The sequence below is a fragment of the Gopherus flavomarginatus genome, chromosome 5, assembly GCF_025201925.1.
Source record: "Gopherus flavomarginatus isolate rGopFla2 chromosome 5, rGopFla2.mat.asm, whole genome shotgun sequence".
NCBI lineage: Eukaryota > Metazoa > Chordata > Testudines > Testudinidae > Gopherus > Gopherus flavomarginatus.
In genome coordinates this window covers 147,509,060-147,653,238 of record NC_066621.1, presented here as the reverse complement: position 1 = coordinate 147,653,238, position 144,179 = coordinate 147,509,060, and the positions used below count along the sequence as shown (strand labels likewise).

General features: G+C 43.3%; 2 protein-coding genes across 2 annotated transcripts; one reads left to right on the top strand and one right to left on the bottom strand.

Annotated features, from left to right (window-relative positions):
* Positions 1-56,979: 56,979 nt before the first annotated feature.
* C5H14orf39 (chromosome 5 C14orf39 homolog) lies at positions 56,980-117,706 on the bottom strand. The gene is made up of 18 exons (XM_050952619.1): positions 117,499-117,706; positions 115,248-115,304; positions 114,844-114,900; positions 104,453-104,579; positions 97,495-97,584; positions 87,346-87,533; positions 86,822-86,864; positions 85,009-85,129; positions 82,782-82,876; positions 78,448-78,587; positions 77,854-77,933; positions 74,508-74,593; positions 74,342-74,406; positions 72,490-72,560; positions 64,195-64,358; positions 62,184-62,319; positions 60,232-60,289; positions 56,980-57,182 (listed from the first exon to the last, which is right to left on the bottom strand). The coding sequence occupies exons 1-18, from the start codon at positions 117,704-117,706 to the stop codon at positions 56,980-56,982; spliced, it is 1,989 nt and encodes a 662-aa protein (XP_050808576.1).
* A 14,874-nt stretch (positions 117,707-132,580) lies between these two features.
* On the top strand, positions 132,581-136,877 carry SIX6 (SIX homeobox 6). The gene is made up of 2 exons (XM_050952744.1): positions 132,581-133,152; positions 136,405-136,877. Exons 1-2 carry the CDS (start codon positions 132,581-132,583, stop codon positions 136,571-136,573), a joined length of 741 nt encoding a protein of 246 aa, XP_050808701.1. The 3' UTR covers positions 136,574-136,877.
* The last annotated feature ends 7,302 nt before the right edge of the window (positions 136,878-144,179 follow it).

Genomic DNA, 144,179 nt, shown 5'->3' with positions numbered 1-144,179 from the left:
TTGCAGTTCCATTGATTGTGTCCGGTCTGTTCCCTTCCTGGAGTGTGGTTTCAGTAACTACTGTAACTCATAAGGGCAATATCAACATCTCTATGTGTTTCCTTTAGAGGAGAGACCAGCCAGACCTCCTCCACTGACTGTAGATCACTAGATCAAGGCTAAGGTCTTTGAAAAACAGCTCCCAGTTTATTCCCCCCATTCACGTAGCCAATACTCAAAAGCTCCAAACTAACTCTAATATAGATGTACATGGGGGAGTCATGGGGTATCACCTGTAACTTGTAGCAGTGTGGCTGAGGATACACAAGAATAAAACAAGATGCTTTTTCAGCCACAAGTGCTCATTAATTATCCAAACCAATTACAAAATATGTTGCCTGCATTATGGTTGTGTCCTTAAGGAAGCCAACCAATTTGCTGCAGAAACTAGCATAATTTTCCTTTTTGCTGCTGCCTTCCCCCCGCCCCCACCTTGTTTAAGTTCTTAGGAAATGGATGTGCCCATTTAGTTACAAAGTGTGTGTATGTGTTTGTGTTTTCAGTGAAAAGAAAAAGCCCCACTGGTTTGAGTTTTTTTACAATGTTTGCCCCTTTTCCCAGCAGGGATGTGTTTTGAGTGCCAGGAGACAAACAGTGTGGCCTCAACAAGCCGAATTTAAAAAAGAACATCATTTCTATTATGTAGTCAATCTCAATTACAAGCAAATGTTTTCTCTGCTGAGACTTTCCTCTTTTCAGAGCATTATGCAAGCCTCTTTTGTGGGTTGAGAGAAAGGATCAGTGGTCAATAGGGAGCAGAGTGTTGTGTACAGTGGATTTTTGTATCCTTCAGTCTACTACATAATGCGTTTTGTCAGGAGAACAGCCCAACATCCTGAGCAGATTTGCTGAATTAAAGAGCACAGCAGGGATAGGAAACTTGTTGCTAGGTGACTGACAACTGCTGCATGTCAGTATCTCTGTGCCGGAGGTTACTCTTTCCTTTTCTTCCACTACTCAGTCTTGCCTTTTAATCTGTATCTATAATTAACTCTGTTAATACCATGTATCCATTTGTTTCCCTTTTACTGTGCTTCAGATGGCCAAATTACCATTATTTAATCTTAAACTGAGAGAGAACTATTTAATTTTTGTGCTTGGCTTGGTTTAGATGAGTTGAAATATTATGCAACGCAATGTCTCATGTCTGCTCTGCCATTATATGGCTCTTAAGGGATGTTTCAGAAGATATGTTCTTTGTTAATCGTAATGTTCAACGAAACTTTTGTCCATTTGCCATTATTTCCATGGCCTGTTTGTTCTGGTGCACCTTAATTAAAATGCAATTGCTTTTAACCATTTAGGGTTGGTGACTTTCCAAGTGCTTCCACTAATATACTTTGCAAAACAGATTTCTTTCGTAACAGTTTGTCTCTCTTAAATGACTGGAAGTCAAGGATTGAATCTGATCTAGATTCCCAGTGGTAGCTGTAAACTGAACAACGGTTCTTGCTGTGATTATTTCCAAGAAAATACTTTTTCATGATCAGATCAACCATATTAGATTTATGATTCTGTAACTCCATGATGTTTTGTGTATGGATTTGCATTTAAGAATTGCATTACTGGCTTATGTTCTTCAGTCGCCCAGAGAAAAATGTCTTTTGTCTTATTCCAGTTTGTGTTTAGCCATTGATGCAAAATATAATGTATTTAGCAGACATACCGATTACTATTGAAGCATGTTTCCTCTTTATTAAATGACATGAAAATACACTGTCTTTCTTTCAGCCTTGGTCGTTGAGGAAAGAGATGCAGTACCCTAAATTTTACTGAGACATTTGTATGTATGTTATTGGGAAATTGAGTTCACTGGTTTGGATGGGTTAAAACAACAATGATGCTCTTATTTATTGTTCATGCTTGTAGCAAGGCCTGAATCTCATGTGTATGAGTGTGTAAGTAATACTTTATCTGAAAAGTAGGGGGTAACTTAAAACAAACCCACAAAGGGCCAAATTCCCCGGCGTAAAGGGATGCCATTCCAATGACTGGAGCTGAATATTGCCCACTTTCACCACCAGGGAATTTGACCCAGTGCTTAATTTGTGCCAGGGCTGAGCCCCAGCACCTCTGGGCCTGGCAGTTCAGACCCCCAGCACCTCTGGGCTTGCTGCATCAGTTATGGATGTAAAAAAAATTACTGGAGCCCTAGCATCTAATTTCTTGAACCCCAGCACTTTTCGTGACAAATTAAGCACTGATTTGACCCAAAGAATTCAAAGAAAAGGACAACATGTAGCTGTTTCCAACAGAGAACTTACAATGCAAAACTCTCCATATTATCAAGTTTTTACAATTCTGGCTATTGGCCTGGATTCAGCCTGGGTAGATCAAAGTCCTGTGAGGCAGGGCTGGCAAGGTTGCCAGTGGAAATCATCTATGACCCACTCTGTGGTCAGCATGGCAGATAGAGGTCATGATCAGTATGGCATGGGGATTTGCTAATTCAGTTCTTCTCTCCAGTCTCAGTGGGGAATTCGTAGGGAGCTCCTGGCAAGAATGAACCTTTTGTCCTCCAGAGAACCCCAACAGAGAAAGTGGTGGGACCACTGCTTTCCCTTCCTGCTGGTGAATCTCCCCTCCAGTGCAAGGGCCTCTGTGGTTTAAGGAGCTGTAAATTATACCTCCATATACCAGCTTCCATAAGAACAGGTACAGCCTCTCGGAAAAGCGTGATGTAAAGAGTGATCTCTTATTGCATCTACGGTCCTCAACATCTCGAGCTCTTTGTCTGTACCAGTGTCCTCCAGGATGTGCAGCAGAGGGCCTAAAATTCATAGCAGCATTTTTGGCAGTAATGGGTGCAATCCTGAGTTTCCCAACACAGGTATGTAATGAAGAAAGCTCACCAAATCTGTCTGGAAGCGTTAAGGTATGGAACGTGGGCAATAATATAGAATGCCAGCAGAGGGCAGCAGTATGCTGAGATGGGCATGCCAAGCTAGTGTTAGGCAAGCTGTGTAATTTAAGGGGTAAGAACTAGGTTGGCCAAGATGTACAAAGCATCCATGGACCAAGAACAGGGAAATCAGTGGGGGAATCTCTGCTCATCATCTTAGATGTCTGTAAACAAGTGCAAGGAATATGGGGAATAAATGGAAATATTTGTACATATGCTAAATTATGACTTAATTAGCATCACAGAGACTTGGTGGGATAAGTCCCATGACTGGAATACAGGCTTGTTCAGGAAGAACAGGCATGGTAAAAAGGGAGAAGGTGTTGCATTATACGTCAACAATATATACAGCTGTTCCGACTGGTAGAAAGTCTCTGGGTAAAGATAGGGGTGAGGTGATGGTATGAGTCTACTATAGATCACCACATGAGGAAGAGGATGTGGATGAGGCATTTCTAGAACAAATAACAGAAATATCCAAAACACAAGACCTAGTAGTAATAGGGAACTTTCACTATCCAGAAACGAGTTGGAAAAGTGATACAGAAAAACACAAAATTTCTAATAAGTTCTTGGAATGTATTGGGGAAAACTTTTTGTTTCAGAGTGGAGGATGTAAGCAAGAGGACAGTCATTTTAGACTTGATTCTGACCAACAGGGAGGAATTGGTTGTGAATCTGAAGGTGGAAGGCAATTTGGGTGTAAGTGATCATCAAATGATAGATTTCATGATTCTAAGGAATGGAAGCAGTGAAAGCAGCAGAATAAGGACAATGGACTTAACAAAAACAGACTTTAACAAACTCAGAACTGGTAGGTAAGGTTCAATGGAGAAAAAAATCTAAGGGATAAAAGAGTTCGGAAAAACTCCGTTTTTCATGAAGACGAAGGCCTAACTGCAAAATATCCCAGTGTGAAGGAAAGATAGGAAGAATAGCAAGACGCCAAACTGGCTCAAACAGGAGCTCTTTAATGACCTGACAATCAAAAAGGAATTCTAAAAAAGTGGACACATGGACAAACTGCTAAGGAGGAGTACAAAAGAATTGCACACCTGTAGGAACAAAATCAGAAATGCTAAGCACAAAATGAGATACAGCTAGCATAGGACACAAAAAGCAATAAAAAGATGTTCTTTAAATACATTAGGAACAAGAGAAAGATGAAGGCAGTGTAGGCCCTCTACTTATCAGGGAGGGATTGCTAATAACTAATGACATCAAGAACGGTGAAATATTTAAAGCCTATTTTGCTTCAGTCTTCACTAAAGGGTTAATGGTGACCAGATACGCAACAAAATTAATATTAACAACAAGGGGGAAGGAATGCAAGTCAAAATAGAGAGATAACAGGTTAAAGAATATTTAAATAAGTTAGATGTAGTCATATCAGCAGAGTCTGATGAAATTCATCCTAGGATACTTAAGGAACTAGCTGAAGCAATCTTGGAACCATTAGCAGTTATATTTGAGAACTCCCGGAAGACAAGTGAGGCCCCAGAAAAGGGGAACAAAAAGGGCCCGTGGAATTACAGATCAGTCAGTGTAACTTTGATACTCGGAAAGATACTGGAACAAATTATTAAACAATCAGTTCATAAACACCTAGAGGATAATAGATTTATAAGGAAAATCCAGCATGGATTCGTCAATAACAAATCATGTTAAACCAGCCCAATTCCCTCCTTTGACAAGGTTACTGGACTAGTAGATGGGGGAGAAACTTTACAAGTGATATATCTTGATTTTTTTAGTAAGGCTTTTGACACAGTCCCACATGACATTCTCATAAGTAAATTAGGGACATATGGTCTAGATGAAATTATTATAAAGTGGGTGCACAGCTTGTTGAATGACCATACTCAAAGAGTTGTTATCAGTGGTTTGCTGTCCAGCTGAGAGGGCATATTTAGTGTGGTCCCGCACAGGTCAGGGCTGTCTGGTACTATTCAATATTTTCATTAATAACTTGGCATACTCTTCACACCATTATTAAATGACAGTGAGATGAGAGGAGTTGAAAACACTTTGGAGGACAGGATTAGAATTCAAAATGACTTTAACAAATTGTAGAATTGGTCTGAATTCAACAAGACCAAATTCAGTAAAGACAAATGCAAAGTACTACACTTAGGAAGGAAAAATCAAATGCACAGCTACTAAATGGAGAATAACTGGCTAGGTGGTAGTACTGCTGAAAAGGATCTGGGGGGTTATAGTGGATTACAAATTAATTATGAGTTAACAATGTGAGGCAGTTCCAAAAAAAAGAGCTAATACCATTCTGGGGTGTATTAACAGGAGTGTAATAGGTGAGAGACATGAGAAGCAATTGCCCCACTTTACATGGCACTGGAGAGACCTCAGCTGCAGTACTGTGTCCAATTCTGGACACTAAACTTTAAGAAAGATGTGGACAAATTAGAGTCCAGAGAGCTATAAAAATGATAAAAGCTTTGGAAAACCTGACCTATGAGGAAAGGTTTAAAACTGGACATCTTTAGTTTTGAGAAAAAAAGATGGAGGGAGAATGTGGTGATGATTCACCAGTACAGCGCCTCCTGCTGCTCATCCTGGGAACTAGCTGTTCCAGCCCAGAGCGCCCTCTGTGGGTCTCACCTGCTGCTCGCCCCCGTGTCCATCCTGGACCCTGGTGCCCCTCTGTCAAGGTTCTGCCCCCAGCAGTAACCCCCAATCTGGATCTCCCCACCCAGGGGAATCACCAACCCTCTATCCCTACCTTGCCTCAGTGGCTACTGCCAGTCACCAGCTAGCCCCTATTCCCTGGGGAGGACTGCAGTCTATAAACCACTCATCATCAGCAAGGTGGGGTTGGACCAGCTGCCTCTGCCTATCTCTGGGCTGTCTAACTGCAGCCCCAGTACCCCTTTGTACTGGGGCTGGATGGGGGAGGAGTTGAGGAGACAGAGTGAGAGTTACAGAGGGTGCAGCAGCAGCTTGGTAAAGAGGTTTCCACTTTAAAAATAAAGTCCTGTTGAAGTTTGTTAGTACCTTGCCTGGTTGATACAACATTTTGACACTGAAGATGGGATCGTCTGCCTCTGAACCCACCTGCACCCTTTCTGCAAAGCCCAGGTGAGGCTCCAATTGCTTTTACTGCCTGGATCCATATGTTTGAGACTTATCTGCTTGCAATCAGTGCTACAGAGATTTCTGAAGTAAGAAAGCATGTTCTGCTAATCCACTGCCTTGGAGCAGAGGGGCAGCATATATTTTACACTTTTCCCCTTGCAGATGATAAATATGAGACTGCCCTCACTGCATTAAAGAACTTTTTTGTGCCAAAAGTGAATGTAGTAGCTAATCACTACAGATTTCACCAGCGTGAGCAGAAACCAGGGTAGACTATAATGCAGTATATTGCTTCCCTGAGGAGTCTGATTGTAACTTGTGACTTTTGGGAATATGGCAGATGAGATGATTAGTGACCAGCTCATTGAGAAAACAACCATGCTTCATGTAAGAGAAGGCTCACTTCTAGAACCACAACTTACCCTAGAAAAAGCAATAACCATTTCTACTCAGATTGAGTCAGCTACAGCTGAAGCCAAAATAACGAGCAGGGATACAGGAGGCACAGTCCAGGCTGTGACTCCTTTGCAGAAAAGTTCACTATCACTGCAGACAAACAATTGCAGGAGGAAAACTAATGAAAAGCCACTGAATCAGCAAATTCAAAATACAGTAAAAGCATGCTTTCGCTGTGGATCCCCACAACACCTTGCAAGCTACACAGGATGTCCAGCAAAAGTAGCTCAGTGCCATCATTGCAAAAAGATTGGGCATTTTGCTAAAGTGTGTCACAGTAGCCAGTTCAATCAACAGGTGCATGCAGTTACAATACCAGATGTTACTGTGCTGAGCGTGGACAAAACCACTACTGTACATATTCCAGAAGAGATAAAGTACACTGTAAACGTTTCCACCATACCCTCAGGCAAATCACACTCTATTCAGCTAATGTTTGACACTGGCTCAGCAGTATCTATACAACCTGATTCCATCTATTTGCATTACTTTAAAGATGTGCCTCTTACTGAACCCAAACTTCCATTGGTGTGCTATTTGAAAAAACATATTCCAGTAGATGGCTGCCTACCAGGAATAGTTACTTTTGGTGATTGCTGTGTAACTGCAGAGTTCTACATTGTCCATGAAGGCACTTCTATCCTTGGCAGAGATTTATTGGCTGCTTTAAATCTCAGGGTAGTGTGGCAAATTGCCAGCACTATTATGATGAGTCTCACACTTTCTCTTCCATGGGGGGGGATTCAGGGCACCATTTCTTGCCCCTGAATTGAAATATTAACTGCCCAACTAGTGTACTTGAGGAGGGGAGTGGAGAGGGAGGGACCTGGGCCCACTCTCTACTCCAGGTCCCAGCCCAGGGGCCCTTAGGATAGTGGTGAACCACTTGAACTGGCGGTTCCTTCCCCTGGCTACTTCCCTCTCCTGCCTTTCAGCTTGTGGGGGGTTTCCTGCCCTCCCCCTGCACAAGCCAGGTGCCCCTTACCTAGGGTCTTGGACTTCTTAGCCCACCACAGCACTTCTGCAAACTTTCCTCTGCTTCCCTCCAAACTGCTCTCTGTTCCAACACCAATCTTCTCTACTCCAACTCCCACACTGTCTGATTGAGGCAGGAATTTTTATCATGTGACTGACTGCAGGTGCTCTAATTGGCTTCAGGTGCTCTAGTTAATCTATAGCAAACTTTCTTCCCCTTACAGGGAATAAGGCTCCCTTCTAACCCTCTCCTGCTGCCCTCTGGCCATGCTGTATCACAGTAGTTAATGGACAAATTGATCTTCCTCAGCAAAACACTCTTGCAGTACACACACCAGTTTCAGCTGGGACCCAACATCAGGTTGAGGAGAAACTCAGCTGTGCGTATGGGTTTCTGCATAAAGTTAAAATGTGGAATAATGTGATGCCTGTACGACAGAAATTACGGCGCTTACCATTTTCAGTTAGGGAATCTGTTTCAGAGGAACTTAGAAAACTTGGTCAAAAGGACATTAGTGAAGAGATTAACTCCTTGGAATAGGTTTCACCTATAGTGGTGATGCAGAAGAAGGGTGGAGGCATTTGCCTTTATGTGGACTTAAGGGAGCCACATAAAGCTATTGTGATTGACAGCCATCCTCTTCCTCTCATAGAAGAAGTGTTTGCAGAACTCTGTGAAGCAAAGATGTTTTCTACTCTTGATTTGCAGAGCACATATCACCAGGTTATGTTGCATGAAGACAGCAGAGACCTCACAGCATTTTTTACACATGAAGGATTATTTCGTTTTAAACATGTTCCATACGGTCTCGTATCAGCCCCAAGTGCCTTCCAAAAATGATGTCATTGATTCTGAAGAATCAGCATGGAGTTCGGTGCTCTTTGGATGCTATTATCGTGTTTGGAAATACTACTGAGGAGCATGACAATAACCTGCAGTCTGTATAAACTGCATCAGCAAAGCAGGCCTCAAGCTCAATACGTCCAAATGCAAATTTAGACAAACTGAAGTCTCCTTTCCTTGGGGCATGCACAGGAGCGGCGCCAGGGTTTTCGGCGCCCTAGGCGCAGGGCTGGCTTGCCAGTCCTGTGGCACCGGTGGACCTCCCGCAGGCGTGCCTGCGGATGCTCCACCGGAGCCGCGGGACCAGCAGACCGTCCGCAGGAACGCCTGCAGGAGGTCCACCGGAGCAGTCTGCTGCCCTCCCAAATCCTGGTGCCCTAGGCGACTGCCTAGGTCACCTAAATGGAAGCGCCGGCCCTGGGCATACAATTTCACAGTCTGGACTAAACTGATCCAGATCATATCCTGACAATGTCAAATGCTCCTCTTCCAACAGATTTGCAAACCTTATTTCTTCTTGGGTCTTACCTCCTGGTATGTAAAATTCATTCCTAATTATAATTCATTCTGTCATTGAACCGTTATGAGAATCACTAAGGAGAAGTTCAACCTTAGTGTGGACAATGGATGCACAAGCTAGTTTCAAAACAATGAAAGACTTGATTGTACATAGTCCAGTACTTGCACTATTCAGTCCTGCATTTCCCACAGTTGTAATTACTGATGCTTCTGATTATGAACTTGGGGCTGTCCTCACATAACTTCATGAGGACAACACAGAGAGAACTGTTGCATTTGCTTCAAGGACACTAAGTAATGCTGAGAGAAAATATTCTACAGTCTAAAATGAAGCACTTGCTTGTGTCTGGGCTACTGAAAAATGGAGAACTTGCCTGTGGGGCCGTAAGTTCAATTTACACACAGACCACAGCCCTTTGACAACGTTGCTCACCATGAAAGGACTGGGAAGAGCAGGATATTGTATTGCTAGATGGTCTGCAAGACTACTCTCTTTCAATTATGAAGAGGAATATAAGCCTGGAAACAAAAATGTGGCAGCTGATTGCCCTTCTCGCCTGCCTTCACTTTCACCAGATGGTCCACCGGAGGATGAAGATGTAGTGGTTGTGCTTATTAGAAGCACTCTTACTGCAGTTACAAGAGAACAATTTCAAGCTGCTTGTTCAGCCAAACTTGTCCAAATCAACAAAAACTTCTCTTCTGACAAAGAGATGGCCTAGTAACCCTAAAAATCTTGACCCAGTTTTGCTGCCTTATTTTAGAGTTTGGAATGAACTTCCTTTGCTCGATGGCTGTGTGCTACGAGGTACACACCGCCTACCTGTGCCAGAAGAATTACTGTCAAAACTCAGACACCTGGCACACAATACTCATTGAGGAATTGTCAGAACCAAACAACGACTATGGGATCTATATTGGTGGCCAGGGATGGACTCTCAAACTGAAGCACTCATAAAGTCCTGTGTCACTTGCCAAATGCATGATAAGACAACAGTGACATGTACCCCTCCATTACAGCCTGTTCCTCTTCCTGAATCTGCATGGGAAAAAGTGGCAATTGACATTGTAGAACCCTTTGATACTGTTTCAGTTTACTGTCATTATGCCATCACTTTACTAGACTATTTCAGTAAATGGCCTGAGGTAGCATTTACGTCGCAAATCTCTTCTGCTACAGTAATTAAGTTCCTCTCTTCAGTTTTTAGCAGGGAAGGAAACCCCAAAGAACTGGTTTCAGATACTGGCAGTCAATTTACTTCTCTGGAGTTTGAAACTTTTCTAGCAGAGAGGAACATTTTACACAGAAGGTCATCCCTGTATTACCCACAAGCCAATGGGGAAATAGAACAGTTTAACAGAAGTTTGAAAGAGAGTTTGCAAACGGCTAAACGGAAGGGCGATTGTGAATACCCTTCACTACTGATTTCTTGCAAGCATACCAGGCTACACGACATGCTACAATGCAAAGATCACCTGCAGAGTTACTGCATGGGAAACAGGGCCGGTGCAACCATTTAGGTGGACTAGGTGGTTGCCTAGGGTGCCAAGATTTGGGGGCGCCAAAAAGCACCCCCAACTTTTTTTTTAAATGGTTGAGCAGCCGCTGCTGCTGGGACAGAGAGGGAGTCTGAGCTGCCAGTGGCAGCCCGCAGCCCAGGGGGTCCCCCGGGTCAGGGCGCCACCGCGGCAACCGGCAGCCGACAGCCCAGGCCATCAGGGCCGCCCAGAGATGGGGGCAAGAGGGGCAATTTGCCCCAGGCCCCGCAGGGGCCCCCATGAGAGTTTTTCGAGGCCCCTGGAGCGGGGTCCTTCACTCACTCTGGGAGCGCTGGAAAACTCTTGAAGGGCCCGGGCCCCTGGAGCTTCTTCTGCTCCCGGTCCTCGCTGGCGGAAGGTCCTTCCGCTCCGGGGCGGAAGGACCCCCCACCGGTGAATTACCACCGAAGCGGGACCTGCTGCCGACATGCAGCCCGGTCTTCGGCGGTAATTCGGAGGCGGGGGGCCCTTCCACTCTGGGACCAGTCGCCGAAGTGCTCCAGAGACCCGCGACGGGGGCCCTCCGCCACAGAATTACCGCTGAAGACCCAGCTGCACTTCGGCAGCCGGTCCCGCTTCGGCGGCAATTCGGTGGTGGGGGGGCCCCATGGCGGGTGTCCAGGGCACTTCGGAGGCAGGTCCCGGAGCGGAAGGGCCTCCCGCCGCCGAATTACCGCCAAAGCGGGGGCCTCCCCGCAGCCAAAGACCCCAGGCACCCGGAATCCTCTGGGCTGCCCTGGCATGCAGCTGGCAACCCAGGGAGGTCCCCTGGGTCAGCACGCCGCTGCCAGCAACCGCCAGCCCAGGAGTTCCACTGCACAGTCCTGCTTGGAGAGGATGCGGAGCAGAGGCGTGCTGGAGTGGGAAGGTACCGCAGGGCTCCTCAGGCCAGAGGGTGGGGAGCTACCACGGGGGCTGGCGGCACACTTCAGGGTGGGGGGGGAAGCTGCTGCAGGGCTGGGAGGGGCGCAAGGTGGAAGTTTCGCCTAGGGCACAAAACTTCCTTGCACCGGCCCTGATGGGAAATAAATGAATACTAAACTGAACATTGCTAGATTGTTAAAGGCACGACCTGAGGCCCCAACCGAGGATGATGTGAGAAAAACAGTTGAACAGAACCAAGCAAAGTATAAGGCTTTCACAGACAAGCGGCAGGGTGCTAAGGAACCAAAGTTTGAATGTGGTTCCTTCATTAGAATACGAAAATGTGGAATTTTATGCAAAGGGAACCATAAATTCACAGCTCCTCTTAAAATCATAGAGAAGAAGGGACCTTACACCTATCAACTTTCTGATGGGTGGGTATGGAATGCTTCTTATCTTGCACCTGCCTATGCACCAAGAGAAGATTATGCCAACACCCAGTATGCATTAGATGACTTCACCATAATATCAACACAAGACATTGCATTAGAACTGGGGCTTGAGAGACGGCCTGTCAGACCCAGACGACCACCTGTCTGGACTAGAGACTATGTTATGTAGTATCTACAGTGTTTTCACTGCCAATAGTATAGTGTCTTGTTTCCTATTTGTTCCTGTGGTTAGAACAACAATCTTTATTTTAATTGGGAGTGTTTCTTAAGAGAGGAGGGAATGTGGTGTTTAGACGTTGCTTGTAATTATTAGAACTGGGAGCACTGGCTGTTGGGAGTCTAAAAGGACAGGAAACAGGAAGGAAGGGGAGGAGTTGAGGAGACAGAGTGAGAGTTACAGAGGGTGCAGCAGCAGCTTGGTAAAGAGATTTCCACTTTAAAAATAAAGTCCTGTTGAAGTTTGTTAGTACCTTGCCTGGTTGATACAACACCTTCTCAGCTTCCCAGGCAGCCAGGTCCTTCTCTCTCCAAAAGGCCAGAGAGAGAGTCCTCTTTGTCCTTCTGGCCCACAGCCCTCTTATAAGGGCCAGCTGGGCTCTGATTGCAATGGCTAGAGCTGTGGCTGCTTTCCCAATCAGCCCCACCTTTCCCCTGCCACAGCCCTCTCCCAGGGCTGTTTTAAGCCCTGCAGGGGAGGAACGGGGTAACCACCCTGCTACAGGGAACCTGCTAACAGTCTTCAAATATGTGAAAGGCTTTTATAAAGAGGACGGTGATCAATTGCTCTCTATAGCCACTAAAAGTAGGAAAAGAAGTAATTGGCTTAATCTGCAGCAAGGAAGATTTAGGTTAGATATTAGGAAAAACTTTCTAACTGCAAGGGTACTTAACTTCTGGAATAGGCTTCCAAGAGAGGTTGTGGAATCTCCATCCCTGGAGGGGTTTCAGAACAAGTTGGACAAACACCTGTCAGGGAGAGTCTAGGTTTACTGGGTCCTGCCATTCCCTGGAGGGGTGGAAGGTGGAGTGAGGAGGGGATGGACTTGATGACATCTGTAAATGTTTTGAACAAATCAAGACCTCTTTTGATACCGTCACATTCGTATGTGGTGTTAAATCCTACTCTCTTTAGTGGGGTGGCTAGTCCCTCTGGAGTCACCTGGGACAGTTGAGCTGGATTTATGCCACACACGTGTAGTATTGTCTGCATCTGAGTGGTTGCATTAGTCAAAGTGGCATTTTTCAGACACATTTTGTGGATTTCAAAAGGATGGAGAGAACTGTATGTTGCTTACTGCCTGATATCATTTGATGTTATAACATGGAAGACGGTTCTTTCATTTACAGCTACGGTGTATAGTACACGCTAGTTTAGAATGAGGGTGTAGATGGGAAATTTGAAACTCTTTTCTACGTGGTGCACATGCATATTTCCAGTAAATGTTCGATGTCTTGCTGTATTATACCAGCATAGTTTTCAAATATGCTTGGAAGTTTAATTAAGTGTGTGTGACCGAGAGCACTCAAACCATCTTCTTCCTTTAGCTACATCTGTGCAGCCTCATTGCCTTCAAAGGGGTTGCACAGGTATAGCTGAGAGCAGAATATCCTTTGCTGTGAAGCCTACAAAAAAGCTGACAAGAGGTAAGCTGCTGGTGTGCTGAGCCCACTACCAGTCATGCTGACCAAAACTGTTTTAATTGTCACTTCCCTGTCAGTCTGTCTGTATTCTTCCCTTTTCTCTTGTCTTGTACTGAGGTGGTAAGCTCCTTGGGGCAGGGACTGGCTTTGGTCTGTGTTTTGTACAGCACCCAGCACGATGGGGTTCTGATTCACGACTGAGGCTCTTCAGTGCTACAATAGTACAGTATAAAGAAGAAAAAGAATATCACTCTGAGTGCGGGACGTTAATCAGATTGCATGGTTTGTACATGCTTCCTTCCCTTGGAATTTCATCTAATGACAGCTGTGCTATTTACATGACTGATTTGCCATGAAAAGTCCTCAGGACCCTTAGGAAAGGTACTTCTATTCCTTCTGTGATATAGGAAGAGTTGGTATATTTTATGCCATGAGATGAAGCACTGTTCTTCAATTACTATGTGCAATGTATACTGACACTGAGTATGGGGAGAGAATTCATTCTGCTGGGAATGCCCTGCGTGAGGGAACCACTGAGCAGAGAAGCTGCACAGGGTAGTGTGCATACCCACTGTGCACCCCAGTGCCCACCCCAACAATCGGGTGTGGAGGAGGCTTCTGGAGGACCCACTGGACTGACATTCGTACTGATCTCATGCCCCCAGATCACTGTGCAGGGCACTCAAGGAGGTGGTGGCCACAATTTAGGGTGACCAGATGTCCCAATTTTATAGGACTGTCCCAATATTTGGGGCTTTTTCTTATAAGGCACCTAATACCCCCACCCTCTGTCCTGATTTTTCACACTTGCTATCTGGTCACCCTACCACAATTCGAGCCTGTAAGTTGGAGCAGCACCCATGAAGGGGCTGTTATACAGCCATTAACCTGCCTCTGGTTTACAGTGGGTGGATTTCCTGTCTAACTCCCACATAGTCCCCGCCTCCCAGAGCTAACTTGTGCTAGCTTTAGGTGGGAAAAGGGGACATTACATGCCAGGGAACGTAGCCTTAACACTGCAAAGAAGAGTCCCATTTCTCACGGTGAAATGAAATGACCTCCCGCCTCTTGTGTGCATGGGGCAGCCATGTACGGGTGAGACAGGCCATGTGGATACATTCCATATTCCCAGCACAGTTGTCTGTAGTGTCTTCAGACAACTCCCACCCCATCTCATAGAATCATAGACTCAGAGACTCTAGGACTGGAAGGGACCTCGAGAGGTCATCGAGTCCAGTCCCCTGCCCTCATGGCAGGACCAAATACTGTCTAGACCATCCCTAATAGACATTTATCTAACCTACTCTTAAATATCTCCAGAGATGGAGATTCCACGACTTCCCTAGGCAATCTATTCCAGTGTTTAACTACCCTGACAGTTAGGAACTTTTTCCTAATGTCCAACCTAAATCTCCCTTGCTGCAGTTTAAGCCCATTGCTTCTTGTTCTATCATTGGAGGCTAAGGTGAACAAGTTTTCTCCCTCCTCCTGATGACACCCTTTTAGATACCTGAAAACTGCTATCATGTCCCCTCTCAGTCTTCTCTTTTCCAAACTAAACAAACCCAATTCCTTCAGCCTTCCTTCATAGGTCATGTTCTCAAGACCTTTAATCATTCTTGTTGCTCTTCTCTGGACCCTCTCCAATTTCTCCACATCTTTCTTGAAATGCAGTGCCCAGAACTGGACACAATACTCCAGTTGAGGCCTAACCAGCGCAGAGTAAAGTGGAAGAATGACTTCTCGTGTCTTGTTTACACGAGAAGTTTATCTCTTGGAAAGCTTTCGCTTGAGTTTAAATCCGCTCACTGTTACAACTGCAGCTGTTGCTAGTTTCTATTGGTCCTTTTCTGAATCAGATGGTTCGCAAGTAGCCATTCTTGCCGGGGAATGGGAGAGGGAGATGGAGAATGAAACGAGACAGCAAAGAAGAGGAGGCAACATAGGATGAGAAAAGACAATTAAGGATGGGAAAAGAAGTGGCTCTAACCAAACTGCACTTTCACTTTCACAGACCAATCTGTGGAGACATCTTCAACAAGGTGTATCTGTTTCCACATAAAGGCCATTAATATAGACCAAGCCTATCTACTAAGCATACAAGTTGTCTTTGCTGGCAAAATATGTAGCACAGGCCTGGAAAAACATGAAATATTTGGAAGTAAAGGACCAAAGTTTGAGCCCTAACCAAGGAGCTCAGGATCAGATCCTGTGGTTACCGCAGTGGCTGACAGAAAGCCCAGTCCTGGTCCCACAGAAGTCAAAGGGGAGCAGTTCAGTCATTCGTCTCACTGAGAACAGGATCAGACTGAGCAGCTGGAATTCTCGCATGGTTTCCTGAGCAAGCTTATCCAGGCCAGGAAATGATCTGACACGAATTGGGCCACAAGACCCGCATTCAATTCCTGGCTCGGAGTCTGGCTGCCCCAAGTAGCTATATGGCCTCTCTCACTGTATTATCAGAGTACCTCACCTCGCCCTTGTGACATAGGGCAGCGCTATGATCCCCATTTTACAGATGGAGAACAGACACACAGACTAATTGACTTACTCAAAGTCCCACAAAGACAAAAACCGAAGCTCATGACCTAATCCCTGAAGCATCGTTCCTCACTTCCTTTTCCTGATCAATTTACTGTGCAATGTTGGGGGCAGGTCACTTGATCTTTCTCCTGCTCAGTTTCCCCATCTGTAAAATGGCTGCTAATACCCACCCAGTAAAGCACTTTGTGATCAATGGATGGAAAGTGCTGTGTACAGATAGTGTTACTAATGGCTTGTCCACATGACAAGTTACTATGGGGCAAGCCAGGGTCTGAATCTACAGTGCACCAGGTTGCCATGCAGTAACACCCTGTGTGGACACTGCCAGAGCACACTGAAGTCCCAGAGTTCAGGACTCGCACGGTGCTGTAGCAGCATCCACATGGGTTGTTACTGGAGGGCAAGCTGGTGCTCTGTAGATTCATACCCTGGCTTACCACACACTAATTTGTCACATAGAGAACAGTAGTTTCCCCTCCTTTGCAAACACTAAATACACATGAACAGTACAGAATCTGGAATGACTTCTCATGTAGATCTTTGTCAAATTTGTTCTATATAAGGTACTGCTTGTAAAGTAGTCTGGTACTCATGCCCTCCTGTATTTAATGTTCCTTTTATTTTCAGAACACCAATATATACACACAGATATGAATGCATTAAAGTTGGGACTCTAGTTCTTAAGGTGTGACATAAATTTAATGCACTTGGGGTAGAAATTGCAAATAAGAAAGATGTATTATTAATGAAGCAAGAATTGTCCAACTCCTCTCCCGCCACAGCCTCACATGCTTCTGACTGACCAATTCAGATTTACTTAGCCAGTCATTAGTGCTTAATGTAGTTTTTTCATAGTTAACTGAACAAATCAATTTGACTTAGAATTATAAATTGCAGAGAATGACATCTATTTAATCTCCTGAAGTACCCTAGAGCCACTTAAAGTAGAGGCTGTTCTGTACCTCAGGAATTCTTCCTTAAGTTATCTTTATATCACATACTAATAAATCATGGATTCAGGGATGATTTGGGCCCATCATTAACTAGTGGTGTTCAAGGTTGCATTTAGAAATCATTTTGGTTTATTGCATAACAACTGTAGGGGGAAAATTTTGCAACAGAAAAATTAGGAATGTTTTTCTTAATCTCTAGTGCATAGGAGGTAAAAAAACATATTCTGGTAAAAATGGCAGCATGAAAATAACAGGGATAAAGTATTTATTAAACCCAATGCGGGGGCGAGAACGTTTTAAAAAATCTCATTGTGTAACATCTTCCCCCTAGTCCCATGTCAACCTGTTGTAACCCCTGAGCTCACCTGCTACTATACCAGCACAGAGACGCCAGCGAGACAATGCTTTGTCCTGAAAACTGATAAAAGTGAAATAGGAGCTTTTGGGTGGTAGCAAATCCTGACACTGGGCTGGAACCTTAACCTGTAGGTTCTTTGAGGCAGGATGCTGACTTTTAAGAACCCTATAAAACACCCAGTACGTTTCAGCTACATAAATAGAAGACCTTGTTTTCTGTTGCTTATAACTCTGCCAAACTTTAACCATTAAGGCTGAAATTTTCCATTCTGGAGGTCAGCCTCAGGCTGATTTGTTTTGGAAAGCTTCAGCAAAAATGATTTGGCCATTTCTGAGCATGAGATTAGGGAAAAATACACTTTTTGCTGATTCCCAGGGAACTGATTTAAGGTTGCACAGGTGGCCTATGCTCTGGCATTTCCTAACAATTCAGTGTTTGATTTTGCAACCTGCATTTTCTTTTAACGAAGGTTTTTTTTTTCATGTAATATTTATTGCAGTAGCACTTAGATACTCCAGCTGAGATTAGGATCCCATTGTACTGACATGGAGTAAGAGACAGTCCTGCAAAGTGAATGATCAGAATAGTATCATTTTACACCCACTGTGCATGCGTGTAAGTGACTACTCAAGATATAAGCCAGTGAAGAATAAAATGTACACATTTCATCATCAAGGTTATGTGACTGATCTTCCAGGGTTCACATATCAAATGGCATGTCACTGGGTTCTTATGTACTGTTTACCAACAGCTTCTAGACTGTATTTCCTGAAGAAAAATGACAAAACTTACACAGTTCTTTTAGGTGCACTAAGAAATGGTCTCTAACTTTTGTTAGTGTAAACATTCAATTGCTCCCTAAATGATTTGAAATTCTTTATTTCAGAACAATAAAAAAGCCAGTAGAAAAATGGTAACAACAGACAATATAAAATGATGATGATCAAAAACTAAAAGTAGCAAAGGCACCTTTTCCTATTTGGTAATGAAATTCTTTAGAAATGTAACCAAACTTGTGGCTGTTTATGGAGCAGGGAGCTATTATGTCATTAAATTAGTTGTGACATCTTAATATAATTATACAATATTAGTGTCAGATTAAGTTCATTAATGGACCTTCATGTTTGGGAGTTGATTTTTTGCACTGGAAATCTGCACAGGCTTTTTTAAAAACGTATTTCTTAAATTCACCTTTCTGCTAATATGCTCAGCTAATTGACATAAGTAGGTATAATGAGTGCAATGCATTAATAGGATTATATCAATATTCCCTTTGCATCTGCTAAAGACCTAGCAGCACTGATCATTAATCATTGCCTTGCAAGAATCTTTTGAAGCTTTTGCAGAACTTGATGTAACCTTGCTTGAAAATATCTTTCTGACATGCGTCTGACAAAGTGGGTATTCACCCACGAAAGCTCATGCTCCAAAACGTCTGTTAGTCTATAAGGTGCCACGGGATTCTTTGCTGCTTTTACAGATCCAGACTAACACGGCTACCCCTCTGATACCTGATTTGTTATTTTTCCCATGGTTTGGGCATGAGTCTGATTTCACTTAACCCCCAGTGTGACCCTGGCCCCCCCTTGGCCAAAATGTTCAAACCTGGGTGCCTAAAATTAGGGTCCTAAATCCAGATTTAGCCCCTCCCTGCCTCAACACACATGCACAAAAGCCTGTTTTTTCAAAACTGCTGAGCACCCACAAATTGAAATCAATGAGAGCAGCAGGCCACTTTTAATTTAGGAAGGTAATTATGGTGGGGAGGATTTTTTCAAGAACCCGTAAAGGATTTAGGCACCCAATTCCTATTTAAAAGTCAGATGCTTTTGACAATCCCATGCTTAGGAGCCTAATTTTAGGTGCTCAGCTTTGAAAGTGTTGACTACAGAATTCAAATGGATTTACTCCTGACTTACACCGGTGTGAGAGCCCAGTAAGATGCTTCATCTGTATTCCAGGTACTAATTCCTTTCCTCTGACATTTGTCATGTTCCTTACAGTGTTTAACAACATCTTGTTAGGCAGGCACAGTCATTATACGGAAAGTCCTTCAGTGCCCTGTAGCTGTGGGTTGGAACATGCTCTGTAGGGGTGTCACATGCCCAGGACTGACACGAAGATGTGAGAGATTCAAGCATGCTCAGTGTGGACAAAATCTTTGGAGATTTTCGCTGCTAAAATTGAAGTCTCTACTGAGTGTGTGTGTGTGAACTGCAATATTTTCAAAGATGTGGCCGCATTTGGGCGGATACTCATGGGACCAGCAAGTGGCCCATCCCTGACTCAAAAGCCAGCAGCCTCTTGCCAAATTCAAGTTCCTACTCTAAAGCATGGAGGAGCTAGAGCTTTTAAATGCAAAGCTCTCGAGAATTTTTTAACATGAACAACACATTTTCCCTCAACCTCATGCTTGGAAATGACTGAACTGTTTTGGTTAAAATTTTCCCAGACAAAACCCCCAAACCTTCCGCCTGCTGCAGACATCCAGAATAGAGAATTTCAGCCCAATGAATTAAAGTTTGCCAAAATTATAAGCAGTTGAAGACAGGGTCTTATCATGAAGCATTGGGCAAGCTTAATGATATATGGTGGTAGCAGCTTTCCCTAAAATACGCCATCTTCAGACCAAGATTAATCTTCAACTACTCACTACTGCTACTACTACTATTTAAAATAAAGGCCCCCAAACTTGTGTGACGTGCCTCCCAAATAAAGATGAAAGACACACACAGCTAAAACATTAAAATCCCTGACCCAAAAGGTTTACAACCAATTTTAGAGACGACATGAAGACGGTTAAAAAAATGTAGGGAAGGAAAGACCAAGGACACATCACTGAGGTTATGCAAATACTCAATGATGTTAATGCAGAGCATGAAGGATCAACAATTCTTACTCTTGTGTGCTGAGAGGATAAAATTGCTAAGTGGATGGGTGTGTCAACTGGTTTCCTTGAGAGCCTGTGGATGAAGAGGAAATAAAATGAAATAAAAATACTTGAGGATGATAACTTTGCAGAACAGCTGGGGAAGGGCATGAGTAGTGACACAAGAAGGAGCACGGGGAAGTATTGAGAGAAGCAGATAAAGGAGACACTGAGACTTCCCCTAGTGGAGTGGGTGAGGGAGCAGCATGAGTAGAGACTACACCAGGTCAGTGGAGAGGTGTGGAATTAGGCAGGGCCATGATGACAAGGACAAGAAGCTTGAATGTAATGCTGCAGAGCTGGGGGAGTCAGTGTGGGATTCAAAGAGGAGGGTGAAGTGGCAAGCAAAGAACGTGATGTTAGCGGCTGTGTTTCGGATGATTTGGAAGGGGAAAGCAGCGTATCAGGGAAGCCAGAGAAGAGGGATAACTGCATCACAATACATAACTGCATCGAATTCGGTGGAATTACTCTGGATTTACAGCCGTGTACTAGACAGCAGAATCTGGCACTTAATTTGCATTGCCTGCAATTCCCTGTCCACTTCCCACAAGCGTTGCTTATAACTCTAGTTTTTATTCAGCTGAGCTTTCATTTTCATTTAATTTTTCCTTCATGGCCCCACTGGTTATAAAAGTTTGCATTCTGTACTGACCAATACATAAATGTGCCTCATGCTGATCTCATTTATATCAGCTTTACACCAGTGTAACCTCAGTGGCGCTACCTCTAATTTGCACCAGTATAAATGCACAGAGACGCCAGTCCTTTATTTGAATTGAGGATAATGGCCTCTTCTTAGTAGAAGCATAATGAAACCATCAAGAATTTTCATTCAATTAGACTTCTTTTCCTCCGGCCAATGATTGTCACACATTTATAGTGTAATGGGCAATTACTTTATACTCCTTGTCTGTTGACATCTTATTAACTCTACATTTTCTGTCCCTAAGAAAGGAATTAGATATAATAATTAGGAAATATAATGAATACATCCCTTACTACCAGAATACATGTGAGCAGAATGAACCCCCCCTTTCTCAGAGTGTAGCGCATGATATGTGAGTGAAGATTTCTCCTTTCTCGCCTGCACTAGGATATTTCAGTTCTGCTCTCGATACATACATCAACTTTTCCCCTTGTGTGGAGTGAGTGCAGAATATATAATAAAGTCTGTACGTGTAAATAAGGGATTGAGAGATGCAATGTAGGCTGCAGAGAAGTGTTTTGCCCTTACGGTCTGTGAAGATTTATATATTGTTTCTTTAGCCTTGTAGCAGGAAAGCCAGGCAAGGCAGGAGCTGCTAGAGGTTCTAAGTGAAGCAGAGAGAGTCCACCTTTAGGGATAATATTGTTTTCCTTATTCTAATCAGGTTCCATGTTCAGCAGCTGAAGAAAGTGAATCCTTATGTGATTCTTTACTGCTATCATATGACACAGCCTATTGTTTAAAGTACTGAGGGTTTGGCTACACTTGCAGCTGTACAGCACTGGGAGTTAAAGCTGTCTTCGTACAGCTGTGTGGGGAAAGCGCTGCAGTGTGGCCACACTGACAGCTACCAGCGCTGCAGTGCGGCCGCATTTGCAGTATTTGCAGTGGTGTTGGGAGTGGTGTTATGGGCAGCTATCCCAGCATTCAAGTGGCTGCAACATGCTTTCAAAAGAGGGGTGGAGTGGAGTGTGACAGGGAGCATGGGGGAGACAGAGAGAGTGCATTTTTGGAGCTGACACTGTGTCAGCTCCCTGCCTTGCAAATTCTAAGGACCTGAAGATACACAGCACCAACCTTCAATCATTTTAAAAGTTTCGACCCCTTCCGCCACCCCTCTCTCATTCACTAAATGCAAATAGCCTTCAGACCGGATAAGCAGCTGCTCCAAAATGGACCCTCCCCTCCCCCACTCCGGGCTGCTTCTCTCCTCAAGCAAACACTAGGGGATCCCCCCTCCCTGCTTCTGCTTGAGCAAACAGTAGCTGTGTTTGTTTTTTAGATAAGCAGCTCTGGGAGCCCCGAATTCACAACAAAACAAAAAGTGTTATCTTTACTTAAAAAGCATTATGGAAAGGTTCCGGAGGTCAGTTACAGCATAGTAAGATTAATCACTGTTTACACTGGCACCCCAGCGCTGCAAGAACAGCGCTATAGTCGTTATTCCCCAGGCCGAGGTGGAGTACAGCCAGCGCTGTAGCCAGGGAGACACAGCGCTGAATGTGCCTTGCCAGTGTGGACGGGGAGTAAGTTACAGCGCTGTAAAGCCACCACCAGCACTATAACTCTTAAGTGTATCCAAGCCCTGACACTGCAGACTGGATGGCAATTGGTCCATCTAATGACGTCTTCGTTTTCACACTTGTGTCCAAACTCACTCAGCTACATGCACGAACATCAACGGGAGTTGTGCCTGCATATCTCTAAAAATAGAATTTGGCTGTAAGACTCTACGATTTGTAAAATTTGTACACGTAGAGCTTTAACTGTGTAACCAGGCCCAGGAACCAATCCTTTTTGGCATGGTTCTGTAGAATGCCATTGAGTCACTCATTAGACTGAAGAGTCCTGCACTTAGGACGGAAGAATCCCATGCACGGCTACAGATTGGGTACTGACTGGCTAAGCGGCAGTTCTGCAGAAAAGGACCTGGGGATTACAGTGGACGAGAAGCTGGATATGAGTCAGCAGTGTGCCCTTGTTGCCAAGAAGGCTAACGGCATATTGGGCTGCATGAGTCGGAGCATTGCCAGCTGATCAAGGAAAGTGATCATTCCCCTCTATTCGGCACTGGTGAGGCCACATCCGGAGTATTGCGTCCAGTTTTGGGCCCCTCACTACAGAAGGGATGTGGACAAATTGGAGAGAGTCCAGTGGAGGGAAACAAATATAATAAGGGGGCTGAGGCACATGACTTATGAAGAGAGGCTGGGGGAACTGGGTTTATTTAGTCTGCAGAGAGAAGAATGAGTGGGGGATTTGATAGCACCTTCAGTTACCTGAAGGGGGTTCCAAAGAGGGTGGAGCTAGGCTGTTCTCAATGGTGGCAGAAGACAGAACAAGGAGCAATGATCTGAAGGTCTAGGTTGGATATTAGGAAACACTGTTTCACTAGGAGGGTGGTGAAGCACTGGAATGGGTTACCTAGGGAAGTGGTGGAATCTCCATCCTTAGAGGATTTAAGGCCCGGCTTGACAAAGCCCTGGCTGGGATGAATTATTTGGTGTTGGGCCTACTTTGAGCAGGGGGTTGGACTAGATGACCTCCTGAGGTCTCTTCCAACCCTGATATTCTATGATTCTATGAGACACCCCGGACCTGGGATGCTCAGCATTTCTAAACATGATGGTCCTAGGACTTAACATTTGGGGTCGGTAGAACTGGTGGAAATAATTACCTCTGAAGATATGAAATACACCCAGCATGCCCCTGCACCCTGCAGAACCCTTTCATTTGGAGCATAGCAAGTGATGGCTTGTGAAACATTTTTGAGTTTCATTTCTATCTGCTCACTGCCACACTCCCTGAATTACTCTGTCATCATATCTAATTGGCCACATAGAACTTCGTCTGCTAAGGCAAAAAAATAGTGAAACACGTGGTAAACAAGCACACCATATTTGTGCCTGGAGTGCTACTGATGTTGACTGACCTTCTGGCTGGCTTTGGCATATTCTTGATGGGGTAGTAGCAACTTCCTCCTCAGACATCTCGGTGGCTTCGCCTTATTCTCGAATTCTTTGCTCCACAGCAACTAATAAATGTAGGGTGATGCTATCTGATAAGGCTTGTCCATAGTTTCACATAGATCAGCTTGGCAGATTAAAGGGAACAAAATAAGAATATAGATGTGTGGTAGGCCTATCACAGCTGCTTGTTCTTAGCCAGGACCAGGTTTACAATGGGGCCAGTGATGCCGTGGTGCTGGGCCCACACTCAGAAGGGGCCTGGCACCTGGACAATGCCTCCACCCCTGCCCTCGCTCAGTCTCTTTCCCCTGAGGCCCTGGCCATTGCTCTCTTCTTTCCTTTTCCTCCCGCCACCCACTGCTCGCTCCTATCCACTCCCTCCCCCCGTGCGAGTGAAGAGTGGGACCTCGGGGAGAAGAGGCCAAGCAGGGGCAGGGCCTCGGGGTGGAGTCGGGGGCATGGCCTTGGGGCAGTGCTTGGGGGCAAGGCCTCAAGGTGCAGTGGGGGGCATGGCTATGGTCCGGTCACCAGGGCCCACAATAGGTTAAGCCAGCCCTGGTTAGTCTTCTCAATTTCATCGGTCTCTGGCTTGCTTGTATCTTTCTAGCCCTCAAAAGCATGGTTGCCCCTGCTACAACAACTGCCTTGAACCTGTGAGCATATGCCAAAACCTCTTACTTGGTAAGGATGAGGTCATATCAATTTACAACTCAGGAACTAGCTTACAAAGAAGATCCCCCAGAAGCACAGATGGAGGTGGGGCCTGAAGAGCTACTGAAGCTAGGGAACAGGTGAACTTTTAGGTAGAATAGCCTGAAAAATAATGTGCCAGGAAGAAACTGTAATTAGCTATTGCTGCTCTGATGACTTTCTCTAGACAAACATCAGCACCTTGGGCTAGGGCGGTGATACAATGTAATAAGCAGCCCAAAACTAGCAAGCAGGTAAAACCAGAAGGTCTATGTCCAGCAGCCTTAATAAAGAATCTCCCTTACTTCAGTAGCTGAGTCCTGGCTCTGCAATGAAGAGAGTTGCCCCTGGTATACAGGCTTCCTTAGGTTCCTAGGTATGCAAGGGACCATCTGCAAATGGTGGGTTGGTGGGCTTCTTTTCAAGCTGCAAGGGGCTCTGTTAAGTATTCATTATGTGGTTACAGATGTCTTGAGTCCCTTTTCCAGATCCTGTTGTGTGCACTCGTGTGTGTGTGTGTGTAATATATAGGAGTATAGTGCTCCACATCTATCTTGGCATGGTATGTCTATATTTTAAACTTGCTTTAGTGAGTGTTTGCAGCTCTGTCCCTGTTTCTCAGAACTGGATGCCATAGTATGTGTTAATTTGTGTAACCCATTTATATAGCTGATTGCTGCAAATCTTGGGGGAAACGGAAAGACTATCAGGTAGGCCATTCAACTTTTTCCCATTCCCTCTCAGCCTGGACTGCCTACTACGTGTACTCTTGCATCTCAGCTGTGGAAGGAAAATTAACTGTATGAATCTTAAAATGGATCTTTTGAACCTTTCTTTCTCATTGGCAAACCTTGTCACTACCAGAAGCAATAAGCTTCATGGCTCCAGTAGACGTATATTAGTTAAGAAAATAAGCTGACTAATGGCATATCCAAGAGTGGCCAAACTGTGGCTCGCGAGCCACATGTGGCTCTTTTACCATTAAAGTGCAGCTTGTGGAGACCCTCACCCCTGTTCTCCACCTACTAGACTAGGTGGGGGGAGCTTGGGACCTCTGCCTTGCAGCAGGGTGGTGTGGTGGGGCTTCTGCCCAGCGAGGAGTGGGGTCCTCAGGACTTCTGCCCAGTGGTAAGGGAGGTCTTGGGGCTTCAAGCTCTGTGGGGTGTACCTGCCAGGGCTCAGGGCTTCAGCAGGAGTGAGGCTAAAGCCTGGAGCCCTGGCAAATGCCTTCTGCAGGGCTGAAGCCCCGAGTCCCAGCAGATGAGTCCCAGCTCTTGAACATCTGAAGATTGTTGTATGTGGCTCGGAGTGTCAGTAAGTTTGGCCACCTATTCGGTGGATGGGAAAGTGGAGGGCTGTATTCTGCTGTAGAACTATTATACAGAGATCTATACTCTTGCCTCATGTATAGGTCCATTCTTACCTTTTCAGCTCATCAATTCCAGTTTACAGACAGCAAGTTTTTCTATACTCCATCTAAATTATCTGCCCACGAGCCCATTTTCCACATACCGATTATTTCTTTTATGTAGGTATAAGCAGTGATTGTTATGGAACTTATTGAATTAAATACCTGTACATGTTCTTATGCCTTCACACTGAATATGAATATTGCTATTCTTGGTGCGGTGTTTAATGACAGAGCGAGAATTTTGATTAGCAGTGTCAACTTTTCTGAATAGCTCCTTCAATAGAAGGACATTCTCTGTCAGCCTTTTCATAGGAAGAAAAAAGGACAATTGAGAAGCAAGTCAGCTAGGGAGAAAAAGAGACTTGTTCCCTTGACCTAGGGGAATGGAGGTGTCCTTCTCAGAACAGTTAATTAAGAAATGCTTTTCAATATTAAACATGTAACTAGTGACTGCCACTCACCGATCTGTTAAAGGAAATGGCTGTGGCAAAAGATGGAGTGTAAGTGAGGAAGGAAATATTGGGACTTCTTGTCTGTGCCATTATGTTGCAGAGGGTGCATGGAAGAGTAACTCTATTGTCATGTGGGGGCTCCACAGCTTTTAATACCTGCAGCATTTCTCTATGAATTACCTTCCTCTGTGCCATTTGTTAGCAAGAGATCACTTCATACTGCTGTCAAGACTGACCAGAAAGTGGGTTTAAGAAGAAAATAAAGTAGAACAATGCTAAGTTTAACTCACTGCAAACCAGCGAGGTAGGGCCTGCAGAAGAACATTTATTAGAACAGATCTCATCCAGTAGCTGAACATGCTGTGTTTCATGCATGCTACCACAGCTGAATCTTGTTTTGTAACCTGTAACCAGCTGGTGCTAAGATCCTATCAGATTTTGTCAACTAAGCAAGGGTAGGCATGGTCATTAGTTGGATGGGTGAGCTACCAGGAGCACCTAGATGCATCAGGGAGCAGAGTGGTTTGATCATGTGGGACTCTTCCCTTTTGAGTCATATTGAAACATTATCACAGCTTGTTGCAAACTATACACACTCACAAATCCTTTGCAGATGTGTCCAGAGATCTGTGTACCTCCAAAACTGAGAAGCTCTATTTGGAGACTTGCTTGGGGAAAGTACATGTAGATGCTGATGTGAGGTTACACATTCTGAATGTTCTTTTATTACTATATTGCAGTGCAGCCAGTGTGACCATTCTTGTGTGAATGAGACTTAGCAAACATGTTCAAGCTCTTTGGAGCAGGGGCAGTCTTTTTTGTTCTTTTACTTTGTACAGCCCCTAGCACAATAGGGTCCTGGTCCATGGTTGGAACTCCTAGGCATTACCACAATACACATAAATAATAATATGTGTATTATTTGTGTCAACTGTCCAAAATGGGCCATCTTGATTATCACTTCAAAAGTTTTTCTCCCCTGCTGATAATAGATTCCCCTAATTAATTAGCCTCTTACAGTTGGCATGGCTATTTCCACCTTTTCATGTTCTCTGTATGTATAAATATCTTTTTACTGTATGTTCCATTCTATGCACCTGATGAAGTGGGCTGTAGCCCACGAAAGCTTGTGCTCAAATAAATTTGTTAGTCTCTAAGGTGCCACAAGTACTCCTGTTCTTTTTGCTGATTCAGACTAACACAGCTGCTACTCTGAAACCAGTAATAAATATGTAGGGTAAGGGTCTCAAAGCAGTGCAGAGGTTTTAGCTACATATCTATCAGCATGTGGCAGGCTAAGACGTGCCTTTGATATGTGGCTAAATCACCTGTCCTGCTTTGAAAATCTAACATATTAATAAAATGCCTGCACAGAGACCACAGAACCTGGCAGCTCCAACTCTCAAATGCAGAAATAACACCAGTACTGTACCCTTGTGACTGGGAGTAGGGGGAATTGTGCTGCTTAAACCACATTCTAAAAGGAAAAGCGTATGGAAGTAATTGGAAGATCCTAAGCCTGTGACTGACACAGATTTATGAAAGAGGACAATCTGTCTAAACACACATGTGGACCTACAAGGAACAATGACATGAAAAGCTGAGCAAATAATTTGTAACAGGTAATGCATCCAATCAGTTAATTCAGCCTCTTTTTCTGCTGCCTGAATGTGGACAAGCAGATTGAGTTCCTTGAATTTATTAAGTATCTGAAATTATTTACCATGCTAATTTTATTTTTATTTTTGTTAATGTATGGCCTAATCTTGGACAGGTCTCTGTAGAAATTCAGTCTTTGCTCCTGGAGAGGTGCTGGTTAGCTGTGATTGGTGAGACAATCTCTGTTTCTGTTCCTTTTACTGGATGAGAACATAAACATTTCCAGCATGAATTCTCATGCAGGAGAATCTGAAATACATTTTCTGTGAATACAGGACTTGCATATGCAACTTTGAAGTTCACGTTCTGTGAACATTCAAGGCGGCAAAACTGAAATCACATGAACGCTCACAGAAAGCAAATGTAAGGGGACATTAGCATGTCTAGAGCAAATGTATTTTAAAATGTGAGTATTCCTGGACTCCCTTTGGTGTTTTGACCCAGCTCAAATGGTACATTTGGATGTCAGATCTGCAGGTGAAAAATCTGTGAGCTTTATGAATACTTTACTATGCGTTAACTCTTCATTGTTGCAGCATCCATCTTCCAGAGGTTAAAAAATAAATCTCAAACTTTCTGGGTTCAATGGCTTATGGTTATGTAGATTCCTAAGGGACACTTCCCTTTTTTAACATATAAATATTTAAGCAATTCTGATTATATGAAGTATTCAGTCCCTTTCTTTAAAAGCAAGATGCTAGACTCTGTGTGGCCCACGCTAATTCAGTTCTTGTATCTGTAAAATCTCCCGGGCAGTCAGAAATCTTTTCCCAAAAAATTGTATGAACAGTGTTCATGTGGACACAGCAGAAACTGAAAAATCCAACAAATAACATCTAGGTATTGCCCAGTATTTTGATTGTCACTGTCAGAGTCCTAGTGATCAGCCACTAACCTTCCATACACACACACACACAAAAATCTTATTTTTCTTCATCAAAGTGATTATTGATTGGCTTATGGCAAAGCTGGTGACTAACCATATGGGGATGTCTGTTATCCGATTGGATTAGCACTCGGATCTAACTACCCTCCATCTGAGAGTCTTTAGGATCAATAGAAGATGAGTGGCAGTGAAGAATGATTAGCCTTGTAGACTTGTATTTTGTTATTATACAAAAAGTAGCACAGGAAGAAAATAGAAACTAAAAAGGAGCTTTCGAAAAATGTTAAATATCTCTAGAAATTCCATTTCGTTATTTCCTAAGTAGGTAGAAAAAGTATCTAATAATAATTAGTAGTAAAGTAATATCAAATGTCAATTTCAATATAGTTCTTTCTTCTAACCCTTCTATTAAAAATATAAACAATTTAAAATTGTATGTCAGTAATTTTAATTTGATCTGCTATAGTTCCTGCTCCTGACTGTTGTAGGTAACTGTTTTAATTAATGACAGTTGAAAATTAAAGTATTTGCTTTGCTTCGTGAAAATACATATTTATAAATGGAGACGCATGTAAAGATTTCTAGGAAGTATTGTTTGAAAGATATAGTATTCTCTTTTTATTACATTTCTTAGACAAGACAGAACAAAGATTTGTTTCTTTTGTATGGAGATGAGCCTGAATAAAATAAATCTTTATTGTGGAAAAAACATACCTTCTGATGTAAGAAAAAGCTTACTAATCCCTATTAGTAGGAGCAGATGTTGATTGTCCTATTAATCAACGCAAATCATTAGGCAGTAATTACACTTAGTAACAGAATAATTGCTTGTTTTACCTAAACTGTAGTAGGAATGTTTTTCCCCTGAGTAAGATAAGCTTGTTTAAATTATGTTATGTGCATACCCAGTAAACATAATGAAAGTAGAGCAAAATCTGGATTATTGTGTACATTTAAGAGGTAAACAGTTAGCTAAGGAAAGGTCAACTGTTAGCTTTTCGCAGTCTAAGAAGAGATCATTATCAATCAAACATCTATTGCTTTATTAGTATGATACAGTACAGAAAAAGTAACCTCAACTCTGACACGCTAAACTTAATCGCTGCAGAAATCTGGGTCTGATTTTCAGATGTGCTTAGTATCTTCCAGTCTGAACTCTGAGTGTGCAGCATTTTTGAAAATCAGACTCAAATATAGTATGGAAATAGCAGAAAGATGTTCCAATGCTAGTAAGCTCCATTATCAGACCACTTCAAAAATCTAAATAACTAAAAATCTAAAGCTACAGCATAATGCCAGATGCTGATGTTTGAAATAAAATCTCTTTCAGAAAGGAATTGCTTAGCTTCCACAAGGTTGGGCAAATGGGATTTGGATGCCCATACTGGCCTGAATTCTCAGTTACAAAAGACCCACGTACACCACTCTGGCAGCGCAGAGGGGCCTTAGAATAAATGGGAATCAGGCCCATTGTGTTGGAGTCTGACTGCGGTCCTAAGTCATTTCACTCTGATAGGCCGTTTCAGCATGAATTCAGCTGTGCTGGTTGAGGACAGAGCGGGATTTTTTGTAACTGTAACTAAACATTCCATTGAGTGAGGTGAGCAAGACTGGGTGGGCCTCTTGCAGTGAAAATGTGCTCGTAATTAAAGCTCTAAAGTGAGTGAATGTTTAATCTCTATTGTTGTACTTTAGGAACTGGCTTCCATTTGAGCGTCTGAACAACGCTGTATTGTCTTCATTACTGTAGGGCTGGATAGACGTCTTGATGAGTGTTTGTAAGGTTTCAGATACTAATGATTGTATCCCCACAACACTTTGGCAAGGTAGAGGAAGTGTCCTCATCCCCATTTTAAAGGTGGGGAATTGGAGGCAGAGAAATGTATAAATGTCTTGTACAAAGCCCCACAGGTAGTCTGGGGTAGAGCTAAGTGCTGAACTCAGATCGTCTGCTTCTAATGCCAGGGTCTTAACCCCAAGACTATGTATTCTTCAATTGCTTTTCAAAGTATGTCTCAATTAACAAATACATAGTGAGAGTGGCATCCTTATAAATGCTTCTGTCCTCAGTCCAGTCCTCTGACAGGTAGAATAGGAAGCGTTAGTTTCTTAATGTTAAAGGCCTGGAAGATGTCCACGGTGCCCCAGCTGGAGACAGCTGCTCCTACACCACTCCTGGCACAGTAGGAAAGCTAGGAGTGAGTGTGGCCACAGCAGCCTGTGCGCCAGCTCTCTCCACTGAGAGGTCAGCACCTGGGAGTAGTTCCAGTTGGTATTGGGGGTTCTGGGGGGTTGTTCGTCTGGTTGTTTTTTTAAGAGCAGCCTTCATGTTGCTCCAAGTTTCCACACGTTTCTTACAAACCGTATCTCACGCTGCGTTACAGGGTTAGAGAAGACCATCACAAAGGCAAAATGAACAATAAGTGGAGAGGGAGCTCAGTTTGGCCGGCATAAGGACTGAGGAAAGGACATGCTTTCAGATGGCATTTGAAAAGCAGATGGAGGGTCTAAGGGGCAGAGATGTACACAAAGGCCATTCCTGAGGGCAGGAGGTCCTGTGGAGAGGGCTCTTGCACAGTCAATGTCCGCACTCTGCGAAGGGCCAGGGAGGAAGATGCTGCCAGACCAAGGGAGGGAGCAGGAAGAGAGGAAAACAGACAAGGTCAATGAGACAAGCTGGATCATGTCACTAGAGAGTTGTGGGGTTTTTTTGTTTTTAAAGGGACAGTTGTGACCTGTATCTCTGACGCGAGTGATGCTAATTACGTGACACCAATTCAGAAGAGGCTTGTTTATTATTTATTAACTTTACTGTGGTAGTATCTAGAGGCTCCAGCAAAGATTGGGGCCCTGTTCTTGTAGGCACTATACATGCTTATAGCAAGAGACTGTCCCTGCCCAGTAGCGCCTACAACCTAAACACACAAGACAAAAGGAGTGAGAAAATAAGTTGTTTGTTATTATTTATGTACCTTTATTTTTACCAGTGGGGAGCTGAGGTACAGAAATATTAAGGGTATGTCTACACTGCGAAGTTGTCGACAAAACTTTTGTCTTTCATGGGTACTTAAAAAAGACACATACACACACACCAGCGCTCTCCTGTCAACAAAGCTAATGCCGTTCGCAAGGCTGGAAGTATTTTGTCAGCAAAAGTACTGACAAAGAATTTACAAACACTGACCTTTAGGGTACGTCCAGACTACCCGCATAATCGGTGGGTAGCGATCGATTTATCGGGGATCGATATAGCGCATCTCATCTAGACGTGCTATATTGATCCCCAAATGTGTTCCCGTTGACTCCAGAACTCCACCGCAGTGAGCGGTGGTAGCGGAGTTGATGGGGGGAGCCACAGCTGTCGATCCTGCACCATGAGGACGGGAGATAAGTCGAAATAAGATATGTCGACTTCAGCTAAGCTATTCCCGTAGCTGAAGTTGTGTATCTTGGTTCGATTCCCGCCTCCCACCCACCAGTGTAGACCAGGCCTTTGAGACAAGGCTGTGTTGACGCAGCCTTATTGCTAAAAGCTGCGCAGTGTAGACAAGCCAATGGCTTGCCCATGGGCAGACAGAAAGTCTGGGACAGAGCTGGGAAATGACCTCAGATCTGTACAGGACAAACTTAATTAAGGGAATTATTCCTCAACCCAGAGAACTTGTTCAGAACTTTGCTGCTGATTTCAGTGGGATCGGATTCAGGCCCTATCTTCAAACCTAAACTATTCTGTACTTGTTAAACGCCAGCAGTGTGCTCAGCAATGTGCAATAAAATAAATACAAATAAAAAAAGAGGGCCCCACAGTGCTTCCATGTGTTCACCAGGATCTAAATTTATTTACTGGCACCAGAACACTGATGTGGAAAAAGTGAAGTGGCCCCTCTAGTCATAAAGAGGAAAGAAGGGGTTATTAATGGGTTAGAGATTGTTGTAATAAGCCATCAATCCAGGGTCTGTATTTACTCCATGATTTTTAGAGTCTATCAAAGTTATGAATTTATGCTTCCAGGTTCATCTTTTAAGGGTATTGGGCAGGTTTCCTTTAAGAATGACGACTGAGAGGTCAGATGCAGAGTGATTGTTTCAAGTACCTGTAACTATAAAAGTGTTTGCTATGAAAGTGGAACACTACACCACCACCACCACCCCACACACACAGTCAGGACAGAAGCACTACCAAGTGTGAAATAGCAGTTTATCACAAGAGATGCTATCTCCTGCCCAACAAAAGAAGGCCTATAGACACAAATCAAACCATTGTGGAATATTAGTGGACAAAGGACTTTGTTGATTGTTTTTCCTCACCACCCAGGAAGAAGGGGCTTGTTCTATCACAGCTTGAACTCTAGGAGAAGGGGATAAAAATCCCTGTCAAGAAGAAATTGTCATCACTGTGCTGCTTGGAATTTGGAGAGTGCAACATTTCTAAGCATAAGCAAGGGATCTCCAGGCCTGAACTTTGTTGTGATTTTTGGTGTAAGGGACCATCTATCACAAAGGTAGGCTTGCCTGGGTGGCGAGATAGACTGGAGTGCCCAAGAGGACTTTCTGTGACTCCATATTAAAACAGTTATAGTGCTTGAGGAGTTGTGTTTGTCACCAGAGGACAGACAAGGAGATAAACTTCAATGTGACTTCTGCATCCGTGCAGATTGGGACTGAGGAGACTACCAATGCAAAAAACAAAACAAAATTACACGCTTATCTCTGATACCTGATGCTCTGAATGTCCTTAAATTCTTAATAGTAGATATTGGGAGACATCAAAATACCAGTACTACTCTTTTAGTCTGCAAACCCCTGCGATGTGGAGATCAGCATTAATAGAGCAGTCACATTCCACATGGCTTGTCAAACTGGAGTGGCACCAAGCTTGAATGCAATTATTTCACAAGCAAAGAGAGACAGCCTTGGCAGGCTCAGGTCAAAAATGAAGAACTGACTAAAAGCCCTGGCATTCCCGAGCAATGCAGTGTAGTAATTCGTGTGCTCGAATCACATCGTAAGCAAAACAGATGCTAAATAAATACTGTACAACTAACACCTCTGCTATTTGAGGAGCTGGATTTTAGTCATTCCTTAGATTATTCCCCATCTAAGTTGCTTTAGTGGTGGTAACACTGCTCTACAACCAAAATGCTTCTGAAATAAATGTAATCCAACTTTACTAATTCTGGGTCACTGAGAATGAAAATGATGCTTAAAATTGTTGATTGGCTCTAGTTTTCAAGATATGCTATTGGGTCAGTATATACGACCCTTGACTTGGGAATGGCGGAGGATAAGTGAGTTATAAAGGGAAGGGATCTCAATTTAAACCAGAAATGACTAAAATACATCTTTGACTGGATCTATGAATAAATCTATGACTGGGTTTGGACAGTACTTGCTTTTTAGGCAAAACAATGAATGATGCAATCTGAAGCTGGTATTGCATCATACATGATATGAATTGCGTCATGTTATTCCTAGAAGTCATGGATGATGCAATCATAACGAAGCTTACATCACTCTGCTGAACAAATTGCCCTATATCAGCTCTAGAAATCGTACAGTGTCATGCTCTCTTATTTGTCAGTGTTTGATTTTGCAAAGGGACACATTTCTGTTTAGCCAAAGTGAGCAGAGATGCCTCGTACTTGTGTGAACAGTGCAGATAACTTCTGCTATGTTTGTGGTGAAGTGACTTTTGCATCACAAAAGCGCAGTATAACCACTATGGTTAAGAAAGCCTATCACCTTTATTTTGGCTGCAAAATTGGAGATCAGGACAAGAGGTGGGCCCCACACATATGCTGCAACACTTGTGCAACAAATCTTTGCCAGTGGTTGAACAGGAAAAGGAAATCTATGCCTTTTGCAGTGCCAATGATTTGGAGAGAGCCAACAGATCATACTAGCAATGGTTACTTCTGCATGGTGCCTCCAGTTGGGAAAGGTGTGTCAAAGAAGAAAAAGTGGACTGTGCATTATCCAAACTTTCCATCAGCTATACGGCTAGTACCCCACGGAGGAGGACTGCCGGTTCCTGATGCACCAGAATCATTCTCACTTGAGTCAGACGAGGAAGAGGAAGAGGATGAAACTTCTGGTCCTGAACCATCAATGTCACAGGACCCACATTTTCTCCCATCCTCCTCCTCTGAACCACACCTCATAACACTAGGTGAACTGAATGACCTTGTCAGGGATTTGGAACTACCCAAGAGTAAGGCAGAGCTGTTGGGCTCCAGACTACAGCAGTGGAATCTCCTGGCAGGCTATCAGGGCAAATGGAGCCCATCAATGCTTGCAGACTATTGCTGGACAGTGACAAGAGATGCTCCATTTAATGAATACAAGAGACAAGCCAAGAAGCGCCAAGTAGACACTAAATAGGACTAAACTATGTACATAATAGTTTTTTGCCTTTTGTTTCATAATAAATTTTATTTATATAACCCTTTTGCTGATTTTTAAAGTGTTACATAAACAGGACAGGTGAAATATTACCATGTAAAGCAACCATAAACACATGAAAAGACCTAGGTTTACAATTTATGATTAAAACTCTACTATTACACAATATACATAGACATAAAATGTAAAAACTTAAATATCTTAGAAACACTAGCCAATCAGTTGTTTTAATTGTCATATTTGAATTCAGCACATCAAAATACATAATAAATATCACATTTTATCTCTGAAGCAGACGACTTCTCAAAAATTATAGACCAGTGTAATCAGTTGTATCTAGCTATTGACAGTAAGCAGGAGAAGCAGTCAGAGAGCTGGACGCCTTGCCTAACTGCAATAGTTCCATTCATTGGCTAGCCTTCCACAGCAGGCAGTGTGCACCAGGGGAGGAACACTTAAGCAGGAAGGCCTGGGAGATAAAGGAAAACAACAGAGCTGAAATGAGCAGCCCTCCATTTTTAGGGTATGTACTCTAGCTCAGTCCTCACTTTTCTTTTGTTGCCTCCTTCCGCTCTGGATTCTGTTCCTTTTCTTAGCATGGTGCCTCTCTTCTCATGCATGCCAGGTGTCCTCATCCTCACACGTCAAATCTCCACGTAAAGCCCACACCCCTCTGCTCCATATCTCATTGCACATTATAGAACTGATGGCCTGAGCCTGGTCAGTTTATATTGGAAGCACCCCTAGAAAGGGGCTCCCAAACTGGGAGTCACAAGCAGGTGTCCTTGTTTTATGTCTAGATGGAAAGGGGTGGGCGCATTGCTCAAAACTATTTTCAGTTGTGTTATCGGGTCAAGGCATGGAAGAGGTTGAGAACTACAGGGCTAAACTGTAGGCCAAACACTACCTGTAGGTAGACCTCACTCAATCTCACTGATTTTGGTGGGATTGCATGGAGAGCGAGTGAGAGCAGAATCCAGCCCTGCGGGTTTTGTTTAGTTTGCAGGGTTGGGGGGAAGGAGAAGTGGGAGAGGATTGTCATGTGCTGTGCACACCTGTGCCACTATGTGCACAGTGATTGTTCTTATCAATTATTATATTGTTGCTAAGGATTAAAGGCTTGATCCTATGTCCACTGAAGTCCACTTTTGACTTCAATACTACAACACCAGGCCTTAAATGACCTGCCAGTAACAATCTGTAAGAACTCCTACCAAACACAAGATCTCTCAGATAAGATTAGTGGAGCCACATGGACAGCCTTCTTTTCACATCCCACAGCAGCTGCTAGAAGCAGTTTGTCTGACTCTACCAACAACAATAAAAGTAACCCTACTGCAGATGGTTTTTACACATAAAAATAGGACCAGGTCCTCTGTAAACAGGCATAGTTCCATTGACTTACATGGTGCCATGCTGATTTACACCAGCTGAGGATATGGCCTACTGTGTTGCACCATTGTGGTACATTTTTAATACAAGGTCATGTTTCACTATGCTGTGAATCTACCTAACTCTATCTGGAAAGCACTCATCACCAGCGTGTCTAGGCAAAGTTTGATCTTACTGGTAGCCAGCTCTGTACATGACAAGGAGCAGCGTGCCATATCGGTGTCATGATTTATCATTAGGTGATATTAAGCGTTATTTCAATCCCTCAAATCACATTTCCTTCTCACCACTGATCTCTTCTTCCCTCATCAAATTTGTTTTTTCACCATCTTCCAGGACTGACATACACTTGAAAGGACATTCAATACTTTGAAAGCTGCTGTTTTTCAAGTTTTATACATTTCTCTCAGCTTAGTTCTTGATGACAACTCTGCTCAAAGCATTATTTGTCATTGAGTAACATTGATTTAGTGGAAATAGGCCAATCTGAATTTGACACACAATGTGCTTCCCAGGTATCCTAAGGAAAGCAGGTATGGATCTTGGTTTTCTTAGTTTCTGGATTTTATTTTGCATGATTTGGGAATTGCAAATATTTAAGTCGTGGCATTTTTTACTGCAACTGTTGGGCAGCTAGCAGATAAATCACTTATTAACACCGTTTTTCAGTTAGCTCATTGGGTTTGATCCAGCAAGATGATGAATGTTTTTGAGATGTCTCCAGTGCCCTCAATGCTCATTGGAAGTTCAGGGTGCTTAGCATCAAGCCCATCCTTTTTCTGCCTTGTCTATATAGATTGTAAAGTCTTCGGGACAGGGACTAAATCTTACGGTGCCTAGTACAATGTGGGTCCAAAATCAGTTGGGGTCTCTAGTCATTAGTGTAACATAGATAATAATTCCTACAGTTCTGCTGGATAATCATTCAAAACACATGGCAGATTTCTTTTGCCACTTAAAAAGAAAAGAAAGGGCAAATTAACTCTCCAAGTCTGGTGTCATAAAAATAAGCTTCAGACCAACATTATGGTGTCCCAGAAACCTCAACCCAGTCTTCAAGATCATCCAGCAGTGTATAATGGTTTGATTTGTCAATAACCAATGATAAATCCATTACACTTTATGATACTGTGTGGTTACACTGTAATTACAATGTCACCATACCGTGGTTATGCTTTTTAATAGCTAATTTACCACTAATCCACATAAATGGAAAGTTAATCGTCTGATTTTAACACTTGACCTTTGGTTTCCTATTTAATGTTCTTTTTTTAAATCAAGATGTCAGGGGTTTTTTTTATAATTGGGCAAATAAATTTGCCCTGAGAGTCAAACTGTAAGAAGTGAGTGAAAGTTTATATCACAATAACCTATAGCAAGACATGTTAATGGGAAAAAGGTGCAAAACAGAGGCAGAGTGAATTAGTCCAAATGAAAAGGAGCACGGACATAATTCAAGGACTGCGTTGAGACCATGCCTGATAAACAAGAACAACGTGAGTCCAGAAATCAATGAACCAAAATTGGTGTGTTGGGTACTAGGCTTAACTGGTGGACAAAATAATGAGGAGATGGGTTATTCACCCCCATCACTCTCTTTAAGAGGTCTTTTTTGTAAGAGACATGGGGGGAAAATATGGATGAACAAATAGAGGCTACCACAACCCTGGCTGACTGAAAGAAGGAGAAGGAGTACGTTGTATCAGACTGCCACCCCACCATCTCCTAAGATGCTGGACTTTCTTTGTCCTGGTGAGTTGGGCATGAGACAGTTGCCTGCAGGAGTCTGGAAGCCAGGAGCAGGGTTGCTAAATGAGCCAACCAGAGACATCTGCCATGGGAAGGGAACTTCAAGCTGCTGGGTCCGTATAAGAGAGCTGAAACAGTTGTTTCTGGGCTGACTTTGGGAAGGCTAAAGCAGTGTCAGCTGGAAGCAGGAAAGCTGCAAACTCAGCCCTGAGAACTCATTTAAAAAAGGACTCTGAAGGAACCTTTTTGCTTACCCAGGCTGAGAGGTAAGACCCAGGCCTCAGGGACAGGTCTGTGAGATTTTGAGTTTTACTTTTGAGTTCATTGGCTGACTAAATCCAGAGCCCAATATGGGTGGTGATTGGCTGAGTTAGTGTGTGGGTTGCTGTAAAATGGCCTGGAAGAGGGAGAATAAAGGGCAGGCCAGTGCAGAAGCATCCCAACTATGAGAAGGAGCGTGGGAGCTGCCAACTCATTTACAGTCCTAATTCTGAGAGCAATCCTGACCAGGCCAGGCCAGAGAGCAGGACTCAGATGCTATCGCCACCTCCAGCTATATCCCAAACACCCCTTGGGATGTGAGACTTTGTCTCTCTCCCTCGTACACACTCTCTGTGTGTCCTTTTCCTTCTCTACCTTGTTTTGTCTCTTTCCTCTCCCTCTGCTTTATGCCTTCTGTCCAATAAGAGTCTGACTCAGCCAGGCAAGACTGTATATTTTGCAATGGTGCTGTAAGCCTGTGTCAAGAAAGGGGCAATGTCCTAAACAGCCCAATGCGGGAACAAGTTTGCAGGATCTTGGGGTGCCTGATCAGATTGTGTGCTGTGCCTATGTTTCTCCATCAGAAAGGCTACAAATCGGAATCCACATCAGAGACAGAAGCTGCAGTTTCTCTCTTTTGTGTGTGTTTGTTTTTTTGATCTTAAAGGGGGCAGGATCCAACTTTAAAAACAACTTCAGCCCATCTCAACTAACTTCTTCTCTCTTCCCCAAATGGACAGTTATTACCATCTTTAATACCATCTAAGACAGTGGGGGTTCTTCACAAGGGGTCTGGGGCCCCCTAGGGGGCTGGAGAAGGTTTTAGGGGTTCCGCCAAACAGGGCCAGCATTAGACTCACTGGGGCATAGGACAGAAAGCCGAAGCCCTAGGCTCTGAGCCCCACCATCTGGGGCTGAAGTTGAAGCCTGAGCAACTTAGCTTTGCGGGGCCCCCTCTGGCATGGGGCCCCAGGCAATTGCCATGCTTGCTACGCCCTAACACTGGCCCTGCCTTCCATATGCAGAAAAACAGTTGTTGTGGCACAGGTGGGTCGTAAAGTTTTTATAGCAGGTAGTGGGGCTCAGACAAAAAAAAGTTGAGAACCCCGGATCTAAGAGACTGCCAGCTAAGGAGGGTTCTTTCTAAAGACTTCCTCCAGCTAAAGGGAAAGGAAACATTCTTTCCAGAGCCCACAGCTATAGCCCTGGCACAGCAGGCAGATTCTCTACGGCTTGTCCAGCTTGAATAGAACCTAGAAGAACAGCCCTGCTAGCATCATCTGGTTGAAAGCCTTCATTAATACTTTACATTTCAAATACTTTAAACCCCCGCCCCTTCTTTTCTGTGTCTTTAATAAAAGGTTAAAATATTTGTAATGCTGTGTTGGCTATCATACTAAGAAGGTTGAAGTCTCTGTATACCAAACCCAGAACCTTGTTTAAAATGGACAGTTTCAGGCACATGTTCACACCTTCAACTCCTTGGGTCCCTTTTATTCCACCTAAATTAATACAATGGCACATTAATCAAATTGTATATACAGCGTAACTTTCAATCATGTAAGAACCTCCAGTTATAAGGATTAGTGGTAATTACTACTATAGTGTAATTAGAGTGTAATTGCCGGGAAACTACTACATAATTAGTCACTTTATAATAAAGTGGAACAAATAAATGAAATAAAAGATCAGATATTTGTTCCATATTTAGCAGTCATTCCTAGATCAGCTAAACATCTTAGCAGACCAGTCCGTATGCCATACACAAGGTCAAAACCCTGATATAAATAGATCCAAATGGTAATTACTCAAATAGTAATTTGGTTGGGATACTGGGTAAACATCACTGTTGGGGAAAATGCCACCAGACCTTTAATAATCAGAAGTGATCAACCTGGACCTCAGTTTTTCACGTCATCTGAAAGACTGCACCTGTAGCAACACAGTACTCATCCTGTACCATTCTGCCTTTAGTGCAGTGCTGACTCTGAAGGGGAAAGTGCCACCTACTAAATCACTGAAACAACCCCCCAAAGCTTTTTTTCATGGAAGTTTGTTTAGCTTGTGAGAGTTGGTAGGTCTGGAAACAAATGATACGACACCATCTACCACTTGTCAGGTGGAATAAGAGTACCATAGTTAAATACAGCACTGATGATCTGTTTGTAGACGTGGGCAAGTCATTGAAGCTACCACTTTCAAACTTGGGTGTCTAAAATTAGTCCCGTATCCAATCTAAATAAATTACCTTGTTTTTCAAAAATTCCTGGAAGTCGTGGATACTGCACACCAGTGAGAATCAGGTTTCTTCGTTAGGCACCTAAATATGGATTTAAATGCCTAACTTTAGGCACTCATTTTAAAAGTTTGGTCCTCATCTTTCTGCCTCAGTTTCCTCTTCTGTGAAAGGGAAATAATTCCCTACCTCACAAAGGTTTGAGGATTAATAGTTATTTGTAAAACACCTAGAGGATGAAGAGTATGTGCTAAGTACTATCATTTTCCCTACTCCACTAATGCAATAAAAATCTTGCTTTAAGATTGCTTTGCATGCACATGAGATACCAAGATAATTAGCAATACTTCATTATAAACAGATGACAATTGAGTCAATTAAATTAACCTTATAAGTAAAGAGAAATATATACACTGATCCTAACTTCACTTTATAATTTACAAAGACTATGTAAAAGCACTGCCCATCAACTGTCACTCCTGATATGATGATAACAAGAGATAACGTAACTATTTTTGAAGCCTTGGAAGAAATCACTAAGCCCGCAGCACTTCCTTGTCAAAACCATCCCTGTACCTGACAATGTAAGCAACAAAAGACAGAAAACAGAAATCCAAATCATTATTTTACTTTATGCCAATACTTGCAAATGATCCAAGCACTCTGCCCAGCCTTTGACAATCTACTTCATTCCAATAGTGTCATCTTAGGTAAGGTTCAACAAAAGGAATGGAAATACAAAACCCTTTAGAATTTCTCTCTGTCTTTTTGTAAGATGTGAAGTGTTCTATGCTGACATTATGATATGTGAGCTAGTTGTTAAAAACACACAATGTGAATCATAGAGCTTCCAGGCTTATGTTTTTTGGAAACTGTGAATTACACGCTGAGAAAGACTTGGTCCTTGGTCCCTCATTTGCATCATGCAGCAACATAAGGCTGTCCTAAATCCAGTTTGACCATAGAAGGATGTCCCTGGTATAGACCCTCTATGCCATCCTCTTTCTGCAACCAGCATCAGGGTGTGGCCAAGAGAAAGGGGGCATGGCCAGGGCTTCCCTCCACCCCAGCAATCCTTGGCTGGGGCCATGGGTATTCAGCATAATTTAGAGCAGCCCTGAGGCTGTTCTACATGGGGAACTGGTCTAGCACCCAGTCACCCTACCCACTGCTCATAGTGCTATATCTTCACTACTGGCCGGATCATCGGGCAGTGATCGATCCAGCGGGGATTGATTTATCATGTCTAGTCTAGATGCGATAAATCGATCCCTGAGCACCCTCCCGTCAACTCCTGTACTCCAGCTTGGCGAGAGGAGCAGGCAGAATCGACAGGGGAGCGGCAGCAGTTGACTCACTGCAGTGAAGACACCACGGTAAGTAGATCTAAGTACTTTGACTTTAGCTACATTAGTCACATAGCTGAAGTTGTGTAACTTAGATCGATTCCCCCCCCCCCAGTGTAGACCAGGCCTTAGCTGCAGGTAGGAGTTGCAGCTAACCTTTTAGTTTGACCTGCTGACAACCCCGCACCGTATTATGATGGTGTATGGTGAGAGTTAACAGCCCCACTTGTTCAACACCTGGAATAAAACATAAACCATTTTATTGAAAAACAGCCTGTACACATTGATATCTATTCTCACGACTTTGGAGAAATCCTATAGAATTTAGTAGGAATGGAGCCAAAAGCAATTCTGTGGAATTTGAGAGGAAATGAGATCTATTGTACAGTATTAGTAAACAAGCCATTATAATTTAACTGAGAATTGTATAGTTGCTACAGAATTCTTCAGCCTAGTTTAACCATTCTACAGAGTCTCTTAGTCCCCATTACACTCTACAGTACTGTTCTATAAGGAAAAACACAATTAACATTCAGCAAAAAGGCATGAAGATCAACAAAGCTCACTCAGGCCTTCTGCCGATTCACAACGTGTCACTCCTGAGCCACAAAGTCCCAGCTTTAAGGTATTTTTGAATGACTATAATGCAAATAAATGGCTGTGAAAGAGATTAAGTATAATATATTAAGATCGTGGGACCAATCTTGGATTCCAGGTGAGTATGTGTGACACAGCACCAGATGTGGGAGGAGAGACACTGAATGCTTACCTTTGCGCTCCCCCAATCCCTGGGATTGTTAAGGGACAGGTCAGCTCCCCGGCACAAGCTAGAGCCACTTCAGGGACCATTACACAAGCCGGAGATTGCCAGAATGCAGCAGTGCTGCACCCTGGAACAGCCCTAACCTGTCCCTTAAACCAGGCGCCTGAGAGAAGTGGTGCTCTACTCCAGTTGAGGACTCCCCCATGCTACCGTATTCATGGCTGCCCAGTTAAGAGCGCTTCAATGGCCCCTTTTTGCCAGGCCAATGGTTAATTTTTAAAGATTTTTTATCTGTATTTAGTGCTTGTGAAATTTACCAAAATTAGCAGCCAGGAAGAGTGATGTTCTCCACCTATCCATGGAGCTGAAGGAGGGTCAAGTGGTTCAGGTCCCTGCACTGCTGCAGACTTCCTGTCCTTGGGCAAGTCACTCAGGGTGGGATTCGCAAAAGTATGTAGGTGCCTAACTCCCACTGACATCAATGGGAGTTAGGAGCCTAGATATCTTTGCGAATTCTGCCCTTAGGCTATCTGTGCCTCAGTTCTAGGATACATTTAAGATACAAGATGCATAGATACTAAGGTAATAGGGCAATAAAAGTACCTTAGATAGATAGATAGATAGATAGATAGATAGATAGATAGATAGATAGATCCACAGATCAGATACAGGAGAAGAAGCAGTACCACACGTGCCCCATTGATGTCCCTGAACCTTGTCCCAGGAGGACCATTTCTAGGGAAACTGAGCAAGTAAGTCCATCATGGTCGTTAAATTGTTGGCCTTTATTCTCTAACTACCAATTTCAGTGGTGGCTTTTGAGATATGGACGCCCACTGGAAGTAAATGACCACTAAGCTCGTATCATATCAGTGACCAAACAACCATGGGTACATCTACACTACAGGATAAATTCGAATTAGCTTAAACCGATTTTATAAAACAGATATTATAAAGTCAATTGTGCGCGTCCACACTAGGCACATTAATTCGGTGGTGTGCATCCGTGGTCCGAGGCTAGCGTCGATTTCTGGAGTGGTGCACTGTGGGTAGCTACTGTAAAAGAATGAGGCCAATAACGTCGATTTGCGTCCACACTAACCATAAATAGATATAGTAATATCGATTTTAGCGTTACTCCTCTCGTTTTGTAGGAGTACAGAAATCGATTTAAAGAGCCCTTTAAATCAATATAAAGAGCAGTGTAGTGTGGACAGGTGCAGCGTTAAATCGATTTAATGCTGTTAAAATCGGTTTAACAGCTTAGTGTGGACCAGGCCCATGTTTCAGACACTACCGCCCAGTGCTAAATTTGAACTCGCAACCTAGAAGTCAAAGAGTTTGTAGCAAAAATACCAATTGCTGGAGCCAATTAACATTACCTGTTTAAATCATATAGAGTTGGCTAAAAATTCAATGTGTATCCAATATATCTTTAGGCATCAGACTGCATCACCTGTGCTAATACCAAGCCCGCTTATCTTGTGAGACCTCTTAAGGGCACAGTCCAAGGTGAAGTGGAGACTTACAGGAAACAACTACCCACTCTTCAGAATTAACTCCTCTTGAGCACTCTGAAACTGATGACAAGTTGAGTTTAAAGGACCCTTGCATTGAAGTTCACTGATGACGTTCTCCACGTGATCTGTGATTTAAAATCTAGTTTACCGGCTAAACTAGTGCTGCTTGGCCTCTCCTTATGTTTCATGAACATTAGTTCATGACTTGAGGGGATTTGAGCTTAGACAATGCACACAGAATAAAGACTATATTTAACTGCAAATAGAGGGAGAATGTAGATAGATGGAATGTAATTACTAGGGTTCAAAACTGGCTAGGAAGCCAGGGTTATTGTCTCTATTATTAACAGAAATAAAATTAAAATTGCCATGGGATCTTTAATTACCATAGCTGATCATAGACTCATAGACTCATAGACTCTAGGACTGGAAGGGACCTCGAGAGGTCATCGAGTCCAGTCCCCTGCCCTCATGGCAGGACCAAATACTGTCTAGACCATCCCTGACAGACATTTATCTAACCTACTCTTAAATATCTCCAGAGATGGAGATTCCACAACTTCCCTAGGCAATCTATTCCAGTGTTTAACTACCCTGACAGTTAGGAACTTTTTCCTAATGTCCAACCTAAATCTCCCTTGCTGCAGTTTAAGCCCATTGCTTCTTGTTCTATCATTGGAGGCTAAGGTGAACAAGTTTTCTCCCTCCTCCTGATGACACCCTTTTAGATACCTGAAAACTGCTATCATGTCCCCTCTCAGTCTTCTCTTTTCCAAACTAAACAAACCCAATTCCTTCAGCCTTCCTTCATAGGTCATGTTCTCAAGACCTTTAATCATTCTTGTTGCTCTTCTCTGGACCCTCTCCAATTTCTCCACATCTTTCTTGAAATGCGGTGCCCAGAACTGGACACAATACTCCAGTTGAGGCCTAACCAGCGCAGAGTAAAGCGGAAGAATGACTTCTCGTGTCTTGTTTACAACACACCTGTTAATGCATCCCAGAATCACGTTTGCTTTTTTTGCAACAGTATCACACTGTTGACTCATATTAAGCTTGTGGTCCACTATGACCCCTAGATCTCTTTCTGCCATACTCCTTCCTAGACAGTCTCTTCCCATTCTGTATGTGTGAAACTGATTGTTCCTTCCTAAGTGGAGCACTTTGCATTTATCTTTATTGAACTTCATCCTGTTTACCTCAGACCATTTCTCCAACTTGTCCAGATCATTTTGAATTTTGACCCTGTCCTCCAAAGCAGTTGCAATCCCTCCCAGTTTGGTATCGTCCGCAAACTTAATAAGCGTACTTTCTATGCCAACATCTAAATCGTTGATGAAGATATTGAACGGAACTGGTCCCAAAACAGAACCCTGCGGAACCCCACTTGTTATACCTTTCCAGCAGGATTGGGAGCCATTAACAACTACTCTCTGAGTACGGTTATCCAGCCAGTTATGCACCCACCTTATAGTAGCCGCATCTAAATTGTACTTTCCTAGCTTATCTATAAGAATATCATGCGAGACTGTATCAAATGCCTTACTGAAGTCTAGATATATCACATCCACCGCTTCTCCCTTATCCACAAGGCTCGTTATCCTATCAAAGAACGCTATCAGATTAGTTTGACACGATTTGTTCTTTACAAATCCATGCTGGCTATTCCCTATCACCTTACCACCTTCCAAGTGTTTGCAGATGATTTCTTTGATTACCTGCTCCATTATCTTCCCTGGCACAGAAGTTAAACTAACTGGTCTGTAGTTTCCTGGGTTGTTTTTATTTCCCTTTTTATAGATGGGCACTATATTTGCCCCCTTCCAGTCTTCTGGAATCTCCCCCGTCTCCCATGATTTCCCAAAGATAATAGCTAGAGGCTCAGATACCTCCTCTATTAACTCCTTGAGTATTCTAGGATGCATTTCATCAGGCCCTGGTGACTTGCAGGCATCTAACTTTTCTAAGTGATTTTTTACTTGCTCTTTCCTTATTTTCTCTTCTAAATCTACCCTCTTCCCGTAAGCATTCACTATACTAGACATTCCTTCAGACTTCTCAGTGAAGACCGAAACAAAGAAGTCATTAAGCATCTCTGCCATTTCCAAGTCTCCCGTTACTGTTACCCCCTCCTCCTTGAGCAGTGGGCCTACCCTGTCCTTAGTCTTCCTCTTGCTTCTAATGTATTGATAAAAAGTCTTCTTGTTTCCCTTTATTCCCATAGCTAGTTTGAGCTCATTTTGTGCCTTTGCTTTTCTAATCTTGCCTCTGCATTCCTGTGTTATTTGCCTATATTCATCCTTCGTGATCTGACCTAGTTTCCATTTTTTATATGACGCCTTTTTATTTTGTAGGTCACGCAAGATCTCAAGGGTAAGCCAAGGTGGTCTTTTGCCACATTTTCTATCTTTCCTAATCATCGGAATAACTTGCTTTTGGGCCCTTAATAGCGTCCCTTTGAAAAACTGCCAACTTTCCTCAGTTGTTTTTCCCCTCAGTCTTAAAGGGGCCTCATCAGGGCCTCAGGTTTACATCTCATCTGTAAAATGTCATCTCTGGGACATAACTTCAGTGGAGGCAGCTGAGATCCTATTTCTACCATGTAGGGGCAGGGATAGCTCAGTGGTTTGAGCATTGGCTTGCTAAACCCAGGGTTGGGAGTGCAAACCTTGAGGGGGCCACTGAGAGATCTGGGTCCCTTCCAGTTCTATGAGATAGATATAGCTCCCATATATTATTATTAAAACTGCATGTGGCAAGCCCCTTCTGGAAGAGGAATGAGTGGGCCAAATGTTTGGGGCAAGATTATCACATTTCAAGGCAAAAATGCCCTAAAATGCATCAGATAGAGTGGTATCTCTGAACCATGAGGCACAATTTGGAAGCAGGTCATACACCTGTCCTGATTAGGTCATGGCTAAAAAAGCGTTTGAAACGTCCGTGAAAACATTTTCATGGAAAATTTCACTTAAAAGTTTGTCAGAGAAAATTTTGAAGGAAAACATATTTTGACCAGCTTGAGCTGAGTCCATAACTTCTGGGGGAGCAGAGTTCCGTGGCCACGGTAGTAAGGCAGCAGCATTAATCACAGCATGCTGCATTTTGTGGGGAAAGCAAAATTTGCCATTCCCATGTCTCAAGAGGGAAAGAAAAGGAAACAGAGACAGTGCTTAGCTCCAGGCTGTTCTCCTATAGCACTAAGCAGACATGGGAGAAATGAGAAGTCTTCCAAGTCCCAAACTCAACCTGGACTGGCAATCCCCCAACCCTCTCCAGCCGGCACTCTCAGCAATCTCAAACCCAGGCTTCTTGCCCCTGATTATCCCTAGCCCCCAGCACACAAAGGCCGCCTGTTATTTCTTCCCATGACCCAAATCCAAAAGGATTGTGGGATATAGTGTGTCACATAATGGGTTGGTGGGGGTGGGGGGGTTGGACCATTTTGTGGGTTGTGTACATTCCTTTGGGGAAATGTTTATGGTTACCAAATTTATGCTACTAAAATATTGTATGTTGCTCTACTTCTATGAGACTTGTAGCTTAAATTAGTTGTATACTGTGTATTTTTAAACATCTTTAACTGAAAAATGTCCATCTTTTCATTTGATTGCACAATCCTTTCGCAGCATCTGTGGATTTGAAACGAACACAAGTACAGGGTAAAAATGTTTTTCTAAGGAATAATAACAGACTATTGAAAAGAAGGTAATGCCGACAAATAAGAAGTTACCTTTTCAAAGGTAAAGTGTTACAAGTGCTAAAAAGAGCATCAAATCAAGCAAGGTACAGGATTCAAGAAGCACTGTGCCAAGAGGCAATTTCTCAGCAAGATGTTAACATCAGAACAGAAAGTGATGTGTCTGGGAGCAGAACTGCTGAGCTGCAAACAACCTGGGTGTGAGTCAGAGAATATTAGGACAGACCCTGTCCACCAGGAATATAGACTTGATTGCATGTGACTTGTGTCAACTCTAGAGACATCAACAGAAAAACAGAAAACCAAGGCAACAGCGATATTTCTAAATGAGCCATTCAGCCTCTAAGACGAGTAATCTGGCAACAACTCCAATTCCAAGGGGAGAAGTCAATGTGCCAAGTTTGTGTTCTGCGGTTAAAGCCTTCATTCATTTTTTTCCCCCAGGGGGAAAAAAACCCACTAACACATCATGTTTTAAATTATGATTATGTCTTAGACTAGCCCATACTTTTGAAAGCAGAATCCAATCACCTGCTCAGGCTCATTAGTGTCTTTGGGATCCTAATGACCCACTCAGTTGCAGTAAATGAAAAACTAATCCTCATTTTATGCCATTGACAGAAAAGGATTAACCAACTCTTGCTACCCATGCAATCAGCCTTGTAGTAGGGAGATTACTGCCTTCTAATTCAGTAAATCTACACATTCCAAGCTGTTACAGTAAGTAGCATTTAAAGCTTAGTTCCTTGAAATGCTTAAGCGTATTAATGTTGTAGTATGTAAGACTGTTTTCTTACGATGCAATGATTCTTTTGTCACTGCGACCAAACTTTGTATTTACACTATTTCCCAGAAGATGTTTTTTAATGATGCCAAATTAGCAAGGGGGCAGCTAAATGTCATTTTCATCTTGACAAAGGGATGCAAAAGCAGGAAATCCGACAGAGTTACAACCAAACATCTAAGGGCTAGATTCACAAAGCGAACAGACATTGCAATGCTGAGCAGCGCGACGCCTGACTCCTAGGCACCCTGCCACCTCGTGGAACTCCCAGTGCTGCATGCCCAGCTTCCCTCTCCCATGTATGAGGAGAGCTAAGCACCTACAATGAGATTCACAAAAGCTAGCACACTGCATGGAAAGCAGCCTACACTGGCCAATGCTGAGGGGAGGGCTGGGGCCTTACAGGGAGTTAGGCAACCATGTCCAGGCTGGAGGGAGGTACCTATCACCACTTGGGTTCACAGCTGTGCGCCCTCTCCTGAAGTTAGGCACCTATAGCAGGTCAGCCCTTTAAAAGTGTGGTGATGGTGCCCCCTTTAGCCTACTGGCTAACACTAGCCCCAGGAACAGGGAGACCTGGGTTGAGGTCTCCCTTACCTGATGTAGGACAGGGATTTTAACTTGAGTGTTCAACTTCCCAAGTGAGTACTGTTCCCTAGGCATTCATACATGTGAGGCCCAAGGAATATTTCAGTATTTATACACAGGGGAACCACTGCCACAGGAGAGATTGAGAGGCTTGTGCCAGAATGCCCCATAGCCCAAGGGATAGGGTACCCACTGAAGACATGGGAGACCCACGTTCAAATCGGTGCTCTACATCGGGCAGCAAAAGTTATTGAAGCTAGACATATGCTCTAAAGCCAGAAGGGGGCACTGCATCCTCCTCTCGTGTACTTGGAATGGCTGTAAGTGTGCCCACAGCCCCAGATGGGGCCCCAAAAGCAGGATAGGTGGGACAATGCTTAGTTTGAGAATTGGGAAAGTGGTGGATTAGCCCCTGGGTCGATGGGGCCCATGCCCGGGGCACTGGTCAACTGGGGGGGGGAGTCTGAAAAAATCCACCACCACCAACGGAAGCCTGAAGTCTTGGCTACCAGGTGGGTGGGGAAGGGGAAGCCCCTGCACTCCAATCCCATATAGCAGCGCTGGGTGGAAAAAGCTCCCCTCCCCCATCCGTGGCCACAGACTCCATCCCCAGCAGAAGGCACGGGACAGCAGGACAAGCTGCCGGACCTGCTCTGTGGCAGACGCACCCAGTGGGTGAGGCAGAAAAAAATGTATGGAGATATACCTATCTCATAGAGCTGGAAGGGACCCTGAAAGGTCATTGAGTCCAGCCCCCTGCCTTCACTAAGCAGGACCAAGTACTGATTTTACCCCAGACCGCTAAGTGGCCCCCTCAAGGATTGAACTCACAACCCTGGGTTTAGCAGGCCAATGCTCAACCCACTGCCAGCACCCTGACTCTGGTTGGGTGGCAGGGGAGCCGCAACCCCCTGCTGCATCTTTGGGACTGGAGGAACTCTCCCTCCCCGCTGAGACCCCGGGTGGTGGCCTTGGGACAGAGCTTCTCCAGTCTTGGGGCTGCAGGGTGGGGGTGGCAGAATGGGGAGATGCTGGATGGAACAGGGGTGGCCCCAAGGAAGGGGCAGAAAGAGGTGGGGAGGGGCTCCCCATTTGCTCTGTCCCAGGGCCCCAGGAACCTTAATCAATCTCTGCCATGGCGGGGTTATGCACTGGATGGTGGCAGAACTGAGGCAACTGTGCACAAACCCAGCTGCCAAAATGTAGGGACTTCAGGCTGCAGCTTAGTGAGGTTTTGTGAATGCCAGTGCCACCTAAATGTTGGACTTAGGTGACTATAGTTGCAGTTATTCACAAGGCGGCTTAGGTGCCTCTAGCCCAAAATGCCTTTGAAAGTAAATTTCAGTGCTGATGTAGCTGTGTTGGTCCCAAGATACTAGCGACAAAGCAGTGAAGTAATATCTTTTATTGGACCAACATCTGTGGGGGAAAGTTCAAAAGCTTGTCTCTTTCACGCACAGAAGTTGGTCTAATAAAAGATAGTACCTCACCCGCCTTGTCTCTTTGAAAGTAAATGTCTCAGGAAAAGTATCAGGTATTTGTGATGCTCCCTGGAGCTACCCACAGCTGTAGGGTACCTCACCACTACCTGCCCTTAGTGTTAGGTAGTATTGTCTGTGCCTGAATTACCAGGCCCACTGGCCCCAAAGGAACAACACACACCAGCTTGTAAGATTCAGTGCAAAAGCACCATTTTGCTTAACACGACAGCACTTAGATTCATAATGAAAACAAGAATAAATTTATCATCAAAGAGCAGAGATTCCAGTAAGAGTGGATCAGAATATTGGAAACAAATGGTTACATGTAAAACAAAAGCATAAAACTTTCTAGAGACCAAACAACTAACAGCTAAACCTTCTGTCTACAGAAGCTTCATCTTTGCCAAAGTTCTTTTCAGTATTTCCAACCAAGCCTGGTTGACCCCTTTCTCATAAGCAAAACTCCATCCTTTTTACTTCCTCATTGAAGGGTGCCTGGGAGTCTTCCATGCCTTCTAAGCAAACCTCTGACGTGCACCTCCAGGTAAGGCTCTTGCACCTGCTGTTTTGCTCTTCCTGTTAGATTCTTTCCTAACTTCTGACAAGCCTTTAATTGCCTTCAGGGCAGAATGGTAAGTGCACTGTGCACTGTGAATGAGCCAATGTACATGTAAACAGATAGATGCACAAAATGCCTCATCTGATAGAAAACCTGTTCTTCACCTTTGCTTTTCACCAGTTCCTACAGACTTTAGGCCCATATTTTCAGTATATATTCATAACTTCTTATATAATATTTGTACATACATTGCACAAGAATATTGATTCCCATAAGAGACAGGCTTGTATTCAAGACCTCAAAAGACACACTTTGGTGAACTAGAATGTACACACCAGACCCATGAGATTCCTGTACTCACTCAGCACCTCCTCTTGCCAGCTGGAATTGAAAGGTTCTTGGGTCACAGTGTGAAATGGAATGAATTTATAGCACATGGCAAGATTTGTCAGAGGGTCAATAGTCCATTATCTCTAAAATTATCCAGAAAAGACAATGGAAGAATTTGGGATGTGTTAAGAATGAAGTCAGAGAAGCTGCCATGGCAGGCATACCATTGTGCTGCTGGAGGGACATGCAAAAGGTGCCAACCAAAAGAATTCCTCCACTGAACACTACTCAGCAAAAGAAAACATATGGGCCTTAACAACTGTAGGACATACAAACAGCAGCCCAAGACAGACAGGGATAGTGGAGCCTGGGTCAGGCCTGGGAAGGATTCCGATTCAGATGCTACTTTACATCTCACATGTAGCTAATTCTTACTTGTGTTCAAACTCCTGAGAGAAGTTCTGGAACAAAAGCTCTCCTTACTAGGGGACTGATTTTGCCAGCAATGCACATGCAGAATTTCCATTGATTGTAATGGATCAGGCCTTAAACAGCTAAACCTGAAAACAGCCTTTTAATTAGCTGATTAATATGGTAAAGTGTCAGGTCGTATTTTTGCATTTTACAATATTTTCAACAGATAATGGCGATGAAAACCACTACTAACAATTAACATTCTCTCCAATCACCATTTTGGATTAAAGCTCAGAGCTGTATCCCTTGTTCCAAATGCAGATCTCCTGTTAATGGGCATTTCACACATGAAATGAGTGAATAATTATGTGACAGAGAACCACAGCATGAATCCAGGGGGAGAATTTTTCTCAAAATATTGATGGGTCATTGTCATTAAAAAATAAATGTGGCAATGAACCAGTTGTGAATTCTAACACTATTATTTGAGAGTAAGCAAACTATGTTCTCATGTGTCAGTGCTAAAGTTTTCTCTGATGTAAAATCCAGGTGCTCCTGTATTTATTTTTAAGCATTTTTTTAATTATCACAAAAACTTTGTAGTGAAGAATATTAATGTAACGCATTTTGTATTGTTTGAACGTCAATCATGAAATGACTTTAGGCGAACTGCGGCTGCTATCTGGGAAACCTACATTTTGAGCGAAAACAATTTTGTGAGCATCCAATTTTGTATCCACTGTGCAGTGCACCATAATATAACAGCATTACAGCAAAGTACATGCTATATACAAGGAGGAGACTGCTTGACTGCAGCACAGAGACTTCCCAGTTCTCTTCACTTATCTTTGAAATTCATCCTTTATGATCCAACTTGTCCTCCTGGCATTTATTTGCTTTATGCACATGTTGTGCCTTGTTTATACAGTTTCTAAGATCCATGGGGCAGAGACTATCTTTACTGCCTGGGGCCCTTGCCCCTTATCAAACCCTCTTGCAGGGGCAGCTTCAGGCACCAGCACGCCAAGCGCATGCTTGGGGCGGCAAGCCAAGGGGGGGCGTTCTGCTAGTCACCGCGAGGGCGGCAGGTGGGTTGCCTTTGGTGGCATGCCTGTGGAGGGTCTGCTGGTCACATGGCTTCGGCAGACCTCCCGCAGGCTGACCCCAAATCCGCGGGACCGGGGACCTCCCGCAGGCAAGCCGCCAAAGGTAGCCTGCCTGCTGTGCTTGGGGTGGCAAAATACCTAGAGCTGCCCCTGCCCTCTTGACACTGCCACCATATAAATAAATAATGACAATGAATTCCCAACTTTAAGGTGATGTCTTTTGATAAACTTCAGACCTTTTAAGGCAGTGGTCCCCAAACTGTGGGGCACGCCTGGGGGGAAGGAAGCACCACCAGCTCCACTCTGCCTCCAGTTCTGTGCCAGCCCCACCCCTGGTCCCACTCTCCAGATGCAGATGCAGTCCCAGCTCTGCTCCTGACCCCCAGCACCCGCTCTTGGCCGCTGCGCAGCTGCCAGCCCCGCCTCTCGACCATCCCCTGGCTGTGGCTCCACTCCTGGCTCCCAGCCCACAGCCTGGCTGAGACTCCGCCCTCAGCTCGGGGAGGTGGGGACACATTCCATTACTGGTAATGGGGGGTGTGCAAGAGAAAAAGTTTGGGCTCCCCTATTTTAAGGGGCTTATTGTGGACAAATAACTCAACTTGCTCATTGCTGGAGGATGGGGAAAGTTATTTTTTGCATGGTTTTCCCATTAGCTCCTTTCTCATCTTAAATTTTTTTTAATGATGGATACAGACATCCTTGTACTAAGTGGAAGCCTCTTCTGGATAGTAAAAGCTCCTTTTGAAGTAAAGATCATGGAAAATTATTCTTGTGGTATTTCTGGTTGAAATACCAGAAGACTGACATATTTCTGTGGGTATTTTTCTGTGAGAAAGATGACTGAGAGGCACGCAGGGTTTTTCTCCTGGCAGCAGCGGGTGGGTAACAGGATAACGTTACTCTATAGTATATACATATTGTATTCAATAGATTCAAATACAAGAAATGTAGCTAAATACCTTGATATTTACTAACAAGTTGGACTTATGTGTGCTGCTTAGTTTTATTAAATGTTTCCTTTAGAACAGAGAAAGTATTTAACAGTTCGTAGATTCTATGCTGATGGGCACGAAGTAAAACCTCAGACAGCGGCTGACAGTTAAAAAATAACTGAAATATAGTTAGGTCCCCGGTGGGTGTAAATTGGCACAGCTTCATGGAAGTCAATGGAGTTATACCAATTTACACCTGCAGAGAATTTGGCCTATAGTATTCATTACAGGCATTTATATGGTGCTTTTCATCCTAGGGTATGTCACAGTTGGCTTGTGCCAGCTGGCTCGGACTGAGGGGATGTTCAATTGCAGTGTAGATGTCCAGGCTTGGGCTGGGGGCTGGGCTCTAAGATCCTGCGAGGTGGGAGGGTCCCAGATCTGTCTGCAGCATGAGCTGAAACATCTGCACCACAATTAAACAGCCCTGCAGCCTGAACCCTGGGAGCCCAATCAGCTGTCACAGGCCAGCCACGGATGTCTAATTGCACTGTACATTGCTTACATTGCTTTTCCATCCCCATATTCATGGGAAGACTCTGACGGAAAGGAAAATGTAAACGCATCTTCATTTTCCAATTTCCCAAATAAGCTTCCTACATTCCCATGTACGTAGCTAATACTCTATAACACCAACCCTGTCTCCTCCACTTCCAGGGTCGCAACTTTAAAAGGATAGAGACAAGGATGACATTGACAGACTAGATGACAGAGGAAACCAAAAGTCAATTAGACAAATAGATGCATTTTGCAAGGCTTTCTAAATGTGGCCAATATTGGACTTAGGAGACTTTCTGGCTGTAGCACATTCCAAAGCTTTCTACCGACAATGATCTGGTTCCAGCTCCCTCAAGCCTCACCCTTACCTTAAGTGTTCCCCATAAGTACAGGCTGGATGGCGAGTCAGAAAGAGTTCTGAGACAGATCAGGTCTCCACCATTTAGGCCCCAATCCATAAAGGTATTTAGGCACTAAGTTCCAGTTTTAGGCTCCACTGCAATCCACAAAACTCCCACCGAACTCTGCAGGCACCTAAACTCACTTGGTGCCTATATTTTCAGGGTAAAAATTCCCTCAGCACTTAACTGACTCTGGGCATGCACACAGCTACCTAACTCCAGGTGTTCAGATGTCTATCTCCCACCTAAGCTCCAGAGCGATCCACAAACTGGGGGAAGGCAGGCAGATGAATGCCTATCTTGTGTGCTGGGCCCACTCCCATAGCTGTGCTGAGAGGCTGCCTACCAGGTCTCATTCAAAATATGATCACTGGATGAGGTGGTGCTGCTACTCAACTTATAGCCCAATGGTTCGAGCACTCAACTGGGATGTAGGAAATACAGGTTCAGTTCCCCTCTCTCTGGAAGAGGGACAGCAAGGATTTGAACAGGGATCTATCCACTTCCTAGGAGAGTGCTCAAACAACTGAGCTATGGAATATTGTAATGTGGGACTGCATCAGTCTCTCCTGTTGAAACTGTTCCACTGTGGAAAAATAATGAAAGAGTGTTTGGAGCAGGATAACTGTACCCTGGGTGTCCACCTCACAGTTTGGTACCCTAACAACTGGGCTACACAGTCATTCTCTCTCTTTCTGGCCCAATGACTGTTCCATCATGGATAAATACTTAAATAATCATCAAGCTTCACACACAACTTAGGTGGCCAAATGCCTGTCTTCCCTGGGTTTGTGAATTGCTCTGGGGTTTAAGTGGGTGTTTAGTGCATCACAGTGGTCCCAAAACTGGGATTTAGGCACCTAACTCCTTTTGTGCATTCAGGCCAAAATACCAAATACTCTAATTACAGAATTACTTCAGTTTGCAAAGTTGGCTAAAACACTCACTCACAAAACCAGATATGATAATTGACAAACAAGTTTATTTTAAAAATGCGTACATTTTTACTTTAAATGAGACAATCAGCTGATTTCTGAATGCTGTATTTAGCTCAATAAACAAATTCAAACAGTGTTTAATGATGCAGTAAAATGGTTAATTTTTTTTTACAATAAATGAGTTAATTAAAAACATACAAAACAGTATTTATACTACTGACAGCAAGTGTTCTGTTGCTATAACTGAAACCAAAACCAGCCTCCATTTTTTGATATCATACATTTAATTTATTCAACATGGAAGTTTAACACTCAGTAAAAGGTACTGAATTAATTGAATATGCTATTGCCCATTGACATTTTTGCTGTTTATGTTAACATGTGCAAGTTAAAGGAGAGCTTATCAAAAGGTTTCATGAAAACACAACATTAAATCATTAAAAGTGATAAAAATAAAACATCTCAGAGCATGTATGATTAGTGGAGAATATTTAAATGCTCTTGATGCAAGTACAGTAATGTCAGCTTACATTAAATGACAGAGAAGTGAAATGTTACGGATTTTTCTTAAGTTGCTGAAAACAAGGGTCAAGTCCAAGCAGCAAAAATATACAAAAGGAAGTCAAGAAATATATTCAAAAGAGTGTAAATGGCTTTGTATTTTGTGATGAAGAGTGAAAACCTTTCAGAGAGGAAGAATGTGATGATTGCTGATCCTGTCCAAATGCAAATGGAAAACTGAAGTCATCTTTTCCATCCCCATATTCATGAGACGACGACTCTGACGGAAAGGAAAATGTAAACGCATCTTCATTTTCCGATTTCCCAAATAAGCTTCCTATAGGGAATACATATTTTAATTAATCTGTTAAATTAGATTAAATCTTATTGTAAGACAATTGCAACAATAGACCGTATTTCTGAAATAATGTACAGTACTTTAACATCCTGTTGAATATCAGCATACAATGGCATGTTTATTCATGCATTAGAAATGGAGCTCCCATTACCGAGACACTGTGTTCAATGAAGGCTAGCAAGACAGTTGCATCTAACGGATTAGAGCCTTTCATGGTGTTCTATAGAGCCCTTCCTGATGGTCCACAGAATGAAATATTTTGAGACAAGCTGTAGAAGGATTGGGTGTTGAGAAGGGAAGTGGTCCATTAAAAAGTTCTTTTCTTACAAAGTGGTCACAAAATGAAAAGTCCCACTGATGGAAGATTGAGTCCACTATGGCCAAGTGAAGGAACCATTCATGGCCATGGACCTGCTGAGATGGTCCACCAACTCATTCTGTACTCCAGGGAGGTACGATGCTTGCAGGTGTATCAAGTGCTCCACACAGAAGTCCAACAGAATGAAGGCTTCCTGGCACAGGGGAAAGGAGCGTGCATCCCACAGTTTGTTTATCTAAAACATTCCCGTGATGTTGTCTGTCATGACTGAGAGACATCTCCCTGCTAGGTGGGCTCTGAAAGTCTGGCATGCCAGGCGCACTGCTCTCAGCCACAGCGCTGGATAGGGCAGGCTGTCACGCTGGGACCTGGACCTTCTGTTCCTGGTCCTATCAAAGTGGTAGGATTCTGACTCCGAGGTCTCCAAAAAGGACGACCACGAAGAAGTGGTACTCCGTGGTGCCAGTGAGTGGTGCCGAGAACTGGGGGACCAGTGCAGCTCCCCCACATAGGCGGACTGTGCCGGGGAGAGATGCGTTGGAGATGAGGATCGGCGCACCATCATTGCTGGCTTGCCCCTTGATGGGATCGGGAGCTGGGTGGTCATTGGTGACCTGGATCTCCTCTGCAGGGAGGACAGCACTGTGAGGCGCATAAGGTCCTGAGCTGCCTCAAATGCCTCCGGCGTTGAGGGGAGCTGGAGCTGCCCACCATGTCAGTCTGGAGAGTGGTGAGGGTTTGAACTCAACGGGACCCCGGAGGGAGCAGGAGTTGACAAGACCCTAAGAGGCAGAGGAGTCGAGGTGACATGACCTGAGTCAGGTCTCCCTGACGAAGGCTCCCTGGGCTTGGAGAGGGGAGAGCAACCCCTCTCTGGACTTTTCTTTTTTTGAGGCACCAGGGACTGAGACCAGTGCCTGACAGAAGATTGTCTATGGGTAGAGCTGTGGCGGTGCTGTGACTCCTTGGGGTCCTTCCTTGGCACCAGCTCACACACCATCGGTGCTGGAGCACTGAGCACCGACAGGGAGGTGCTGGGCGTGGGTTCTGCCGATCCTGGATTGGATTGTGGCCAGAGTGCCACCTCCATTAGAAGGATCTTGAGCCTTTGCTCCTGGTCTTTTAAGGTCCTAGGGCAGAACCCTTTGCAAATTCTGCACCTCTCCTTCTGGTGGCTCTCCCCGCGACACTGCAGACTGGAAGGGTGCAGGTTGCTCTTAGGCATAAATTTTCCACAGTCCTCACAGAGCTTGAACCCTGGGGACTGGGACATACCCCTGTACTGAGGGAGCACTGGTGGGGGGAATCCCCGAAAGGAAACTTATGAACTACTACTAATACTAACTAACACTAGTAACTACTAAGAACTATAAACACGAAAAGTGGACACTGCCCAAATGTGCTAGCAAAGCAAGAGCAACAGTTTATTCCAGCTAGCCATCACCAGTTGTAAGAAGGAACTGGGGAGGACGGGGCGGCAGGGCCCTATATTGGGCGCCACAAAGGCATGACTCCAGGGGCACCCAGGCCGACCCTGTGGATGCTGCTAAGGAAAAAATCTTCCAGCTGTCGTGCACACGGCGTGCACACACCTGGTTGGAATTGACATGAACAAACGCTTGAAGAAGAACCACTGCTACAGATAAAAGAACTATTTAACTATCAGAGTTTTGAATTTCATAACATGGAATTACACACTTTCCCATACCAAAACAAAATCTTAAAAAAGGAGTTTAATCCCACAGACGTGATAAAGATGAGTTTTGTATCACACATATGTATACAATTATATATACATGCTTTGCTATAGTCTAACAGATAATGACTGGCCTGTGAAGTTCTATGCTCCAAATGAGATGAGATGATAATTCCCACTATGATGTTAGAGAGAGACAGAGGGTGAAATCCTGGCACAAAGCTCCCATTGACTTCAGTGAAGGCAGGCTGTCAACAAGAGGGTAGAAGCAGAATAGCTCCCTTGATTTCGCTGGAGCCATGTTGATATTTACCAGTTGAGGACCTGGCCCAGAGGGTCTGATTTTCCTCTCATTCACATCAATTTTACATTGATTTAGACAGAAGGAAGTAAGAGCAGAGTCAGGTCCAAGGATTTCACTAACAACATAGAAACATTACTTGCACTTTAGAAAGAGATGTCCAAAGATACACAACTTCTCCTTCTTACATTGATAGCCCAAAATGTTATTAACAGACCCACTGTGCAATTACAATGAACTGGAAGCCTTGGGGTAACTCATAGGCATTTAGCTGTGCTATGGCTGTTTTACATTTAATAGGACAGAAATTAGGTTTTTTAATGAGTGACAAAGCTCTCAGAATTGCTCCTTTCACCTTGGTGTTCTATCTCTTGATTTTTTCCAAGTACATCTAATGCCAGACTTCCCACTGCCCCTCCACCGCCTCTCTCCTCCCACATCTTCTTGCCTCCTCTTTCATGTAAATGTTGTCCAGTCTTTGTGGCTCTCTGATGTAATATTCAGGGACATATTTTGTGCTGTTTCAAATACACATATATACAATGCACCACAAATTACACGGTTACAGTTTTACCATTGCACCATCATTGAATAACATTTCTGTAAATCAGGGATCTCTTCTTGAACAGAGCTACAAGTTAAAATCATCAATTACACTAATATGAATAGAATAAATTGGTATATAAAAGTACTTTTCACTTTCAAAGCTTACCAATATCTTTGTGTGGGGAAACAGGGTTTATGTTTCCTGCAGAATAACTTTCATCGGTCTGAAACATAGTAGCCATTATATTTAACAGATAAGAAAACTATAATATAAACTATAATACTGATATAAGCATTGATTAATTTTAAAAAATTTAATCATTATGAAATTATGTAATTATCTAAATAGTTACATTTAAAGACATTAAAATAGTCTGTTTTACCTCTTCAGTCAATATTTAAAGATACAAATGATTCACTAGAGTGGTAACTAGTAAAACTATAGTACAAAAAAAATCAGCTTTTGACCAGCTTCTAATTCTGGCAGCATATTCCGGTAAAGGGCTAATGTTGTTGTTATCATTCCATCTTTAATTCCAAAAAGTAGTCAGCAACTCACAGAAAGATGGCATCCAAAGTCACCCTGTTGGACAGCCTTTATATGACAACTCTTTGGCGTATGAAGCTAATTCACACACTGCAAAGAGCTACTGCAGTCAGGAACGCTGCCAGCTTTTTTGCCGCCCTAGGCGGTGGAAGGTCCCGCCCCCGAAATGCCGCCCCTCACAGAGGCGGCAGAAGGTCCCGCCCCCGAAATACCGATGACGACCGGGACAGCCGAAGATCCAGCCGCCGCAGTCGCCATTCCCCAAATGTTAGTGCCCTAGGCGACTGCCTAGGTCGCCCAATGGATTGCGCCGGCCCTGACGGCAGTAAAATGTTGTTGTAATATGATCTTCGTGCCATGGGTACAGAGATGATCTCAAGGACCCTTCCAGTCCTACAATTCTATGATTCTTTTGTTGAATGAAGTTCGAGCACAAGCACTCACTACTCTAGTAAGCCATTTTATACAGATGTTCTGATTAACTACTAATCTTTCCATATGGCTTCTGAAAAGTTCTATAGAGCAGATAACATGAGGGGATCAATCCTCTGTGCAGCTGAGCTGTGAAGATGGGGAACAGAGAGGCAAAAATGGCTCCATGCTACATTTGTGAATCCCCATCCCTGGGAGCAGCAGGGGGCTGGTTCAGCTCCCAGTGCAATTTAAACAGCCCAAGCTCTCCGTGGAGTTCTAGCTATGTCCTTTTGCCCCAGCCAGATCTGCCAGGCTTACATGTGGCAGTGGGACTACACCACAGGGCCATCCCACAACAGAAACTCAACCAAAAGATAACTTGGGGAGACGTCAGATTCATATTCAGGGCTTGAAAAATCCATTTGCTCTGCATGAGTAGGAAACTTTCCCATGTAAATAATATCACCTTTTGCAGAAGCTAAGCTTTCTTTAAAAAAATTAAAAAAAAAAAAAAAAGAAAGAAAAGCCCTAATGTATGGTTGCAAAGTAAGCCTTCTAAACTGGAATTGAGTGTTACTAATGCATTGTTTGCTTGTATCTGCAAAGTCCTGTCAATTTTCACTGCTCTTTTTCAAGTTGATAAGAATCAAAGCAATTTCCTTCTGCTGCCTCTTTGGAAACCTAAGCAGAGGCTGGCACTTGAGCTATGCCCTGGGGAGGGGGACACAGCAGAGAAGTCTGAAGGAAGGGAAGAGTAGCAGAACCACCCCCTCTTTCCTCTGTTCAGGAGCCAGAAGTGGCAGAAGGGTCCTCAGCCCAGATCCTCAAAGGTATTTAAATGCCTCATTTCCATCAGAATTAGGTAACTAAATACCTTTGAGAATCTGAGCCCTGTTGCCTTCCATTATACCAAAAGCACAAGGGCCAGCCCAAAGAGAAAAAAAAATCATACCTGATCAGAAATTCTCTTACTGGGATTAGCAGTAGAAAAGCACTGCCAAAGGATTTATTTTATAAAAGTAAACAAGCTAGTAAACAAGTGACAATGTAAGTGAACACAAAGGATGCTGGAAACCTTCTACACAATCAATGAAGTTTTCTGAGAATATTTCACTTTGTGAAAATCAACTGATCATATCTTTAAGATTCAATATTACCTGGTCTGATGAATTTTCTGCTCCGAATACAGATGAGTCAAATAAATTAAAGCCAGGTGACTTCTGGGTACAGGGCATAAGAAAAGAAAAAGCAGGCGATTTTGGTGCTGGTCCTGCACAACCTAAATTATGACTCCTGTAATGAAAGAAAGGAAGAAACATATGAAAGCATTTTATATTGAGAGTTATAAAACAGACCCTATGATTTAATAAAATACCCTTAGGTATATTGGGTTTGAGTCTGTTCCCACAATGGTTTTACAATGGTGTAACTTCATTGACTTTAAAGAGTTACTCCTGATTTACACCTATGTGAAATCAGAACCAGGCTTCTTGTTCTACTTTCCTCTGTCATTAATTCCTGGCCCTTACACCAACACTTGCTTCCTGTAGTACAATGTAGGTAAGAATATTACTAATAAGAACATAAGAACAGCCATACTGGGTCAGACCAAAGGTCCACCTAGCTCAGTATCCTGTCTTCCGACAGTGGCCAATGCCAGGTGCCCCAGAGGGAATTAATAGAACAGGTAATCATCAAGTGATCCATTCCCTGTCACCCATTCCAAGCTTCTGAAAAACAGAGGCTAGGGACATCATTCCTGAACCTGGACCCACTGATGGACCTATCCTCCATGAATTTATCTAGTTCTTTTTTGAACCCTGTTATAGTCTTGGCATTCACAACATCCTCTGGCAAAGAGTTCCAAAGATTGACTGTGCATTGTGTGAAGAAATACTTCCTTTTGTTTGTTTTAAGCCTGCTACCTATTAATTTCATTTGGTGACCCCTAGTTCTTGTGTTATGAGAAGGAGTAAATAACACTTCCTTATTTACCTTCTCCACACCAGTGATAATTTTATAAACCTCTATCATATCCTCCCTTAGTCATCTCTTTTCCAAGCTGAAAAGTCCCAGTCTTATTAACCTCTCCTCATATGGAAGCCGTCCCATGCCCTTAATCATTTTTGTTGCCCTTTTCTGAACCTTTTCAAATCCCAATATATCTTTTTTGAGATGGAGCGACTTTAAGCATATCACATGTTTCTCCCCCGAACAGATGCCCGAAGCAAAGAGTTTAAGAAAGAAAAACTACACAGTCTAGCAACTTTTTCATTAGATTAAAAAAAAATGTTCATCCTTTCAATGTTTCCCACAGACATAAATAACCCTTGTCTATGGAGTTCTTTCCCACCAGGAGAAGCAGAGTGAGTTCATTGTAGCCAGTCAGAGCAAAAGATCAAACATCAAAAAATACCTTATTTACAGATAAATGCTGTAATACCAAAATCAATAATATACTGTAAAAATATCCCTTAACAGAAGGACTTTCATACCAGGGGAAACATCCAAACTTGTTACAAATGTGTGACAAGAAATTGGAAGTAAAAAATAAATAATCAAATACAATCTCACATACACAAATTCTCAATAAGAGAGTTATTTGGAAAGTAATAATGCTGAAAAAGATTTTGTGTGCTGGAGAGCTAGTTAAACATGAATTTCAAATCTAATATGGCAGCAAAAGAAGCCAGAGCAATTTTGGCCTACATAAACAGACAGATCTTTTTCTCCTGCAGATTCTGTGGTTAAGAAATAATATCAGATTTATGTCTTCTCAATCATTTCCATGGCAATAGAGTGTGAGATCATAAATGCAGGATTATGATTTCATTTCAGTATTACAGAGAATAAGCAGCTAGATTCTGAGGGAGAAGGCCCTTATTTAAGCATCAATGCCTCAAATAAAACAAAAGAAAAACAAAGAATAAGTGCCCAGTACACTATTGAACATATAAATGTTCTCTTTCAAGTCTGCTTCAGTATGAATGTCCCTCTGAAACAAAATTCTATTTGCTATCATAATAATTTTAATAAAACCTGAACATTGTTCAGCACTGTCTTGCAGGAAAAGAGTGTGTTTTTGCATAGCAAAATTAATCAAAATGTTTATAAAATGCACATCAACATGACATGGCTCTTAAAAGATCAATAAAATTAAAATCCTACAATTCAAATGGAGGAGTTTTAGGAAACTGGGCTTTCTTCCCATTAGATTCTGATAGTCTTATAAATAAAGGCATCTCAGGGGTTTTCGGTAAATGTTCAGTACTTCCTTCTGCTGCTTCAGGATTATCCTCACTTGACTTAATAAAACACTCTGTGTGTACATTCTGTTAAAAAACAAATGTCACATTAAAAAAAGCACACTTATGGTATTTACATCTTTTACAAAATGTCAATAGTCCTTTTATCAATAAATGTATTGACTGTATTTTTGTCTCCATTTTTTAGGTAAAACGTTTAATATTCATAAAAAATAAGCTATTTAATTAACTATTTAATAAGCTATTTAATAAACTGCTAAAGTTGTAATATCTTTTATTTTTTATTGGACTACCTTCTGTTGATGAAAGAGGCAAGCTTTCAAGTATACACAGGACTTGAAAGCTCATCACTGTCACCAACAGAAGTTGGTCAAATAAAAGATATTACCTCACCCACTTGGTATTTCTAATATCCTGAGACCAGCACCACTACATATGCACACTATAGTTACCTTTGCATATTAAACTATGTGGTTTACAAAAAAATCACATATGGATTGAGACCATATATTAAAAGTTGCAGCACAAAATGAAATTTGGGAAACTTACAAAAAGACTGAAAATAGGGATTTAGAGTGGAAGAGTTACCTCAACCTTACCCATCTGTAACAGCACTACATTTCTAATAGTGGAACTATTTTGATGTAATGCTTTTAATAGTAATGGAAAGGGATAACCTTTCAGTACTCTCCAGTGGAATTAGGGGACATCACCATGAGAACATACTTTATTTCACTGAGACTCTCTCTTTCCAAAGAAAAAGGTTAGATGAGAATGGACACTTGAACTCTGAGCAGGAAATCTCCACCAGGACACAGGTGATATTTTTGTAAAGAAGATCCTTCTCCACAAACAGCACTCAAAATGAGAGCTTTTAATAGAACTTAAAACATAGATCTGATGGTTGAAAGTTGATGCTAGACAAATTCAGATTGAAAATAAAGTGTCAACTTTTAATAGTGAGGGTAACTAAGCACTGGAGCAATTTACCAATGATCATGGTGGAGTCTACATCTCTGGCAAATTTTAAATCGAGACTGGATTTAAAAAAAAATGCTGTGTCTAGTCAAAAGGAATTATTTTGGGGAAGTTCTATGACCTGAATTATACTGGAGGTCAGACTTGGTCCCTTCTGTTCTTGGAATCTATGAACCTCAATAAATGGAATCCTATATTTGGAAGACAGCCAAGTAGAACAACTACAAAACTTCTACTGTGATAACTGTATAGGACATTGGCTATGAAATAAAAAGGTATAAACACACTCCAAGTTTCAGTAGCCTGATTAAGGATTCCAGGATTTCGCTTATTTAGTCAAAACTGACCTCTACCATGTAACTCTTTTCCCATGAATAAAGAGGTCTTTGCTGCCTGCTCTTAATGAACCAAATTCTACAGTCTTTACTCAGGCAAAAATTGCGTTGATCTGAAAACGCAATGAGTTTTACCATGACAACTTGCAAAGTGCAATCTTGGTAGTTTAACAGAGTTAAAGTTCAGTTGTCCCCACCTTTGTCTAGATTGTGCAATTTAAGGATTCAGAAACCTGTGGATGACCATTTCATAGGTTCTAATGCCAGAAGGGACCAAGTCTGACCTGCTCAAGCAAATCGGTGCTGGGGCTCGAGCAATTTTTTTTACTCTCATAATTGATGTGGCAAGCCCAGAGGTACCAGGCTATGATCTGCCACACTTAGAGGTGCCGCAGCTCAGCCCTGGCAAGCTCTGGCACAAATTAAGCATTGGCCTCTAGGTGCCACTGTGATATGTCTGTACATAATGAAGTAGAAATGACAAAAATGTTTAATATTTTATAGGATAGCTTCAGCCTGAGCTTCTGCCAGTGTAGATACAGGGGCCCCAAGACGGAAAATCTCTGGGAAGAGTTTGTGGTGGCTGAAAGCTGCTACAAGCACCACTCAGCTGGGGGATGATAGAAGTCAGTATAGCCCAAAACTTGGCCAGTGCAGGCTGAAGAAGGGGCATGTAGGCAGGATGATTGAGGTATGTGATGAATCAGCGCATCCTCTCAACATATACCCTCTGTAGAAATTAAATGGCCTTCATGCACCAAAAGGAACAAGGAAGCATAAGTGTAAGTATCACCATTTGTCCTTACACAAGGTAAATTCCCTGTATTGCGCAGAGAAATCAACTGTTGTATGGAAATGTAATTTGTACCTCATTCTACCACCTTATTTGAACCAGGCTCTGTATAAAATTAATTCCCAAACTATTAGTCCAATGGCAATCTGAATGTAGCACATCTGTACCATAATACAAATACTAATAATAAATCAAAATAAATTCACATTAGGTAACATTCCAATTATTTAGTGACTTTAATTAATACCAAAATCCATGAACATGTACCAGAAAAAGACGTTTACTGACCTTTGTAACTGTTGCTCTTCGAGATGTGTTGCTCATATCCATTCCAGTCAGGTGTGTGCGCGCCGCGTGCACGTTCGTCGGAGAAACTTTTACCCTAGCAACACTCGGCGGGTCGGCTGGGCGCCCCCTGGAGTGGCGCCACTATGGCGCCGGATATATATCCCAGCCGACCCGGCCACCCTTCAGTTCCTTCTTGCAGGCTACTCCGACAGTTGGGAAGGAGGGTGGTTTGGAATGGATATGAGCAACACATCTCGAAGAACAATAGTTACAAAGGTGAGTAACTGTCTTTTCTTCTTCGAGTGATTGCTCATATCCATTCCAATCAGGTGATTCCCAAGCCTTACCTAGGCGGAGGGGTCGGAGTGAGATGTGGCAGTATGCCACAGGGTGGTGTACCAGTGCTGTCTGGGCCACGCAGGCGCAATCAGGATCGGATGCACTTTGTCCCTGCGGAGCTTTAACAGGACCTTGTGCACCAAAGGAAACGGAGGGAAGGCATATAACAGGTGGTGCCTCCACGACAGGAGGAATGCGTCTGTGATCGACCCCGGAGAGAGACCCTGAAAGGAGCAAAACTCCTGGCACTTCCTGTTCGAGCGGGAGGCGAACAGATCTATGAGGGGAAATCCCCACCTCCGGAAGATCAAATGGATGACGTCCAGCCTTATTGACCACTCGTGACAGAGGAAGGACCGGCTGAGCCGACCCGCCAGAGCGTTCCGAACCCCTGGGAGAAAGGACGCCACCAGGTCTATCAAATGGGCTATACAGAAATCCCAGAGTCGAATGGCCTCTTGACACAGGGGAGACGAGCGGGTCCCCCCCTTTTGTTGATATAGTACATGGCCGTTGTGTTGTCCGTGAACACAGAAACACAACAGCCGTGAAGATCTTGCTGGAACGCCTGGCACGCGAGGCGGACTGCTCGCAACTCCCGGACATTTATGTGGAGCGTCAGCTCCTGGGAGGACCAAAGCCCTGGGTACGAAGGTGACCTAGATGGGCCCCCAACCGAGGGATGACGCATCCGTCGTTAAGGCCAGCGACGGCGGCCGTGGATGGAACGACATCCCTGCACATACCAGGGATGGAGTTAGCCACCAATCGAGGTAGCGGAGGGGGTTCGGGGGAACTGTCACGACGGGAGGACGTCTATAGGGTCCCCGCCCGGGCGGAAGACCGAATGGAGCCACGTTTGAAAGGGTCGCATGTGGAGTCTGGCATACTTGGTCACATAAGTACATGCGGCCATATGCCCCAGGAGGCCGAGGCAGGTGTGAGCTGAGGTGATTGGGGAGGCCTGCAAACCTCGGATGATCGATACGATCACCTGGAAGCAGGGCTGAGGCAAGTAGGCCCTGGCTTGAGTGGAATCCAGCGTTGCCCCGATGAAGTCCAGCCTTTGTGTGGGGACCAGGGTGGATTTCTCGGTGTTGAGGAGTAGGCCCAACCGGGAGAATAGGTCCGCGATTATGCCGACAGACCTGAGTCTGAGAGGTCCCCTTGATGAGCCAGTTGTCCAGATACGGGAACACATGTATCTGTTGCCGGCGGAGGTGGGCGGCGACGACAGCCATGCACTTCGTGAACACCCTCGGGGCCGTGGAGAGGCTGAAGGGGAGGACTGTGAATTGGAAGTGCTGGTGGTTGACCATAAAGCGACGGTACTTCCTGTGTGGTGGAAAGATGGCAATGTGGAAGTACACATCCTTCATGTCGAGGGCGGCATATCAGTCTCCAGGATCCAAGGACGGGATAATAGTTCCCAGGGAGACCGTGCGGAACTTCAACTTGAGCATCCATTTGTTGAGTCCTTGTAGGTCTAGATAGGTCTGAGGCCTCCCTTGGACTTGGGAATCAGAAAATAGCGGGAGTAAAACCCCTTCCCCCTCTCGTCTAATGGTACCTCCTCTATGGCTCCCGCGGCGAGGAAAGACTTTACCTCTTGTAAGAGGACTTGCTCATGAGAGGGGTCCCTGAAAAGGGACCAGGATGGGGGGCAGGAGGATGGGGATGAAGCAAATTGGAGGTGGCATCCTTGCTTCACCATGCGTAGAACCCAAAGATCCGAAGTCAGTTGGGATCACACCAGGAGGAAGTAGGAGAGATGGCTGGAGAAAGGAGGCGAAGGATCCTGTCTTGAGACTGGTACGCCGTCCCCGGGCACACCTTCAAAAGTTGGACTTAGGCTCCGGTGGTGCCTTAGAGGGCCCGTGGTTTTGGCCCCCTTGGGGACCGGATTGGCGTCTACGGCCACCCCACCCGTGCCTTCTACTGAGGTCCTGTCTGTGCCGAGGCGTAAAGTACGGGCGGTGTGTTTGGGGTCTGAAGGGTTTACGCTGGGTTACCAGGGTATGCATGCCCAATGAGCACATGATGACCCTATTATCCTTCAGGCTCTGCAACCTGGGATCAGTCTTTTCTGAGAACAAACCCTTGCCATCAAAGGGTAAGTCCTGGATGGTGTACTGAAGCTCAGGAGGCAGGTTAGAGACCTGGAGCCAGGAGATATGCCTCATGGTGATGCCCGAGGCCAAAGTTCTGGCCGCCGAGTCGGCCGAGTCTAGGGAGGCCTGGAGAGAGGTCCTGGCCACTTTCTTCCCTTCCTCCAGGAACGAGCTAAATTCCTGGCGTGAGTCCGGGGTAGCAGTTCGGTGAACCTACCCACCTCTGCCCAGATGTTATAGTTATATCGACTCAGTAGAGCCTGCTGGTTGGCCACTCGGAGATGTAGGGCCCCAGCTGAGTACACCTTATGACCCAGGAGATCCATCCACCTGGCCTCCTTGGACTTTGGGGCAGGCGCCTGCTGACCATGGTGTTCCCTTTCATTGACCGACTGGACAACTAAGGAGGAGGGAGGAGGATGAACGTACAAGTACTCATACCCCCGAGAAGGTACCATGTACTTTCTCTCAACTCCCTTTGCCATCGGTGGAATGGAGGCTGGAGACTGCCAGAGGGTGTCGGCAGTGGCCTGGATAGTCTTAATAAACAGCAGTGCCACTCGGGTAGGGGCATTGGCGGTGAGGATGCTCACTACGGGGTCTTCGACTTCCGGGACTTCCTCCACTAGGAGGTTGATATTGAGAGCCACCCTGCGAAGGAGGTCCTGATGGGCCCTGAGGTCTATCAGTGGGGGCCCTGATGATGAGGTCCCTGCCACCACCTCATCCGGGGAGGAGGAGGATGATACCCCGGGAATGAGAGCATCCTGGATGGCCTCTTGCTCCTGGAACAGTTCCTGCTCCAGCTGTACCGGGGAGTCCGGAGGATGTGTCACGTGATTCTCCGCCTCAGCAGCGGGGGGGCGGGAAATGGTGGCCTCTGGTGCCCGATGTTCTGAGGCAGCAGAGCGGGTCTGGACTAGGGGAGCACCCTGGGCTTGATGGTATGCCCAGGGTGTCCAAAAGGACCACTGTTGAAGTCCTACATCCTGAGGCCGTGAGTCCTGAAAAACCCCCGTAGGCACCTCCGTATCATGGTCCCAGTCATAATAGCTGTCCGCATGGGAGGATACGGACGTCTGTCTGCATGGCCATGGAGGAGCAGAGAAGCCTGGAGCCAAAGTCCCGACAGATCTCGCACCCCTCGACCGTGGGGACCGGTGCCGTTATGCAGAGTGGTACCAAGAATGAGACCGGGACCTGCGACCGGACCGGTGCCGGGAGGTCGACCAGGATCTCGAGTCTCTACGTCGTGATCTGCTCCGGGAGGTACGGTCCCTGGGTCGGTGCCGGGAACTGGAGCGGTACCGCGAGTAGCGGGTCGGGGAGCGAGAGACTGACCGGTGCCGTGAGTCCAACCGGTGCCGCGAGTCCGACCAGTGCCGTGGAGAGGAACGGTGCCGGGACTGGGAGCAGCGTCGAGAGTGGGAGCAACGTCTCGACCTAGAGCGGTGCCGGTCCGCTATGCTGACAGACGGCAGTCTGTCAGGGTCGGCTTGCCCATGGATTGTAGTACCCGCACCGGCGGTGCCAGGGGTAGGGGCGGTGCCGCATCGGTATTGGCGATCAAGTCTCTCGCCGCAGAAAACGTCTCCGGAGTAGACGGCAAAGTGAGCTCTACCATGGCAGGTGCCGGGGAGCTGTCAGGCGCCGGACTCAACGGCCCTCGTGGGGCTGGAGTCGACGGTGCCAGTTTAGGCGGTGCCGCGGCAGGTATTGGTGCCGGGTGGTCCGACCTAGGCGCAGTCTCTGGCTGAGACGCGGGTGTTGTCGGGGCCATCTGAGCCTTCGCCGTCTTCGACCTCGGGGAGAGGGAGTGGCGCGGAGTCGATTTCGGTGCCGGCAGTGGCCGGTGCCAGGAGTCCTTAGGTGTACCGGCGATGCCCGGTGCTGTAGGGGTGCCTCTGCTCACCGACTGGCTCGTGCTCGGTGTCGAAGGCGAAGGTGTCAGGGCCGCTTCCGTGAGGAGCTGCTTTAACCTGATGTCCCGCTCCTTCTTAGTTCTCAGCTTAAAAGCCTTGCAAATTGAGCACTTAGCAGATAAGTGCGATTCCTTGAGGCACTTCAAACAGGAGTCGTGGGGATCTCCTGTTGGCATCGGCCTGTGACAGGCCGAGCACTGCTTGAAACACGGTGAGCCAGGCATGAGCTCCGGCACCGGGTGCGGGGAAGGGGCTACCCCCCGAACCCTGCAAACAATTACTAACTAACAACTATAACTATGAACTATAACTAAATCTAACAAACTATATATAGAAGAACAATTAACTACAACTATGGATATAACAACGAGAAGAAAAACTACGAGTAGCTAGGGAAGGTGGAGGTCAGCTAAGCCGCACTCCACTGTTCCAACGACCGACACGGGCGGTAAGAAGGAACTGAAGGGTGGCCGGGTCGGCTGGGGTATATATCCAGCGCCATAGCGGCACCACTCCAGGGGGCGCCCAGCCAACCCGCCGAGTGTTGCTAGGGTAAAAGTTTCTCCGACGAACGTGCATGCGCCGCACACACACCTGACTGGAATGGATATGAGCAATCACTCGAAGAAGAAATGTCATAAGTTAACGTTGGTCCAAACATACTTTTCTTAAAAAAAAAAGACATCCCTGGTTTCCTAATAAAAGTTCTTTATTCAACCACCTGGAATTCATTGTGCAACGAAAAGCCCATAGAGATCACACGCTTCCTGAAGAAAGATTTGATAACAGAAAGGTTCAGAGCTCTTATAGATCTAAAATGCGCAATTCTCACTACTAGCTGATATGGCTTTCAGTAAAAATTGCTTCTAGGAGGACTAATCTTTAATAATCCAAAACAAAAGAAGACATTAAAGCTTGCTTGCTACAGCAACAACTCCTCTGTCCAATCAGCCACAGAACAAAATCTCAGGGATAGTCATATATTATAGTAACCACATTTTCTCCTCCCTGATAAAACTATAGAAGTAAGTCATTCTATTGAGGTCCTAGATTCACGAATAAGCTAATTGTGCCAAAAGAATGCACAGTATTTCATAGCAATCTAATTACTATCCAAAAATTTTCTTGCCCTGACAGAAAGCTCTACTTTTTACAAGTATCATTAATATATTAACTAAAAAAATTTCATATCTTGGAAGATGTGTAGTGAACTTAAGCTATCTTTAAGGATGACTTGGATATTGGAGGAAAATATCATTTAAATATTGAAAAAAAGTCTTTAATATGCAGATAAAGGATTGTATTGAAGGCTGTAAAAGCCTAGGACCAAATCCTGCTCTCCTTGTTCTTGCCAGTAGTCTCATTTCAGGCAGAGTGATCTCATTATTCTAAATAAAATAACTAGTTAAACATGAAAAATGTTTAACTTACTTGAGATATATATGCAGAATCCTTTGACTTACTTGCTGCTCCCTGATCTGCACATTCAGCATCTTTGTTTCCTATACAAAGAAGTTGGCATTGTTTTTATCACAAATAACAAATAGCATTTATTTTAAAAAGACAATTCTTGTAGCTAAATGAGAAACATGATACGGGAAAAGGGTACTTGAAAATGTTTACTAACTTTACATTGCTATTCATAGACTCGCAGACTTTAAGGCCAGAAGGGACCACCATCATCTACATATTGCAGGTCACAGAACCTCACTCACACACTTCTAGAATAGACCCCTAACCTCTGGTTGAGTTACTAAAGTCCTCAAATCATGATTTAAAGGTTATGTCTACTCTAGCACTTTTGTCAGGTGAGGTGTGTGGAAAAAAAACACAACCCTGACCGACATAAGTTTCACCAACAAAAGCACCAGTAAGGACAGCGCTATGTTGGCGGGAGATGCTCTTCCATTGACATGGCTACTGCCACTCATTGGCAGTGGTTTAATCATACCAACAGAAGAGCTCTCTCCCATCGGCATAGAGCAGCCACACAGGAGATCTTACAGCAGCGCAGCTGCAGCAGTACACCTGTGCTGCTGTAAGGTCTGTAGTGTAGATATAGCCAAAGACTTCAAGTTAGAGATTCCACCATTTACACTAGTTTACACTAGTTTGTATTGAACTGCTGACTTTGTATATTCATCCTACTGATTCTGCAAAGCTTTTGAAAAGGACGATCAAACCAATTCAAATTCTATGACAATGCTTTTCAAGTGTCCTGTAATCTTAGTGGAATCCCTCTCTGTGGCCATTTTCCAAGTAGTTTCCCATCATTCTACCACTTATTCCAATATTATGGAAGCACTGCTTAGGCTGCTATCATAATGCCTGGCTTGCTCTGTTCCTCCTGACTGATGCTACTGCTCTCTGAGAATGTTGGTAGCAGACACAAGAACAGAAGTAGACCTGCTGATGTGGAAGCAGTATGAACAGCACACTTATACAAGGAGTGATGGAGGAATCTCTAGGGAGAGGGAAAAAACAAAATGGGAAAGATAAAAGCAAGAGAGAAATGAGAAATGTTATCAGATTTTTTTGTCCTAAATTTCAGAATCTACAACGTGAGACTTGCAATGTCCCACATATTGTGGACCCTGATCCCACACTGCAGTATTGGGAGGTCTAGATAGAATCTTCACATGCACAAACTGCACTACAACTTCTGACAACGGTTTAACCTGACAATACCATGGAAATCCACTTGAAACCAAAACTCAAAGATTTGTGAGTTTAAAATTATTGGTCCTCTTCTCGTATTTCTGTTCTAATTTTATACCTGTTCTGCATGTATCCCATAAATAAATTCTTATTCCCTTACAATTTACCAAGAAAACTACAGTTACTGTGCCTATTCTCCCAATTCTTCTTTGCCCTTCTATGTCTTTTATTCTCTTATTTTGTGTTTGTTTCCCTTCTTTTTATAATTTATTTATCAGATCTTACTTAGACAATTCTTGACTCCTAAATCACTTAATTTCTTACAGCTCTTTACGTTCCATTTTCTTACACCATTCTGGCCACTGTTTCAGACACTGGCTTCCATTTTTATACATCCAATTTGTGTCTACAATTTCTAGGTCACTTGGATGTCTCAGTACCTCACTGCATCTACAAACTTAAATTGCCTAAGTAACCAAAATTGCAGATGCAAAAATGGAAGCCCAGTTTATTATAGGATGAAAATTTGACCTCTCTTTTTTTTTTGTCATATGTTTTATCTGGGTATAGAGGAGCTTGCATTTTGATAGCACTTTCCATCCAAAAACCTCAAATAGCCCATTACCTATTACTGTAGCTTCATTTTCAAACCATTGCTTGCAAGTTGTTTGGTCCCGAGGAACTAGCAATCTAAGAAAACAGAAATAATGCTGCTGTTTGTCTGACTCTGGATTATTTCCATCTTCATCTATAATTTCAGCAATGAAAACTGGTTTACTAAAAAAAGTTACCTGAATTGCATTTGGTTTTGCAAGCTTGCTATGGATGGAACTTTGGCAATTTTGGGATTGTTAGTCCCTGCAGTCTCATTAAATTTCTAAAATACAGGAGATATTTCAAACAAAGATATTTACAAAACTGGTACTTGAGCAATGATATTTTGACTTTTCCTTAGGCTGTATAAATTCTGTCCTCTTAACCTCTATTTATAGGTCATAACATCCAAACCTTGTTGCTTTTGCTGCTTTCCTTTGGATTACCTCCAGATGAGCATTTTTCTATAGGATGGACTCCCAAATGATGTCTTTTGCCAATATGACCTCATCAGTGTTGTACAGAGGGGAATATTTCATGGTCCCTAAAGTAATACTATAATTTCCCTCTTAAAACCCCATTGGCATCTTTGTGGCAGCATCATGTTCCATGCCCACATTTGATTTGTCTGTTAGCAAACCCAGATCATTCTTGGTAGTTATTCCTTCACAACCATGGAGAGAGTGGGGCCATAACATGCCTCCATCTCTGAAGGCCGATATAGGCACACCCCTAAAGTGAGGTACAGAGAGCCTGCAGTTCCTGTGTGTTGGGGAGTTCCAGAAAGCAGAATACTAATACCTCCCACCAGAGTTCCCTCTGGGGTGGTCCTACATGCTGTGTGAAGCACATGTCTGTGCCTTAATGGCACAGGGTAGCACTAAGAGCCTAATGAAATGCCTACGTAGCAGAAACACTGTACTTGATAAGGCATTTACAGGATTTTTTTTATTTGCAAAGCACATAACAAAATGAACTGAGCACCAAATAGAGGACACTCATTAACTTATCTCACCTGTTTGGGATTTTAGAGAATACAGTTAATGGGCCAAATTCTAAGATCAGGTTCTCTTGGGCAACACTTTTTAAACCAGTGAGGATGTACAGGTGTAACAGATGACAGAATATGGCTAAGTTTGTGCGTTTCCTGTTTCTCTACATCTTTTGCCCTGTGAAGCATTATCCTGCAACTGATGTATGACTTTTACATATTCTGATCATTAAAATGTTTCAGAAGTATTTCATAATTCTGGAACCAGGTGCTTTAGTGGATGCTAAGTGGTGTGGGCCCAAAATACATCTAATTTACTCATGGGTTAGATAGTCTTGTGGTGCAGCACATCTCTAGATTTACTATTGGAAATATTTTAGTTATGAGACATTTTCAAAACTGATGTACTAGATTCAAAGTGAACAGTGAATCCAAAGTACACCCTGTATTAAGTACTAGTATACTGTGTTTCTACTAAATAACTGGACTTCTTCTCTGTTTAGCCCATTTTGTTCTATTATGGTGTGTTAAATTAAGCCAAGACCTCTTAGACTTCAATCATGCAACACTTACATTTGCTCAACTTTGTCAAGAGGCCTATTCACATGCTTAATGTTAAGCCTCTGCATAAACAGGGCCTTAATTAGTATTGTATGTATTTGGAACTGATCTGTACCCTGGAAAGAACTAGTATAACTATATAGTTCCAGTTATTCTGTCAATTATCTTAATGTTTGGAGAAATAGGAATGGAACTTAACTCAATAAATACAAAAAATTGATGAAGAGAAAACTTATAGAACATAAAAAAAATCTGTACTAATTTTGTAATGCTACAATAGTGTATATAGTCTGATTTCAGTGTAAACCTTTGCTGCCAGTGACAGAAAACAAAAACAATCATTATTCAGCATTTGCTGTTTTCACTCTTCTGTAAAGGCATATATGACATCCAGAAATCAACATTATTATTGGAATACTTGGCATGGTCCTTGAAGGGATGACACAATGGGAAGTAGGTGGATCTGAGGGCTGAATTATAGACTGGCTTGAAAAAAACCTCAAAACACTAGGATCATTGTGTATGTATGCATGCATACATGAATGTCTTTCTTAAATTGGGTTAGCTATCTGGAGTTTAGCTAATTCAGGTTAAAATAGCAGTGAAAACACAGCAACTTGGCTATTAACTCATGTTAACAGTTTAATACCAGGCTCCTCTACAGGCTTTGACTCAAGTTGCTAACCCAAGTTAAAAGCCGAGTTTCCATGTCTTCATTGCTGCTTTAACCCAAATTAAGAACAAACCCTGTTTTTGCAGTGCAAACATACCATGAGACAGTGCATTCCAGTGGTATGAGAACTTTCTGGGACTGTATTGGAAGAAGAAGCCAATAGAAAATCCCACTGCCCTATAGGGACAGAGAATGCTGGGGTTGATAAGAGGAAGAGGGAAAGGAGCCATGTATACCCCTCTCTCTATAGAGAGACAGGGAAAACTCCTTTCTCCTAGAAGGAAGAATTACAGGTAAGAAAACTGCCAAAAGCAGGAAGGAAAAGAAAGCTCCCATCACCTTTCTAGTGCTGAAAGCTACTCCTCTTTCACCCTTCTCAAAATGCAAAAATCCAGCCTCACCACACACCTAACTGCCATAAGTCTACCTTTTCCTTTGACAATTGCTTCAATGTATTATCTGTTGCAGTTATGTATTATTAATATTAAATTCTGCAGCAGCACTTTGACATTCGAGGGCAGCATAAAATAAGCAGCTTTCCAAATGGAAAGCCTGTATTCACAATTAAATATAAATATGAATGCTAGGTACATTTTATTGATTGCTATTTATTTTAATATTTAGTTCCATAAAAATCAGTTACTGGATGTGCTTTAAGCTGTAATACATTTCAATATACCACAAAAGCTGCTTTTCTGGGCATGGGAGGGAGAGACAAAATGTAAGTACAGGTTGTTCCAGTGTATGGAGAGGCTCTGTCTGTGCCTTTAAGATATAGGGCCTTGGTTTATTTTCCCTGTCTGATCTTCAAAACTAAGCTGTCAGCCACAGAAAGTCTAATGCCTCTAGGAATCAGTTCTTTATTAAATTCTTTATTGAGGGAGCCAGCTCATGATTGTTCAGTGATTCAAGAACATGCCCCTGTTTTAGGATGCAAGAACTTGCTAAACATGCACAAGTGACTCTCCTGATGTCATTTAAAAGACTTGAATACCATGTACGAGTGGGTAAGGCATAGTTATAGACCTGGATTTTGAAAAGAAGGCAATGGTAGAATGCCTAGTATGATCACCAATCTCATTTCATAATGGCCATCACAGAGTAAAAGCATTCAGTCGCTAGTGACTGGAGTTTGATTTGAAACAGCAACCTAAGGGGGAAAGATTCCCTACCCTATTACCAAATCCTGAGCCATCTACCTCCCTATGTTATCTAGTTTTAAGATACAGTAGCACTGGAAATATTTTAAGTGCTTTTAATTTAAATAAATAACCACATTCTGTGGCATCATGGCCTTCTCAAGTGGAGAACTGCATACCTGTGTTTCACTGTCCACTTGGCTCAAGGAAATACTAGCAATACCTGAATGGTCCATGGAATTGTCTCTTTCTTCTTTACCTGCATTATTCAATAAACATTACTTAACATTGTTAGCAGTATTATATTTAAACAGTATGCCATAATTAAATTGAACTTGTGAATAAAACTAATCAAATTGGTATTTAATATGGATCTGACAGAAATATATCACACAGTATGAAAGTACCAGGCCATTTACTGTAAACTAATGTATCCAGTTATTGTATTTTATTTGTATTTGAAAAATTTCACCAATGCAAAATTTCAAATATTTCAATACCGTGTACTGGATTTACCTAAAATGAGTAAAATGTCCTTTGTGGCAGAGAAGAGACAGGAATCAGAGGTAGGGGGAGATTTTCAAAGCACAAAGGACAGTATGGCATCCAACTCCCATTGAAAGTCCGAATTAAGTGCCATAGTAAAGACTGTTGATTAGATAAGTTACTATGGTTTCTATATTTTCATTACTTTTTGAACAAATTCCACACACTCTTGCCCTCCCACCAAAAAAAAATAAAAGAAAGAATACCATTAGAAACACACACTATACCTGTTTCTGTTCTTTGCGAAGACAGGCTAAAAGTCTGTACAGATTGGATTAATTTCTGAGGAATGCAAGGCAGATGTAATGGTTTATACTGTTGATGTTTCCCATTTAATAAATGTAGATTTCCAATCTCTTCAAACATCCTAAATTAAAAATGGAGTTAACAATAAAAAATGAAATTTAGTAAAACATGACTATTCTAAGTGAAGTTTTCAAAGGTGTTTTCTTCCCAAGAGCCACACTTCAAGAAAGATCAAAACCCTTTTAGCCCAGAAATCCATCAAATTTTAAACTTTCCTTAAAGCTTGCAAACCAAGCATAAAGAGGTCTTGAAGATAGCAGAAGGTGAAAGTGGCAATGGGTTGATCATAACTAAAGGGACACAGTCAATTTGAAAGTCTGTCATTATAAAAGAAAAAAAATAAAAATAGTTGCAGGTATCTGCTCTCAAGTCCACTTTGCATTATTTTGTCATTTTGAAATCAAAATTTCCTAATTTAAATAAAAAGTTTCTCTTTTCCTGTTGCTGTCTGAAAGATCCACATAACACAGCAACACACATACAGAAGAGGAAAGTGCCTTGATCTATCAGTGCATTTAAGCACATGAAAGCAAGTGTTTACTGTAAGCAAGTGAATAATTCCAGTGAAGTCAACGGGATTACTCACAGGTTTAAAATTACGCATATGCTTATTGCTTTGCTGGATTGAGGCATAATGAACTAAACAGGTGACCATACATCAAGTGCTGTCTAATGCACAAAATAAACAAACTGGGGAAAAAGAGAATCTTTCGGTTATAGTAATCACAGGTATTACTTCTAGCAAGATACTAAATCTTCCAAAAGAAGTGTGATATTAAAGCTGATGGTGTCATTTTAAGATGTCATGGAAATCAATGCATGGCAAGTGCTGAAAAGCAACCAGGGATAAAGTTGGAGATAAACTGAGAGCTTTTGCTAGAACTACTTAGTTGCATTTTGTTCAGGACTAGGCTGTTTAGTGACACCTTGCTGAGGCCTTCATTCTGCACTGAATTGGACAAGGCTTTTGATATAATGGCGGTTCTGAGCAAAAACCACCTGATACTACAGGCCAGATTTTTAAAGGTATTTATATACCTAAAGATGCAATTGGGTGCCTAGTGGGATGTTCAAAAGCCAGTGGGAGGTAGGCATCCAGGTGCTTTTGAAATCTTTAGGTGCCTAAATACCTTTAACAATCCGGCCCTATGGTAATAAAGTATTACTACATTATTTATTATTCCAGGAAAATACTTCTTTCCATCAGAGCTACTGAAACAAGACTTCAGTCACATGTCATAATTTCTTAAGATGCCAAAGATAAATATTTACATGAAGTCTTAGGAATAAAGACCCTCAAATAAGCTTGGAGTTAAACTTAACACAAATACAAGGTGGTTATATATTTCTCCCCTAAAAATGCTATTGAAAAAATCCATATGACTCATATGGTCTTTCCTTCTCTCTGACTTAATTGATAATCATTAAAAGAAAAATCAAACTACAGACTGAAGCTCAAAATGTTCAAAAGTGCAGCATGAACAAAAAAGATTATTTGTCTTCAGTATCTACTTCAGCTATATTGTTATTAGTCATCTGAGTAGATAAAAAATCTTTATCTTGATCATAATTGCAAAACGGATAATTCTTTTGGTTTTTTGCCAAGGTGAACTTCAAATGGCAAAAGTAGACGCTCTAAAGCCAAAATAAAATCTCCTGTCCACAGCAGTAATTTCTTTATCCGAGCTCGATAAAGCTGTGAGACATCAGTGAACATAGCCTTGTCTTCACTACAATATTTATTGTGTAAGAACACAACCTTGAAGAGCCTCATTAACACAATTCTCACGATGATTTTGCAGTCAGCATAGACAAAGACAAGTAGTGCTGAGTATTTTTAACCATGACTAACTGACATGATGCTGAACAGGACTTGTCCTTACCTACACCGCCTGTGCTTTCATGGCTGGCACTGACTCTTCAAGGTCATGTTCTAAATTTCATAGTACAGACAAGCCCCTTATGAATATTTTTATTCTCAAACATATTATGAACTTTTTCTGTTAGTAAATAAAATCTAATCAGTCATGATCTAGAGAGGATGAAAGAATTACAATCACAGTCCATGGAACATGCTTTCCGAACAGTTTTGGCAAAAATCTCTTATTTGGAAAAAAAAATATTTTAGATACTCAAAGGGAGAGTTAAAATCTCTAGTCAAACTGAGAAACAATTGTGCACTTTATCTCTCGAACACTTTTGGAAAACCAAGAGTATAACACTACATATGTCAGTGTCATTTTTTAAAAAGAACAGGAGTACTTGTGGCACCTTAGAGACTAACAAATTTATTTAAGCATAAGCTTTCATGGGCTACAGCCCACTTCTTCGGATGCATAGAATGGAACATATATTGAGGAGATATATATACACATACAGAGAGCATGAAAAGGTGGGAATTGTCTTACCAACTCTGAGAGGCCAATTAAGAGAAAAAACTTTTGAAGTGATAATCAAAATAGCCCAGTACAGACAGTTTGATAAGAAGTGTGAGAATACATACATGTCTCCCCAAGACAACTCCCACCTTTTCATGCTCTCTGTATGTGTATATATATCTCCTCAATATATGTTCCATTCTATGCATCCAAAGAAATGGGCTGTAGCCCATGAAAGCTTATGCTCAAATAAATTTGTTAGTCTCTAAGGTGCCACAAGTACTCCTGTTCTTTTTGCGGATACAGACTAACACAGCTGCTACTCTGAAACTTGTTATTTTTTAAGACTTCAACCTTCCTGAGCAATAGCACAGTATCTATAACTGATAAATGGAGGGTGGGATTTTTCAAAAGAGACTGAGTCACTTGGGAGCAACAGGTCCCTTTGAAAAATCAAAGGAATCTGTGCTCCGAACTTACTTAGGCCCAAGTCCTCAAAGGTATTTAGGTACCTAATTCACACTTAAATGAATGAGAGAAATACTCTGGAGGATCTGGATCTTAAGTTTTTTTGGAAACCCACCTGAAGAGTTTCAGTTTGTTCTTATTTAGTTTTGACTACTGCTAGCCTTTTTTGCTTCTCTTTATTTCTGAAGTCTTACCAACAAAAGGGGGGAAAAAGGAGACAGGGATGCATGCTAACATATTCATGCAGATGTAACTGATATACATGTCCAAATCATCAGAAATCAAACATTTGAACACATCCTAAGTCTGTGAGAGGACACAAACAGAGACTTCAATGAGTGGGGATTTCTGGAAGAGATTTCAAGGATAGTAAAATGATAAATGCTTCCATTTTTAGCCTAATAAACAGTAATTTAAAAGCGTTAAAAATATATCATGTTCATTTTACAAGGAGATCATAATGCAAGACAATTTAGTGCACAATAATCAGGCCAAGTCCTTAAGACATATTTGGAGCTTAAAATAGAGTTTTGCAATTTTGTATAGGGCGTTAAGTCCCTGTTTTAGTACTTACCAAAGGTCCAATATAACCTAAGGCTGGCCCTGACAATGATTTTCAGTCAGTTGTAAATCAGCTGAAATTAAACTAAGGCTCAGTTGTAAATGACCACTGACTAATTTACTAAGCCATTAATCCTGTCTATACAGCTTTCAATCATGCATGTTTTTAAGAATTAAATTAGGATTTATATTTCTTAAGTGGCTCAAAAAATGAACTGATCACAGATGACACTTGGAAGCCTATAAAACCCAGATTATTAGTTATGCACCAAATATTTACAATTCTTTTTGTGTAGTAAAGATGATGTGGCTGTAATTTCTGATTTCACAATAACTGAAACAATATTCAACAGCTGCAAGATGTATACATAAATCTAAGCAGTGGTGGTGTGAATCAAAGACCAACACTTAACAGATTTGAATAAGATGTCTTCAGATAGATTCAGCTTTTTAAAATCAAGTTTTCTCCAGCTTTTACTAAAATAATTAAATCCATTTGTGTTGAGATGAGAAGTGCAGCAGTCATAGCCACAACTATGAGTGTAGTTTGGGGGGCAGGAGGCGTGTTGTCTCCCCAAACTGCAAGCCTCAGGCAGGCGCAAAATTTGTCCCTCTGCCCCACGCATGGCTCTGTTTGCCTGAGAGGAGCTGCCCTCTCCCCCCCAAAAGTATAGAAGTCAAACTACACCAATGGGCTGGTGAAGTCACTGTGGAGAAGTTGAGCTGGTTCTCTGTACCAGACTGAGGGAAAATTCTAGTGCCATAGAGATGCCAGACTTTATGCATGGTTCCAGGCTTTGCCCCATCACACTTATCTGCAGACTGTAGAACTGAGTTTAAAAGTTTACCTTTCTTTAAACGCCTTCTTTTTCTCTAATTTTTTTTTACTTTTTCCTTCAATAATTTTAGAATGATTTTGATCTTCTGTACTCCTTTCAAACTGCTTAAAAAGTAATGAATAAAATAAATGTCAAAAGTTGAAAAATATTAACAGCCTGCCACAGATGTCTGCTGATGTTGCTAAATCCATTCATAGATAGGAGCTCTTTAGATGGTCTCCTTAATTATTATAACATTACTGTCCCTAAGCCATTGTATTAAGTGTTTATCCAAAGCCTTGCACAGTGGGACCTTCTCTGATTGGGATCCTTAGGTACTATAATAATAAAAATAAATAAATAATACTCAGGTAGGGACTGACTCTGTTCCCCCTGCAGTTTTGACTTAACTTTTGCCATTGACATTAATGGAATCAGGACTGTCCCTTAGTTTATAGAACTGCAATGCAGCTTCTTGATCATTTTTATGCCTCTGATACAATTAAGTATGTTTCAATGATGGATCAATTTGGGCTATTGTTCCCCTTCTAAATCTTTTATCTATCTGCAGCAAGCCAGCAAGTAGCAAATTAATAGTAATATATCAAAAGAAGAGCAAATAATAAAGAATTGGACTAATATATACAGGAAGCATGAAACCAATACCAGATGAAATAAAAATATCTGTCCTAATGCTAAATCTTCGCATGAGAGAATAATCTTTCTTCCCATATCTTCCACATTTACAAAGTGATGTGTATGTTTTAGATAATCCGATCCTTTTATGTGATTTCCAATTCTCACACCTTCTCTCTCTCTCTAGGTCTTCTCTAAGGCAAAATGTAAGTTCACTGTAGCTCAGCAATATTTCAAGACTTCCAGATCTCCACTTCTTCTAAAAGCTCACCAAGCTAGAAGCCCAACCTAGAGTGGATGTAGTCAATGTGCAAATACCTCTCTCCAACAATTTTTTGTAGACATCTGCCAGTTTACATTCTAGAATGTGACCTAAAGTATCACAGAAATTCAGCCTGCGGATTTTATGTAAGTCCTTAAAAATCATTTTAACAATGTCCTAGAGCAAACTCTTTCATAGTGGGACTATAAGAGTATGAATTAAAAATTCATTAACATTTAATTCTTATTTGGTTAACATGCATGAATGTATTACAATAATTCCAACACGGTATCAACTACATAATGCTATACTCAGGTTGGAGACTAATTCCCCAGCTTCTAAAGTTTTGGGAGTCTTCAGGAAGAACTCAGGATAAATTGTTCAGGAAGACATCACCAAGAGGTCCTAGACTGGAGAAAATTTCCCAGGCATTTAAGGAATTCCAAATTCCCATACAGTATATCTTATTATGCTAAAAGTATTCTGGATGAAACGCTACTGACAGTGAGCTAACCTGGATATTATGGGCCATACTGTGCCTTACTGCCACTGACCACACTCTTGAGGTACAGAGGGGCCACAGGGCAACGGAAGGAATTTTGGTTAAGTGAGCCAAAATGCCTCCTGGGGACTGCATGCTGGAGTAACAGTTTCAGCGTCTACTGACAGGTATACAGTGTACCTTCCTCCATACCAAGCCAGCTCAGTTTGGCAGTGTGTTAGGAGTGTGGTGCCATGGCTCTGTCCTTACACACACATTGTTAGGAAGGTGGTCCTAGTTGGGAGCAGTGCTTCTGCTACCCAACAGGACTATGTTTAGCTCTGGTGCACAGACACAAGCTGTAGAGATGAGGATCATCGGAGACAGAGAATTATCTAGCATTACATCTATTCAAAAACAGGAATGTATGCCATTCTGACAATGAAGTCCATATTTAGGTACAATACATTAATATTTACAAGGTTAACTTGCAACATCTTAAATGCCAACAGGAATTGGGAGCACTGTGGCTCATTTAGGAATGACATTGATAGGTTTAGCCTTCTTGAGCTGGAAGGGAGGTCATCATGACACTGTGCCTTGAGGGAAATGATGGTGTAAGCTGAGATCAGTATAAGGTAATCCTCAAGAGTCCATAAATTCATGGAGTCACATTTCCCCCTTTCCTAAATAGAATACTTACAATGCAACAGAAACAATACAGTAATTACTAATTCTGGGGTCATCCTGTATGCCAGGAAACATAATGTACTGTTATCACTACAGAAAGACACAGTGACATATTAGTGTATATCCATGCATATACAAATGTAAAATACAATTGTATATAATTAGATTGTATATTAACACACTGTTACCTGTTTGAAATAATTAATTTTCATTTCTACTTCATCTGCTTCTTTCTCTAGTTTAGAAGATTTCTGGGTAAAAACTGCAGCATGCTTGAGGACGTCTTGTGTTTTTTGCCTCAGATAAGCACTTTTACGTTAAAGAATCAGTGAGTATAGTATGTATAACATACAGTCATGTCAAAGAATACAGATATTAAACTATTAAATCTGTATGTATATTATACTGAAAAAGTTTATATCTACACAGTCTATGAATTACACCTATATGACCCTATAAGAGGCAAAACTCCCATTGGGTCATATGCTGAAGTCCTATACTCAGGGCCTGAATGTCCCCTGCACTGTTAAAACCTGCTGCAGGGAGATTTGGGGGAGGAAATCTTAGTGACGATTTGTTTTTGGAGATTTTCCTACATTGTCTGTCAGGGGAATGGAGTGTGCCCCCACACAATAAAGGGTGCAAGGGCCACGCACAAGCCTGCAGAATCAAGATCAGGGTCATCTATGTGCAGGCTATGTGCCTCCATATTAATGTTGAACCCAGTGGAGCTGCACTAACAGGACTCCCTGCTGGTCACAGTAAGGGATTGTGCACTAGAAGTACTCTAGGACTGTATTCCCTTTTCCAGGTAAGGTCCATGGACTCCAAGCCCACCCAATCACACCCTTATCCCCTCAGTGCAGATATTGGATATACAGAAAGAGTTCTGCCACGCCCAGGTGGTGGTGGGGGGTGCTGAAGAGTTGGCTGATCTCCCATAATGTGCAGAAAAGGGGAGATTCATGAAAGGGCAACCCCTCTGAGGTAAGGATCTAGCCCAGCATTTTTACTCAGCCCTTAAGCAAACTCTCTTTATGAGAGTTTTGTATGAGTAAGTTCTGAGGGCCAGATGTTACCTTAATTGCATACATGTAACTTCCATTGTAACTAAAAGGGGGTGCAAATGGGTAAGAAATGGCAGTATTTGACCAATAAGTTGGAAGAGGGGTCCAGCCAGCTACACAGCACTGTTTCCTACATGTGTGCGTGCACACACCTATGTCCCGAAGCCCTTTCGGGTTCCAGATCCACACTGGTGAGACAGTGAGGTTCAGCAGAACCCTTGTGGATTGGAGAAAAGCATTTCCTCCCCCAAGCTGCTCTGGAGGTTACCTTGTAGTGCAGCTACAATGTCGTTATGCAGCTGAGAGGTGGCGGAGTTGCTTCAGGAGGCCTTGGAGCCAGTGCAGAGGCACATGCTATATGTGCAGATAGCCTCAGCAGACTCTTGAGTCAAGGTTTGGAGACTAAATCTTTTTATTCTTCCAAGGTGTAGCAAAGCCCCACCCTTCTCTAATAGAACACTTTGACAGAGACTTCATGAAAGGATCCTCAGTTTTCTTCCTCCTGGGCCCCACTCATGAAGGGTATTATTTGGCCCTCAATTTTCCCTCGGGCAAAACTCCTGCAGAAATAATGTCTAAGCATAAAGTTGTAATTTAATGACAGTAATTTCTTGTGGCTATTATCACATTTGCTCGCCAACAATATGAAGAGGACAAGAGGCGCAGAAGGAAGGAGAGACTGGCTTCCAGTCATGGTCAACAGCCTCCTGCTGAGCCTGAAAACATCTCCCCTCATTGCAATAGAACTTGTGGTTCAAGGATTGGCTTTATTAGCCACCTGAGGACCAATAACTCCCATGAAAGATGATCAACTTCGATAACGAATGATCACACATCATCATCACCACATTCAAGGCTACAAAGATAGTGAAAAAGCCAAACATAAACTTCCCTACCCACCAGCCAGTAAATATAGAGAATGTGTCATGGATACATCTGTAACGCCCAATCAGAAAGTGACCTAAAAGGAGCAGGCTCTGAAAAAATAAAGTTGCATTTTAGGTTGTTCATTCACTAATGTCATATTTTTTGCAAAGATAATTAATATATGATATTAATTGGTTGCAGAAGCACTCTGTATTTGTGTTAAAGTGCTGTACAGAAAGAGCAATATAATACAGATACGTAGAATAACAACAATACTAGGAACAGCATAAAATAAATGTTTGAAAATTAACTTCAAAATAGTAAAAGAAGCCTCTGGTGCAATGGAATACTCTAATGACCTGTTACCACAAGCCAAAGGACACGTGACTCCTGAGTGACGAGCACTCAGAAAGTCCTGTGTTGAAATCCAGGTTTTGCCACTGACTCCATTTGTATAATGGAGAAAATAATTTTTACCTATGAAGGAGATTAATTAGTTAATGTTCGTACAATGCTTTGAATTTGCAATGGACTATAAATTATTATTATTTAAATTGGACCCTATTGGTATTAATATGGTAATACTGGTACCTAAAATATCCAAAAGGGTAGCTTCCTTCCATTTAAATTGTTCAGAATGTCTCAGAACTCTATTCCGGAGTTCTTCAATCTCTTTTTTTTTCATATAATACTCCTGAGCTAGAGAATTTTCTGAATATTTTGCTTTGTGTTGTTTCAAAATCTCTTTATATTGATTCTTGTGATCCTGATACATTTTCCTGTTAAAACAACAAGGTGGAATAATGTTTTGATTCAGAATATTTCTTGCATTAATGGATTATAAATCATTTAACTTGAGAAAGAAGTTAAATTATGTAAAAAAAAATCAATTCAATTAGATCTGTTACTCTGCTGAAAAAGATCAAGTTACGATTAATACGATCTTATTTGGCTGCAATTATTCTTTTTCACTGAATACTATGCAGTACAAAACAAAGTACACAGTTGTGAAATGAAAACAATTGGTTCTCATTGTTCTGAAAGTGATACAGAATATACATGTCCAAAGACAGCTTTGCAGCATTCAGATGGTTTCATTTGTATATGGCTTAACATAAAACATACAGCTGGCCAAATTCTCTGCTGGCATAAATTGGCACAGTTCTACTGATTTCAATGGAGCTGAACCAATTTATGGCCCAGCTTCCTTAAGCGCTTCTCAGCTTTCTATGCTAACAAACGGTTAACTGGTTTAAGGGCTCTCTCTTAGGAGGTACTGAGCACTCTGTAAACACACAAATTAGTCCCATTAAATGAAACTATTCACATTGCTTAAATATTTTGCTGGATAAGGCAAGAACACTCACCAGCTGGCAAGACTAACCCCAAAATCAATTTTATGCTGGTATAAATCCAATGAAATCATCTGAGGACACATCCCCAAAATTAAAAAAATAAGTAGCATCAGTAAAAAAAGGCCACATTAAAAAATATTTTATTCTCTAATTTAAACCAACAATGTTTGGGAATGCTTTTGTAGGCATTACTACAAACAGAAAATAAAGACAATGTGGAAGCAATTCAGCATAAAAAGTGCTGAAGTGATCAATATCATCTTTGGAAACCACAGGTAAGAAAAGGAGCATTACAGAGAAAGGTAATCATCCTGTGTTAAATCAATAAAGGTAAACCATGTTGCAAATACAATATGGAGTCCTTGTGGCACTTTAGAGAGTAACACATTTATTTGGGCGTAAGCCTGCATGAGCTAAAACCCACTTCATCAGATGCATGGAGTGGAAAATACAGAGGCAGGCATAAATACACAGCACATGAAAAGATGGGAGTTGCATTACCAAGTGAGGGGTCAATGCTAATGAGCTAATTCAATTAAGGTGGAAGTGAGCTATTCTCAACAGTTGACCGGAAGTGGTAAATACCAAGGGAGGAAAAATCACTTTTGTACTGTTAATGAAGCCAATGTAATCAAGGTGGCCCATTTCAAACAGCTGGCAAGAAGGTATGAGTATCAGCAGGGGAAAATTAGTTTTTGTAGTGACCCATCCACCCCCAGTCTTTATTTAGGCCTAATTTGATGGTGACCAGTTTGCTAATTAATTCCAGTTCTGCAGTTTCTCATTGGAATCTGTTTTTGAAGTTTTTTTGTTGAAGAACTGCCACTTTTAAGTCTGTTGTTGAGTGTTCTCCTACTGGTTTTTGAATGTTATAGTTCTTGATGTCACATTTGTGTCCATTTATTCTTTTGCGTAGAGACTGTCCAGTTTGGCCAATGTACATGGCAGAGGGGCATTGCTCGCACATGATGGCATATATCACATTGGTAGACGTGCAGGTGAATGAGACCCTGATGGTGTGGCTGATGTGGTCAGGTCCTATGATGGGTGTCCCTTGAATAGATATGCGGACAGAGTTGGCAATGGGGTCTGTTGCAGGGATTGGTTCCTGGGTTAGTGTTTTTATTGTGTGGTGTGTAGTAGGGTGACCAGACAGCAAATGTGAAAAATCAGGACAGGGGCTGGAGGGTTGTCATAAACAGATAGCTAAGGGTTAATGTCTCTTTCACCTGAAGCACCTGACCAGAGGACCAATCAGGAAACCGGATTTTTTCAACTTTGGGTGGAGGGAATTGAGTGTCTAAGTCTTTGTGTCTGCCTGCCTGCCTTCTCTGAGCTTTGGAGAAGTAGCTCTACTTTCTAGTCTTCTGTTTCTAAGTGTAAGGACAAAGAGATCAGATAGTAAGTTCTATGGTTTTCTTTTCTTTGGTATTTGCATGAATATAAGTGCTGGAGTGCTTTAATTTGTATTCTTTTGGAATAAGGCTGTTTATTCAATATTCTTTTAAGCCATTGACCCTGTGTTGTATCATCTAATACAGAGAGAACATGTGTACTTATTTTTCTTTCTTTTTATAAAGCTTTCTTTTAAGACCTGTTGGAGTTTTTCTTTACTTCAGGGAAATTGAGTCTGTACTCACCAGGGAATTGGTGGGAGGAAGAAATCAAGGGGAGATTTGTGTGTTGGATTGCTAGCCTGATGTTGCATTCCCTCTGGGGGAATAGGAAAGTACTTTTTGTTTCCAGGATTGGGAACAGAGAGGGAGATTCACTCTGTTTGGATTCACAGAGCTGGTGTCTGTGTATCTCTCCAGAAGCACCTGGAGGGGGAAGGGAAAAAGGATTATTTCCCTTTGTTGTGAGACTCAAGGGATTTGGGTCTTGGGGTCCCCAGGAAAGGTTTTTCAGGGGGACCAGAGTGCCCCAAAACACTCTAAATTTTTGGGTGGTGGCAGCAGGTACCAGGTCCAAGCTGGTAACTAAGCTTGGAGGTTTTCATGCTAACCCCATATTTTGGACGCTAAGGTCCAAATCTGGGACTAAGGTTATTACATGAGTAGCAGCGGTGGGAGATAGACAGAATCCAGAAGCCAGTAGAAATATTGTATTTTTCTTTTCTCTGCTAAGGGCTTTTTAGCAGAGAGAAGCAGTTGGTTTTAAAAGGGAACCAGAGAGAAATTTTTTTTTTCTGCTCTCTCTGGCAGTTTGTGGCTTGCATGTTAAGCAGAAGTCGTTAAGGACTATTAACAGTCTTTTGTCACACAATAGCACTCCCATTGAGAGTCATACCAGCACTATATGAATGCAAATAAAGTGGTTTTTCAGGTTTACTTGACATTGAAGATTAGCTAGAGAGAGAAAAGGAAAAAAGCACTGTTGCTAGGCAGACTTCAGGAGGCAACAGAGAACCTGCAGTTCAGAAGATAAACACCGGAGGGCACCCCAACACAAGAAAACAGGAACCATGACTTCTAAGGCAAAAATTGAGGCCGAAGAACAAATCAAAGAAGCTGAACACAGGCGAGAGATGGAAAAACACAAACAGCAACTGGAAATAAAACAAAAAGAGATGGAGATGAAAGAAAGAGAAGAACAGATCAAAGAGGCAGCCTACCAAAGAGAACAGGCAGCCTACCAAAGAGAACAAGCAGCCCAAGAGGCAGCACACAAAAGAAAACTAGAAGAAGAAGAGGTGGCCCACCGCCGAGAAATGGAAAAGCACCAAAAAGAAATGGAAAAACAACAAAAAGAAATGGAAAAACAACAAAAAGAGAATGAAGAGAAGGAAAAACAAAGAAAACATGAACTGGAATTGGCAAAAGCTGGGCTGCATGTGCCAGCCAACCCTAACAACCCGGCGCCAATTATTGCTCCACAGCACAGGAAATTTCCCACCTACAAGGCAGGTGATGACACCGAGGCCTTCTTGGAAAATTTTGAAAGAGCCTGTCTTGGGTACAGCATTCCCGAAGACCAGTACATGGTAGAATTGAGGTCACAGCTCAGTGGACCTTTAGCAGAGGTGGCAGCTGAAATGCCTAAGCACCAAATGAATGACTATAAACTTTTTCTAACCAAGGCCAGATACAGGATGGGGATAACCCCAGATCATGCCCGTCGGCGTTTCAGAAACCAAAAGTGGAAACCAGAGGAGTCATTTCCCAAACACGCCTACTACATTGCAAAAAACTATGAGGCCTGGCTAACAGGAAACAACATTCAAACCTTGGAAGAACTGAACCTCCTCATACAAATGGAGCAGTTCTTGGATGGTGTTCCTGAAGACATCACACGGTACATACAAGATGGAAACCCCAAGAATATCGCTGAGGCGGGGGAGATTGGAGCCAAATGGATGGAACTGGCAGAAAGCAAGAAAGCTACTGTCAGGGGGCACACAGACCATAAACCCTACAACCGAGGACAGCCAAAGACCCCACATACCACCCAAGTAAAGCCACAGATACCCTACCCTTCAACCTCACCAGTCTCCAGTAACTCACCTCGGCCCAGTGACCCATCAGATGGAAGATGCTTTAAGTGTAATGAACTGGGACATATCAAGGCCAAGTGTCCCAAGAACACCATGCGAGTGCAATTCATTACACCACCATCACACCAAAGATCCCCAGGCCCGGATGCCTCTCAAATACCCTTGGAGCGAAGGGAAAATTTGAGAGTGGGCGGAAAGAAGGTTACTGCGTGGAGAGACACGGGGGCACAAGTGTCAGCTATCCACCAATCCTTCGTTGACCCCAAATTCATCAACCCAAAGGCCAAAGTTACAATTTACCCCTTCATGTCACAAGCTGTAGACTTGCCTACAGCTCAACTGCCTGTCCAGTACAAAGGCTGGTCAGGAATGTGGACTTTTGCAGTCTATGACAATTATCCTATCCCCATGCTACTGGGGGAAGACTTGGCCAACCAGGTGAGGCGGGCCAAGAGAGTGGGAATGGTTACACGTAGCCAAACCAGGCAAGCTTCCAGACCCATTCCTGTTCCTGAGCCGTCCACAGAGGCCCCGTCTGTGTTACCAGAGACCCAGACAGAGGTAGTGGACCCGGATTCCATGCCAACCACTGAAACAGCCACAGCACCTCCAGTCCCAGGCCCGGAACTGGAACAGCAACCAGCACCAGCAAGTGCAACCCCATCTTCCAACTCAACGCCAGAGGGCGCCAGCGAGCCAAAACTGGCAGAAGCAACAGACAGCCATACCCAAAAGGCTCAGCCAGAGCCTGAAATACCCTCAGGTGCACCAGCGGAGAGCGGTTCACCAGCAACGGACACAACCCCATCACCTACATCGCTTCCAGAGGGACTAAGCCCAAGTCCACAGTCTGAGGAAGAACTGGTGACCCCAGCCTCAAGGGAACAGTTCCAGACTGAGCAGGAAGCGGATGACAGCCTTCAGAAAGCTTGGGCGGCGGCACGGAGCACCCCACCGCCTCTCAGCTCTTCTAATCGATCCCGGTTTGTTATAGACCAAGGACTTTTATACAAGGAAATTCTTTCTGGTGGACACCGGGAAGAATGGCAGCCGCAAAAACAGTTGGTGGTTCCAACTAAGTACCGGGAGAAGCTCTTAAGCTTAGCCCATGATCATCCCAGTGGCCATGCTGGGGTGAACAGAACCAAGGACCGGTTGGGGAAGTCCTTCCACTGGGAGGGGATGGGCAAGGACGTTGCCAAGTATGTCCGGTCTTGTGAGGTATGCCAAAGAGTGGGTAAGCCTCAAGACCAGGTCAAGGCCCCTCTCCAGCCACTCCCCATAATTGAGGTCCCATTTCAGCGAGTAGCTGTGGATATTCTGGGCCCTTTCCCAAAAAAGACGCCCAGAGGAAAGCAGTACCTACTGACTTTAGTGGACTTTGCTACCCGATGGCCAGAAGCAGTCGCTCTAGGCAACACCAGGGCTAACACTGTGTGCCTGGCCCTAACAGACATCTTTGCCAGGGTAGGTTGGCCCTGCGACATCCTTACAGATTCAGGGTCTAATTTCCTGGCAGGGACCATGGAAAAACTGTGGGAAACTCATGGGGTAAATCACTTGGTTGCCACCCCATACCACCATCAAACCAATGGCCTGGTGGAAAGGTTCAATGGAACTTTGGGGGCCATGATACGAAAATTCATCAACGAATTCTCCAATAATTGGGACCTAGTGTTGCAGCAGTTGCTGTTTGCCTACAGGGCTGTACCACATCCCAGTTTAGGGTTTTCACCATTTGAACTTGTGTATGGTCACGAGGTTAAGGGGCCATTACAGTTGGTGAAGCAGCAATGGGAGGGGTTTACGCCTTCTCCAGGAACTAACATTCTGGACTTTGTAAGCAACCTACAAAGCACCCTCCGACACTCTTTAGCCCTTGCTAGAGAGAACCTAAAGGATGCTCAAGAAGAGCAAAAGGCCTGGTATGACAGACATGCCAGAGAACGTTCCTTCAAGGTAGGAGACCAGGTTATGGTCTTGAAGGCGCAACAGGCCCATAAGATGGAAGCATCATGGGAAGGGCCCTTCACGGTCCAAGAGCGCCTGGGAGCTGTAAACTACCTCATAGCATTTCCCAATTCCTCACTAAAGCCTGAAGTGTACCATGTTAATTCTCTCAAGCCTTTCTATTCCAGAGACTTACAGGTTTGTCAGTTTACAGTCCAGGGAGATGATGCTGAGTGGCCTGACGGCGTCTACTACGACGGGAAAAAAGACGGTGGCGTGGAAGAGGTCAACCTCTCAACCACCCTGGAACGTCTGCAGCGGCAACAAATCAAGGAGCTGTGCACTAGCTTCGCCCCACTGTTCTCAGCCACCCCAGGACGGACTGAACGGGCATACCACTCCATTGATACAGGTAATGCTCACCCAATCAGAACCCCACCCTACCGAGTGTCTCCTCATGCCCAAGCTGCTATAGAACGGGAGATCCAGAACATGCTACAGATGGGTATAATCCGCTCATCTACCAGTGCATGGGCATCTCCAGTGGTTCTGGTACCCAAACCAGATGGGGAAATACGCTTTTGCGTGGACTACCGTAAGCTAAATGCTGTAACTCGTCCGGACAACTATCCAATGCCACGCACCGATGAGCTATTGGAAAAGTTGGGACGTGCCCAGTTCATCTCTACAATAGACTTAACCAAGGGGTACTGGCAAGTACCGCTAGATGAACCTGCCAAGGAGAGGTCAGCATTCGTCACCCATGCGGGGGTGTATGAATTCAATGTCCTTCCTTTCGGCCTTCGAAATGCACCCGCCACCTTCCAGAGGCTGGTAGATGGTCTACTAGCTGGACTGGGAGAATTTGCAGTTGCCTACCTCGATGATGTGGCCATTTTTTCAGACTCCTGGCCCGAACACCTACTACACCTGGAAAAGGTCTTTGAGCGCATCAGGCAGGCAGGACTAACTGTTAAGGCCAAAAAGTGTCAAATAGGCCAAAACAGAGTGACTTACCTGGGGCACCAGGTGGGTCGAGGAACCATAAACCCCCTACAGGCCAAGGTGGATGCTATCCAAAAGTGGCCTGTCCCAAAGTCAAAGAAGCAGGTCCAATCCTTTTTAGGCTTGGCCGGATACTACAGGCGATTTGTACCCCACTACAGCCAAATCGCTGCCCCACTGACCGACCTGACCAAAAAGACCCAGCCAAATGCAGTTAAGTGGACTGATGAGTGTCAAAAGGCCTTTACCCAACTTAAGGCAACGCTCATGTCTGACCCTGTGCTCAGGGCCCCGGATTTTGACAAGCCATTCCTAGTAACCACGGATGCATCTGAGCGTGGTATAGGAGCAGTGCTCATGCAGGAAGCAACAGATCACAACTTCCATCCTGTCGTGTTTCTCAGCAAGAAACTGTCTGAGAGGGAAAGTCACTGGTCAGTCAGTGAAAAGGAATGCTATGCCATTGTGTACGCCCTGGAAAAGCTACGCCCATATGTTTGGGGACGGCGGTTCCAACTACAAACTGACCATGCTGCACTAAAGTGGCTTCATACTGCCAAGGGGAACAACAAGAAACTTCTTCGTTGGAGTTTAGCTCTCCAAGATTTTGATTTTGAAATTCAACACATCACAGGAGCTTCTAACAAAGTTGCTGATGCACTCTCCCGTGAGAGTTTCCCAGAATTCAGTAGTTAAAAAGTGTTCTTAAAATGTAGAAGTCTGTTAGTTATATACTTAGGAGTATATGTAAAGGTGTATGTGTTGTATTAATCTGTTTATTTTCAAGTTCTAGAAGGAAATCGCCGCCAGTGAGCTTCCCCACTGTCTGCAATTTGGGGGGCGTGTCATAAACAGATAGCTAAGGGTTAATGTCTCTTTCACCTGAAGCACCTGACCAGAGGACCAATCAGGAAACCGGATTTTTTCAACTTTGGGTGGAGGGAATTGAGTGTCTAAGTCTTTGTGTCTGCCTGCCTGCCTTCTCTGAGCTTTGGAGAAGTAGCTCTACTTTCTAGTCTTCTGTTTCTAAGTGTAAGGACAAAGAGATCAGATAGTAAGTTCTATGGTTTTCTTTTCTTTGGTATTTGCATGAATATAAGTGCTGGAGTGCTTTAATTTGTATTCTTTTGGAATAAGGCTGTTTATTCAATATTCTTTTAAGCCATTGACCCTGTGTTGTATCATCTAATACAGAGAGAACATGTGTACTTATTTTTCTTTCTTTTTATAAAGCTTTCTTTTAAGACCTGTTGGAGTTTTTCTTTACTTCAGGGAAATTGAGTCTGTACTCACCAGGGAATTGGTGGGAGGAAGAAATCAAGGGGAGATTTGTGTGTTGGATTGCTAGCCTGATGTTGCATTCCCTCTGGGGGAATAGGAAAGTACTTTTTGTTTCCAGGATTGGGAACAGAGAGGGAGATTCACTCTGTTTGGGTTCACAGAGCTTGTGTCTGTGTATCTCTCCAGGAGCACCTGGAGGGGGGAAGGGAAAAAGAATTATTTCCCTTTGTTGTGAGACTCAAGGGATTTGGGTCTTGGGGTCCCCAGGGAAGGTTTTTCAGAGGGACCAGAGTGCCCCAAAACACTCTAATTTTTTGGGTGGTGGCAGCAGGTACCAGGTCCAAGCTAGTAACTAAGCTTGGAGGTTTTCATGCTAACCCCCATATTTTGGACGCTAAGGTCCAAATCTGGGACTAAGGTTATTACATGGTGGCAGCGGTGGGTAAAAGGAGTCTATATAAGAAAAAGACCCAAAAATCCGGACTGTCCCTATAAAATCGGGACATCACGTCACCTAGTGTGTAGTCACCAGCAACTTCCACCTTAATTGAATTGGCTTACCAAACCTCCATTTGGTAAGGCAACTCCCACCTTTTCATATGTGTGTATTTATACTTGCCTCTCTATTTTCTGAATGCTTTTTAAAACAACTACTTGAACTACTTCACTACAGTAGAACCTCAGGGTTATGAACAACAGGGTTATGAACTGACCACTCAACAACACACCTCATTTGGAACCAGAAGTACGCAATCAGGCAGAAGAGACCAAAAAAAAAAAAGATAGCAAATGCTGTCCATTACAGTACTGTTAAACGTAAACTATTAAAATAAAGGGAAATTAAAAAAAAATATTTGACAAGGTAAAAAACTGTTTCTGTGCTTGTTTCATTTAAATTAAGATGATTAAAAACAGCATTTTTCTTCTGCATAGTAAAGTTTCAAATCTGTATTAAGTCAATGTTCAGCTGCAAACTTTTGAAAGAACAGTCATAATGTTTTGTTCAAAGAATTACAAACATTTCAGTGTTATGAACAAGCTCCATTCCTGAGGTGTTTGTAACTCTGAGATTCTACTTTATTATCCTAAAACTACTGACATTGCAATGTATTTAGAAATATGTAGTGATGACAGATAAGTCATGGCAGGCATCAGGCTAACACTATTTAAATGGTTTCTCATTAGTACTCGCTGTTTTTTACATCATATGCCTGCCAAATCTGAAATGTTACTGGTCTGTTTCAGGGAGGAATTTTTTCCTTAAATTGCATACAGCAGAGAAAGGGTTTGAAAATTCCAATATGTACTTGGGAAGTAGTGAGGATTTGGAGTCATTTCTAATAAAGAGTCACATTTGACCCTTAATTTTTATGTATTTACATCAACTGGAGTGCTGTACAAGCGTAAGGATAACATGTGTCCCAAAATTAGTATAAGCCTGAACATTCTGAATATGCATGAATTCATATATCTCTAATGAATATTCTTTCAATTATGACATTTGTTATTGTCCTGAAAATTAAAAGTATCAATTAAAAAATGATAGCTCCCTCCCTCAATGTAGTTCGCAGATTTCTACACTTAACAGCTAGAGTGCTTATTATCATTGCTTGAAAGTATTCTTAACATACAATAACCTCAAATTCTGATACTTACTTGTCATTTTCTGTAGTTTCTTGGCAGTTTTTGAGTTGGTTATTCAAATATTCTTCATGCTTGCTAAGAACTACGTATGTTGGTTTCCAGCTATGGCACAAGTTAAAAAGTGTATTAATGATTTCTTTTATTAAATTAAAAGTCATTTCAGAATTAAACACATCAAGAAGATTAATAAAATCAATCCGTTTAACTGGGGCTAATTCATACAAATTATTCATCTTATTATTTGAATCAAGTGAGGATTTTTTCTGTAGAGAAAAGTTTTCATTGACAGAAATTTGTTTTCCCAAAGCTTTTACAGCTGTCAGTCCAAAAGCATATATGGCTTAGAAAACCTGCCAATGACTACTGATTGATGAGTCTCACTTCTTAAAGAAAACATAGGGGTACATTCACAAAGAGGATGTAGGCATTGCAATGCTAACTCCTAGAAGCCTGCTACCCAGTGGAATTCACAGCTCTGTTAGGCATCTAGGCTTCCCATCCAATGCATAGGGAAAGTTAGGCACCTAAGAAAGGGATTCACAGAAGCCACCAAGCTGAGTACGGAGTCACTCCTGCCTAGGAGTGAAATGTAGAGGAAAAAGCCAGGGCTTAGGGCCCAGATCTACAGAGTCCATTGATCTAGGCCTTACATGACTGACAGGCCAGAGGGAGGCACCTATCTCTGCCCAGGATTCTCAGCCATGAACCCTCTCCTGGAGTTAGGGCTGACCTGGCTTAGGTGGAGGGTAGGGGGAGGATGAAGATATAGACTACCCCTATTTTAACCAAGTAGCCCAGTGGTTAGTGCACTCCCCTGTGATGTGGATAAATCAGGTTCAAATTTCATACATAAAGTTGCACAGCTTCAACAGAAGAGATTTCCACACCAGAATAGCCAAGAGCATGTGGTTAGGGCAATCACCTAGGATGTAGATAACCTGGGCACAAGTCCCTAAACTAAATCAAGCAGAGTGGGGATTCAAATCTGTCTCTCCCACACATTCTAGGTAACAAGGACATTAGCTGCTGGGAATGCTGATGCATGCACTCACACACCACCTGCCCCCCAACTTCCCATCTGTCTTTTGTGCAGGTTGTACTGGATCAGGTGACATAGGCTATAATTTGTAAGGTAACTCCCTTTTCTTCATGTGTCAGTATATTTACGCCTGCGTCTGTAATTTTCACTCTATGCATCTGAAGAAGTGGGTTTTTTACCCACGAAAGCTTATGCCCAAATAAATTTAAGGAGATTTAAGTGGCAACTGAACAGTGATTTTGTGAATGCGAGTGGTGCCTAAATGTCGGACAAAGGTGCTTTTGTGAATCGCTCCTAGTTACTTTTTCCAAAGAAAAATCAAACCAGACTACTTGTCTGCACCATCCAAAATAGTTCACTGAGCATCATGTCTTAACAAAAGAAACCTGACTGACAGGACTAGACAATGAAGTTCTCAAGAGCATGGGCTAAATGCATCTTTGTAAACTAGCACAAATAAAGTCTATCCATAGAAGGTACAACATGGACGATGCCAGGGATAGGTAATGTCTCAAACCTTACTAAATCTCAAACATTACCTGAAAGAACAATCTTTATGAGTAAGTAGAGAACTTGATCCATATACTCACTGAACCTCTGGCTTCTCTTAAGGCTAGAAACAAGGGCATCAACTGTAATGCTGATTCTTGAGATGTGGGCCCTGTCATTTGTTAATGGGACTAAGACCACCAAATTAACATATGGGCACCTTTGGTTAGGACTATTTGCATACTTTATTATCCTATCACTAAATTATTTATTGTTATTTATTTCAATATTCTTTTTTTTTACACTGCCCCTAAATCTTCAGTTTTAAATGTGATGCAGAATATTGTATTGAAAATGTACAACTGCATTGTGAAAGTTCTCAGGGAGGAATCTAGATGTTTTAGAAATCTAGTAGGAAGTTTTTGTGGCTTTGGGCACTTAGAAAGACATAGGAGTTGGTTTGGAATTGTGAGATAAGCGTAACAGTTTGATGTTGCAACTAAAACACTGTGGGCAATTATGTCATCGTAATTAGAGTTCAGAGGTAACACCTCAGTGACATAAATAGGGCAGTTCACATCACAAATAGGTACTGATTCACAGTTTGTTTGCAGACAAAAGAAAACAGCATCGCATCAGTTTACATTCTCATGAAAATTTTCTTCACAACCAGAAAGTTAGAAACTTATTTTTTTAAATGAAAGTGGATATTCTGCTACACAATTCAGCAGCAGGAGTAGATTCTACAGCTCCAGAACAGCAAAGTGAACTGTTGTGTGTTGTAAAATCACAAATTAATTCTTTAAAATATTTTGGACGGCTTCATTTTTTCTTGTGTTAATCATTTACTAGTTGTAAAAATATTAGATTAAGGAATGTAATCAGTAATTTATAATATATATCAGTAAATTATAATGAGAGGAGGGATAGCTCAGTGGTTTGAGCATTGGCCTGCTAATCCCAGGGTTGTGAGCTCAGCCCTTGAGGGGGCCACTTAGGGATCTGGGGCAAAAACAGTACTTGGTCCTGCTAGTGAAGCCAGGGGGCTGGACTCAGCTCTGTGAGATAGGTATATCTCCATATATTATTATTAAATTAGATTATTTTATTCTGAATAATATACATATATCAAGATCCCTGCCTCTCTTTCAAAAAACAATAATATCCATCTTTTCAAAGAATCTTCCCAATTTGTATTGTACTGTATTGTTCCTGCTTCTGTTGTAAGGTCTTTGGGGCAAGATCCTGTTACCTGGCAGAAACTCACTTATTGTACATTGTCATATATACATATAGCACTATAGAAATAATGTTAAAAATGGAGGATATAACCAAAACCTGAAAAATAGTTGGTTTCATGACTGTTACCAAAACAGTGACTTCAACAATGGCTGATTTAGTGTAATTGCTAGCAAGAAGACAAAAATTTAAAGAACAAAGACCTGACATTTAATTTGCTGAACAGGACTGCAAAAATATTGAATAAGAAATAATATATTCCAGGTCCTGAGAAGACACAAGAAGATATAATCAACATTTACCACAGCATTAAAATTGCAAGTAAAAAGTGAATGAAAAATGTACTATCCATCCAGACAGCTTAATATTACTGTCATAAATGTTTGATACTATTTATGACTAAAAATGTAATTACAAATCACTACATGTAGTGACAACTGGGCAAAAAGCCACATTAAAAAAGGGCAAAGTTTTTAAACAGCAGAGACTGATAGCGCACACACACACACACACACACACACACACACCACTGACTGTGACTTTCCTCAATTCAAAAAACAAAAACCCTGCTTTTCTTCTGGAGAAAACAAACTAACATTGAAAAAAAAATAAGAAGCTTTTATTAAATGAAACACAACATTTATTATGAAATTCACTATGCAAGCATATTTATTCCTCAGATATAAAAGAAAAGACACACTGTTCAAAGTGTAGAGTTTGGAATTCTGAAGTAAAACACGGGCATGCAATATTCGAGACACTAGTCTAACAAGTTAGGCTTATCACTTTCCTATCTCCCCTTAAATACTACTATGCTGTTACTATCACTTAGCCTATTACAAAGTTTCAACCAAACCAGTCCAAATGTGCTAAAAATACATTTGATTGTTAGTTAGCCAGCAGGATGTCTTGTCTTCTATGATTTTACTTCCACGAGTTCCTACTATATTGATGCAACACACTGTGACATAGTCGCCTTCTCAAACAAAAAATTGGGATAAATATCTGGATTTTCACATTTAAATGCTAGAAGAGAAGGAAGAAGACCAGGATTAGATTCCATCAACCTTGTTTCGGCCTCTTCTTTTGGTCACGGTAGATAGGTAATGGAAAAGTTACCCAAGTTTTTCTAAATCATTTTTCAGTTTTGTCCTTGTATGATTCCAGTTCTTTACTGTTAATTAGACTGAGATAGATTTCCACAGAGGTTATGACAATAGGTATCATCAACCTTTTATCTGTCAAAGCTCTCAGAGACCTTCTTTTCTGTAGACTCCATTGTGTAAAATGAATCCAGTGTTGCGTTCAAAGTCTTCTCATACTCAATGCAAATTTCAATACGCTTATGTCAGTGCTTCATTTGTTCCAGGACTTGCCAGGGCTGAGCCCTGGCACCTCTAGGCTCTGCAGTTTATAGTCCTGGTTCCTCTGGGCTTGCCAAGTCAGTTATAAAAGTAAAAAAAAAAATTGCTTAAGCCCTGGCACCTCTTTCATTACAAATTAAGCACTGCTTATGGTATTTGTATACAAATGTAGAGACTATCTTCTTGAAAGTTCTTCTGAATGTTATTTACAAGCTAGTATGTTAATCCTCCTTTTTACATCAACCAACCATGAAGATGATCCTGAGGAACTTCCACTCTGTATAGCAGGACTGTAGAGGCCAAGGTGTTCCTACTTTCTCAATTATCTTTAAATACTGTGCTGACCACATTTCAGAAGTTTAGAGGGATTCTAACTGAGCAGATCTCTTATTTCTTTCTTTTTTTTTTTATTGTCTGAATAAATGGCAAAAGCTTATTATACTTTTCACTGCATTCTTGAATGCCATCTTCAACAATTTAAAACACAATATTCTGCAGTTTTCTTAATACATTATGGATGCTATAGCCATTAACAAGTCACTTCTCATGCTCAACCAATCATCCTGTGTTAATGTCAAAGTTTATTCTTTTTTTTAGGGCCTGAGCCAAAGCCCATTGAAGATCAATGAATTTTAAATCAGGTCCTTAGTTCTTCCTTTACTTTTGTCTCTATTTCTGTGTTCAGCAGTGGACCTGAGAATTTAAAACCTGTCTGGAGGAATACACTCAAAGTAAAATGTTTCAATAGTTTATTAAAATTGTTCATTGTGTACTATATTAGAGGTGATATTGTTAATATAAAAGACAGCTGCAACGTTCCTGACAAGATCAAGTCTTTTCCTTTCCCTGTTTTTCATGGCATAATCGTTGATCAGTATCCAATGATGGTTAATTCCACCAAGTAGCCACTTCCCTTTCTCCAGTCACCAATGACTCCACTCCTTCCCCTTCCTCTCAAGGCTTTTAGATAGTTCTAGCACTAACTTATTCTTTCCTAATAGGCATAACAAGAACTTTGATGTTCTCATCACTTCTCCTTTTACTTACACTTTTCATTCAAAGTCTGAAATTAAAGTCAATTTTTTCTAGTATCAAAAGTCTTTCAAATATATGTTATATACTTTTTTATTCAAATATTTTTATTTAATTATAAAATATTAACAAAAGAAACAAGTTTTTTTTAAAATAAAACATCAATTGGGTTACATAGGAGCTAAACCAGGACATTGTACTAGGGAGAAGAAGCACTAGGATGTAAAAGGATAGGATTACAGAATCAACCCATACTTTATATATGTCAACCACAAATCTTTCTTACTAGATATCCTTATAAAAGATACCTATACTTTTCATTCAGAAAAATTAAGACATCCTAAGGAAGTAGGGAGAAAACTTGGCAGTCAGATATTTGCTTTCTCACCAATTTCTAGATACTCAAACCTGACAATGATCTGCATTCAAAATTCCTATTAACTTAATAGGAAATTCTGCATGCAGATGTCTATGGAATCCAGCCCAATGGACTCATCAAATTTAATCAAATATTTAGCCTGCAGAATTTTGGAAGCTTTCAATCTGAGAGCAATCGAAGCTTGTTTCTGTGGTCATGAAAATAAACTGTTGGTAACCATGAAATACTGACTTTGACCTTCCTACTTGCAGCTTATCCAGTAACTTGCACCTTATCCTCCTGCTATGTAGGTTAATTGGTCAATACTAAATACTTGGTGGACTTCAATGAGTTTACTCAATGAGATCCCTCTCACGTCTCTAAGCAGACTCTGTTCCTTCAGAAAAAAGTCTGATTACAATTACACAAGTTTAAATTCAGAATAACAACTTTAAAATCTGTGGAGTAAATGACACCAGAATCTGGGGGTATATATATATGTATGTGTGTATGTTTGTATTCAGCTATGTGACAGATTAAAAGACAATAATATATGACAAAATAGTTAAATGAGAAGGAATGGTGAGCAAAAGACCCTTTCCCAGAAAGAGGATGATTCTCCAACTGCAGGCAACTAAATTCGGTATTTTTTTTTTAAAAAAATATGTAACACCGACAGACCCTGGTTATCAGCAGGCGGGATTGAACCTAGATCTCTGGAGCTTAGCGCATGAGCTTCTACTGCATGAGCTAAAAGCTTACCATTTAAAATACTGCTTTGGAAACCGAGCCATCTAGCTCTGTAAAGATCTGATGGCTATGGAGGGAGTTAATCAAGTTTTAGGCTAGAATAACGTTCCTTCCCATATAAAAATGTCTTCCACAGAAAGAGACTATTTAAAATAACTAAGGAAACTGGCATAAAGATCCTCAAAAATATGTCTGAACTCTCTTTTCCCAGTAAACTATCCATGGCTCAGACACATGTAAAATTAAGACAATTATGTTCACAGGTTACCTACCCGATTGAATAAATGGGAATGCTGCAAAGATGGCATCTGTGAACTCTGCAGATGATTACTGATTCCAATAAAGCCCTAATAAATATATCTGACAGAAAACTTCCCACGTCATTTATGTTTCTCTATTTTATTTTACCACTGCTACATGATGGACCAATTATATTTTACATCTTAAAAATAAGTTCAGGAAAAAACTACAGACAAAAAACTATCTATCTTTCTATTATGCACTCTATACCAAAGAGACTGATCAAGCACCTGTATTTGATTCTTTTAACACCTATTCTCCATGCTCTCTCACACACACACTTTTAAACTAGTGTTTGGTAAAGCTTCTTGCTGCATTAGACCCAATGACTCGTCTAACCCTATGGTTCTATGATTACAACCAGCTGAAATTAAAATCTTCAGCTTATATCATACTTACACATTGCAACTGTCCTTACTATTCTTGTTATGCTTGTGCAAATAAACAATTGCATCATTACTGCTGTTTATATTCTCATGTAATCTACAGATTTCATTCTTTCTTTCCACAATACTTGCAGTACGTACTGAAATAAAGAATATGTTTATTTTATTTACTATACATCACCCACAACAGATACAAAATAATAGACTGGATTTATATAGTACTAAGATCTGGCCTTGTGCAGTATCTGGAGTTCTTTGAGATTTGTCTCTCTATGGATGCTCCACTTCAAATGTGCATGTGCCCCTGCACCTTCATCAAAGATTTTTGGTAGCACAGACAGCTCTTTTGGCCTGCACATGCAACCTACACATCCTTCTGCCTCCTACCAAGGATATATAGGATTGCACAGGTGAACTGCCTTCAGTTGCTTCTCTACCACAAAGTCCTCAAAGAAAACTCTAAAGCAGAGACGAAGGAGGACGGTTAATGGAGCACCCATAGGGACACACACCTCTAAGAACTCCAGTTACTACAAGGTGAGTAACCTCTCCTTCTTCAAGTAGTGTCCCTATGGGTGCTAAACTGCAAGTGACTCCCAAGCAATATCCCCACAGGGAGGAAGGAACTTTGGCACAGAATCTAATACTGAAGTCAGAGCTGTAGCATTTGATTTCGATGCATGATCCAAAGCATAGTGTCTAGGAAAAGTATGTATTGAGGTCCATGTTGCAGCTCTGCAAATTTCAGAGACTGGAACATGCTTGAATAGTGCCAAAGAAGTAGACTAAGACCTTGTAGAATGGGCTAATACTCTAGAAGGAGGTTGATGTTGACAGACTCCTAACATGAGATAATACATCCAGAAATCCACCTTGAGAGTTTTGGGGTAAAGACTGTGGGCATTTTGGATCTGTCTGCAATTGAAACAGTTTGGAAAACTTTCTGAATGGTTTGACTCTGTCTAGATAGAAGGCTAAAACTCTTCTGACATCCAAGGTACGGAAGGCAATCTCCTGCCCAGTCTGATGTGATTTCAGAGGGGAAAAAAGAGAGATGAATCGTCTGGATAATACGAAACTTGGAGAACACTTAGAAGCTTAGAATGAGGTTATAATGAAACCTTTTCCTTGATGAACACAGTAAATGGGGGATCTGCCATTAAAGCCCCCAGTGCTCTGACACTAAAAGGCAAACAGTGATGGCCACCAAGAAATCTGTTTCTATGAATAGGTGCAGCAACAAACACATAGTTAATGGCTCAAAAGGATGTTTCACATGGCAATTAAGAACAAAGTTTAAGTCACATATTGGACTAAAAAGATGCATTAGCCCTCTAAGGAATCTTGACATTGTAGGGTGAGCAAAAAAACAAAAAGTCTTCAATAGATGAATGAATGACTGTTATAGCCACCAAGTGAACCCTGAAGGAACTCATAGTAAGACCTGAATTTTTTATTTCAACAGATAGTCTAGGATGGTGGGAAGCGCAGTACAAACAAGAGAAATTTGTCAATGGGTACATGTCCTCACTTCTGAAGGTAACCATGTCACGCAGATGCTTTTCTGCTGTTTAACAACATCTGTTACACATTTGCTGAAGGGAAGTCTCTATCCCCGAGAACCATCTAGGAGCCATGCCTTGAATTGGTGTCTGACCAGCATATTGAGACAAAAGATGGCACCTGACTGGAAGTTTCATCAGTGGATGACTAGCAAGTCGAATGAGATAAGGATACCAAACTTGTCTCGGCCAAGTTGGTGCAATTAAAATGACCCTCACCTTGACCTACTTCATCTTGTTCAGTACTTTCAAGAGTAACAATGCTGGTGAAGAAGATCCCTTTCCCATGAAATGATGAAGGCAACCTCTAGTGACTGAAGGTCTAGTTCCCCTCTAGAGAAAAACTGCTTGAACTTTGTGTTGATGGTGGAGGCAAAGAGGTTCGCTTCTGGAAAACCCTATGCTCGAAACATGTTGCTGAGGATCCATGAATCTAACTCCCATTCACTAGGAGCAACATCTGCTGAGGTTGACAGCTGTGGGGCTTTGAACACTGAGGAAGTAGGAAGCTGAGATAACAATCTGGTTGGCTACACACCAATTTCAGAGTTTTACTGATTCATCACAAAGCAAGGGGGAGCAAGCACCATCCTGGTGACTGATGTAGAACATACAGCCAATGTTGTCTGTCATGACCTTGACAGACTTGGCTCTGATCAGTGGAAAGAAATGAATGCAAGCACTGCAGACTGCTCTCAATTCTAAAAGATTGATGTAAGATGACACTCTTGGGAAGTCCATTGACGCGGATGATATGAGACACTAGATGTTCTGTTCATCCCACCAGTTAAGTCCAGAACCCAACAGGGAACAGATCTGTGCTTGTCCTTGTGCTTGTTCAGTTTATAAATTGTCCTCAGCCATCCCTGGAAGCACCAAAGATGGAATCTGGCATATTGGGTTATGAAGGTACAAGCTGCCATATGACCAATAGTTGGAAACAATTTCTTGCTGAGGTTTGAGGATTTAGCTGAATCCTTGAAATTAGATTTTATTTTTAGGGATGCAAACCTGTTCTTAAGTCCCTGGCTGTCATGCCATCCAAAGAAGCTCCTGTGAAATCTATCCACTCTACTGGTGTCAAAGTGGACTTTTTGAGATTGAGTTCTAAGCCTAAACTGTGGAACAGAGACCTTCTAATTTTACTGCCAATAGAACCTCTAGTTAAGATCAGTCCCTGAGTAGACAGTCATCAAGATAAGGGAAGACAATTATCCTAAATCGACATAGGTGGACAGCTATGACTGCCATGATCTTTGAGAATACCCTTGGGGCAGAGGAGAGGTCAGAAGGAAGAACCTGGTACTGAAAGTAGTCATGGTTTACTGTAAAATGAATAAACCTCTGTGAGAGAGGTGAATTGTGATATGACAAAACACATCTTGGAGGCTGAGAGTTGCAAACCAAACCCTGGAATCCAATGAAGGAATTATAGCTATAAAAGTCACTATTCTGAATTTCTGCTGTTTTACATAAATGCTTAGATGTCTGAGATCTAATATTAGTCTCCACCATTCATTCTTTTTGGGGACCAAAAATACTTGGAATAGAAACCCTTTCTCCTGTGCTGGACTGGCACTGGTTCTGGTTCTACATTCCCTGAGTATGAAGAGACGTGACTTCCTGTTTCAGCAATTGATCATGAGATGGCTCCCTGAAAGGGGATGGGTATGGAGAGTGGGAGGAAGGTAAAATGGATTGAATAATCAGTTATGACCTCCATAACCCATTTTTTGGTTGTTATTCTCTCCCAGGCGGGTTGGAAATGAAAAATACAGCATCCACAAGAGGGAAGGAAAATGGACAGTAAAGCAGTAGATTCTTGTGGAGTGGATGGTCTAGACTCAAGACTGGCATTTGGAGTGGATGGCTGGGATGAAGTATCTGTGGCCAGTGGTGAGCTGGAGCCGGTTCCCACAGGTTCCCAAGAACCAGTTGCTAAAATTAGACCTCCGTGGAGAACCGGTTGTTAAAGGGCCAGGGAGTGGGCAAAGAACTCCTGTCCATGGGCTGGACCATCCTGTTGCTCCCAGGATTCCTAGCTGAGAAGGCTAAGGCTCCCCCGGCCCTTCCCCCACTTCCCCCCAGCTGCAGCATGGCCAGCCGCCGGCATCAGCTGGGCAGATCAGCTGAGCTCCGGAGTCGTCCTGCTGCTTTGAGTTGCCGGCAAGGTAAGGGAGGAGGGGGCTGCAAGCTCTACAGCTGCCGGGGGGGCAAGTGGGGCAATTTGCCCCAGGCCCTGCAGGGGCCCCCGGCCTCACGAGTATGTCTCCCCCTGCCCTAGCCCCACCCCCACTCCCCCCCTTAAATCAGAACTTTTTATAGGGAACCGGTTGTTAAGATTTTGGCAGCTCATCACCATCTGTGGCAAATGTTGATTTCCTTTTTGAGTACCTAGGCCTCTTTAGCAGCTGGTTCAGAGGGCCTATGGAAACTATAGAAGAGAACTGGGTGAGATCGCTGTGCTGTTTGACACCTGCTAAATTTTATTTTATTTTCAGGTGTATAAAACCTGAGGGATCCAAGTGTGGCCCTCAAATCCTTCAAGGTGCAAAGCAAGTGAACCACAGACAATGAAAACAACACGTGGCCATCAAAGGGAAGGTCTACAGTAGTACTCTGTACCTCCATAAGGACACTAGACAAATGGAGCCAAGATGCTCATTGCATCACAATTGCAGTGGAAATGGAACAGGTTGCAGAATCGGCTGCATCAAAGGAGGCCTGTAATGATGTCGTCGCTAAGGGCTGACCTTCATTTATGATGGCCTTAAATTGTTCATGGTGTTCCTCTGATCAATAAAGATGTTGAATTTACTGTAATTCAGACAGTAATATTTTTACATGAGTGCTTGGTGGTTTGCTATTCTGAAATACAATGTTGCAGAGCAGTAACTCTTGTGTTCAAAAAGACTGAGTCACTTCAGTCCTGTGCTCATTTACTGTTTCCACCATCAGGGAATTGGGTTCTGACTGTGAAAATAAAATCGCCAAGTCCTTGGCCAGAACATAATATTTTTTGTCAGCAGATTTTTTTGCAGCCTCTGGTAAAGCCTCATTTACAGGGAGAATCACACATGCAGTAGCTGAAGTATGTAAAATGTTCAGGAGTTTATGATGAGAGTCCTGGACCTCTTCCAGAGGGATCTGAAAGTTATCAGTGATGTGCTTCATCAGCTCTTGGATTTGTCTAAGGTCATCTTCATTCGAAACACAGACATTTCACACATCTCAGTGTGGAGTTGGTATCCCAGAAGACCTCAGTTCAGAGAGCTGTCTTGTACCAGTAAGTAATGGAGACTCCAGCTCCTTCAACACCACAGGATCTTTTGAATACCTAAACTCCTGTGGTGCCAATGGCACACAAGCAGGAGCTGAATATGATCCTGTGGAGGCTGACTTCAGTACTGAGGTAGGTACCTGTCTGCAGTGTGTCATTATTAATGACAACAAATGCTTCCATCCAGACTCAAATTCAAGCAATGCCTATGCAGAAGTTGGCAGCACAACATAGATACTGAGGTGTCTGATAGTGCAGACTACTTTGAAGTAGAGTTCATACTAATATGGGGATGAGCAACCAAAGCAGAAGAGGTCTTCGGTACTGAATCTTGTTTGGTAGGGGCATGGCTGTTAGAAGTAGCTTTAGATGTCTTCCCAATAGAGGAATAGTTCAGAGCTTCAGTATTACTCCATTTGGGACCTGAGGTGTCTGGGCCTTCTTCAGAGTTGGTGACCAAGATTTCTTAGAAGGAGATCTAACATTCCAACTCCTCTTGTCAATATCCACATATTTATGTGGGGCTCTTTGTACTGTGCCACAGACGACACTGCATCCTTCAAGGCTTTTGGTGACCAAGACCCAGAAGCGCATGGGGTATCAGCCATGGTGTCCATTGAGGCTCTCAGTGACTAGGATCCAGAGGTGGACATGACACTAAATGTGCTTGAAGGCTGGTGTATAAGGGGGTTCTTAGAGCCTAGATCAGAAGCTGATCATAGGGCTTGCTCCATCATCAAGAGCTTCAACTTTTATCTTCCTGTTTTTACAAGATCTCCTCTTGAATACATCTAACAAGTATATGTGTGTCCAAACACCGGAGACAGCAGGAACATCCATCACTCACAGGGAGAGCCTCCAAGCAGGAAAGACAATGTTTAAAGACCAGGTAACAGAGGACACACCAGATAATAAAAAGTTCAGAACAACCCCTCAAATGAGGAAAGAGCAAACAAAGAGAAAAAACAGCAACAACCTACCATCTATAGTAACTAAAACTAAGCTAAACTAAACCAAACCATCTATCCAAACTGTGCTATGGTAAAACTGAAGTGGGTACACAAGATGTTCCATCTCAGGCTGAAGGTGGTTCCGAAGGAACAGAGGGCGATTTGCCCATGCAGCCCTATACATCCTAGGTACAGTGCACATGTGTAGGACTTATGCACAGGCTGAATGGGCACTGCTACCAAAAATTTCCTATGAAAGGCACAAGGGCATATGCATGCCTGAAATGGAGCACCCATAGGAACACTACTCAAAGAAGAAACAGTATGTTATACTAACTGACATTTCCAACAATTACAAGGAAGTATTTGAGGTTAGGCTGATCTAGCAGAAAATTATATTTCATTCACATTGGTCCCCACATAGATTACAGTGCCACAGAATGCTTCTGGAGATGTGAGTCTCCCAGAGTAACACTGGCTTACATGTTTTGGGAATGTCCCAGGATACAATCCTCTTGACTAGAAGTAGACAGGAGAATTAATATGATAATGGATATATCCTTAAAAATACATCCCAAAACTGTATTTTGGAATATATTCCATCATCTTAGAAACTCTCCAAGTTGATTCTCTAGAGCAGTGCATCTAGCCAAATGACTCATGTTGCTTAGATGGAAGAGCAACTGCCTTCAGAGACAGAAGCTTGGCACCCAAACATGGCTGACCTGGCAGCTAAAGATCGGGTAAAGTCTTGAAGAAGAGAGATATCAGACAAATCTGAAAAGATTTGGTCTAACCTTTTAGAAACTTTTGATTAATTCCTAGTGGGTGGAACCTGAAATGTTGCTCTTCTTCTCCTCTTCCTTCCTTACCTTTCCCCCCTTTCCCATTTTTTTACTTTTTCTGTTCTTCCCTTATTTGGGGAGGGATCAATAAAACATAAACTGAGGTTTTGCTGGCTGCAGTATTTCTGCATGTTATATTCATAAGATTTAATTATAAAATCAGCTATTCGGATAGGAATCATCTTAGCACAATCAGGCCCCAATCCTGATTGTGATATCCTGGCACCACTGTAATATGAATAAGAAATTCCCATTATTCTGTGGTTACATAAATTGACAGAGAATTTAAATGGATTATATCAACTTAAAATCTAGTCAGTTTTTAAAAGTAACTAAAAAGTAGTTTCACATATTACAGCTCCCTCTGAATCCTCATGTCAGTATTTATGGGTTTCCATTCACATTTCTCTTTCTCTTTTCTTTCCCCTGTTGCTGTGCGAATGACCCACACAAACAGGGGAATGTGATTCTCTCTTTGTACAGGGGAAACGGTGACATTGACTATAAAGAATAACAAATGAACAAAGCAAAACAAACAAAAAACAGAGAAAAATATTAGTAAAATATTTTACTCTAATCTGTTAGTTATAGTAGCCTTTCTTGTAACAGCAAGTAAATATGCTCAGAAAAAGTGTGACATTTAAGTTGAGGTGCAGATTTAAGTTGCTGTCACATAATTCATTGTATAGCAAAACCTATCCCAAGGGTCTGACAAAAACAAGTTGCTTAATGGAGGTGGCCTCCGAATAAAGGTGCAGGAAAATTGTACTCTTCAGCTGACATCAACTGATGTAGCTCCACTGAGAGCAAAGGAGCTATATCAATTTACTTCAGTGGAGGATCTGCCTCTATATGCATTAGGGGTTCTTTAAAAAAGTCTTCTAAGACATGAGGAAGGTCTTTAAGAGAGGTTTCACGTAGTTATAATATTTCCATTGTTTTACTTTTTTCTATTCTAACTATCATTTTAATCTGTATTGTTCTGACCTTTGGCAAAATACAGTAAGTTTTTTGCACAATTTACTAACAAAGATAGCTGTGGAGAAATAACGATGTATTTGTAGATAGACTGGATAAATGATTATATATTGCAGTGAATAGGCTATTTTCTGCAGCTGAGGCTGGGGCTTGCAAGGAGTCTAAAAATTCTGATCCCTGAAAGGGTCAAAAATAAATGGGGAAAGCCATTATGAATTAAAGTGTCACAGGATATCATATCAAGAATCTTAGGCTTTTCTTTGAAAAAATAACATTCTCTTAATAGTCTCTTCTCTGAGAAACACTGGACAAAAATCCTGGAACAGGATCTTTCCATTCTTCATAATAGGCCGCGCACTCAAAGCTCCTTAAGCCTTGGGGCCCGTGAGCTGTGTGCATAAGCATTATCAACATGTCCATATAAAGTGGAAAGGCCTAAGTTCAGGAAGATTCAAAATTTCTTCTAGCACACTGGAGCTCAGCAATACCAGCTGACCAGGGAGCCTGCCGCTAAGCAAAGCAGCAACAGAGTCCCAACAGTTAAGAGGTTTGAGTTGAGTGGTGAATACTTTAATTTTTATGTAATGTTGTCAGAGCAATGAGTTGGAAACAGAATATGAAAATACTAATTTGTGCTGTTCCTAAATCCATCTGAACCTCAGCCTATTAAACTAGAGTGACTGTTTGGGTGGGGTGGGGGGCAAAGTAATTTTACTTGTTGTCAAAGCTGACCTATGATTTTGCAGAATTACTTGCAAGCAAGTGGCTTCATACCACTAGAAATGGGGCAGAGGGAAATCAATTATAAATTGCTATCCAATCAGATGACATTTGCAAATAGGCCAGCTGTACAATTGTGTTGACTGGGGAAGATGGGTATAGGAAGGAGGAAATGCATAATTTGCTAAGAGTACATAAGGAAGTCTGAGTGAGAAGCCAGCAACAGAGTAAATCCACACAAAAAGGGAATATACTTGAAGAACAAGTTAGGTACTGAGTGGGAAGCTCAGATACTGATTAAAAGACAGGAATTAATAAATACAGAATATTCAAACATTCTGTAATAATGAGTTTGCAAATAGGGGAGCATTTGGAGGCACAAGAAGCCTCGATGCTGCCATGTTTCCATAATAAACATCCTAATGTAAAACAAATAAATTCCTATAAAAAATGGCTAGTTGAGGATCCAAATCAGATCAACATGGGACATGTGCAATATTCCTTTTTATAAATAAGGGCTTTGAAATTTATCATGTAAGCCCTCATTTTAATGTGATAAGTATAGATGCTTGTACATTTTGTATTGTGTTGTTCATTTCCTATACTTTCATGCAGCATTTTACATTTATTAGTATCAAATCACATTTTGTTACCTGCAGTCCTTGCTGCTCTAGAGCACTGGGTCATAAACAGGTGTCAGGCTGTCATAACCCTCTGCTCTTCACAAATTGCTAAAGGGAGGGGGTCTTGGCTAGATGGGAAAGCAGTCTTGGGGAGGGCCTAGTATGGATGTTTGAGAACAACTGCTCTAGTACTTCAGATCACTTGCAGTTTGGTTCTGTTTTTTACAGTGTTTGTTACATCTCCAAATTTGATCCTAGTTGAACTCACACCAAAGAAACATCTGACACAGAAAGTGAGGGTAGACGGAACAGGAAGACAGAGACACAAACACGGCAAGAACTAGAGCTGGGGGAGAAACAATTTTCCTGTTCCAAAAAATATTCTGAGATTTCAAAAATGTTCCCATTCCACATCAGGATGAACTTTTTTTAAAAGGAAGAAAGAGCTACCCTGAACCCAATGCAGATATGTTTAGGGGTGTGGGGAAGGGACACACACACACACCCTCTCATATCCCACGTGAGCACCCTAACCAGGCGATCGGCTGTTCCAGGGTAAGTATCTCTCTCTCTCTGGTTTTGACCAGAAATTCCATTTTGGAGAAACATTCCTGACAAAAATTATGTCTAAACTGATAGATATCAAAAGTTTTGATTTTGACAAAACAGCATTTTCCAAACAACCAAAAAAAAAATCAAAAAATTTCTCTCCAGCTCTACAAAAAGGCTGAAGAAAACAAGAGACGCAGGTAGGGGAGATGTTAAAAGCTGAGTGGAAGGAGTGCCAGCGAGATGTGAGGAGCTACAGCTGTGTGCCAGCCAACAGGGCAGGAGCAGGTGCTTGAGCAGCATGCCACTGGCTGGCCAGAAGAAACTGAGCACCACGAGATAATAGTGAAAGGAGAAAGCAAAGGCTACTGGAGGAGTAAGAATAAGAGTAGCTGCAGGCAACTTTCATTATTAATTCATCCACCCTTTGAGCTCAAAACAGCTCTGATGTACTAGGACTAATGGGTTAAATGCAATGTGTTCAAATGTCTGAAAAAAGTCTAATAGAATCATAGACTTTAAGGTCAGACGGCACCATTATGATCATCTAGTCTGACCTCCTGCACAACACAGGCCACAGAATCTCACCCACCCACTCCTGTATCAAACCGATGTCTGAGCCATTGAAGTCTTCAAATCATGATTTAAAGACTTCAAGGTGGAGAGAATCTTCCAGCAAGTGACCCATGCCCCATGCTGCAGAGGAAAGCGAAACACTCCCAGGGCCTCTGACAATCTGCCCTGGAGGAAAATTCCTTCCAGACCCCAAATATGGTGATCAGCTAAACCCTGAGCATGTGGGTTCACCAGCCAGACACCCAGGAAAGAATTCTCTGTGGTAACTCAGATCCCACCTCATCTATCATTCCATCACAGGTCAAATGTAAGACTACTCACAATTTATCTGGTGCTTCACATGTTCCTTAGCATAAGAAGTTTGTTCAAGCTGGAAAACTGAAATAAAAATATTCATGTTTTATTTACTATCATTTTCTAAACAGAAATTGAGTGATTAAACAATTAACATTTCACAACACAACTTGATCTTTTCTAACATTATATCTTAACAAGAGCTACCTATAATCATTATCTCCCTCTACTAACAGCCCAGTTATTAACTAACTCCTAGCACCAACCTCCAACAAAACCCCATACATAACAGACTAAAATAGAGACAAAAATAAAAACTGATTACTTAAATGCAGAATGATGGTTTAAAGTTGAAATCTTCATTATAAATTAGTCCTTACATAAAACATTACTTAATTCCAGAACTCTCAATATAATATATAGTGACCTACCAAGCTCTAGCAGAAGTTTGTCTAAGTTGCTTAAGAGAGTATCATTCATTGTGTGGACTATAGCAAAAGAAAAAAGCAATACAAGGATTTACAGAAAGAAATTCAAAAGCTCATATTAATAGAATAAACAAGACAAAATTACAAGAAAAGAAGAAATATTTAAGATAAAAAGAAAATGAATATTTTAAACACTGTAAATAAACTGTCTACAACAGTTTTGACAGAACTCTCACATGTACTTCATTCCAACGGTAATGGGCTCCATTATGACTCTGCGCCACATTGAGGAGAGAAGGAAATGCACCACCTGAGCAAAGCTGTGTGGAGGAATTATGCCTCTGAAACACATTTTTACTTTCAGAGGCCTAGGGCAGTGCAAGGAATGGTGCCCATTGTTAAACCTGTACAAAAGGTGCAGCCACTGTTCCCCCCAGTTTAACCAGTTTGTCAAAGGCCATCCCAACAGGGAAGAGGCTACTCCCTGCTCTGTACACACCTCCCGGAGTAGCTGTAGCATAGTTAAGGCCCCAGTTAGCAGGATAAGCAGTAATAAAAACACCATATACTTGCAATGTATGCTTAGGAAATGGCATAATGGATCAGACCAACAGTACGTTTATGTAGCACCTAGCCCGACTGGGGTCTCTAGGCACCACCATAATACTAATAATAAATATGAATAGTGTATCCCTATATACTAACTACTAGCACAATATAATATTAGATGCTTCAGATAAAGGTGGAAAATACCCACAGCAGATAGCATGACTATGGGACAAGTTTCTTCTTAATCTCTAGCAGTTAGTGGTTGGTTTATGACCTGAAGCATGAGGAATAACATCCCTTACAAATATTTATCCTAGCTAGAGTAACTATGGATAGTCCTCATAGTATTCATATGATGCTCTATTCTTTAAAATCCTACTACAATATTTGCCTCAGTAATATCTTGCAGTAGTGAGTTCCACAGATTGTTATGTGTTGTGAAAAGTATTTATTTTTATCAATTTTAACTGTGCTGCCTTTAAATTTCATTGGAACTCCTCTTGTATGCTATAGGAGATGGTAGCATCACCTACTCTATGCTGTTAATTATTGACTCTTTTATATCTTCTCTTGTACATCTCTCTAAATGTAGTAGTTCTAATCTTTTTTCAATTTTTTTTCATCTGTCTAATAACTTTTGTTGCCATTCTCCAACCCTTTTCTACGTATTTCATATACTTTCTGAGATAAGACTGAACACAGTATTCAAGGTAAGGGCCATGCATCTATTTATGTAACTGCATTATACTTTCAGTATTATTCTCTGTCTCCTTCTTAATCCAACCTAGAATCCTGTGGGGATTTTTTCTATCACCACTATGCCTTAAACAAATGTTTTCACTGAGCTGTCAATAGTGACATATAGGTCCTTTTGCTGACAGATTACAATTAATTACAGTTAATGATAGTCATAATATTCATATGACTACTCATAATTACAGTTAATGCAGCAGAGCAGCCATTACTATGGGATACCTTGACTGATGAACTTCCCAACTTTTAATGTTTATATTTCCAAACGGAGTATTTCATTAACAAACGTTTTCTTTGCATTCATGGGCAATTTCTTCATTAATATCGGCCAGCACAACATATCCCTTAAATCCTCACATAATCAGAATGATCACTTGATCGACATGTTCTACTTCTGCTGAAATTTGCCAAATAGAAGGATTTTGATGAAGATGTTTCCCAGGACTGAAAACCGAGTCTACTGTCTGAAAAGCATTAAAAAGAAAATCTTGCAGACCATCTTGTTGGTTGTGGATAAGCACTAAAATACTAACCATCATATGCTAAATTCTCAAAGCAGGGTAGAAAAGGTGCACCCGCAAGAATGTGTGCCTGGATGCCAGTTGCAGGCACAAAATTTTACAGGTGCAACTGCTAAGGCTGTATATACTTTTAAGGAGTACTTATTAGGCCCTGTGTTGAAAAATCAGCAGGCCATGGTCTACTAAAGAACTTTACAGGCTCTGAAAGATTTCAGGGACAGGACAGAAGAGATGATGGAACAAAAAGCTGCTCATAAGCAGCAGGCACCACCTGTGGTTTACCTTTAGGCAGAAGCAACATAGATGTTTGGCACCTAGGGGAGACTCCTCAACACACACATTACCCTAGTCTTCCCGTCAGCAAGACCAGGGAGATAGACAATGTATAGATACTATCTTCCACCTCTCGCAACTTAAAGCCTCACTTTTACCTGGTGACACCACAATACTGTTGCTTAGAGTCCCATGAATTGAGTCCAGCCCTGGGGAGGCTCTGGGCCTTAATGAAGAGTGATAATAAAAGGGAGTAATGGCCTTAAAAAATAAACCTATAGGGAGCCCCCTCATCCAAGGTGCACTGACAAGAGACCCAGGAGTGGTGATACTATTGTGGATGCTACAGAAAACCCCAACTTCCATGAGAATAAAAATAAAATACAAAAAAAAACAAACCCCACCCTCTAGCATGCTAACAAGACAGAGAAGCAGGTTAAATACCCAGGCCTGCCCCAGACCCTCAGGGCACTATGGGGAGTGAGCTGGGATCACAGAGGTAAATACCCCAGCCCTTCCCCGCTCAGGGCACAGTGAGGAACAGATGGGGGGGTCAGAAGAGTAAATACCCAGGCCTGCCCCAGCCCCTCCCCCCTCAGGGCACGGTGAGGAAGAGATGGAGGGTCACAGGGGTAAATAACCCAGCCCCTCTCCCCTAGGGGCACGGTGAAGAAAAGATGGAGGGTCACAGGGGAAAATACCCCAGCCCCTCCCCCCTCAGGGCACCGTGACAAAAAGATAAGGGAGTCACAGAGGTAAATATCCAGGCCTGCCCCAGTCCCTCTTCCCTCGGGACATGGTGAGGAAGAGATGGGGCGGTCACAGGGGTAAATACTCAGGCCTCCCCCAGCCCCTCCCCCCTCGGGGCATGGTGAGGAAGAGATGGGGGGGGGTGACAGGAGTAAATATCCAGGCCTGCCCCAGCCCCTCCCACCTCAGGGCACAGTGAGGAACAGATGTCGGGTCACAGGGGTAAATACCTCAGTCCCTCCCCCCTCAGGGCACAGTGAGGAACAGATGGGGGGGTCACAGGGGTATATACGCAGGCCTGCCCCAGCCCTTCCCCCCTCGGGGCACGGTGAGGAAGCGATGGGGGTGTCACAGGGGTAAATATGCAGGCCTGCCCCAGCCCCTCCCCCCTCAGGGCACGGTGAGGAAGCAAGGGGGGGGTCACAGGGTAAATACCCAGGCCTGCCCCCTTGGGGCACGGTGAGGAACAGATGGGGCAGTCACAAGAGTAAATACCCAGGCCTGCCTCAGCCCCTCCCCCCTCAGAGCACAATGAAGAAGAGATGGGGGGGTCACAGGGGTGAATACCCCAGCCCCTCCCCCCTCAGGGCACGGTGAGGAAGAGATGGGGGGTCACAGGGGTGAATACCCCAGCCCCTCCCACCTCAGGGCACAGTGAGGAACAGATGTCGGGTCACAGGGGTAAATACCTCAGTCCCTCCCCCCTCAGGGCACAGTGAGGAACAGATGGGGGGGTCACAGGGGTATATACGCAGGCCTGCCCCAGCCCCTCCCCCCTTGGGGCACAGTGAGGAAGAGATGGGGGGGTCACAGGGGTAAATACCCAGGCCTGCCCCCTTGGGGCACGGTGAGGAACAGATGGGGCAGTCACAGGGGTAAATACCCAGGCCTGCCCCAGCCCCTCCCCCCTCAGAGCACAATGAAGAAGAGATGGGGGGGTCACAGGGGTGAATACTCCAGCCCCTCCCCCCTCAGGGCACGGTGAGGAAGAGATGGAGGGTCACAGGGGTGAATACCCCAGCCCCTCCCCCCTCAGGGCACGGTGAGGAAGAGATGGGGGGGTCACAGGGGTAAATACCCAGGCATGCCCCAGCCCCTCCCCCCATCGGGGCACAGTGAGGAAGAGATGAGGAGGTCACAGGGGTAAATACCCAGCCCCTCCCCCCATCGGGGCACAGTGAGGAAGAGATGGGGGGGTCACAGGGGTAAATACCCAGGCCTGCCCCAGCCCCTCCCCCCATCGGGGCACAGTGAGGAAGAGATGGGGGGGGTCACAGGGGTAAATACCCAGACCTGCCCCAGGCCCTCCCCCCTCAGGGCACGGTGAGGAAGAGATGGGGGGGTCACAGGGGTAAATACCCAGCCCCTCCCCCCTCGGGGCACGGTGAGGAAGAGATGGGGGGGTCACAGGGGTAAATACCCAGGCATGCCCCAGCCCCTCCCCCCATCGGGGCACGGTGCGGAAGAGATGGGGGGGTCACAGGGGTAAATACCCAGGCATGCCCCAGCCCCTCCCCCCATCGGGGCACAGTGAGGAAGAGATGGGGGGGTCACAGGGGTAAATACCCAGGCCTGCCCCAGCCCCTCCCCCCATCGGGGCACAGTGAGGAAGAGATGGGGGGGTCACAGTGGTAAATACCCAGGCCTGCCCCAGCCCCTCCCCCCATCGGGGCACAGTGAGGAAGAGATGGGGGGGTCACAGGAGTAAATACCCAGCCCCTCCCCCCTCGGGGCACGGTGAGGAAGAGATGGGGGGGTCACAGGGGTAAATACCCAGCCCCTCCCCCCTCGGGGCACGGTGAGGAAGAGATGGGGGGGTCACAGGGGTAAATACCCAGGCCTGCCCCAGCCCCTCCCCCCATCGGGGCACAGTGAGGAAGAGATGGGGGGGTCACAGGGGTAAATACCCAGACCTGCCCCAGGCCCTCCCCCCTCGGGGCACGGTGAGGAAGAGATGGGGGGGTCACAGGGGTAAATACCCAGCCCCTCCCCCCTCGGGGCACGGTGAGGAAGAGATGGGGGGGTCACAGGGGTAAATACCCAGCCCCTCCCCCCTCGGGGCACGGTGAGAAAGAGATGGGGGGTCACAGGGGTAAATACCCAGACCTGCCCCAGCCCCTCCCCCCATCGGGGCACGGTGAGGAAGAGATGGGGGGGTCACAGGGGTAAATACCCAGCCCCTCCCCCCTCGGGGCACGGTGAGGAAGAGATGGGGGGGTCACAGGGTAAATACCCAGCCCCTCCCCCCTCGGGGCACGGTGAGGAAGAGATGGGGGGTCACAGGGGTAAATACCCAGACCTGCCCCAGCCCAGGCACTACACTGAGGGCGGGATCAGGCAGGCGAACGCCGGCCCCAGGACACCGCGGGGAGAGGGGGCTGAGAGCGCTAAGCCCCCAGCACCCCCGGCCGCTCCCTCCAGGCCGCGGCACCGCCTCAGCGCTCCCAGCGCCGCCTCCAGGCCCGGCCCGCCGCTGCGGAGCGCGGGAAGGAGGCGGGACGGCGGCTGCCCGCCGACTGGGCGAGGGGGGCACCGAGGGAGGCAGCCGGGCAGGGGCTCTGGACAGAGGGCGAGACAAACGCGTGGCGGGTGGGGACAAGGATCCAGACCCGGGATGCGGGAGGTTTGCGCGGGATTCCCCTCCTCCCCCATTGCCGTCAAAATTCCGGATCCCACCCTCCAGCTCTGCCTGCAGGCGAGCCCCGCCCGAGCCGACGCGCTCTCGCCCCCGCCCTTTGCCGGCCGCAGGATCCGACCTGCTGACACCGCTGGCGTTTGCCCGCTCGCTTCTCCCCCGGGGGCCCCCCGCCCTCGGCGCAATGGCGAGAACTGCGGGGCTGCCGGCCGGGCGGCGACATTGGGTGGCGGGTTCTTTACATCTGCGCCCCGGGACCTGAGACCCTCCGACTTTTGTGTTGTCACTCAAAGAAGTTTCTAAGCCGCCTGGTTGCCTAGGAAAGCCTTGAAAATGTGGCCTAAAGGTACCTCGGACGGTCTGTTTTAAAAGAGTAAATAAAAAAGAGCCCACAAGGCATTGTTTTTATTTTAAAACTCATGATATTTATGCCAGTCTTCTTATTGTGGGGGCTCTGACGCCTGGTTTTGAATGCTCGGGGTTGGAATTACTGGGATCGGCTCCATTGTCAATGCAGCATGCTGCCACCTACGGTATTCAGGTTCAGAAGCCAAGCTCAGGTCCTTTGATTACTGACTGCTTAGCCCCCAGGAAGTCAAAACACCCCATGTAACCCTTCACTGCAGCGTTAACAGGCTCTGGAAGAAGCTGCCTCCAATCCTCCTTGCTAGAGGGAAGGTTGCAGTAAGACAGGGTTGTGCTTTGAGTTGTGAATTCTGAAAGATCTCCTGACTGAAAACAAAAGTCAGGACATTTTTCATATGAGCAGGTCAAAAAAGTCCAGATATCCATAGAAGGCTGCACTAACAGAAGGACTGAACTTGCATTTCTTATGTAACAGGAGTTACGAAAATGCAGGATGAGGCCTCCTACAACATAGCTGGTTGTTTCCAGTCTGTGGAAACCCTGAAAGATCAGCATCTGTGAGTTCCCAAAACAGAAATTCTGTTTTCTTACAGTGAATCTTAACTAACAAGGAAAAGACTAATATTTGGGGAGAGGGATAAATTTTTGCCTTGAGTACCGTTTTCTCTTTGCAAGCACTTCAAGAAAAGCAATGAACATGCTCCATCTACTGGAGAGGTTGTGCAATATATCTCAAAACAAAAACTCAATAAGTAAACAAAAAAATGTCCTTATGGTGCACCTTAATATTTGCTGTTCTTAAGTTATTCTAGGTGTTTTATGCAACTTATGTAAGATTCTGGACCATGGCAAAAATAAAAAGTCATTTTTAAAGGAAAAAAATTTTCTGAAAAAGTAACATATATAATAAAAAGGTTTGACTGATAATAAAGATTTAGAAAGTGCTGGTGCAGTATACAAAACAATGATAATTCGTAAAATTAGGGGATTAAAGTAATTTGCAATGACAAATCTTTTCTTGAAATCCAATCTGTTTTCTAAATGTTACATAAACATACAGGCCTGTACAATCCTGTAGTCTTTGCTCCTGGAGTAGTTCTAATGGAACTACACATGTGATAAAAGTTGCAGGATTGGGCTCCTTTTCTGAGCAAACAAATGTAAAAGCTATTACCTAATATGATAACCTGGCTTTTAGTTGTGGATGGTACTTTGGCCTTTTACAGCAAAGGGCCTCATTCTCTTGTCACTTCCATCAGTGTAAATCAGGAGTAACTCTAGAGAAGTGAATGGAGTATACATGAGAGGAGAATCAAGACCAGTATATTTTCCATAGATAAAGTGAATAGCAAAGTATCTTCAGGCCCTATAATTTGTATATAGATGAGCATGATTTGGTAGCAAAAAGTTGATGCAGTTGAGCCTGTGCTACCTGTTCCTAGCTCCCTTTCCCCCAGCCTGCTGCCCTGCATGGGTGGAGTGCCTTGTGTCCCTTGCCAGCCTAAATTAGAGCAAGCCATATGCTGCTCTAATTACACCAGGGTCGCAAATGACACCTGAGAAGCCTCAGGAAAGAAGCAGAAAGGTTCCATTGGGCCACCTTCACCATTAACCATAGATCCTACACAATAGCGCATCTTGGCAAGACCCAGGGATCTGGCTCAAACAGTTTAACAGATTTTTTAAAAATACATTAAAGTATCATAGCTTACATCATGGGCTAGTGCCTTAACAGTAATTTTACATTAAATCAAAGCAGTTTGGGGTATTATGAGTATGGACAACCATGAGATGCAATCTAGCAGCCCTTATTCACATGAGTAGTCCATATTCATGCAAACAGTCCCACTGAAGTCAATGACATGTGAGCAAAAGCTGCATTATCAGGCCTCAAAATCCTTTACACCTGTAGTAGAAGCAGTTTAAATAAAGAGGAGAGCCTGCATCATGTGACCTTTGTGGATCACAGTGGTTCATGGACTGCAGTTTGGGAATTATTCACCAAGGTAATATGGAAAGTGGTGCTCAAAAGATGTAGCAGAGAAAGTAAAGGAGTAGAGAAGAAATGGATGGAATGAGGGTGGAAGAAGGTAGAAGCATATAGAGAGTGAGCAGAGATGGGTTGAAAACAAGACTGAAATATTGGAAATAAAAGAGAAATAATGGGGGAATGCTTGAACATAAAGAGAAAAAATAAAACAGATAGGAGGAAAGAAGACACATCAGCAGGAAAAGAAGAAAGGATGCTAAAAATTGAAGAAGAAGAAGAAGAAAAGGGCAGATGTTAAGATGAAAGAAAAAGGCAGAGAATTAATTCTGCCATAAACAGCACCTCTTGTCAATTGCAAACAGGAGATGCTGACTCAGGGAAAGCTAAACCAAGCATCAGGAAATGCAGGTGCAAAGAGAAAGGGATGACTTACCTGGCCTACAGTCAAAAATGAAGGGAAAAAAGAGAAACAAAGAAGACAGTTACATCTATAAACATTTTATTTCTAGAAGAAATATCTATTCAAAAACTTTCTAAGACAGTTACCATCCACCGCCCCTGATATCTGGAATTCAGAACTTTCAGTAAACTTAGTTTCTTACCTAAGAGTCTCTCACTGTCTCTTTCCAACCATTTAATCCAGAGTCACCTCCAAGAATCACTGCTGCCTATAGCATCCTGCCAGGACTTTGTCTCCATACTCACGAGGGCTTAAGCAGCCCATAACACCTGACCATCTCTGAGCTCTTTGCTCCATAGGTGATCGTAGATCATCAGTAATTCCAATTTTACATCACTGCTTTAAAATGCTTTAAAATTTGAAATCCACTAAAAATGGCTTCAGGTTTCTTCAGTGTTGGTTCAAATGTCAACAGGAATTTTATAAACTTCTAGAAATAGGAGTCTGTGATACAAATAATGTAGTGCACATTCAATTATAGCAATGCTAGTTTGAACATCTCTGTGATTTTTAGTTTTGAATGTAAGCAACAGTGGCCACTGGAAAGGGCATTTCTCTGAAGTTAATGATCCAGGGCCTGAAGTCATTGGACTACCATTGACTTCAATAAACTTTGGAATAGGGTCCAAAGACCTAAGTAAGGACTTTCTGGATCAACTCCCTACTGGAACTTTTGATGGCCCAAGAGTTCCTTTAATCCAGGATTCACTGATTGCTTGGAAATGCCTGACCCAGGTGTCATTACTGCAAGCCTAATAGACATTTTTCTAAAACTGTAATATCTTAAGCTGATATTTTTAAATGCCATTCTTTACTTAACAATAAATAACTAACACAATTATAAGTCGGAAAGCAAGAGTTAATTCTTTTTCATAATATCTTCACTAATCAATAAGGAGTAGGTTGACTTCCTCTGAAGAGAGATGTGGGCAGTTCAGTTCTTTGAAAAGGTTCTCAGGACCTGATCCTATCCCACATATCTGGCAAATGACCTGAAGTTCTGCCTCTGATACCAGACAGTTCTAACACACCCCACTCTTTAAACTTTCTTTTCTTCATTACTCATGCCCTTTTTCCTCTCATTTTGCAGTACATACATATATTTATCTCCTCAGCAAGCTGTCCTCTGGAAAGCTGCCTTCAGATCTTCATTTCCCTTCCACTGATGATGGTGGAGATGATCAGGAAACATAAAATCAAATCCAGTGCAATCTCAGTGTAATAGGGAATTTATTTCTGAGGAAGGTTTTAGGTCAGTGGTACTCTCAAAAAGTCTAAAAAGATAAAAAAAAAAACTAAATAAGACCAAGAAAATTTAATCTAAATCCTATAAGAAAGCAAGGAAGCATCATCTTTCTTCTGTTCTTAGTCTTCCCCTATTTCTCCTCCTGAAGAGGAAGAATTATGAGTCTCTCAAACTAAACAATCATACCATGACAAATAAAAACTTTATCCCCCCCAGCGTGTTTAAAAATTATATGCTGACAAGGGAGTGAACACCATAGGCATGCAGCTAAAGAAACAAGAGGTAAGTAAAAATGTCCCAGACAAATAACTTCTTTCTAAATCCAAATCAGAATCCTGCATGCCTCTGTTCTCCTCTTTTGAGGATGTAATTAAATCAGAATGAGAATGCCCAGATAATGGAAAGAAGCTAAGCTACCAGGCATTACAATTCTACAAACTTAAGGCACCCCTTAGCTCCACAGTTTTTATCCCAAAAATAGACACAGCAGTCACATTGTCTGAGGAAATGGTGATTCCTTCAGAAGGGGATTTTCATGATTACATATCCTCCTGTATAATAAAGCAGTAACAAAGAGAATAATCCCAGAAGTCTGTATCGGTAGATGTCCTATTTCATCAATAGCCAAAATCCCATGTGTGCATTCCTTCCTATACCTTTAATTCCCAAATTGCAAACAATAACAAACAGAAAGAGCAGCAATCATATTAATCACTCCAGCCTGGCCAAGAAGACCTTGGTATTCAGATTTAATAAGATGCGCCAGTTGGCATATTCTTCTGCCTCACGGATCAACTCTCCTATCCCAGAGCTCCATTCTGCACCATTCTCCCTGGATCTAACTGTATGGAAACAGAAATAGGGATTCTGTGTGAAACAGGATATATGCATGACCTCATGTATGTAATCCTACTGACTTCCAAAAGAGTATCTGGAAATCAGAAACATTCTAACATTGGGAAAAATTTGCTATTCTTCCTGACTTCACAGTCCCATATACTTAGAATGCAGAAAGCAATTAAACTCACTAAAACCACATAGATACCACATTCTCCTAGGGGATTTAGATCTGGTTCTTCAACTATCTCTACCATCTTTAAGCCTATGAATTCTGCAGAGCCCTGTATTCTATTAAAATATGTTTTTCTAATTATAGCCCACAACTCCAGCAAGGGAATATCAGTAACGTCAGTATTATCCATGGAAGAGCCATATTGTATTTTTCATAAAGACAAAAAAGTCTTCGTACATCCCTTGCTTTCATTCTAAGGTAGCACTTCATTCCACAATTCTTCATAAACTGTTCTCCTCTTGTTTTGTTCAAATCCAAAGTACAAAATGGCAGATGATAATCGATGTTGATAAGTGCCAAGTAATGCATATTGGAAAAAATAATCCCAACTATACATGCAAAATGAGGGATTATTTTTATTATTAGAGGGATCTAGCTGTTGTCACTCAAGAAAGAAATCTTGGAGTATCATGGGTAGTTCTCTGAAAACATCTGCTCAGTGTTCAGTAGCAGTCAAAAAAGCTACTGGAATGTTAGGAACCATTAGGAAAGGGATAGATAATAAGACAGAACATATCATAATGCCACTATATAAATCCATGAATACTTGCCGCACCTTGGATACTGTATGCAGTTCTGTTTTCCCCTCTTAAAAGAGAGATATTAGAATTGGAAAAGGTAGAGAGAAGGACAACAAAAATGATTAAGGGTGTGGAACAGCTTCCACATGAGGAGAGATTAAAAAGACGAGGACTATTCTGGTTGGGAAAGAGACAACTGAGAGGAGATATGACAGAAATCTATAAAATTATGAATGGTGTAGAGGAAGAGTTATTTACCCCTTCACATAACACAAGAACCAAGGGTCACCCAATGAAATTAATTGACAGTGGGGTTTTTTTTAAAAAAAAGGGGAAGTATTTCTTCACAGGATGCACAGTCAACTTCTGGAACTCGCTGCCAGGGGGAAGTTGTGAAGGACAAAAGTATATCTGGGTTAAAAAAAGAAGTAGGTAAATTAGTGGAGAATAGGTTCACTAATGGCTATTAGCCAAGATGGTCAGGGACTCAAGCCCATGTTCCAGGTGTTTCTAAGCCTCCAACTACCAGAAGCTGGGACTGGAGGACAGGGGATGGATCACTCAAAGTTGTCATGTTTTGTCCATTCCCTCTGAAGCAACTGGCACTGGCCACTACAGAGACAGGATCCTGGGCTAGATGGACTATTGGTCTGACCCAGTGTGGACGTTCTTATGCCCCTCGAGGGGAGCTCTGGCATAATCTTGCAAGTTTGAAGAGCAGTAAAGATTTATGTAAAGCATACGTTCTCATTTTCTTCCATCCAAAATGTAAAGGTACAAAGTCTTCAAAACCAACCATATCAAGATTTATTATTTGCTATAATTAGAGAGACAAACTAGTTTCTGAGGGCATTCCATCAGGTCCCACAACTACCTCCTGGACAGAAGGAACTTCAGCATCCACAAAGGAGATATGGAAAACAGGAATGTGATCCTACACACTAAATTCAGGAGATACTATCAGATAGGCCTGAAAGACTTTGCAGATGTCTATTTGGAAAGAAGGTGCTTCAGTTAGTGGTCCCTAGATAACACAAAGTCCTCTTGGCATTAGGGATTCTCCTTGGACCTTTCCGTTCTGATTTCCCTTCCTCTTCTTTTTTCACTGCTTGCTGCTACTTATTCATCATGAAAGAACAGAAATATTATGAAAGAGAGTCGAAAATGTGTTACCTGATAACTTTCTTTTTCTGCCACTTTTGTGTTATTTTCTGTAACTGCTTTGCTGCTGTTATATGATTGCCATGTGCTGTGCAGGAGTGGTGTATATAGTTTTATTTTTTAACTATAGTTAAAGTTTTGCTCCTAAAAAGAATGTATGTCAGCTAAAGTGGTACAGTAGAATGGTAACTTCTGTGATAGTCAATGGAATGTTGTTACCTTTCTCTAGAACAGTAAACATAAAATTGTTTAGCGTCTCTGGAAGAATTTCCACCTCTCAATCTGTAGTGTATCTATGCCCCCTCAGTCATACTGTGTAATCTGAAGTGGAAAGTGGAGTATTCCTCCACCAATAATTTTTTTATATTAGAATGCCGATCATTTGCTGTCATCTGGCCTATTGAAAGGCAAAATATATTTTCTCATCAGATGTATTTTTTAAATTCTATACATCTCTAGTGACTCTAGTTAACAGCCCTTGGGATATAACCGTTTCTGCATGTGAAGGTATTTAAAGATCAAAATCTAGCACTCCTTAGCATAATTTGGATTTTTGGCACTTCCTCATGGATGTCTGGCCCATACGGGCCAATGATTGGATTATGTTTATCTGTGAAAGATATAAAAGGGATGATAATCTTCAGTTCTAATATGTAATAATATCCTTCCTGTAGGGCCCAATTCTGAGTTTAGTTACACAAGGATAATTCCCCACTGCCATCCCCGTGTATCTGAGTTCAGAACTCGGCTCTAAATCATTATCCTTGTTATGTAATAGTAACAAAAATGAGAATATTAATGTAATATAAAAACTATGAATAAATGCAATAGTCATTTACCTCTCCCTGTCTCCCTCCCTCTCTGTGAGTGTATATATGCCTACATATCACAAACAGTACATACAGAGATGGTATTTCCTGGTCATACATATGATGGCTATGGTGTTTAGACTTCATGCAATTAAAGATCGTTTGTTTTTCATATGAAGCTACTCATAGATACGCGAAGCCATTATCTGTTACATCGAGGTGATTTATTACTAGTGTCCTTGATCACACTAGAAAACCGAACAAGACGCACTGTACACATAAAAAGCAGATATGAAAACCCTTTATTTGGTACTAAGGTGTGCGATTTAGAAACCCTGTCCGCAGCCAAATCTAAAGGCAGGCGAATACTCTGTATTACAATGCCTTGGTCACACATACATCCCCCCGAATTGTTCTTCTATTATAATGCAGAGTTTTCTTTCCAAAGAGCAACATTTTGCCCCCACAGGTGTAGAGCAAATATTGTGGAAGTTCCCAGTATGAGAATGAAGACTTTTACCATTCAGTCCTTAATTTTTTCTTTCGCAGAAAGTTGTCAAAAAAAATCCCCTAAAAGACGAAGGGGTCGGGGAAGTCCTATCTATTTAGAAAATAAACTAATACACTTCTAAAGTAGTGTTTCATTTGTGACGCAAGCCCCGCCAACAACGAAAAAAGAAAAAGGAAAAAGAAAGAAACAAAAAAAGAAAAGCAGGCTCTCCGTGCGCCGTCCTTAACTCCTCTTTTACAAACAAACAACCGAGCTGAGAACAGTGTCGGCTTGTCTCAAATTGTAACAATATTTAAACGCAGAGGTTTGTATTTAATTCTCGTTATTTAAGACCCACTACTCATGGCGGTTAGACAGTGGATGCCCAGAAGTTTCCCTGGAGATCCGAACTTTTTCTTGAAAGCTAGTGCTATATTTAAGCCGGTCGATTGGGGTTCATATCTGTACAATGCCTTTTATTTCCCCTCAGGGAGGTGCTGAAAGTCCCCTTCGGGCTCCTAGCATTTTCTCACCCAGCTCTGGCTCTGGGAAAGAAAAGCTGAAGCATGGGGAAGAAGCCTTCGAAAACATTGTACTGATGCTTGTCCTCTCTAGCTGCAGCGGATCTCTTAATTCGAATTTCCTTAGCCTAGGGTCTTGGCTTCCATTATCTAGACTGCCTCCACTCTGTTCATGGCTATTACACTGCATCTCAGTAACTCCCTTGTTAGATCATGTGCACATTAAAAACCTACCTACTTTTTGTTTTGTTTTGAAAAATCTGACCAGCCTAAATAACTACCGCGTTAGCACCGTGAACCAGACAGACTCCCTAGCCACGCCGAAGCAGGAAGGTCTCAGCAGCAGGTAAATGAGGCTCGAAGGTGACTTATACCTGCTTAGGACAATCTGCCTCGTTCACCTTAAGATGAACTCAGGGTCTGGAGATAGTTCAAAGTACAATGGCAAGACAGGGAAGAGAAATCGTTGGGGCGAGTTACCGGCACTTTAGGTACCGTAGGGGGAAACTGAAAATAATCTCAGAAAACCTGCCAGCTCTATAAACTCGAGCACCTTGTCACCTGCTTGCTCGGCAATATTTTCACACCCTCCGATGCTCCTTTGAATGATGATTTGTGCTAGGGGTGGGTTTGTTTGGTTTTTTTTGTTTGTTTGTTTTTCATTTACCAAGTCTTATTGTCTTAACTGTGCCCCGCATTTTAATTCTCCTCCCCAACGCTGGAGGGGAGGCCTCGGGAGGGGAATCTCTTCCTGGATTGCTGAGTTTCAGAAGCGTTTACAAGCTGGGTCTTCTCGCTGGCCTGTCCTTATACACATCCTCAGGGGGATCGCAAATTAAACACCGGTGTAGAAGGTGAAGCCTAGAAATCTTCTCTTTCAAAAGTTTCTAGGGCGTGTTGCGGAGCTCCGGAGTTTATGTGCATGCTTGGCTTCTCCTCCTTCTTTCTCCTTATCTTTTCTTATTTTTCCCTCCCCCGCCCCCCAGCGCTGTCGGTTTTTATGAAAATGAGCAGTATTGAAAGCCTTTCCATCCCGCTAGCTGTGAGCCTCACATAAATGATGTAAATGGCTCCGAGGTTGGGGTTTTTTTTCAAGTGAACTGTGTAGATCTGTGAAAATAATATCAGGGGTTTCCGTCAGAATGAGCTTAGCACTGTATTGAGGCATGCCATAATCTGACCCGACACCTCCAACCATCTGCGCTATCTATCCGCCTTCTGATTTACCAAAGCTTCACAAGCAAAAGACAAATTGTACTTGATACTACAGAAAAGACGGCAAGCTCCGGTCCGGTGCCTTTCTGCGGAGAGATGATGGGAGATAATGTAAATCTGGTTAATTTCAGGCTATAGGCAACTGGCAAAGGATCCACTCTGTTTTGTTTTGTTTTGTTTTTAAGAAACAACAACGCAAGAAAATCAGATTAGGAAGGCATTTCTTTTGACAACGTTCCAGGGGAAAAATTGCATTGCACAGAGCGTAAGAGAACATCTTGAGTTTAATTCCCACTATATGCTGCCTTTCCAAGCCTGGCTCCTAATGTTCCCACCAAAAAATTGCCTCTGAGCAGCCCCATCTAGAATAAACCTTGGCTGCTTCTTTTTTTCCCTGCCCCTCCAGAAAACACAACGGATCCTAACAGTGGTTTCATTTTTTTCCTGGCAGCCATGATCATAATACATCTATTTATTTGGGGAGGAGTGGAAGGGATATTAATAAATTCGCTTCTCTTCCAGGACTAGACTCATCAGCCTCAGTTTAGGAACAGTCGGAGCTGATTATTAGAAGATGATCAATATTGTAAAAGATTCCTAAAATCTGCTTTAAGTTGCTGCCCTGACCTACAAATGACTTCTCACTGTCCATGGCTATTCTCGGTGTTTATTCAGGGCCACTCAACCGAAACCAATTAGGTTGTAAATGTAAACATATACAGCTTTATTTGGGTCAAGGAGGGAGCTGGACTCCCCGAAATGAATCCCTCACCCTAATTATTGAGTGGGAGATCACTGGAGGGAGAGGGAGAGGTTGATCCGTAGAATATCGGCTGCCTATTGAGTGCTTCTGACAATATTCCATTATGGTTGCTTGCTTCATTTATTCTCTGATTTCTTGGTTGGACCTGATCTCATCTTTTTCTTGGCTGTAGACTGTGCAGAGCTGTCTGGGAGGCAGTGCAAGGCTCACTCCTGGACTGGATGGCTCTATAGGAGACAGGGGTGGGAGTAGCAGTTTTCGAAAAAAGCTAGACAAGAACCCTGGTTCACTGGAACCCAGCAGCAGCCTGCACAGGTGTGTGTGTGTGTGAGAGAGAGAGAGAGAGAGAGAGAGAGAGAGAGAGACATTGGCATGCTTCACTCCAAGTCTCCTGCAATTCGATAGCGTCCGCTCCCCGAAGTGCCCTGTTTATTTTCCTTTTCGCGGCCTTGTTAGGTTGCCCTCTCCACGCAAGAAAGCCTTCCCACGCGTGCCTGTGGGGCTGGAAGGAGGCGGGGGATTGGTTTGTTTCAGGCTGCGATTTGGGAAGGGTCTCCTAGCTCTCGGCACGCGGGGACTGATGAGCAACGGGCTGCTAGGGCAAGCTGCAGACAATATCCCCCCACGTCTCTGCCTGCGTGAGTCCTTCGCCGGGCCGGTGGGTGGGTGGGTGGGTGCGTGTCCTCCTGCTTTCGCAAATACCTTTGAAAGTCAAACTCTTCTCCAAAGGGCGCTGGGCGCTGTCGAGTCCTGGGAGGTGCTGAAATCTCTCCTGCGCGCGGCCTCCCGCCTTGATTGGCAGAGGCTGACAGTGAGTGGCAGCCCCCTCCATGGAAACCGGGAGCCAATCTGCCCAGTCCAATAGCAAACCAGGCTTCTCCTGCGGCATCTGAACAGCGGCTTGTTTTTCGCCTCCCCGCACTCCATCCTCCTCCATCCCCCCACCCCCACGCACACCTCCCCCCATGGAAACAGCAGCCTAAGCGCTCCCAATTCCTTCCCCTCCCTGCCACTTCCACCGCTGCCGCCGCCGCCGCCCGAGTGCCCCTGCGAGCCCGGGGAAAGGTGCACGCGGAGCAGAGCCGCGCGGTGTTCAGCAAATCCCCCCAGTCCCCAGATTCCCGTGGGAGTGTGCGGGGCGGGGGGATCTCGGGGGTCCTTCCGCCGCGCGTGGGTTCCCTCCCCTTCCTCCCATCGCTCCCCAGCCGGGCGGAGACGCTGCAGCCGCAGCCGCCGCCTCGATGTTCCAGCTGCCCATCCTCAATTTCAGCCCCCAGCAAGTGGCCGGGGTCTGCGAGACCCTGGAGGAGAGCGGGGACATTGAGCGCCTGGGTCGCTTCCTCTGGTCCCTGCCGGTGGCCCCCGCGGCATGCGAGGCCCTGAACAAGAACGAGTCGGTGCTGAGAGCCCGGGCCATCGTGGCCTTCCACACGGGGAACTACCGGGAGCTCTACCACATCCTGGAGAACCACAAGTTCACCAAGGAGTCGCACGCCAAGCTGCAGGCCCTCTGGCTGGAGGCGCACTACCAGGAAGCCGAGAAGCTGCGGGGCCGACCCCTGGGGCCGGTGGACAAGTACCGGGTCCGGAAGAAGTTCCCCTTGCCCCGCACCATCTGGGACGGGGAGCAGAAGACGCATTGCTTCAAGGAGAGGACGAGGCACTTGCTACGGGAGTGGTACCTGCAGGACCCTTACCCCAACCCCAGCAAAAAGCGAGAACTGGCCCAGGCTACCGGACTTACCCCTACACAAGTGGGCAACTGGTTCAAAAACCGCAGACAAAGAGACAGGGCAGCAGCCGCTAAGAACAGGTCGGTACTTTGCTGTTTTCCTGATTTTCGGTTTAGAACAAGCTACCCTTAACCTGGTGCTTCTCCTCCGCGAGCAGGGGACGCTTGGCGGCTGGGATAAAGCTGGCAGAGCCGCCTTCCCCTCCAGCTGAGCGATAGACGTGCTTGTTAATACTTTGAAAGGTTGCAAAGCGTACCATGGACGCTGTTGGCTTTCACTGGCACTGCCATAAATACAGAAGGAAGGCGGAAATTAATGCAGTTAGTCCCTTAAAATCTGCGCCCTTTCCCCAATTCCAGTACGTGCTCGCCTTTTGTCCCCAGGTCAAAGATTAAAGATACGAACGCTATTTCTGTGTCTTGGAGCCATTGCGGCGGACATGGGGTTTGTTGCCATTTCGGGGAAGCTTTGTTTTATGAGGATGTTTTTGTCTTTACATTATTCATCAGATTTCAACGTAGGAGATGATCTACTTGAAAGATTCTCTGTCTTGGGGAAGCTTAAATTAATAGATAAGCCGCAAGAAACGATTTGAAGAAGTAGCGCTTTAGATGGGGCATCAGGAAAGGATTTTCTGAACCGTTTCTAATAATTAATATAATGAATATGATACAGAGATGGGGAACATTCGCTCAGTCACTCATTTTCCAGCCTTCAGCAGTTTAAATATCAAGAATATAAAGAAGCTAACCAAATATATATATTTTTAAAAAGCTATTCCCTTTCCAAGTTTTGCTTTAAGATATTTAGAAAGCTACGTAAAAGAGACCCATCTATTTCGCCAGGAGTATAATTGTGCAAGCTCGTTTCAGAAAACATCATCAATTGTTCTAATAGGAAACAATATTGTATACATATTTCAAGATCTGCTTTAAAAATAGCCTTATTTACAAGACACAAATCTTTTCATTTTAAATTCATTTGAATTCAGTTTCGGGCGCTTTTAAACCCTCAGGAATTGTTTCTGGGTTATTTTTAGTTTTTTTTCCCAATAGAAAATGGTTTTGTTTGGGTTTTTTTCTTTGCAATGTTATTGTTTTGAATTATTTATCTGAAATTAGCGATATAAGCAAATGTCCTGGAAATTATGGATCAAATTCCTGCCACGGACTCCTGAATTGTTGTTTTTTAGAAGTCAACAGGAAGATAACTAGGTCAAGTGCATGGGTTGCACCCTGGACTGGTTCGAAAAGAGTTCTGGAAAGAGGTGACTAAATAATTAAAAATAAATACTGCCTGACGCTGTAAATTACGTAAAAATACAGCAATCCCTAGTTCTGGAATCGTGTAAGAGAAAAGATTTAAGCCTTTCTAAATGTGGGCAGGACACACCGCTCGTGTGAATGGCAAAAGCATGCACTGTGCCGAGATCCCCTTCCAAAAGAATTAAAGCTGCTGGAAAGACTTCAGGAAGGGGTAGGGGCAACCCATGGGCACAGGGTGAAGCCCCGGTTGTGTGTTTGCAGCCAGAAGCTAAATGCCTGGTCCAACGTGGCTAGATTTGGCTGACAGACGAACTGAGGCTGGCTTGGCCATGGATAGCGAGGGTGCTAGTGTGGAGCGGCTGGTCAGCTGTTCGAATAGGGTAGATGACTGAGGTGGGAGTATGTGGGGGCGCGGTGGTAGGAGATATGTGGGGTGAAAGGGCTCCTTAGCTGTCCCAATAGAGTAGTTGTTGGGATAAAAGACATAGGCGAGGGGTAACTGGCTAGTGATGGGGGGGTCTTGTGGAGATGTGGTAGGAGGTATATGCGGGTCAGATGGCTGGTTAGCTGTTGAGATAGGATAGGTGGTTAGGCATGGGGGTGGGAGGCATAGGAGGAGGCTGGTAAGCTGTTGGAATAAGGTAGGTGGTTGAGATGGGGATCGACTGGATGGAGACTGCGTCTGCTGGAATTAGATTGATCGCAATGGTAGGGTGCTGGCTGGCTCTTAGGATGAGAGAGGTGACTGGGGTGGCTGCCTACCCGGTGGATGGGATAGATGATTGGGGTAGTGTGGCTAGTAGGCTGTTGGATGGAAGAGGTGATTGGGGTACTATGGCTGGTTGGCTGTTGGATGGGAGAGGTGATTGTGGCTCGGTGGAGTGGCTGGTTGGCTGTTGGATGGGAGAGATGATTGTGGCTCGGTGGGGTGGCTGGCTGACTGTTGGACGGGAGAGGTGATTGTGGCTCGGTGGGGTGGCTGGTTGGCAGTTGGATGGGATAGGTGATTGGGGTAGTGTGGCTGGTAGGCTGTTGGACGGGAGAGGTGACTGTGGCTCAGTGGGGTGGCTGGTTGGCAGTTGGATGGGATAGGTGATTGGATCTGGGTGGGGTGGCTGGTTGGATGGAACAGGTGACCGAGGTGGGGTGGCCAGTTGGCTGTTGGATGAGATAGGTGATTAGGGTGGCTGGCTGGCTGTTGGATGGGATAGATGACTGAGTTTAGGGGGCTGGTTGGCTGAGATAGATGGCTGGCGTGGGGTGGGGTGGTGGTTGGATGGAATATGTGATTGGGGTGCAAGGGCTGTTTGGCTGGTGGAAGAGACAAGTGATTGGGGTATGGGGACTGGTTGGATGAGATGGAGGGTGTGGTTTGCTGTTGGATGGGATAGGTGAGTGGCTGTTGAATGAGATGGGTGACTGGGGGGCTGGATGGATGGGATAGATGACTGGGCTGGGATGGGTGGCTTTTGAAGAGGATAGGTGACTGGGATGGGGGTAGGGGTGTTTGATGGGATAAGTGACTGGGATGGAGGAGCTGTTGGCTGGAATAGGTGACTGGGGTAGGGCAGCTGTTGGCTGGGATAGATGACTGGGGTGGAGGAGCTGTTGGCTGTTGACTGGGATAGGTGACTGGGGTAGGGCAGCTGTTGGCTGGGATAGGTGACTGGGGTAGGGGAGCTGTTGGCTGGGATAGGTGACTGGGTAGGGGAGCTGTTAGCTGGGATAGGTGACTGGGGTGGAGGAGCTGTTGGCTGTTGGCTGGGATAGGTGACTGGGGTGGGGGAGCTGTTGGCTGGGGTAGGTGACTGGGGTGGGGGAGCTGTTGGCTGTTGGCTGGGATAGGTGACTGGGATGGGGGAGCTGTTGGCTGTTGGCTGGGATAGCTGATTGGGGTGGGGGAGCTGTTGGCTGTTGGCTGGGATAGCTGTTTGGAGTGGGGGAGCTGTTGACTGTTGGCTGGGATAGGTGACTGGGGTACGGGAGCTGTTGGCTGGAATAGGTGACTGGAGTGGGATATACGGCTGTTGCTGCGATGTGATTGTACATGTCTCCTGTTCCTTGCAGGCTACAGCAGCAGGTCTTATCCCAAGGCTCGGTGCGCTCGCTGCAGGCCGAGGAGGAGAGCGCAGGGGAGCCGCTGGGGGCCGCCTCCAGCCCCGCAGCCAGCCTGTCCAGCAAAGCGGCCACCTCTGCCATTTCCATCACATCCAGCGACAGTGAATGTGACATCTGACACAACAGCCAAGACAGAACAGGGGGAGAGCGATCGAGCTAAACACAGTGCCTGCCTGCCTGCAGAACACCCTGGCTCGCGTTCCCACTCGGAGCCTACCGCAGGGCGCCATGATCCATGAGCGTGCCCTCTTCCCGTGCGAGCAGCCGGCGCCTTCCGGCTTAGACCCCTAGGAGACTCATTCACAGAAATGTTTGTCGCCTTTATTTAAAAGGATCTGCTGAACCGATGCCTCAAAAAGAAAAATGCCAAGTTGCAAAATGTTTGAGCGCCTGCCCTGTATCCCGCGTGGGTATTTCATGTTGAAAAGACGCTGTTATTATTATTATTTTATTTTATTATTTTCTTGTTTTGCTTTACTTTAAAGGGTTTTTATATATATAATGTTTATTTACTTATTTAAGGGATTGCTATGGTAGATTTTTCTATTATATTGTTTTATTTTGGCTTGTTGTCTATGTGCACAGGTGACTTGTAGAGCATGTGCAGGATCAATACTGTATGAAGCTGCCTAAAACAAAAATAAAATATTTGGTGAGCAACTTTTCTTACTTAAAGGGTCTGTTTTTAAATTCTTAAGGTCGGAGCTAATGCACAGAGCCCCTTGGTTCTCTGGTTCCATTGAAATCTCACCGTAGACTTGCCTGGTTCCGAAATAATTAGTCAGCCCTCCTTTGCAACGCAGGGAGAGCGATAGGCGATGAAGCGCTCTGGCTTCTACGTGACTTCCCCACGCAGGGTTTATTATACAGTTCAGCAGTGACAAAATATCAAACCCATTAAAGGGAATCAAAACGGGGCGGAATGGGCAGCGTTGGGAAGTCTGCATTTTACTGAGAGCTCAATGGTAAGAGAGAAATTGACTCCTCCGCGCTGGTAAAGAGAAGTGAAGGTGGCTAGCTGAGAAGATAGGATCTATTTTGTCCCAATGTGAAGGAAGGGGGCAGACGGTGCTGCCTGCTTGGCGGATGGCAAGATCTGGCTGTTTGCCAGTGTCTTGCTTCGAGTGGCCGAGATTTCGCGCTGTATCAACAGTGAATTATGAATGGGGGAGGGAGAAAGCCTGTACGCGAGGCTATAAATACCCCTTCCGTGTAACATCAGCTGCAGCTCCCTTCTTTACCTGGCAAGTAAAATAGAGGTTCATAAATTAAATAACTATCCAGACCAGAGCACCATTAGAGATCAGACCCGGGGGAAAATCATACAGTCGCTTCGGGTAGTTAACGTGCATTGGCTTTTTTTTTTTTTTTAAGACTGTTTTTGCTCTGAGAAAGCCAACGCCATCCAAAGAGCGGGCTAAGCTTTCCCCCAGCAAAAGGACTTTGTATTATACATTCTGACATTGATCTTTAAATCGCTTGAGCTGTGCTTTTTTTGTCTGCTCGGGCTCATTGCATTTGCCTCCCTGGCCTCAGAGACGTGCCTCCCCGAATAAGCTGATTGCTTGGCTTGTTGTAGCAGGCGAAGCGTTGTACACAGAGGGGAGCAAAGGGACATGAGGCTTCCCAGACCACTGAAGGAATCCTGCCACCGCAAATATCCTCATTCGGTTTCTAAAGGAGACAGTCCTGTTCCTTTCGATTCCTGAAGCTGAAATCTTCAAATCAGACGCCCACATCTACTGGAAACATCTCTTAAAAGGGATGGGAGTGGGGAAGAGAGCCGTTGTCATTAAACTTCATTGAGCGAGTCACTCAATATTTGCTCCCCAGTTGCAGAAAGCAGATTCCCACCTAGCGCTGAGCTTTTAGCTGCTCCTAAATTTGTGTTTTAATCGGTGGAACATCGGCACTGAAGCTGCGTTTTACTTCCTTATGATCACAATAATTCCTCGGTATCTTTCCAGTGCACCACAGTGATGGGCCGAACACGCAGAGTCAGATTTTTGCTAACTAAATTCTAAGTCCGTTTGGAAGCAAGTTATTTCATATGTTAATAGCATGAGAAACTAACAGAGCTGTGAATGAGAAATATACATCAGGAATATGTGCCTGGAAAAAAATAATCAAGTATCTAGTTTCCTTTCAAAACATAGCCAGACTAAATCGCTTTAGAGCTTTAGGAACTCTGGTTACCTTTAAAAAAGGTTATCAGAAGACACTTCAAAAAAAACCAGACATTAAATACGGTGTTTCCCCACCAAAGTAACATATCTACTGAATCTGATCAAAGATGATACCTACAAATAGAAAGTTGGCCGGATTAATATATTGGCTTTGCTGTATTACCAGACTTCCTACCTTTTAAAGTAATCATTCCTAATTAAAATCCCGTGGTGCTCAATGCAATCACCTAATTCTATGTCAAAAGAGGCGGCTGAGAATTTTCTTTAAGGTCGGGTACCTTTTTTCAAAATCAAATTCTCATTTTGCTTGACCATAAGAAGTTATGTTTTACTATATAATAACTTTAACTTCCTAATATACATCTCTCTAAAATCGGACACACTGTCCGGATTAAAAACGAGACCGTGATTTACAAGCTTGTTTAAAGGGAGCGGTTTTGCCTGTGACTGAAACATCCGCCAAGAGTATTGTGGCTTCTTTTTACGTTTTAAGCGCTGCATTTTCTTGACAGGCAGCACTTTCGAACCATTAGTTGTTATCTCATAAAGTTTTTCTTCCAAACTATGAAGTGAATCTGCTAGAATTGAGTAAAATATTTTATTTCCATCCAAGATACTGGTTGAAGTCTTTGTGAGTTTTGCCATTTACTTTTATAGGATAGGAACAATATCGGACCTTATATTTGTTCTGATTCTCTATCTCCAGAGAGAGAGAGATACATATAGATCTATATTTAAATATTCTAAATATTTATCAATATATGGAAGATTTTGATATCTAGTTAGATAACTATCTAAATATTATACAGATACGGACCTACTGTCAGTTTGTAGGATTTTCTTTGCTTTTTATCTTCATCATATCTAGCTAGCTACGAGTTTCTTGGTTTTATGTCCGTGTGGTATATATAACTATATAAAATTATCTATTTTAGGAGTACTATGAGGGCACAATAGGATAAACTATAGATTTATGTATAATAAAAGAACATCATTATACAGAGAACTCTGTTGGATGAGAAAAATTGAGCGTTTGGTGACCTTAATTACGCACTATAGCAAAATATAAAACCATCGGAGCCATATTATATCCTCATAGTATGTAGAGTCATACAGATCATTATAAATTGTAGTATATAGATTCATATAGACCATCATCGTTCGTATATAGATTCATTTAGATCGAATGTGTAGGTGTCTGCGAGACACAGAGAGATTTTAGCAATGGAACGTGTATATATGAAGATAGAATGCGCCACTGATCGGCTTATATTTTGCTACAAAGGCTGTAAAACACTTCAGCTCCCCTCACTTCTCAGCCTCCCTGCATGTTGATGTTGTTATTTTTGTAAGAACCATCAAGGCAGGAATCTCTTTCTCACACACATGGGATGCCCTGACAGTCTCTTCTCCAAAATCAGCACCAGGCACTTAATGTATTTTTTTCTCCCACTTTGTTTGCTTAAAAAAAATTGAAAACTATATTTACATTAAACAAAACGCGAGAGAAAAACTCACTAAAAGTCTGCCTTGACCTCTCCCTGGTTAGCGGAACAAAGAAGAAAATATTGTATCAAAAGTAACGTGAATGGGGAGGGAGGAGAAGAGAAACAGCTTTTTCTCTATTCAGCTGGGGAAGGGGGAGTTTGAATATTTCCGTTTCTTTTGAGAAGCAGGGCAGCCCTGGGCAGGGATGAATGGTTAAGTCTTGTAAGCGGTCTATGAGGCTGTCAAACTGCTCAGAGTAATAAGCGCTAATGATGGGGTCTCGAGTCCTCCCTGGGACAAAAGGGGGCTTCGAGGGCTCGCAGAGGCTGAATAGCTAATAAGTTTTCAGGGCGGGGAGCAGGGGTGAGTTAGCTGTCAACCAATTGATTTTGCAAGTGCAAAGAAAAGCGAGGCTTGCAGGTTGGGGCGAGTCTTGTCCCGGTGCAGCTGGGGACAGAAGGCCCTCTTACCAGGGTACTGCATTGTACAGGGCAAAGCTAAGCACTGGAGAGCAGAGCTGCTGCTACGAGCGGCTGACCACAATACAGCCAGGAATGCGCCTCGGGAAAGCCACGACATGCTTGTGCAAACACTGCAGGGCGACATCACCCGTGTACACGCCGGGCACAAGCGTGTACAGATGAAAGACACACGCCGACAAATCTTTCGCTCCAGTTTGCACACCCCTAGGGCAGGAGGAGGTTGCGCCAGGACTGTCCTGTAGGCTGACCCTGCATAAACGAGCAATTGTTTTCGTAACTGTTCTGTAACAGTCTTTTGCGGATCGCCTCCTAACGCGTTTTCATGGCAAACAAAAGGGGATTTGGAAATCAGTTGACAGCTCCACCCTGGCGGAGAAAGCTGCTCTGTTACAAAGAGCGCTGCTCTGCCTGGCTTGCTGTCCTGAGAATCCAATGTGCTTAGAGGTTAGAAACCAGACTTGGCCCCTTGGTTACTGCCCGGGATTAGAACAGACGCACTACTCCCCATTAAGGCCTCTGCGAAGGAGACGAGTGGGTGTTTTAGGGCTAAAAACGAGCGAGCTTTGCCTTCGGGACTTTTCCCTCATCCAACGAAGCGCTTGGGCCGATCAAACTCGCTCCCTGCTCCAGCTACTCCCTGACGCTGTCCACACAGTATTACCGCTGGATGAGAGCGTGCTGATAATTGCCCCTTCCTTTGCTTTAAGCCAAACGTTTGTTTTAGGAGTGCTGGGCCACAGCCAGCCCAGTGAGTGGAGCAGCGGTACGCACCCTCGGAGCCTGCCTTCCCAGAGTCATGGCCCGGCCTAAAGGCGGGGGAGCCCCGCTGAAAACCAGTCCACGGGGAAGACAAGGAAAGGAGTGTGATAACAAACATGCATATTCCCAGGGGCCTCTCCCGCGGCCCCCTAGTCTGTGCCTTTGTGTGGGAATGAGCTACATGGGCCTGTGTCCCTTCCACCGCCCTAAGACAATGGCCTGGCTAGCAGCAGGTCCATAGCCTGGGCGGCGGAGGAGGATGGATTTCAGACCCGCGCCCTGCACGCAGACTATGTGTAAACGCATCAGAGGGGTGGCCCTGTTAGTCGGGATCTGTAAAAAGCCTTTGTAGCTTTTTATGTGTAAATGGGAGCAAGCAGGCCTTGGGGTCCGAGTAAGCTAGAATCTCATGCCACTCCCCGATCTCTTTGGGCAAAATCCGCATTGGGCGGGGGGGGGGGGGGGTGGAGGCCTCCCTTCACATCTAGGGAGCGGAAACTTCACCTCAGCCTCACTGGCGAATGGAGACTTGGTTGCATAAAACTATCAATTCCAGTCTTTTAATGGGGGAGGGAGGGAGGAGGGCAGGATGACTATAATATAACAAAAGGCTGTAAAATACCAGTAAAGACGATTCTGGCCCCTGAGCGCATGTACGGCTCAGCAGGGGACCCCTCTCTGGAGCCCTTTGGGTTGCTTGGCTCTGCAACTGAGAGCCTGGAAGTATCGTGTTTTAATTGCAAACCAGTGATGTGTTTAACAGTTTGCAAGTCCCGGGGGGCTGAGCACTTCCTTTATTTTATTTTCTAACCATCAGCTCTTTGGCGCTCTTCGTTATTTTTATGGGAAATTATGTTAAGAAACTTGCGAGTTATTAACTACGCGCAGCAACCTCCTGATTATGTCACCCAGGCTGTATTCAATGCCCGGTGACAGCTAAGCTGTTTCAAATCACATCGGGTTGCTCCCTGAAGTCCGGACTCATCACTTGCGTCCCATTGTCTCTTCTGTCTACTCCCCTCTAAAGAATTGTTTTAGTGGCGGGAAAGCCTAGGGATTAAAATGGTTTAGCTTCTTTCTTACCGGTACTCACTAATATTACAATGGATGTTACAATCAGTGGATGCTAGAAAGCTATTTATCTTAGAATAATAATCACAAACATTTGATTTGTTATTTTACTGTATTATTCATTAAACATTAGGGTGAGATCCCATTGCACATGCTAATAGAGGCACTGGAATCAGTAGGTAGATTATCAACCTTTGGTTCTTGTTTCCTACTATTTTTAATAAGCAAAATCCAATTAAAATTAATCAGCTGATGCTTTCCCCTCACTATATTCTTGAATAATACGCAATAACGTTAGATAATAGTAGTTTCTTGCGTATCCTGCATCAAAAAAATCATTTGCTGAGCTGTAATATTTTACTCTTTATTAACGTGATATTTGTACTGCCAAAAGACCTAGTGGAATACATAGAGTGCGCTCTCTGGGGTTTCTAACAGGGCTTTGTGTAGGAAAAAATAATATAAAGCAGGGCCCTGTTATATTGCGCAGAAGGCCCTCCTATAATGAGAAGTAAAATTGTTGCCACTGCTGCCTTATATGGCTTTGTGTTTAGGCCGTTTGGTTTCGATAGGTATTATCTTTAATTCTATCATTTGTTACCATAGACAGGCCATTGAAAATGAATGGAACACTCGATTCCCAACGGGAACTGATCACATACATCAATAGAAAGGAGGAACAAGGAGACAGGTCCAGCTGCACATGCGCATCCTGGCCATTACTAGACTCTCTGGTGGGGCTCTGTGCTAGAGTCCAAAGTAAAGTCATGTGAAGTCATTGGCCTCGGAGTGCTGGCTGCCACATCCTATTCTCTCCATCAGTGTTAGCACCTTGGCTGGATCACCCAGTCTGAGCTGTGGGCTGCCTGGGTTTAGCGGGCAGGAGCGCTGCTGTGTTACAGGTGTGGTTTGTATCTCGGTCATTATTTTTGTTAGTGGAGGGCAGCTGTAGGGGGCTTGCAAAATCGCATTTCCTACAAAGGATCCTACAGCCCTGTTCCTACTATGTGATCTCTTCAGCATCCGCCTCATCCAGCATCAACAGACTGCAGTGGGGCTCAAGGAATGCAGAACAGGGCCACTGTACTGTGTATTTTTAAACTATAGACAGATCTATGTGAAGGAAGGATTGCTCTGAGGTGGAACTGTTAGGGTTAGGGCAAGGAGTAAAGGAAGGAAATGGGAGATCATCGGAAATGCAAGAGACCCCCTAGGGGGTTGGGGATGTTTTAGGGAGCAAATGGTTTATGCCATTGGCTTTCCTTGGGCTGAAGGTTGTGGCAAAGTGGTCTATCAGAAAGCTACTCCTCCAATTTAAAATGCCATATGATTGCCACTGAAGCTACACCAGGAGTACAGTGATGGGAATCTGCCCCTTGGGTTCCAAAGCTCTCATTCTCTCTTTCTCACACACACTTCCTTGTGCAGAAGGAAGTGAATTTGTTCCTTGTGCGGCAAAGAACTGATTTACATTGTGCGCTCAGAGATACTAGAGCGAGAATAAGGCCATGTCTACACTACAAAGTTTGGTTCACACAATTTATGTTGGTATAAAGCCACCACGGTTCCTTGTGCGTGAATATATCTGGACCCTTTTGTCAATGGGTACGTACTCACCAGGAGCACTTTTGTTGATGCACAGTACGGAGCACAATGAGCAAGTAGCCCAGTAGGCAACCTGCCACCGCCCAGCGCACTGTCTTTTGGAAAGTTTTGTCAATGCGTGGTGGGGCTGAAA

Bases quoted from the DNA above. Each gene is read 5' to 3' on its own strand.
- C5H14orf39 (XM_050952619.1), bottom strand. From the start codon at position 117,706: ATGGAAGTTGGGGTTTTCTGTAGCATCCACAATAGTATCACCACTCCT. The intron at 85,130-86,821 runs GTATCCATGACA...TTAACGTAAAAG, and splicing joins TCTGATTGGGCGTTACAGAT to TGCTTATCTGAGGCAAAAAA. The intron at 57,183-60,231 runs GTAAGCTTTGAA...TATTCCCTATAG, and splicing joins TTCCCCACACAAAGATATTG to GAAGCTTATTTGGGAAATCG.
- SIX6 (XM_050952744.1), top strand. From the start codon at position 132,581: ATGTTCCAGCTGCCCATCCTCAATTTCAGCCCCCAGCAAGTGGCCGGG. The intron at 133,153-136,404 runs GTCGGTACTTTG...TGTTCCTTGCAG, and splicing joins GCAGCAGCCGCTAAGAACAG to GCTACAGCAGCAGGTCTTAT.